Here is a 144179-nt window from a genome sequence, read left to right as displayed (position 1 = left end):
CTATTCTATACGTGCCTATCCTGTTCATAATCATTATCAGTGGCTCCGGTTGACTTAAGGTGTAGTGTGCAATTTTGGAAAGCAAGCAAGATTTGAGAAAAGCAAGACCTCCTCTAAGCTCCTCCCCCTCCCGTATGCTCTCGTGTGGGGCCTGTCAAAGGCCAGCCCCTTACAAGCTTGAACACGCATCTGATATAAAAATAACAAATCCCCCCAAAGAGCTGTCAAACAGAAAAATAGCAACCTGTGCATCACTTTTCAGGCCCTTCACATGCTGAGTGTGCACAGAGGAGGAGGGAGGAACAGAGGTGGGCGTGGGCAAGATGACATAGTATAGCCTCCAATTGGTTCTTTCCATTTGGACCGAATGGCAGGAATTGGTCAGAGTTTTTCTATGATTCCAGCAGCGACAGAGCTCTGACTGTTTTTGTTTCTTTTTCTGAATAGTAAGTAAGTAGTTTATTTAAAAAGCGCTTTTTGCAGATAAAATCACAAAGTGCTGTACAGAGTTGTGGTAAAAGTACAAGTGCAACACAATAGAATAATAAAACAAGAGTTTTATTACATGATGTATTGACTACTCTCAGAATAGGAGGACCATTCCACTCAGAACAACAAAAGGTTTTTCTGAACAGGATTGTTTGTTCCACTTTCAAAAGTGGGATTTTCTTTCAAACACACCTTTAGATTTCTGGAGGAAAACATTGTTTTGAATCTGCACACACTCAGTTAAAACATACATCCCCATGGAAAAAACTGCAACCACAATCTCATTATTGTTAGACAGCTACAGTTGTATAATGAAAACATTTAATAATAACACTTGTGAGCTTCTATGGGTAAACCAAGACAAGTCAGTCCATCACACCTCACAGCAGGGAAGCTGCATTATGTGTTATTTACAAATGAGCCGCTCTAAAAGAGCACAATTTGTATTTTTAATGTATTAGAAGAGACGACCTAAACGGATCTAAACCTAAACCAGTCTGTGTTGTAGTTTCCTTGGGCAAGAGACTAAAACCTGCATCGGCTCCTAAAGCACAGCTCTTTGAAATGCTGTGGTGATGATAAAAGTGCAATATAACTCAAGTCTGTTGGATATCATAGTCTGTGCCACCACAACTCTTTTTTTTCTCCTCTTCTATTTGTTGTTCCTCATTAAAAAGTTTTTAAATTCGTTTTTAACAAGATGAGTGTGAGAGAGAAGAGAAAGCATTTCTGTTTTTTATTTGTTGCAAATGTATATGTACGTTGTGCATTTGATGCTTACTGTGGCCTGCAGCCCAATGTTGGGAACGTTGCAGCGGACTGCCACGTCCTGGCTGTGTTTGCAGGTGTAAAGCGGCACCTCTGCGTAGTGACACTCGGTAATGGACCTCTCTCTGCCTGTGCACTGGACACTGTTCATGTGGATGGGACCAGTACCTGTAGAAGAAAGAAGAAGAAAACCTAAATCATATAAAACCTGGCGGCAGTGCGGACGCACATGTGGGCAGAAGGGAAATAAAGGCCCAGATGTGACTGCATGGGACCTCTGATGTGGTTTTGAAACTAAGCTTAAGCAGAGATCCCTCTGTCCTCTCCTCAGCAGCTACGTGCTGCACTATTTCCTGTGTGAACTAATATAGACCGCACGGCAGAATGGAGCTCAAACTTTAAATGCATGTATGTTTGCGTAGGTGTGTGAGGCCCAGCCTGAGGCCCACAAAGCCCTATAATTTAGCCCTAAATAACTAATGAGGTCATGTAGCTCTTCCCTAAATGCAGCGCCATCGCATGAATTCACGTCGACAGTAAAACACGCAGCTCATAAACCCTTCTGTAATTTTCAAAGCAGCAAAGACTCATTTAACCACACTGTAGCACCTAGTTTACTACAGCCCTAAAAGTAACGCTTGCATTTTTTCCATTTATTATATAATTAGGGATAGCGGAGTGAAGGAAATCAACACTCTATTATAGGAAATATTATGGGCTTACTTGGGCAGAAAGATAAGGACAGGAAATGGATGTGATTACAGTAATTTCTTCTGAAAATGTTTTAACTATTGTTGCCAAACTGTTTAAAAGCAATGACCAGAACAATGACTTCTGATTGTTCGGTTGCTGATTGGCCGACATCCTGCTTTCGAAGCTGTGAAAGTGTTTCACGTCAGTGTTTTCACTGGTTTGGTCACTAAAATGTCCTAGCCCATTTTACACTTATGCAGTTGTTTATGGGGAGAGTTCCGTAACAATCAGTGTCTCTGAACAAATTCCTGCAGATGTACGTATGTTTGCTCAGGGCTTGTAGTGCTGCGTTAATAACAGATATTTGGACTGAGTGATGTTTGGTCTGCAAGATTCACTCGCTAGGTTTCCGTTACACTTGGAAATACGCAAAATCTAAATAACGCAATTAAAAACTGGTAATGGAAACACTTGAATTTTGAAAAAAAAAAAAAACACACAAATATCGCAAAAAAGTTTATATTACGCTTTCATGAGGAGGATTTTCAGACGTTCCGATATTTAAATATGTCACAAAAACGCAATGGAAGCACTCGTTAAGAAAATGCACATCACAGAATGTGATGTGCATGGTCTCATGACTACTTCTTTCTGAGAAAACATGGCGGGGTAAGTGTGGACAGAGGAGAAGACCGGGACATCTTTTAGCAATATACTGTACTTAAATATTATTACTGCCACATTACACGTGAAACAGCAAAGGAATACGGAGTCTTTTAAGGAGATTCTGAGCATCCATCTTCCTGCAGCAAAGTCTTGTGGGATGAGATTTCAGGGAAGTTACAAGCATCAATGGAAACACGTTCAAAGCGACATTTAGGAATATCGCTTTTATTTTGTGAAAATCTGTGATGGAAACCCAGCTACTGTACAGTCATCTAAATCCCAGATTATTGGCTTAAAAGCATGATTAAAAAATGTCTGAAGGAGGTCATCTGCCTACTAAATAAATGTGTACATTACCAGTTACACATATACACCCTAACGTACAGGTAAGTCGTCCTGACAGCTTATCATTTAGCCACACATAGCTTAGCGCATTAGCTTAGCTCGTAGATCCATCTCATAGAAGCTGTGTTGTAGAGCCCAAAGGTGTGAGTTTTATAAAAGGGGTGGGGCTAACAGAGCTTGTTTGTGACACAAGATGGTCCCATAACGTCACATGATCTTGTTCTCAGCCAATAGCAAAAATCAGCTGTATTAACTGGGTTTCAACCCATAGAGGGCAGTCACTCTGACAACTAACATGTTGTGAGTTGAACCAGGATTAATCAACAGTACAACTTAATCCCCATATACATTTGTATTGGGGTTTAGTTACTCTTAAGATGTGTGTTTGCTTGCTTTAAGTAAAGTCAAATCTCTTTAAAGCACCAGAAACACTTCAAAGCCTCTGTGTGTGGCTGTGTTTGTGTTGTGCTTCCTTACCCTGTCCAAGCTGAGCTTTGGTCAGAGCCTCTTTGGCCGTACCAAAGCCCAGTTCTCTACACACCACACTGGCTGCTGTCACATCCCACAAGTGGTCACACACTGTGCCCCATTTGCCCTCCTTCAGCACCTCCACGCGGCCTTCTCCGAGTCGAGGGCCAGCCTTGAGGCGCACAACTGACTGAAAGGAAGAAATGGGATTTTACTTCAGTTTTGCAACATGATTTCAACTTGCTTTTGATCAAGTGTACACATCGACAGGCATTCATGTTATTCAGCTCTGCCAAGGTGGCCATATTTCAACCTGCGTTTATTTATGTATTTGTTTGTCTGTTAGCAGGATTAGGTCAAAAATACTGAAAGGGGCAATATTGTGGAAAAAAACACTTTATTACTACAGTGATATACATCCCTTTACCCTCATTCAGAGGGCAAACGTTGAAAAAGTTCTGTTTCCTCAGTCCCTTGTTATTGTACGATTTGTAATGTACTTTTGGATCTACTGCAGGAGTGTCAAACTCATTTTAGTTCAGGGGCCAAATACAAACCAGTTTGATCTCAAGCGGGCCACAGATTTTAGGTAGGGGGGAAAAAGAAGAATTTTAACATTAATGTGGCCTGGTTTGCACTTCCATGTATAAATGATACAGTATGTGAGTATATCAGTCCCTGTGGGATCTTTGCTTAAATATTGTGGAATTTGGGGAAATATTGTCTAATAATTTGAAGAAAATCTGCCAGATTTTGGAAAAATTCTCAATATCAGTCCCTGCATGATTTTCACTTAAAAAATTATTGATTTTGTAACCATTTTTTTGCGTAATTTAGTGGAATTATACACACCCCAAGTCACCCACTGAACCCCCCCCACCCGATCACCACCTCCATGATGACATTATCTGCTGTACTGTATATATATATATATATATATATATATATTTATCCTATTTATCCTTTATTCTCTATCTATCCTTTATTTATCCCTCGTCCTTTATATTTATCATTATTATTATTATTGTTGCTGGGTTGTTCTTTGTTTTTTTATTTTTGTTGTTGTTTGTTTTGTGCACCAACTACCAAGACAAATTCCTTGTACTGTCCTTAAAACTGTACATGGCCATTAAAAACATTTCTGATTCTGATTCTGATTTCTGATTTGTGAGAAATTGCAAGATCTTTTTGCAAAAATTGAGATTTCTTTCCATGCAATCAAAAATGATCGTGTTTATTTGATATAAGGGTAGGAAACTTTAAGCCCCTAAAAATATTGTGGAGATTAATTGAATTTGTGAGTTTGAGATATCTATAATTATTTGGTAATTTACACAATAATTCATGTTTTTACTATATTCTGTGGGCTGAATTGGATGCTCTAAAGAGCCGTATTTGGCCCACGGGCCTTGCGTTTGACACATCTGACCTACTGTATCGTTATTTATGCGGGTAAAAAATTCTCCCAAGCCTTTAAAGTGTGAATGACCATGGTTGATCAGGATCCCTGATCCAGATAACTGCCAATATCTGGCAAAAAAAACCCCTTAACCTTAAAAAACCCCCCAGAATTTTTACTTTCCACCACTGACCGGCACGGCTGGCGTTGCAGTCACCCTGCTGTAACGTGCAAACGGTGATCCAGGGGTGCAACGAACCACTGCATGCATCCCACCCCGACATGGAGCATCGCCTCTGGGGAGGGACAGTTGAGCTTGACACTGTGACAGAGACACCTCCACACCCTGGCACTGCACCTTCTCCACCCAGTAGCCTTTCTTAGTGATCAGCGTCCTCAGTCTGCACAGAGAGACACATGTTACTTTACATCAGTGGAGGACAGGCTTAATCTTTTGACGCAATGATTGTAAAGTTGCACATGCTAAAATAAAAAGCAACTTTTTTTTTTGCAACATTTAGCAACAAACTGCGTTTGCTTGTTACTTTTGACCAGATTTACAGCTATACTTTATTTGTGATAAATATTAAATCTAAATCTAAATCTAACTGCTAAATGTTAAATCTAAAATCTAAATGTTAAACTAAAACTAAATGTTAAATCTAAATCTGAATGTTAAATCTAAAACTTAATGTTGAATCTAAATGTTTGATTTTAAATCTAAATTCATGTTAAATGCTCACTCTATATGGTGAATTTGCATATTAGCTAAATATTAGATTTAGATTTAGCATTTAGATTTAACATTTAAGATTTAATATTGACATATTTTTATAAGAAAAAATATCACAAATATTGCTGTACATGTGGTAACATAAAGAATCACATATGTTTTAAATTTAAATGTTACATTTAATTATAAATGTTAAATCTATGTCTAAATGTTGAATCTAAATCTAAAAAAAATATCACAAATATTCCTGTAAATGTGGTAACATAAAGAATCACATGTGTTTTAAATTTAAATGTTAAATCTAAATCTAAATGTTAAATCTAAATCTAAATTTATATTAAATGCTAAATCTAAATGATGAATTTATATATTAACTAAATATTTGATTTAATTAATCATTTAGATCTAGCATTTAACATTTAGATTCAACATTTAGATTTAGATGTAACAGTTAATGTTTAAGATTTAGATTTAATATTTAGCATTTAGATTTAACATTGACATTAAAAAAAATATCACAAATTTCACAAATATTGTCGCAAGTCAGGTAATATATATATATTTATAAAAAATCACATACATTTTTTAAACGTGGTCTGTTGCTAAATGTTGCAAAGAGCTGCTGTTTATTTTAGCATGTGCAACTTTACAACCGGCGCCCCATATAATCTGAAGTTGTGTGTTTCCAAAATGAAGAAGGTAGATTATACCGTGCAGATGGATCAGCCAACTTGGAGTCCCACAGTTTCCTGCAACACAGAGAACATCACATCAAGGATTTTTAACAACTGTACATCTTTTACATTCAATAGACTAAACAACCGGTCCTGATATACACTTCTACAGTCTGCCCATCCTGCACAATTTCAGCCTTCCCCTCAATCATCCTCCTGCCTTTTCCTCTACATGAACTACTCTCACAGTGACTGTCAAGCCTTGACTAAACAAACCTTTAGGCAGAGGTGTAAAGAGTACTGATATATCCTAATTAAGTAGAAGTTATTCCATTGAAATTGTACAAGTAAGAAGTAGCTTAATTAGGTATTACTTAAAGTAAAAGTTACGAGTTACTTTTACCACAATTAGAACTTCTACAAATGCACCTGCATGAAATAAAGTGATTGTCAAATGTACAATAATATTTAAAATAAGATAACACCAATGAATTAAATTCAAAATAATAACATTCTCAGGCTTTAAGTATAGCTGTATTTATTAACTCTAAAACAAAGAAAATAACCAGCATTCAATGCTGTTTTGGCGCCGTGCATTAAGTTTAGTCTGGTTGGTCGGATATGATGTGTTGCATTTGATTGTTGTCTGGTCATTTCATTTTTTGTAGTTTCACAATGTCCATTTTAAAACAAAAAATTGCAATTTACTCAGTAACAGTTGGGTATAGAAATGTAACAAATTACTTTATTTCTTTTAAAACGTACTTAAGTTCAAGTAAATATACCAATTTAGGAATTTACTCAAAATATAATACAAGTATCCATAAAAGCTACTCATTACATACACACACTTTGGGGATCTTCGTTCAGGGTTGTGTGTGTGACACTGTTTGTCTAAGAGACTAGCATTGGTTTGGAAAAACTCTAGAAATAGGAATAGACCACTGTGCATTAATCTTTGCAAGAAGAGAAGCCTGTTTGAGGTCTGCCAAATTCAATAGGTTTTCCTGACCTGTGTCCAGAACCATGGGTATTACCTAAAAATGGAGTCAAATCCAGAGAGAAAATGAAGTGCATGCATTAAAAGAAAAAACAAAATACACACAAACACACACACACACACACACTGGAGCTGCCCACTTGCATCTGCCTGTGCGACCACAGACAGGTGAAGTTTGACTGACGGCCTCAGCAAACGTGCCTGTAACAAATGAGTCAGTCACCAACTATAACAAGAGTTTAGTGCACAATTACAGTCGTGATGCAATGACATATTTAGAGAAGTGACACCAACGGTGTGTCCTCTCCAGAATAGCCCCTTGTATTCCCCATGGTGAATTTGCATATTTCCATTGGTACATGGTATTCTTGGGTTTTAAGGGCTTATAATAATATATGTTTTTAAAATGGCCCAGAAATGCTGAACTGTAGAAACCTTTGTATGGAACATAAGCACCACAAACCTTTCATCCAACAGACCAAACTGCAAATATCAAACCACCAGTGGTGTTGGCTTCTGGAGCAAAAGGAATTTCCCCTCCTCAGATAAGAGCAAACATTATTATCTGATTTCACAATAATGATTGAAAATATATATAGAAATAGAAATACAATGACGATACAAATTTTAGACACTTATTGTTACTTACGCTCTGGTATATCTATGATTAAAAGACATGTTGCAATCATAACTGTAAACATATTGCCTTGTTTGGTGCACCAGTGACTATGACTTGACTTCTTTGAAATTGCATACTAATGTACTACACATACTAAGTCTGACGTCAAAATGAGTTTGTAGTGCGTTGACATTAGATAGTATGGAACGACTGAGTACACGAGCAATATCTTGATGTATACTATGGTGTATGGGGACAGTTTTGACGTATGCACGGTGGGCACACTAGTCATACTTAACCGCCCCATTATGCAATGCGAGCGTAACGTAAAATCGTCCTAGAATCAAACAAATTTACTCAATAACAGTTTGTTGTAGAAATGTAACAAATTACTTTACTTCTTTTAAAACATCCCATTTTCAAAACAACAGTCCCAGAGCTGCCAAGCCTCACCCTTTGAGCGTGACAGTCAAGCAATTTGACCCATTCCCACACGACACGCCATATTATTGCACTGGTAACTGACATGATCTCTGTCCCTTGTCGGTCATCGCGAGTTTCCGTGAGCGCTTGGGTGTGTGTGTCCCTTTAAATGTTGTCACCGCAAGGAAATGTGAGTCAGTATTATCTCGTCTCCTTTGATGAAGGATGCATCCGTTTTTCCTAGGCTAAAGGAGGTTATAAAGGAAGCATTGAGCCTCTTTTCCTCAGCTTTAAGTGAACTGGAACGCTCCTTATCATGGCCACCTCTTAAACACTTCCGGGTGTAAAGGAAGAGTGGATAGGAAAGGAGATAGGAGGGACTATTCAGACGCAGCCACTGAGTGTGTAGTGTATAGTACGTTAGTATGCAATTTCAAACACAGCCTTTAACAATCCCTCTTAGAGTATTTGAATACTACTCCATGCCAGTAGGTGACATTATGTAGCACAATAAAGCTGTTATTGGCTGTAAATTGTTTGTGTTTGTTGAGTTGGAGCATAAACACGCCACAAATGCTTTTAAAGTGTAGTGTGCACTCCAGGCCTGAAGGGGCAACAGCAACTCCTGGAAGTGGAACGTTAAAAAAAAACCATCTACCAGTGTTTCCTTCAGGAACCATAATGACCAAAGCATGGCTCAAAATGTTTGTCTGTCTGTTCATTTGGCCTTTTGACCATCTGAGACGGCACAAACACACACATCGTGCTTGGCATGAAGACGCAACTGGTAGGAATCCAAATGTAAATGACTTTTTAAGAAGAAACCTGAAGTTGAGTTTAAAAAATTCTTTTGTTAAATTGAAAAAAAAAAAAAAAAAACAACTTAGAAAGTTTATTTCATCACTGCCAGTGGAAATAATGTTTGCACTATTGTTCTGTTTGTTATGAAACTTACAAACAAGATCATTTCTTTTTATTTGCTTTTTTGTAAGAGAAAGGGGGAAAAAGGGGAGCGCTTTTTGGGGCCCATCCATAAAGTCCATTGTTCTATGAATCTGTGATAATCACATTTATTTATGTATTTATCTGAATAATATCCACTGTTATCCAGGAAGTTTATTATTATTTGGACCATAGTGTATAGTCATCTTGAATATAAGAAATCAAATGGGTTGAAAAAGTTACAAAAAATGGTGTAAAAGGTGGTGAAATAGGATTTTAAAAACCACAAAAATTGGTTAAAAGTTGGAAATTACAGTGGCCAAAAATGAACAGAAAATATGGTAAAAAAAAAAAAAAAGGTTCAAAGTGTCATTTTTGGAAGAATTAGTTTAAACTGGCAAATAATGGTCATGACAAGTAGTAAATGTGGTTAAATGGGCAAAAATAAGCATGAAATATGGGTCAATATATGTGACGTTAGGTGGAAAGGGTTTGCAAGTGCTGAAAATGTATTTAAAGTGGAAAAAGGTGCAGAAAAGGCATTTAATTTTGATGGAGAAGTGGCAGAAGGGTAAAAAAAATAAGCAAAAATGGGCTCAAATTGTTCATTTAGTTGAATACACCAGGAGCACTTTTGCACGTTTGCTTGTTGGACTCTTGTGCTTTGTAGAAATGAATTTGCCTTTGCCAGTTATCTTCGTGTTTCCCAGCGTGTTGCTTTTCCGTATGTGTACGTTAATTGTCACTGTGTATGTTTGCACAAAACGTTTCATAACTCTAGTGGTAGGACAGACAGTTTTGGGGGTGTGTTCGTTCACAGTTCGGGGCTGAATAGAGAGAGGAGTGCAGGGGTGGGTGAGAGTGCTTCCTATATAATTGCCAGCTCTGTCTGCTTTGTGGTCGACCAGTAGCATGTTGGTTCACACACGCCAGACATGGAAATATGCACGACAATATCAACTTTCGCTGCCGTGCCTCAGTAAAGACAAAGCTCTTTAAAAACCTCCAGTGCAGCAATCCTAACGTTCTGCCTGCTGGGAAACGGAGAAGAAGTGATGCAAGATGTGAACTAAAGCAACTTTTATGAGAATCCACACGAAGTGGAAAACTGTGTCCTTTTGTGTGTCTGCTATTTAGCTACATTTTAATAAGATGGGATCTAAATATCCCAGATATCTCTTTAACTTCTCAGGATTTTTACCCCAAAACCAGTTTTTTTGGGCCACCTTTGACGACACTATATATTTAGATTATGCTATAATCTAAAGCACAGTCTTGGAGCTGACTGAGAAGAAAAGCAGAGATAACCTGTTATTATGCTGCATGAATGCAAAGCTGCCTGGAGACTGCAGGTTGCCACAATGACACCACAACAGCCCCTTACAGTCCCATCAACCTCTAAAAGAACGAAAAGTCAACGGGGTCATAATGATGATGTACTTTCCATGAAAGGCTGGTTTTAGTATAATTGCTGTGAAGAAATTAAACGGAGCCTTTAAAAAAGGCTCGAGCCCAGGAGCAGAGAAATGAGAAGCTCCAGCAGTAAATTAAGAAGTTGAAGGAGTTTCTCAAAGCGAGTGTGACTGTGATGAAACAACGGAGCTGGAAAAAGGGTTTCACACACTCCTTCTGTGGTGGGTGGATTAAAACATCTGTAAAAAATGGCAAACAGTAGCTTCACAGGCAGAAATAAAGGCATTAGGGATGCAGTAGGTCAAGAAACCAGAACCAAGCACAAAGACTCCTGTTAGCTTAGCTTACTGACTGCTAGCTTAGCTTATTGACTGTTAGCTTATCATATTGACTGCTAGCTTAGCTTATTGACTGTTAGCCTAGCTTATTGACTGTTAGCTTAGCTTATTGACTGTCAGCTTAGCTTATTGACTGTTAGCCTAGCTTATTGACTGTTAGCCTAGCTAATTGACTGTTAGCTTATCTTATTGACTGCTAGCTTAGCTTATTGACTGTTAGCCTAGCTTATTGACTGTTAGCCTAGCTTATTGACTATTAGCTTATCTTATTGACTGTTAGCTTAGCTTATTGACTGTTAGCCTAGCTTATTGACTGTTAGCCTAGCTTATTGACTGTTAGCCTAGCTTATTGACTGTTAGCCTAGCTTATTGACTGTGGTCTTAAATGGATCAGTTTGAGTGCTAGTTTTTATCTTTAAGATGGTCAAAAAGGTAACAAAGAACCCATATCACTACTTTCTACTTGTACTTGAGTATTTTATGTATCGCTTACTTGTGCTTGTACTAGAGTACAATTTCTATCAAGTAACAGTACCTCTACTTGAATAGGATATATTAGTACACTTTACGCCTCTGTTTCACAGTGAACATGCTTCTCTTCATTCAATTTTTAATGATTTGACAAGACCATCCTAAAGCACACAATCTTCAACCCCCATTTTTTAACTTCTATAATAATAAAAAAGATCAAATATTCATTGGTCGTCTGCTGCTAAGATGATGAACAAGGCAGTTGAGGAGAAACGTCTTGTTCTTTGCTACAGAGCAGATAATGACAGGTCTTTTTCAGGGACATGGAGGGACAGTATGTACTGGGCAGACAAGTGGTCAGTACGTTCAGCCTGTAAAAAGACCTCTGTGGGCAGACACACACACACACACACACACACACACACACTGAGGGTTGTGTTTGCATGTGTACAAGGGTTTGTGTTTGCAGGTTTATTCATGCAGACTTCTAGATATTTTATGCAAGCTCTGTTTGTGATGAGGGTGGAGGGGATGATGTCCCAGCACGACTGTGTGTGTGTGTGTGTGTGTGTGTGTGTGTGTAAAACCCTTTGAGGTTTGGTGCAGACGCTTTTCGGCTAAAGATAGATAAGTGTGGTTTATTGGTGTAAAAACACACCAGGGGGTGTCCATGTCCATCCCTCCTTGTGTAAGGCTCTGCTTGTTTTTAGTCTATCCCACTCTAATAAAAACACCTGGATCTAAAGAACATTTGCAAATAAGTTTAAAGGAGAAATACAAATTATGGTGGTTTTAAAACCTCTTTTTAAATTTATTGAAAACTTAACTGACTGAAAAAGTGAAACATCTTAAGCAAACATTTTGAGTTAGTATGATAATGCTAAGTACGCTATTACTGCAGCAGTCTTAGTGTTTAAGATCCAATGTAAGACTTATTTACAACAAAAGTTAGCCCACCCTCACGCTGATTATGTTAGAGAAATACTGTAATGCATAAGTAAAGTATCAACGACAGACGTGGGAAGTAACAGAGTAAAAACACTCTATTACTGGATTGAAGTAGTTCTTGTTTTAGGTATCTATACTTCACTTAGTATTTATTTGGGTGAAGACGTTTTACTTTTATATTGTTTTTAATAGATGTGGCTTGTATAATATATATTATTTGTATATCTGGAGCTGTAACAAAAATAATTTCCTGGGATTATTAAAGTATTTCTGATTCTGATTACTGACTACAATGTTATACAAATATTGCTACTTTTTGCATAATACATTTTGAAAACTGCCTCGTTACTTTTTTCAACTTTACGGAGGAAAAAAAGACAAGAATGTTAGAATGATAACAAAACACAGACAAAAGAGCGAAAGGTAGCAGCCAACTGTTGCCAGGTTGGGCTTATTGTGTCCTAACATGGCGGTTTACGCACCATTTAGCAGCTGTATCTGGCAACACAGCATTAATCTGACACAGTTAAAGATGTCTAACACTGACATAGAAGTAAATCAGGAAGAAACAGTCAAACGGAGGTTCGTCACTATTAAACGCTAAATAAAATCTCTTACATTGAGACTTGTCACTTAAAAACATTGTATGTCAGAAGACGCAACTGTAACTGACATTCCACCCAAAAGATGTAAAGAAATGTGAAGAGTGGCTCTTGCATTTTTTATGTGACAATACACGTAATGTATTGTAACACATGTGAAAGTCAGATTTTCATTTTTACTTTTGTACCCAAGTAAATCTTTTAACTATGCATTTTTTATACTTTTACTTAAAGCTGCTATCCAGAGTTTCTGAGAAACGTCTCGATGTCCCACCCTAAAAAGCCTCACTTCCTCCCACTGCCTCTGCCAATCAACCAGAACTTTTCTGCACGCGCATCGCGTAACATAACAAGGTTGCATTGGGTCGCATTGATATAGGTGTATGGGTCAGGTAAGAGCCAAAATCATATGTACCTGTTTGCTGTTGTGACGCGCGGCCTTGTTTCCGTGCACAGTTCCACATTCATTTTGATTGACAGCCTCAAAAACAGGAAGTCAAAGCCTATTGGCTGGGCGCACTCGGCTATCATTTCCATTTGTATAGGGGTCTATAGGACGAAGGAGGGACTTATATACATTAATTTTTATGAATGACCACTGGCAGTAGACCACAGTAAATACATACATAAACAGATTTCTCAGAAACTCTGGATATCAGCTTTAAGGTACAATTTGAGCCAGTACATTAATTTTAACACCAGTACTTGTACTTTTACTTAAAGGAGCATAGGACAGGAGCTATAAATTACACTTTGAGTCCATAGTGACGCCCAGTTGGTTAGTGTAACTGCAGCCATCAGCCAAGCTGCGGGAGCGTGCGTCAACTGTTTGTTTCTCACCGGAGCTGATACTGTGGATTGAAGATGGATACCCGACCGAACACTGACGAGAGCCGACGGCATCGGACGGGTTGGGTTCGGACTGATATTTAGAACTGGTGTCCGGGTTCGGGCACAGTGCCGTTTGCGCGCAGCGTACTTCTACTTGAGTAGGATATATCCGTACTATTTACACATCTGGTTCCAGTAATGATATAACTGCTAATCTGCTTTTGTCCCTTCAGCTCCTACGCTGAATTGCACTAGATTAGACAAAGTGCGAAAGCAAGGTTCGCAGACACCGCTTGCGCGTATTTACTGCGCAGAAGATGCGGGCTAAAAGGATTCAAAACGCTCAAATTTACAAACATTTACACAGAAGGATTTCTGTGTAAATGTCTGTAAAATAAAACTACTTGGTTTGGAAATCGGCTTAAGTTCAGTGGTTACAAGCACCTAAGTCTTTTTAACATGCCCACCCAGAATTAGAGGAAACAGTTCCTCATAGATTTCCCTGGACTTTTCCCTGATTATATGAGATTGGAAACCTTGTGTGGGAGGATATGTGGAAGATGATGATCATCTTGTAGTCTGAAAGTGACATTAATGATATACTCCTGTTTTAAAAGTCTGCATTAAGGCCCACACAGCCATTGGAACAGACTGACCTGCTGGACAGCCGTTCTCAATCATCAGTGGCCCTTTGGGTTGTGACATGCATAATGTGGTTACCATCATGACTGCAGTGGTGGGTAACCTCTACAACAGGGGGCAGGGACTACAGTCCATGCATGGAACTGCCAAAACCCTGAAGGGATGTGTAGCCGACCACATTTTCCATTCTTTTTATAAACACACACACACACACACACACACACACACACACACACACACACACACACACACACACACACACACACACATACACACACTTACCCATTCATCTGCACACAGGTTTTATGTCTACCTCCTCCCTCTGTCATTTTTCTGTACCCACAGCCTCATACTGACCTGTAAGCATTCTGGTCAAACGCTTCTGCTGCAGGAAAACCCAACATGCCACAGACGACACGGCTACTGCTCAGGTCCCATCCTCGGCTGCACACATGACGCCACTTCCCAGCATGCTTAACTTCCAGCACTCCCTCATTCACCAGACCCCCCTGGTTACCGTACAGTATGGGTCGCAGTCGGGCCTCCTCTAAGTGAACCCTCTCAGTCCACTGAAATGAGAATGATTTTTATACAAAAAAAAATTAAAAAGGGGGGGGGGTACAAAATACAATTCTTAATATAATGTACATAATATAAAAAAAATGTAAGTGCCTTAAAACACAGTGACTGTACAAAACATATATTAATTCATTTGTTGTTCTTTTAAAAACACAAGTTGTTTTTTGGCACTCCAGTCATGTGACTTGGTTCTTCTTCTGTTGCGCAATTCTTCTTCACAGTGTAAGCGGCACTGTACCCAGCAGTTCATGTATGGTACTGCAGCAAAAATTAAGCCTGATTTTTATCGTGAGTTTACAACAATTATCTAAAAATGAGGATTTTTGACAACACAATTAGCCTCACAGACCAAAAAATGCATAAAGAAATCAGAGGGGAGCTGCCTTCTTATAGTAAATAGGACATTACAATTTTTATTTTATTTTTTTACAGTATTTTTACAGTAGTCCAAAACTTTGTTTTGGACTAAATGTTGGAATTCACTGGATTTGTTAATGTCTTAGGAAGATTTTGCTGTGATGATTGTGTCTTAGACTGGTTTACATGGTTAAAAACAGAATATTTCAAAGCTTAAAAATGGTGTATGATGCATTTTGAGAAGCATTTATTCCCTAAAGAGAGTGAGAACATGCATTTTGACCCATATTCGGGATGGTGGACGTTACGATGCATGGACGCAACATCAATTATGTTACTAATCCTTTTTGCATTATTGTATATATTACACACATTGTGGTTGGAGAGAATCTCAAGATGGTCTATATATTTAATTAAATTTTTTTTTTTTGCCCCCCCTGGCAAGAATCTCAAACTCCGCCTATGAAATAAACTCTACCAGGGGTCACCAACATGGTGCCCTCAAGAACTCCAGTCACCAATGATATAATCAATATATCTTTAAAGACGTAAGGTGGATTTTTTTTTTTAATAAAATGTAATGTAAATGAAACAATTGCATACATTTGGAGAAATAGTGTTTCATGTTGAAACCTCAACATTTCCTGCCTTTTTAAGTTATTGTCTTAACTGTCAAAATGTCATATTTAAGATTGTTTTTTTAACTGGTAGCCCTTCAGACTATACAGTACCTATGAAGTAGCTCACAGTTTCAGAAAGTTTGGTGACCCCTGCTCTATATTGTCTGAAATCTTTGGAAATTCACGATTAGTTCTGTCTTCAGACGTGGAAATCACTGCGTTTAAGTTTATTCTCGTTCATACGAACTATAAAGGAATCCAAAATAAGTCAATGAAAGCATTGTTATTGTTTGAATAAAGAGCTGCCAGCACAAAGAATAACACTGAATTGTTCCACTATGTGTGTCTGTAATCATGCAGAAACCAAGAAAATACGCAGTTTGGTGAATGTTTCATGATTACAAAACAATAGATTCAAATGTAAAAAGGAAACCCAAACAGACAAAGAGCTTCCTCCGATCAGAAGCTTTCCTTCTTTGGAAAAACAGCTAGTGATTACAAATTAGGTCTCAGTCCTTTTCTAGATCCAGTTCTTGAGCACTGTTTAAGTTAGTGTGTAATGTAAATGCTCAGTGGTGTTTGGTGTGTTTTTTACCTGTGTGAAATGTGCATTGGTTTCCTGCCCTATGTCTGGGTAAAAAGCATCGGGTTCGACGTGGTTCCCAGTGAGCTGCTGTTGTCTTCCACTTCTCCTCTCAGCTCGAGTCTGGGGTTGACTTTGAAGCTGCTGTCTGTTCTCTTGCCCCTCGGCCTCCCGTCTTACTGCTTGGGGACTGCTCCGCTCCAGTCCCTGCCTCTGCCTGTAGGATGCACCGTTTGCCAGACGTGACGGTAGCTGGTGTCCCTGAGGCATAGCGGGGCTGCCATGCTGGCTCCCTCTTAAACCATTTCGATTCCTTTGCAGAATTTGGATCTCATGTCCGTTTTCCTGTGGTGAGATGCTGCTGCGACGAGAAGAGGTCGGGTTGCGGTTGAGGGCGATCTCGTGACCTCTTGCATGATAAGACAAGCTATAGCTCGTGGATGTGGGAGAACCCAGGGTTGGTGGGAGTGTTCTGTGTCTTGGCTGGCTCTGCTGATTCCTTGATTGTGAAGGAGCTTGACCAGAGCTTCTTTCTGGACTGCAAATGACCCCTAGATCTTCAGCATGTGTGCAGTCATTGACTCCCCATCCATTGGAATGACAGTCTGCGATGGAAGACTCTGTGCCTTGGCAGCGTACGTTGTCTAGCCAGATTAGACCTAACATGATAAAAGAAGATTGGTCAATGAGTCAAGAGAAAGCAGTGACTCATTTCGACCATTTAAAACCAGCGGTTGGCTTGTGGCAACTACAATGAAGAATCTTGCTCTTTCACAAACTTTAGGGCAAAGGAAATAACAGAAATATTGCTCTTATTTAGACGGGTCCTAGCAACTCCTGAGAGATTCACAGTCCTTTAGGCTTGTAGTCAACCAGAAACACAAGTTTAATTCTCTCTATCTTTTTCTATAGCTCGGTCTCTGTCTATATCTGTCTTTATCTCTATCTATACCTCTTTCACAATCTATATCTCTGTTTCTATTTTCATTTCTATCTCATGTTCGAATAAATGCGGTGTCTCAATTGTACTGACAACCTTCATATCATGCTCTTTACCAAGATGAGTCGACAATACTTTTTTACAACATGGTATACAGGATGGAGTTGTGTTGAGTTGTCCACAGTAACAAACACATTTTTCCAAAATTATATGCACTTTTGCGTGCGTGCCTGTGTCTTCTATACATTTTCCTGGCAAATTAACCAATAAAGGGTTGGTGCTCATGTTTTTAAAGTCTTTGTTTGTGGTTAGTGGACTCCCAGTAGTCTGAGATTAGATGGTAACTTATTACATACTGAAAATGTAAGCACTTCTAAATTTTCTGTCCCATTTTTTCCAGTAAGCATCAACCTTCTATCCTATAGAAAAACAAGGGTTAGGTAAAGCTACTAAGATAATCAAGTTTGGTGTTTCAGAGTGGATTTTTTAAATTTTCTTTGTGTTCTATCAGTACTATGTTAACTCTGATGGTGCTAGGTTGCAGTTATTATATTATCTGAAATGTAAGACCAAGTTTTAAAATGTATTTGGAAAAATTTGTAAAGATAGCTGAAGATATATAATATGTTTCACCCCCTCATTCAAGCAGCTTCATCAAAATCATGAAAGAGGAAATTCTTCAAGAAAAACTTAAAGCGACTCCAGTTGGCTTGACTAAACATATCACGATATGGATTGGTGTCATGCATAAAGTCGTATACCCTTGCAGACTGAGAAACTAAGAATTCTAGAATGAACATACCTTGTCCCTGGCCAAACTTAGCGCTGTGCGCCCAGGTGAAGCTGCGTTTGTAGCCAAGTTGTCGACATACTACGTTTGCTAGATTAAGATCCACCTCGTCATCACACACAGTTCCCCATGCTCCGTTGTAGAAAACCTCCACACGTCCCTCGTTTTCCCCACGCCGGCCTTCTCCTGCAAGCCGCACGTGTACCTGCTGCGTCGTCAATGGTTCAGGATAGACGAGAAGCAGAATGAGGAGCGTGGACAGGGAGCGGAAGCACAACATCCTAGAGGAAAGACACAGATGAATAAGGCGTGAGTCTCTTATGTTGGAAATTTTGAGGAATCGGAGAAAGATAATTTAAAGTATAAAGATACTCTTGATGTAGGAGCCTTCAAATGATTATGCAACTTGCCACTAAAATTCCAAACTCTGTGTATAGCCATGGAGCTCACATTCCAAACTAACAAAACATGTAATTAGAAAACTTTTTTCAACCCTACTGTGAATCTCTAAAGTATGATGAAAAATGTTTTTCTTCCTCTAAAATATGAAGAGTTGTGTAAAGGACAGTCAGAGAGGCCTGAGAAAAGGCTCGAGCCACTGAGGGCCAAGGGAGAAATAACCAAAGCTAAAAGTAGCTTCTTTATCCAGCCAACGGAAACCCTAGCTTTCCACAAACCCTCAAGCTTAGTTGCACACATTTAGGCAACAGACACAAAAGCAAATAAACAGTCCTTAAAATGTTCTCGCACGTAATTAAAGTTGCAGGTCTGCATCTGTTAGAAACACTTAAGTTAATGAGCAATCATTATATCATTCTTGGTCTACACCCCAAATAGTTCATTTTCTAAAATATGAAACAAACAATCTGTACAATAAATTGACATGATAGTATTCATGTTTTGGAAATGTGCAAGCAAACCAGACTTAAAAGGTTTCCAATGATGTTGAGAAGATAACCGAATGCTGCAGAGAAGAAACTTGAATTACAGACAGGGGTAATAAAAGAAAGAAATTAAAATTAACAGCAAAAGATAATTAAGTAAAAAGGCTGAAGTTGAACTCACCTGTGTTGTTCTGAGTCTAGGCTCACTGGGAGAGAAGGGAGAGCACTGGGGGAGAGAAAGGCAGTGAGTTTGGTCCTGTTGTCTCTCTTCTCTTCCCTTTCCCTCCTTCTTTTCTTTTTGTCACTCCCAGACCTGATGCTCCATCCATCCCTCCCAGACCATTTTTCTTCTTCTGTTCACGTTTCATCTTCTCACCACACACTGACCATCAAGGAAAGTCTGGAAAAATGAAATCTACCATGGGAATCAATAAAAGCTCAAGAATAATAACTCAAAACATGATTTTTTTTTTTTTTCAAGTTCCCTTTGTTTCTTGACTCATGAACAATAGGTATAGGTATTCTATACATGGGATCATCTTATTTAGAAAAAAATAAAGTCTCTTTTTCTGCGTATTTCTTGGAACAATGACTTAAATCTATGGAAGATAAGTTTAAAAATGGTTTTAAGCTTATTTCGAGTTCAGGTGATAAAAATAAATGCTTTGGCACAAATGTGAGTTTACACACAGTCCAGACTCTGCCTGGTGCCCACAGTTGGTGGTGGTGTAAAAAAAAAAAAAAGTGCTACGTAGTTTGCAGTGAGAGCGAAGTTACATGACTGAACTCTGTATCTTTGTGTAAAACTGAGTTTCATAACATCCTCAGTCGTGGCACTTCCTCACATGAGCCAAGCGGTCTCTAAGTATAGAGATGAACAACAGCTCTGCAAAACACACAAAGTGGAACAAATAGTCACTGCAGCGCTGCAACAAGATAACAATAAACTTTATTGTTGATCAAAACGTAGTTTATTGAAGAAAGAAAGAAAGATTACTTTTCAATCAAATTCCCAAACTCTCAATCAGAAGGCAACCCCTTTAACACTAAAATGATACAAACGAATGCACCAAATACTTTGTTTAAGTTTAGTGCTACTCAGGCAAATAAAAGGAATATTTAATGCAGAGCCGTTTCTGGCTATATGCGCTATGCAGAACCTCCCGTGACCTCCAGTGGCGGTCCCCCATAGCTTAGCTCTACCTGAGCCATGATAGTGGTCTAGTCAAGTTAAGACAGGGGTGTCCAACTCATTTCAGTTCAGGGGCCAAATACGGAGCAGTTTGATCTCAAGTGAGCCAAAGGTTTCATGCGGGAAAATAAGCAATTTTAACATTATTGTGCCCTAGTCTGAACTTCTACGTTTACTTAAAATACAAAATATGGAAGAAACCAACAATATCCAGATGTCAGTTTAACAGCATCTGCACTTTAAATTCATTTGAGGAATATTAAAGGATTTTGTAAGAATTTCGAGTTTTTTCAACAGTTTAACATTAAAAATTATTGCAATCATGCGATATAAGCACCAGGAAAACTGTGAGCCCCTGCAAACTTGTTGAATTTCATTTACACAATGATTAATGTTTTCGCTATCATTTTTTTACTTTTTACTGCGGGCCGAATTAGATGCTATAAAGGGCCAGATTTGGCCCCCGGGCCATGAGTTTGACATTGAGTTAAGGTCTCTTACAGGTTTAGATGTTAAATTGAGTGAGTTTTTTGACAGATTGTCATGAATGTTTGATGTTTAGCTGGTAATCAGGAATAGATGTTAGCAGTTTGTGGACCATCTCTCTCTGTGTGTGTGTCTGTGGCTCAAATATCTCTGTGGTTCAGGGCCAGACAGAGCTGAGACTTTCAACATGGTCGCTGCTTGGTTCAATAGTGTGCAGAGTTGGATTTGTTTGGACTCCCCACCCCCACACCCCATGGGAGCAGACAATTTTAAGAAGAAATTTTAAGGTAGTCATGGTAACTCAGGAGAAGTTGAAAGCTGAGTAGAATCTTTGGGCGGTATTGCTCCTTGCCTTGGTTGCCAACCGCTGTAAAACTACACAGAAGAACAGTCTTTTAATTAAACTTGATTTTTTTAATATTTAACAAAACAGGACAACATTGATTTATGTAATGTGGGTCTAAAGCATCAAAGTCATGAAGTGATTAGATAACAAACAGGTCTTTTACCTGCTTTCTGTGAAGTGTCTTGCGATGACACGTGTTATGAATTGGCGCTATACAAATAAATTAATCAATTGATTAGTGAAGTCATTTTTCAATGGCAAAATAGAAAATTAAAAAAACAAGAATCAACATAAGAAAGTTAATTTGTAGTTCTAACTCTTCTAACATCCTACAGGCACTGCACTAGTTTAATAAATAAGGGATCTATTCATGTCGTTTTACAGACTTTGAGCCCTCAAACAACATCTTACACATGGCCCCAAAAAGGTAGAAACAGAATTTGTTTTTATTTATTTATTTTTTGGCTTGTTTATCACAGCACTGCTCAGAATTCAGAGAGGATTACCTGCATTCATTTCTCTTTCAACCAGCAATCCTATTACCAGCAGGTTCTTTTTCCATATTGGCATTGCAAGTCCATCCATCCATTTTCATACCCGCTTATTCCTGTTTAACAGGGTCGCGGGGGTCTGCTGGTGCCAATATCCGGCTCTCATAGGGCGCTGGGCGGGGGTACACCCTGGACAGGGCGCCAGTCCATCACAGGGCAACACAGACACAGACGACCATTCACTCTCATTCACTCCTATGGGCAATTTAGAGACTCCAATCAGTCATGTTTTTAGATTGTGGGAGGAAGCCGGAGTACCCGGAGGAAACCCACGCAGCACGGGTAGAACATGCAAACTCCACACAGAAAGGGCTTGAACCCAGGACCTTCTTGCTGTGGGACGGACATGCTAACCACTAAGCCCGTGCGCCCGGCATTGACTCAAATGCTTCAGAAACAAGTCCAGCTTTTAAAGACAAAAGATGATAGATTCCCTCTAACTTACTATTGTCCATACAAATACTTGCAACTCATGTTTTTGGTTCTGTTGTATAGAAAATCATTAACCACACTCCCGATTAATAATGTGTATGGGCAGTGGTAAAACAAATGTAAAATCGTTTCAGTTTCATTAAAACAAAAAGTTCATTCATCACTCTTATCAGTATATTTAGAAATTCATGTTACAGGGATAAATGTGTAAAATTTTGAAATGTAATTCTTTGATTTTATTATATACACAAAATTGAAACTAACCAAGCTTTTTTCCACTTTATATTTCAAATGTGAGTTCCAAAATGCTTTACCTCCGGGTGTAATTTTATTGTAAAAAAGGATTTCCTTTCTTATATGTTTAGCATAACTCTTTTTATCAGCTAGTTTTACACCACTTAACAATAAACAAGAGAGTTTTGGTTTGCATATTTGATATTTTAGGTGACCTCTAAAAGGTTCAATTGTGCCTAAAGGGATAGCCTTTAAAATTGAGTTAAACTCTCTATAGTATGTTACAGGAAAATGAGTTGCTTAAACCTCCAAGGACCAACAGCTCCCTCTGGTGGACACTCCCAAAAAGTCTGGTTATACATAAAGTAATGCTTTATTTGTGTCGCTGGTCATTGTTGCTGATGTTGGGTTTTTTGACTGACAAGTTGTAACTTATCCAGTGTCTCTGTGAGGAACACATATTTTCTAAGGGACAACCTTATATCATGGGGTTCTGCGCAGACAGAAAGTCACATGAATCTTTTTGTAACTCCACATAGAGGCCGAGTTTAAAAGCATCAATACTTTTACAGCTTCACTAAAAAAAACACTATATTGTATAAGGTCATAATCCAGCTCACGATGAGGAAACCTCAATAACCCTTTAAAGAACACTCAAGAAAAACAAAGTACAGTTGTCTTTACAAACAAAGAATGTAAAAGGCAAAAGCACAGTGCTCAGTATCCAGATAATTCAGAGACGGTTGGGTATCGTCTGCGTTGAGTCATGCACTTTTCTCTGTCGATAAACAGTGACTGGGTTTTGCCATTTAGGTCCTTCTCCAGCGTCACGCGTGAATCCTCCAGGTTGGACAGGGAGTCTCGGGCTTCACTCAGCTGCTGCTGCAGACATGCCAGAGAGGCATCAATTTGAGACACCTCATTCTCCAAACTGAAAGAAAAAAACCCAAGTTAGGAACCAGTTGATAGAGAGAGAATGAGAGCTTTGCTTTTTGAGCATACAGACCTGATCTGGGGTTCATCCCTACAGAGCTCCATGTTTGGTCTGAGTGAGCGAAGGTAAAGTCTGGACTGAACCACTCTCAGAGGAGCCTCTTTGTTGTGGATGGCCTGCTGTAGCATCCCAATGTTCTTCTCCTGTACTCCAATTAGCTCTAAGACCTACACATACAGTATAATCATACAGTAAATAAATACAAGTACAATAGGAGCACAGTGTTTATCATGTGAAAAAGCTCCTACAGTCAGCTCAGGATAATGGTATTCTGACTAGGACTGGGCGATATATCGAGATTCAAAATATATTGAGTTTTCTATTTTGGCGATATGGAAAATTACAATTTTGCCGATATCGATATATATATTTTTATAGCTTATTTTGTATCAAAATACCTGTTTTAGGAATCAATGCTTTCTATACTTCTCAGAACAGCATGAAAAACTCAGTTAGATGGATTGCTGAGTGCATCCTAACCCAGACTTTCCTCTAAACAAGCCCCACTACAGAACTCACTCACATGTGCTGTCCCTTAGAGGAGAAAAAGCCTAAGGTGGAACATATTGTGCAGCTGTTTGTTAATAAATATGCCTGTGTAGCATTTTGTATCAGCAAATTTAACCATGAATTGTCTTTCTGGTAAGAATTCATTTGAATTAAAATTATCAAGATTCATATTGTATATCGTCATTCTGAGAAAAAATATTGAGATATGAGTTTTGTACCATATTGCCCAGCTCTAATTCTGACTACTTTTAGGTTTGTTATTAAATCTCTTACTCAAAAAGAGGCTAATAGTTTGGTTTAGTTGTTCTTATTTATGGTTCCGTTGCATGCTTATGCATTGCTCTCTAAGTCTGTGCTTTACCACCTCTGCTTCGTTGTTTTTTTTTTTTTTTCTGCGCAAGTGGAGGCAGACATGGAAGTGGCCAAAAAAGGTCCAAATGCAGCAAGAAAAGAGTGAAAAGTTACTAAAATGGTCCAAAAGCAGTCAAGAGTGGCCAAAAAATGAGCAAATAAAGAGGAACCAGGTAGTTTGTATTGGCAAAGGGTAGCAAATAAGCAAAATGTGGAACAAAAAGAGGCAAAATGTATAGAAAAAAGAAAACGAATGGTGTTTTTTTTTTTTTTTTTTGGCAAAATTTGGCTTATTTGGATAAAAAGTAGCCTAAAAAATTTAAGAAAGGACAAAAATTGCATAAAAGTGTCAAAAAGAACTTGCAACGATTAACAAAAAATGGGGAACAAAAATGATGTTTATTGGCAAAAAGAGCTAAAACTGTCAAAAATGGGACAAAATAAGTTGCAAAATGGAAAAGGGCATCACTGACTTAATAACCGCTTCTACATGGTGTCGCTGATGATCTAGTGGGCTGGTCTGGTCTGGACACCCAATGCCAGGGTGGAATTTTTGTCCCAGCCCACCCCTGTTTGGCGCTAACGTTCTATGAATTCTTTCTTTGCTCAAGTGGACTTCTCCTTTGCTGAGCCATGAAATTACTCGAGTATTCGAACAAATGAAAATGAAGTGATAGAAAATCAGTTAATTTTCTCAATGTGACGCTAATACCTGTGACAGCTTATTCTCCAGCTGGAACTTAGCCTCACACATGTCCCCACAGCGCTGGCTGAAGGCCCGGTCCACACTGCAGCACTGGGCTCTGAGATCCTCCGTTGTGTCCTGCAGCACTTGCTCTACCAGCAATCTGACACACACACACACACACACACACACACACACACACACACACACACACACACACACACACACACACACACACACACACACACACACACACAGTGTTAAGTATCAGATTCAGAATTACTTTAATAATCCCAAAATTGCCTTTGTTACAGTAGTTCCAAGTAGAAACTATAACAAGGTGAAAAAAAACACTAATAAAATATAGATACAGGAAGTAACTTTAAAAAAAAACACCATTAAGAACAATGAGTAGTTTACCTGTGAGAGAAAAAACAGCTATGTAAAACGCACATTTTCAATATAGGATAGGCTTAACATTCAACAAGGATTCAGGGTAGGGCTGGGCAATATAGCGAGATTCAAGATATATCGAGTTCTGTAGTTCAGGCGATATTGTAAATTACAATATCGCCTGAACTACAGTACTCGATATATCTCTATTTTCAGTTAGATGGATCACTGACCCAGACCTTCCCCTAAATAAGCTACACTACAGCACTCACTCACACGTGCTGTCCCTTATAGGAGAAAAAAAAGCTAAAAAGTGGCACATATTGTGCAAATGTTGGTTAATGAATGTGCCATTTTGCATCAGCAAATTTAACCCAGAATTGTATTTCTGGTAAGACTTTAATGAGTTAAAAATAATATTGAGGTTTTATTGTATATTGCCATTTTGAGTTTGAGTTCTGGTCCATATCGCCCAGCCCTAATTCAGAGTTGAACAAACCTGAACCTGAAAAGTTCTAACCTGAGATTATTGGTAGCTAGCTCCACCTGCATGGCTTTGGCCAGATTGTCCTGGGTGAACTTGGTCCACGTTGAGGGATTGCACACTCTGTCGAATAGAAAGGCATTGTAGATACAGTTTTTTTTACGTATTTAGTTTGTTTTGACAGTAACTCACTGCTCCTGCAGAGTGGCTGAGCTGGGATGAAACCTCGTGTCTGGGCTCAGGTTGTTGTGTCTTCCACTGCGTTCATCAAAACCATGGGCCATGTATTTATCTGACCAGTCAAACTCTAACGTCTGCTTGGTCTCTCGATTTATTCTGAAACACATAAAGAGCACCTCAGACACTGTTTTGTAGACATTTGTTTCAGGAGGATAGTGAATATACACACTCACTTGATCTGATTGATAACCTGAACTGTTGTTCCCTTCAGAATCTCCTGAACTCTCCTGATCAAGTCCACTTCCTGTAACATGGCAGAGGATTACAGATAGATGGAGTGTACTTTTAAATTTCAAAAAGTTGTATATCCATGCAATAGTTATTATATATTAATTCTGAGCTGTTCAATCACATTACACCAGAGTTCTGACACTGTTTGAGAAGTCTACACCGGTCTTTCACTGGTGGAACAAATCATAACGTTTGATTTGTTAGGTCTGATCAAATAGATCAGCTGTTTACAGCTGATATTAGACAATGGATACCCGACCAAACCCTGATGGGACCCAACGGCACCGGACGGGTCGGGTTCGGACAGATATTTAGAACTGGTATTTGGGTTGGGTCTCATTTTACATTTAACATTTAGATTTAATATTTAGATTTAGCATTTAGATATAAATGTAACATATATATATATATGTGTATATATGTATATATATGTAGATATGTATATGTGTATATATATATATATATATACACATATATATATATATGTATGTATGTATGTATATGTATGTATGTATGTATGTATATATATGTATGTGTATGTATGTATATATATGTATATATATATATTTTTTTTTTACAAGAGAAAAAATATCATACATTTCACAAATATAGCCAAGCTGTAAATCTGGTCAAAAGTAACATAAAAAAACATGGTTTGTCGTTAATTGGTACAAAAAAGCTGCTGTTACTATTTTAGAATTGGCATCTTTACAAAAGGCGTCCCATATAAATAAACATTTAAATAATTGACCATTTAAAAAGAAAAGTGCTACCTTCAGCAGTTCGTCCTCCACAGCGTCCCTGACCAGGTCTGAACCCAGTCTCCTGGTCCTACAGTTCAGGTTGTCCATGGCTATGGTGTATGAAGTGTCGGTGGTATCCAGGGCCCTGTCCAGGCGCGTCCTCAGGCCCACCAGGGTGTCTGTCCCGGCCTGCAGTAGCGCTATGTGCCGCTGCAGCTCGGACTTCCAGTAGTGGATGTCCTGCAGCCTCTCCCCCAGGAGACGCGTCCCCTCGGCCTGGCGACTCAAAGCCAGCGACTCCGTGTCCTGCTTCATGGTCCGGGACTCCTGCTGGATGCTCCTGGCTTGGTTGCGGTCGGTTCCCGCCTGCTGCAGGTTGGACAGGTAGTTGGAGAACCATTCCCCGGTAGAGTACTTAGCTGTCCGATACCCCGCGGTGGCTGACCCAGAGGAGGGCTGAGGGGCCTCCCGGTGCACCGGAGGAGGGTCTGTGGCTACAGGATGGCCCTCACAGCGAGGCCGAGGCACTACAACATTTAGACTCATTTCCATTTTGAATTGCAGTAGAGTTCAGACTGTGGTGTGTAGACAGATTGTGTATAGCTACCGTTGCTATGGTGACAGGTTGTACAGTTTCAGGTGACTCTGGCTTCAGAAAAAACAGAAGAGCAAAGAGCATATGATTTTCTAGCTAATTCCCTCTAAAGCAGTGGTTCCCAAACAGGGGTACGTGTTGTGATGTGATATTCCGTATTGTATCGAGGCTTTGAAGCGTGTCTCGATTAATTCCAAGTACCTCTGATTGTAGTCCCCACAGGATCAGAGGCTCGTATGACGTAAGCAGTGACGAGGACTAGGACAAATTAACTCCTATCTTGTGACTCACTTCCTGGTCATCAATAAAACTTCATTAATTTGTTATTTGGAATTTAAAAAAATTAATATTAGTTTTAAACTAAATTGCAATTTTGTGGAGACCCAGAGAAAATAGTACTCTTGTTTATTTCTGACTTTTTTCCAAAGTACTTCCTTCTGCTTCCACAGAGGGGAGCTTCAACTCAACGTCCTTTACAACCTTATACAACTTTTCAGCAGGAAATTCATCAGGAAACCTGGTGAATATTTTCTCCTTCTAATTTTAACCTCAACATACAGCTTTTGAGCATAAGAACTAAGGTTTGAAAATTGATATTTTGCTCAGGACTTTTTCATTATTGTATTATTATTTTTTTTTTACATAAATGTACCTGCAAAAACTTATCTTACCAACCACATAGGAGCGCTTTAACATGCCTTAGTTCTTGAGAACCTTGATTTAGGGACTTTGCATTCCTGCTATTATTTGTTTTCCTAATATACCACTGAAATATCTGTTTAACTTTTTTTAATAAAACAGTTGTGATTTTGTTTTGCCTCTATCATTGACACTATACTATTATGCAAAAGGCATGTCAATGAAGAAAAAACAATAAAGCATTAAAAAGTCAAAGGAAACACCATAGGGGTATTTCATCAAACACAGCTCAGGGTTAAGTCAAGGTTTAACTTGAGAGTCCGGCCCCGTTAACCGTGTTCTAACTGGAACGGTGGTTTCATCAACAACAAAACACCTTAGTTACCGTAGTAACAGTCCGTGGCGCAAAACTTGCATACCTGTCAAGTATGGCGGGGAAACTCTCGTATTTTACCTCTTTCCCGCCATCGTCCCGTATTAGTATTATCCCGTAAAAATCCCGTATTTCAATGTAATGATAATTAAAAGATACAAAAATAAAAACATTCCTCTGTCTTACTAAACTGAACGCTGTCACTAGCCTCGCGAGGACTGCCACCTGAAATGCCTAAGTGGCAGTTCTCGCGAGATTAGTGCCGACAGTGGCAACAAATCCGGAAACAACTCAGAAGTGAGATGGACAGATGTATGTTGACGTTCCGGCGAGAAAAAAACAAACTAAGAACTCGTGTAAATACGTTGTAAAATGTGACAGAGAGTTTTTCTTCCTAAAGAGCAGCAGGATGGGACACAGTTACACGTTCTGTTAGATTAGTAACTGAGATTTTAGCATCTCCCACAGCGGAAGAAACGACGTAAGTCAGCATAAAAAATCAGCCAATCACAAGCGCCACAAATATACACTGCTTTCAAAAAGAGTTAAAAGATATCAAATCTGCAACAAAACAATCTAATAAGTCATTAGTGAATACCAGAGAACCACATGAGTGAGCATGAGAAATTCTAAGAAAATATGTAATGAAAAGAAAATGTTAATGTCTAACTCAAAGCTCTCAAGTCTCACACATTGGGCGTGAGACACATACATTTGAACAAGTTCACACGCTCTCACGCCACGCTGTGTATATCTCACGCAGATAGTTGTAATGTTCCCAGCATTTCAATGTTAATAAAGGTTGGCCTACCAGATTCTAATCACCTAATTGTGTTTAGTAAGTGGTTCACAAGTGGCTATTTTAGATTTCCTGTCCGCTTGTCTTAAAATATAAAGTATACTGGAGCTAAGTTGGGACTTGGGGTGGTGGGAAAGATTCCCTTTTTTTAAATCCAAAACTTGACTGGTATAAACCTGCTCCCGACCAGGTATAAGCAGCAGGCTTGGCTTAAGCTGCAGACGCACTCTCATGAAACCACGTCATCATTTTGAAAGAAGTCATTTAGTGATGCGTTAAAACACTTAACAAAGATCTATGAAAGGAAAATGTAGTCCAAAATACTTTCTTAAATACCACTTTAATACGGTGTTTAAAAATGAAATTAAATAGAATATCATGGTAAATGTTTCAATATGATTTTAAATCAATGCAAATGTCGATAGAATCAGTGTCTTATTACGTATTTAATGTGTACCGTACTTTTTAATTAGATAATCACAGTCTCAATTGGTTTAAACCATCAGTAATAATATGAATATATGTTGACGCCATTATGGTTACGGATGGTTTGGGTAAACCAGGTTTAAACCATAGGCCTGGCTCTTTTAAGAACACTTTGATGAAATACTCCCAAGTTCTGTTGATTTTACAGTGCAGAGGCAATGTTTTTTGAGGGCCTATAAAATACACTGAATAAAATTATATATTTATATACATTATTATTATTATTATTATTATTATTATTATTATTATTATTAGTTGTAGTAGTAGTAGTACTACTATTAGTGATAAATTATTCATTACCACACACAATCTCAAACAAAAGTATTCTATATTTTAATATACTACACTTTCTCAAATATAATTTAGTTAAAATAAAAGCTGTCACATCTTGTCACTTTGTGCACTAATCCTGTCAACAAAAACAAAAAAAAACTGTGACTAAAAACTAATTCTAGGAGAAAAAAAAATGTCTCTGTGGTCGCCAGAAATGTGTTATAAAAATGGGGTCAGAACCCGAATAAGATTGGGTACCACTGGCCTATAGATTCTTCAAAAAATATATCCTGTGAACGTCCGTTAGAAGCCAGACGTATTTACAACCTGGGGTACAGTGCCATGGTGTAAAAGTGCTGACCCCACCCTGACCAGGGCATTAGAACATGCCAGTGGTGGTATATAATGCTAGTGTGTGGGTTGGAGTTTGCATGTGGATTTCCCCTGGGCTCAGCTGTTCCTTCACCTCCAGCTGACTGCTCAGCTGTCCCTCTCACATAGTGCAGCACACACTCTTTCCATTTCCCACGCACTCTCTCACACCAACAGATTAACATTAAGACTGTGGTGAGGAGGAATGGCTGTGGACCAAATAAGCCATCATGCCAAGACGAGCTGGGCTGCTGTCGGTGGGGGGAATAGAGTTGCTATCTTGGGTTAGAGTTTTGCACTCTGGCCTGTTTGCATGTAGGAATCATGCAGGGCTTCTCACACTACACCCTAAGACACGTATGGTCATACATACATACAGTATGTGGTGGCGGCATAGGGGATTAAAAATAAGTGACATCCCCCCCACCAAATAAATAAAGTAAAAAAAAAAAAAATGTCTATACACAGTGTTTACACAAAATATAACCTATTTTAAAAATTTAAATAACACACTATAAATCAATATAACCGGCCCTGGTCACTCATGTGTAAAGTCAGCTCTTCAGTAAATTTGCTTTTTATATATTTGTTGTGAAATGATCATTTTCTATCCCACCATGTCAACACAAAGTTCTCAGGCACTTTAATTTGAATCTAGAATTTGGACAAAACTCCAATTCAATGAACATTTACACTTTTTCTTACACTCTAAATCAGTGTTTCTCAAATTGGGGTAAGTGCACCCCTAGAGGTACGCAATGGCACTACAGGGGGTACTTGAAAGAGAAAGACAGTGGAAAATAAACAAAGTGTAAGTCTTGGTCCCACCCCAGGCGTGAGATGACTGGAAATGATAAAAACTATAGAAATAAATCTATTCAGGAGCCACTAAATCATTGTTTTTCAACCTTGGATTCGGGGCCCCTTCTGGGGTCGCCTGAAATGTTTTGAAAAATTAGAATAGATTTTTGAAATTATTATTATTATTTTCAATTACAACAACACATACTATTAAACAACTGTATTTCTATACTTCCACTTTGTCAAATATAAAATGCAGTAAAAAAAAATTAATAAATCTGAGCTCAAACATGATGAAAAACTATTTGTAGAAAAAAAAAAAATGTTTTATGGGTCGCCAGAAAATCTTGATATCAAAATGGAGTCATATTTACAAAATGAGATTATTTAAAATGTGTGTTATCACTTGTCCATTCCATCATTGTGCTCTATAGTTGTTTTAAAAAAGTTTTCTAAGCAAAATGTTGTAGTAGGACAAAGGGGGTACTGGGATTCAGAAATAAGACAAAAGGGGGTACTTGAGCCAAAAAACCACTGATCTAAACTATCTCAACAACATTTGCCACATTTTACATTGGCTGAAGTGTTTTGGGGTGGGTGGAAAGCATCAGTGCTCAGTGTAACAAGTACCTTTAATCCTGTGTTTGGCGATGTGATTGAAGACTTTTGTAAATATAATCATATACTGTAATTGTCTTTATCTCATTGTATACATGAAGCTCTCTTCACTGATGCAGCATCATTTGCCTTCCAGATCCCTCTGTCGTCACTGGTCGTGCAACAGCCAAATCACTTTCCATCCACAGGAGGCAAAAAGTCGTTTTAAGGTTTATCCCAGTCAAATCATTGCTCTGATAGTCAAACTTGGGAAAGAATGGGGCTGCCTGCACCTGAACGCATCACAGTTGCCATCGTATGAGAAGGTCTTCGTCCTTTGCTTTGATTTGATGCTCTCTTTGTAGCAAAATCAAGACAATGCTAGTGTTGAAGAGCAGCCCACCGAGGCTCTTTCTCCTCATCATCATCATTAGCACCAGTTCCATGTTTGGACTGGGGTCAGTGGTGAGGAAGACTTACCAACACGTAGTTCTTCATTACACCTGGAAGGAAGCATGGCACAACTGCAAAAGGTAGGTCTGCTTTGATTGTTTAGCACTGGGTGTGTGTAGAACCTTCCATTTTTCTCCGATTTTCCCATATTCCCAGTTCTGTTTAATTAACTATTTCTAATATGATGTTAATTACTGACAAAGTACACTTCCTAAATTCATTGAAAATAAGTGACACGCCATGTCAAATCCAGGAACAAGTCGTCATGTGAGAAATGGAGAAAATGCACGAAAACCTTTTTTTCTGAGGAAACTGATTTTAGTTTTTTGCAAAATATACTTGTTTCAGTCATAAAGAAAGTACTCCTTGCATCAAATAATAATTCAGTCAGGATCACTTTAGTGAAATAGTTTATGAGCATGATGCAGTTTAATTTGGTGGTAAGGCTCTGTTTTGAGACCTTTCTGCCATTCCACGCAGGTGCGCGGAAAACCCAAAGCGAAGGGCTCTTCCATGAGCTACATGGAAATGCATAAGCAGAGAGAGCGATCAGCATGATCACTGGAACAAAAGCACGGACGTTAGATACTAACAGGAGATACTGTTTCAATTAGACAGAAGAGGAGGAGCTGGGGTGGCTGTGGGTTGCGAAGCGTTTGCGTACGAAGCGTGCAGAAGTAGGCGTGTTGCAGTGGTTTAAAGACAGCTCCGTGGCTAACGCTAAACAATGGCAAGCATAAAACATGATAAGCTGGATGATTAACTGAATTAGGGGATGGATGCTGTCAGTTGTTAACAGCTGATGGGGCTGTGCTCGCTTGCCTGCCTGAACTAAAGCAATGCTTGATTAGTGAAAGTTTTTGTACACAAGTCCCCTGGACTTTTTCGTAGACAGCCATCCATATGGTGTTTCCCCTGCTTATATTCAACAATGTTTATTCTTCTCTTCCACTAACACCTCACATATTTAATTTTGTGCTTGTGGCCACTCTGCGCTCCATCATCCTCCATGTTAACACATAGCCTTCATTTAAATAGGGCACTTCCACCACCTTTGCTTGCCCTGCTACACCCCAAATGGAAATGAATAAACATTCCAACTATCAACAAATGTAGTACTTATCTGAGAATGTAGTAAATCAGGCCCAAAGAATAATTATTTTTAGCAAGACCCTTTCAGAGTAAATAAATTCGACAAAGGAGAGAGTTCAGGAGAGCCTGCTGACACACACAAAGCTGCGGTTTGTAGAATCCTTTCACCGCTCCGTTTTAAAACCTAAACTGAAACGTAATCTCCTTTAGCGGCGTCTTTGTGAACGCTCTTAGTAACTGTTTTCTCAATACGTAGAGGCAAATGTATGGACTTTATCTTGTGTTAGTGGAGAGTTTCCTGGTGTTTTAGAGACTCTGACATGAATACACATTTTATTGTGTAGTTACTGCCCCGAACAGCAGCTGCTGCCGTCAGCTCGTATACCCGCCACAGAGCACACTCAGTCGACTGTGATCCCAGCTGCCTGCCGCTCTGAGCGGACTGACAACCACCACTCTGCATCCAGACTGTAAAATGAATTGCGTCTGTTATTTCCACCTTGAATAAGCTTCTCTTACATTTACACACGATTTATCCCCTCTGTTATCACTCTCCACCTAACACCAGTGTGTGGGGCGGACCGTGCACAGTCACGAAGATCCGCAAGGACGTAAAGTGGTCCGCTCCTCCCAAGTATGTTTATGCTTTTAGACTGTTTCTCCTCCACCTCGGTCTGCCTTTTTCCACTTGATTGGTCGTGTAACTGTTGTGCTTAACGCCGCAATGGAGACTTCTGCTGGAATGTCCACCATTGCACTTGATACGTGAATGCGCCTCACTTTAGTCGAGTAGCCAATAGTAACGTCCAAAACAGCTCATGGAGCACACATGTTTGTAGAAAGATCTCTGATTGGCTGAAGTCCAGCGTCACGCTCCTGTATTTCTAAATGTCTTTAACAGGGCCAGGAGAATGAGCAGATATTCACTGTCCACTCAGAACACTTTAGTATAGAATATGCTCAAAGATGATTATGGATTTTTGACCAAATGATGCCAAAAAAACTGCATACTGCAGCTTTAAACAGCATGTAACTAATACATTGGGGATAATAGTGATTGGGTGAATGAGCTGATATGTAAAGCGCTTTGAGACTGCTTCAGTGTGGGGATAAAGCGCTATATAAATCAAGTCCATTTACCATTTACAGGACAACCACTGCTGTAAGACACACATGTTTCTGTCTCAACAGTTCCAACTCTGACCTGGCCATCGTCCAAACGGAAGAAGACAAGGGAATGATAAACTTTGCAGAATACTACTCATGGATCGGCTTGACTAAAGGCATTGATTCTTATATCTGGCATTGGGATTCAAGTGCAAAACTCGAGTATTTCCCGTGGGCCAAAAGCGAACCGGAGACCACTGACTCATGTGCCTACATCCATTACTCCAGCAATAAGTAAATTCAGTGTTTTTATCACTTTGACATGTTCAGTTGGTGTACCAAGGAGCCGAGACGGTCTACTCAGAATCCCCAGCGGCCCATTTGTGCTCTGTTTCAAATATGTTAAATAATACAGAATGATATCAATGTAGCACTGGGTTATCCTTTCCTTCTTTTCTCTTTTCAAAGGTTTTATGGCTCTTCCTGTGAGGATTACTTATTTTTCTTCTGTGAAGATGGTACAAATTTTAAATTTTTTAATGAGACAAAGACTCAGACAGAGGCACAAGAATACTGCAAACAGCACGACATGGAACTGGCAAAGTTCGTCCAGAGGACGTCTGTCGGTCATTATGAGTTCTCGTTGTGGATTGGCACAGTAAATGGTAAATACACACTCATACATGGATGCTAATGCTGAACATGATGGAGATCGAATATCTTCATTAACATTGAAATTTTTAGATGTCACTTTTTTCTGAAAGTAAAATGTGTAGGACATTCACTCTTCTCATCATGCCGCTGATACTATTTGTCACTTTATTCACCTCACACCCGCTTCAACCATGAGATGACCCACTGGATTTAATCATAAAACTGAGAAAATAACCAGGATTTCTTAAAAGCAGTCAGCACAAAGGTACTAGCCAGAACTGAGCCCCCGTCCAGGGTAGGTATTTGGGAAATGTGGTCTCCATGTGGACCGTTTGCTTCCCTCTGGTCTTCTCTGCTCAAGATTTTTATTTTGCAAGATGGACCCAAATAAGTAAAGGACCACTTGCTTGGTGTCTTTCTGATAAATGCCTATCAGGATATATGCAGCAATTCTAAAGTTAATTCAATACCTTTTTAGGACATTATTTTAAGACCTTCCAAAAAAGCTTAAGACCCCAATCTCCACTTCAAGCTGCCATTTGCGGCAACACATTTAACCAGTTGTAGTTTTCAATTAAATCTATGAAGTACAAGCACACAGCAGATCTCAGATAAGGATTAAAACTCAAAATAATTAATACACCACAGAGGGCCAAATACTGTAGAAAATGTGAAGGGCCAGTCTACTATTTATGAGATATAGATGTAGGTAGTGATAGTAAGTTGCCATCAGTGTTGTGCTAGTTACTGAAAAAAAGTAACTAGTTATTGTTACTAGTTACTTCATTTACAAAGTAACTCAGTTACTATTTTGATTACTTACACCAAAAAGTAATGCGTTACTGGAAAAAGTAACTTTTGAGTTACTTAGAATTAAATAATGTATTATTTATTTTGGGTCATTTGTGTTCATACAGCTTCATATTCTTGCTGTAATAATATAATAATCCACTGTTGATCAACTGCTATAAAACAACCATAAATGATGTGCATATAAAGCACAAAACAGCTGCTCCAAAATTAAAACAGTAATTTTTCAGCCTTAGCACAGAAATGTAAAGTAAGCTGTGCATATTCCAGGTGCACATTCTGCTGTTGGAAATGCTTATGAAAATAAAACCTTATCTAAATTATAATGATGAATTTATGCATGGAGGAAGATTGCAGGGGGACTTTAACAACCGTTTTCTTTTTTAACCCTATCCTTCCTGCAGGCTTTGAGCCAGAACAAAGTGATGAATGTGTTACCATAACATCACAATCCAAAACCATGGCCGCCCATAACTGCAGCGACCGTTTTCCCTCAGTTTGCATGACGGACAATGTGATTCTTGTCAAGGAGAAAAAGAGTTGGGAGGAAGCCATGACGTACTGCAGAGAGCTGGTCCTGTCGGCTGAGAACCAAAGCAGGTATGAACTGGTCAGTGTCGAAGACGGAAAGGATGACAAATTCCTGAGGGCCAGGGCTTCACAGGCCGACACCGAGCAGGTATGATCTCCTCTGCTGGAAACTTTGTTGGACTGAAGTGTGGGGCAGTGCCTGTGAATCATATACAAATCCTATTTTTCTTTTACAGAAACAAGCACTGATAATTCTTAGTGGAAGTGGATACAGGGAACATACAAACCCAATATTTATACAGCAAAAATTATTGAAATTTCATAATTTGGTAGAATACATTATTTTTAAAACCATGTACAAAGCTCGTTTAATAATCTTACCCACATATCTGCCAAAAAGGAAAAATCATTAAGAGTGAAAGTAATTATAACTGGCAAGGAATAGAGATATTTGAATAATCCATATTGAAATGTAAATGTAATTTATTTTTTATGGAGGGGGCAGATGTTATAAGTTTTATTTATTTCTGCTCCTTTTATTCCTCTTTCTTCATTTTTCAACATGGTTGGGAAATAAATTTTTTTTTAATGTCTTGAAAAAATAAATAAACAAAAACAATACAAGATGTTCTCATCAAGATGCTTTGTTTGCTGTAGGTGTGGGTGGGCCTGAGGTTCCTGGGGGGTACCTGGTTTTGGATAAACGGAGTATCTATGGGGTATCCCAACCTCCCCCAGTGTCCTCTGCCTAGGAAGAACTGTGGAGTCATATCCAAGACGGCAGCTCGCTTGGAGACGACCAATTGTGGAGAGAAGAAGAACTTCCTCTGTTACAAGCTGGAGGACAAGAATTAATCATATCAAACTCAGTCTGATTAGCATAGATTGTAATTTATGTTTGAAGGACAACCTTTATTTCTACAAATATATTATATATTTTCCTCATAGATGGTAGACTTTCTTGTTGACAACATATTTAAGTACATTTTAGCAAGCACTATCTGTATACTGTATATGTGTATATATGATAATATATCTGCGACTTTAGGGAGGTAAAATGGACACTATCAGATCTAATATTTTATCTAATTGTAACATCTTGGGTAGTTTTGTCCTGGTTGATGCTGAGATGCTTGATAAAGGTTATTCCACAGTAAAAACCCACCACCTGTTTTAGACCCAATCTCGACTTCACATTTTAAAGCATGTTATGGATCTTTTAGAGATGAACTTTAAAATAGACAGAAGTAGATATGTTCTCCTCAAAGATTCATAAAATAACGTGGTATTTTAGGACCTGTTTTGTTCAATTTGTATATGCTTCCTCTTCATTGTGTCATCAGAAATAGAGAAATAGATCAAACTTCCACAGGTATGCTGTGCATCTGTATCTCCTGAGGACACCAGTCCATTGGATGCTCTTTTTAACTGTATTTTAGATGTCAAATCCTGGATGATAGAAAACTTCTTCAACTCAGCTCACTTAGAAGAAAACTGAAGTTTTAGTTTTCGGACCTGAGGCCCAGAGAGAAAATGTTTTACCTAAACAACAAGTAGTGTCTTTAATTCATTCTGCACAAGTAAAAAACCTGGGCGTTATTCTAAAATAGATTATTTAATTATTCTAAATAGGGTAGATAGATAGATAGATAGGAAGTAGTAAACACAGGAAGCAGGTTGCAGATCCAGATCCAGTTGAAGGGCTGACTGGAAGGACTAAACAAATCTTTATAAATCAACAGAAAAGAACAGGGCCACAGCAAAATTATGATGTGAGTGTGGAGGCCACACTATGTCGCTTCACTTAAGTTATTATTATTAACACATCAGCCGTATCAACATACTGCCATTCTATCCGTACGCAGCGCCCCTGTTTGGGCAGTTTAGGTCATGTGATAGGTCAGTCATTGGCCAGTTTAGGTCACATGACTAGGACTAAACCATACCCTAACCCTTAAAATTGTTGTGATATTGGGTTATAACCTAACCCTAATCCTACGACGCTACGTACTTGTACTTCGGTAATCGTACCAATAGCACTGGGGGTTGTCAGTACGGCAACCGTACAAATAGACACTTTCTTTATTTCAAATGTTTATTGACAGTTATTGATTAATTTGAGTGCATGAATTTTGACTTGCATTCTGTAATATTTATTTAAGTTGAAACTCACCATGTATTGTTTGGTTTGCAGCTCTCTCCAGAATATAAGGAAAGTGGCATCATCCAAGATGGCTGCTAAAGGAGGGCGGACTCGGAGCAGAAGCTACCATCTTGGGGGTGCCACTGGGGGGACGGAGTTGCCTGTTTTATTTGTTTCAGTAATTTAATCAGAATTTAGAAATGTTAGTTTACAGTTATATTTGAATGTTTGATTATGCTTATAGTTTTATTTAGATAAATTGCTCACATTAATTTAATTGCAGGTTTCACCAGTTGATATGTTTGTAATTTGCCCCCCGAATTATCTTTGTTGGCTAGCCACCTGGTATATAAACCCCACCATGTGTGTCTTTTGTTAGGTCAGTTCGGAGAAGTTAAGTAAGTTCCTGTGGTTTTTGTGCTGACCTCAGTTCATCAGTTTTGTTTGGACTTATTTTACTGGTGCATTTTTTTGTTAACTGAAGATTCTTGTCAATCAATCCAATCACATTTTTGAAAACTACACTTGTGTTCACGCCTTTGCTGTTTGGTCCCTGACAGTGAGGTAGAGGAGAGGCAGGATAATACTGACATAAATGTGGGTGCAAAGGCAGAAGCACTGGCAGAATGTAGGGCACAGGATGAGCAGACTTAGTCTTTATTATTATTATTATTATTACCAGTGATGACAATAATTCAACAATCAGGATGTGAGACCAACCAAGATTTAAAAGGGGTAGAAAATCAGACACGATGAGATGCTAGTGTGCGAGATGGCAGGGGAGACCAAACCTGGAAGCAGAGGAGAGAAACACAAGGCGCACACTCACTCACTATGCAAAGTGATCCTAAGCCCTGACAGATGGCCTTGTTAAAGAGGTTTATATTTGCATTGAATATAGGCAGTATACATTCTTATAGTGATTGATGTGAGTGTAACAAGTGTCATCACTGTCTCTTTCTCGTGTGTGTGTGTGTGTGTGTGTGCAGGCAGGCATGCAGAGGCGACATTCCTTCCATTCTTGCTTTTCCTGAGGAAAGAGCTAAAGCATCACACACAAACGTTAAGCACACACACACTGTGAAAACCAACCCTCAGACTGATCAGTTTTTGGACACATTTATTCAGCCAACAGACTATATCTGACATGTCCAATGGAAGTTTGCATTGAAACTTCTTATGTTTAATGAGGTACAAAAATGCAGTAAAACCTGGGAGAATAAATGTAATACAAATACGAATTTTGAGCCAATGAAAATGACCTAAATGGAATGAGTCTTCATCAGAGGAGTTCTGCTGATCGCCTTTGATGTTCCTTTGAAGTTTCACTTGACAAGATTCATTTTGTCTTGACTGGCAGTTGACAGTCGAAACATGTCCGGTGATAAACATTTCCTAAAAAACCTTGCCTGAATAAAGGAAACCTCAACTTAACATACTGTTCAAAAATAAGACAAAATGAATCATGCTGGAACTATTCAATGGAAGTCAAGTGAAACCTCAATGGAACCATCAAAGGCGATCAGAAGAACTCCTCTGACGAAGACTGGCAGTTGACAGTCGAAACATGTCAGGAGATAAAAAATTCCTAAAAAATCTTGTCTGAATAAATGAAACCTCAAATGAGTCCTTTACTGGTTTTTGAAAAAACTTTTTGACCTCATTTTCAAACATAATCCACGTACAAGACTCACAGAGCTGTATCAGAAACACTTCTGTCAGAAGACTTAAATATACACAAAGCTTTTTACAAAGCAAACATTCCTTTCAAGAATGGGCATCATCCTGATAGCAAAATAAAGGCCTAACATATATTTTTCACAGTCACTCACATGTACAAACATTTTTACACTAGTATAACAAATAAGATTCAGTATATGTAGTGTATTCCAGTCAGAAAAGCAGAGAAGAACTTAATGATCTGTTTGCAATCCAAATAACAGATTGTTGCTCTTCACATTGTTACGATGCCATTTTCCCTCAAAGTGGGAGTCAATCATTCAGTTTGTGTCAATTTGGCAAGGGTTTGTTCTCGTCCTCCGTGCTTTGATGTAGAGCTGCAGGAAGTCCTTGTATCGAGGCGCACAACTCAGCCACGCTTCCCCAAAATGAATAGAGCCTGTCAAAAGGTACTCGTCGCCCCCCATGTATACGCCACACTGCGTGGGCACGTTGACATGCCCACTCCAGCTCCGTCCTCTGCCACCACTCCAGGCAAACACGCCTCCCTTCTGGCGAAAGAGTCGGCTCAGGGTCGCAACTGCTCGTGTACTTTTCTCACTGCCTGACGCCACTCGATGAAAGGTGCCTCTGCCAGCTGAAGAGACACGGGACAGAGCAGAAAATCAGCAAAGAGGAACAGCAGCTGGAACATTTCATAAAAAGCCTGCTAATTAAACTCCAAATAATCTTAAACTGATTCATCCTTGGTACACCCTTTTCATTCAAAATCTTGTAGTATAGAGTGGGCGTGTCTTAACTGAGCCCCTCTCATAATCAAGGCATTTTTTTTTAATTTCCCTTCTAGTGGCAGGTCAGCAGAAAGCAGGGGTTTAGTTACCCTTTAAGGGGTCTATTCTCCCATCTGGACTTAAGTGCTTTTTTGCGCACCTGCAGTTACGCGCGTCTCTCCTACGCGTATTCTCATGGGGGGTGAAAGAAACTACCAGTAATAACTTTTACCTTGAGTACTATTTAATTGAGCTACTTTTTACTTCTAGTTGAGTATTCTTTACACTTCTAATCATAATTAGTGATACACTTGTGTAAACATGCACAGTGGAAAGCAATCAGTGCCTTAAAAAATATTAACGTGCACTAGATTTGATGGGTTTCCGTGGCAACCGGAGTGCAAGAGGTACATTGGTAACAGGATGATGATTCTAATAGATACTGGTGGTTGAGCCATAATGTAGATCCAAAAAAAAAAGTCTGCTGAAGACTCCATTAGTGCATCCACAAAGTACGACTGCTATGTAAACTTACTAGCAAATGCTAGTTGGATTAAACAGGAATGATAAATATTTTTCGTATTTTATTCTAAAAAAATGTTGCCGTTAATCTTCACGTGAGAGCAAACATTTCCTTTAATCCCTTCCAGCTATCCGGATGTATCATGTTAACTAGAATGTGATGTCTGTATATAGATGAGCTGAGAAACTCCATACCACAGCTGCCAGCAGTGAGCGAACATAATAATGTGCAAACTATATATTAAAATATGCAAAACAGAATGAGCACTTTAAATTGGGTGTGTGTTCTTCATGTTCTCCTCATTGGTGGTAGATTTCCACTCAACACAAAGTGTTTGACACCATGTATTCTAGTAATTTGTGCTAGAGCAGGGGTGTCAAACTCATTTCAGTTCAGGGGTCATTTACAGAGCAGTTTGATCTCAAGTGGGCCACATATTTTATGTAGGAAAACAAGTAATTTCAACATTATTGTGTCCTCGTTTTTTGTCCTAGATTTTGTTACTAATTTATAGTTAATTAAAGGAAATATTATGTAATAATTTGAGGAAAAGTCAAGGATTTTGTATGAATTTCGAATTTTTTCAACTGTATAACATTAAAAATGACTGTTATCATGCGATAAACGCACTGGTGAAACTGTGAGCACCTGCAAATATTGTTCAGTTTCATTTAACACAACAATTCATGATTTCTCTGCAATTTTTTCTCCTGCGGGCCGAATTGGATGCTCCAAAGGGCCGGATTTGGCCTCTGGGCCATAAGTTTGACACATGTACTAGAGCAGTGTTTCTCAAATGAGGGTACGTGTACCCCTAGGAGTACGCAATGGTACTAGTCTTGGACCCACACCAGACAGAAACAAATCTATTCAGGAGCCACTAAATCATTGTTTTTCAACCTTGGGGCCGGGACCCTATGTGGGGTCGCCTGAAATTTCGGAAACGTTTTTGTAATTCTTTTTTTTTTTAATGAAAACAACACACAATCTTAAACAACTGCATTTCTATATTTTCCCTTTGTGAAATATAAATCTAGGTAAACTAAAATGCAGTTTAAAAAAAAAAAAAGAAGCTCAAACATGATCAAAAACTAATTCTCACCACAAATTCTTGAAATCAAAATGGGGTCACAATCACCAAACCAATGCACTAAAAACTGTTTCTTTCCACTTATTTACAAAATGAGATTCTTTACTTCACTCAGTCATTCCATCATTGTGTTCTATAGTTGTTTTACAATAACTAGAGTGTCTGAGTTCACATATTTACCAAAGTCACTGGTGCAGACTGCCATGAGGATCTCCTCATCCGAGCAGGGTTTACAGGTAACTACACAAAGAAAAAAAAAAAACACAAATCCATAAAAAATATGTTAAACATTAATGACCAATCGTAACCGTAATTCTGCTTCTTTACGAGGGCGGTCGCATTTTTCTTTGCTTCCTCTCTCCCACCCATATCTGTCCTTGCTGCTGCATTGTTTTGTCTGGTCTTATGGATCTAATAGGAGCCTCTCTTCTTCTAAATCTGGAATAATGGTATTAATCAGTTGGTATCTCAATGCAATCTACAAAAAACAATTCGACAAAAAGAACGGGCAATGGTGAGCCCACCCGTCCGAGCGGTACATTTGCAGCTGGATATACACTCGGCCCTTGGAACAAGTGGCAAGTTGTGTGTCTGTCGAATCTTTCCGTGGAAGACATCTACATGATTGGAATTATGGTATTAGGCATGCTGCTGATTGGAGCTGGCAGCTTTTTGACCTATCGTAAAATCTGTATTATGTACTGAAGGATGGAGCAGGGCTCTCACTACTCAGACTCATGTGATAAATGATCTCAAAAGCAAACAGGAGGCTGCTTTGGAATGTTTACACAGAATTAAATCGATCTTGGAGAAGTTGAACGCTCGGCTCGCTAGTTGAAAGGCCACCTTATTGGATTCCCCGCTGAGAGACCGGGACTAAAGGCTATTGAAATTGAGCTAACCTGAATCAAAAACAAAGCGCTTATCATCTTTAGCTCCCAAAGCCAGCTGCTCATCTACACCAGGCTGTTGTGCTGATGCTCCCTCATGTTATATGTGATTGTCTTTTCAGGTTTCTTTGGACGGGATGAACCTGAAATGAAATTTCATTGCTCTGTTGCTCTGTAACATGTGCAATGACAAATAAAACTGATCTGATAGTATGATGAGGGTTTTTCTGCCACCTGAGGGCCGTCTGTTTTCAGTTTATCTTGGTCGGTTTTTCAAAGGGAGTAGAGAGTGTATGTGAGTGAGAGCAGCAGGTGAGGATAGAGAGATAATCGGAGAATTAGCCCTTGACCCTGTCAGCTATAAAAACAGCTGTAAAACAGCCAGACACAGGAAATGTCACTGAAACGGCCGTTTTTTACTCCACCCACCGTTGCTCCATTTCACATCTCTACTCAAATGGCCAGGCTACCAAAAACTCCCTGCTCTGAGAAGAGAGAAAGGAGTAAAGTATGTGGGTGGGGGTCTGTTCCTGATTGACGGATAAGACATGATTGGTTGACCTTTGTGTTTAACCTCCATTTGATTGGCTGGCTTGTTTTCGTACGTCTGGCTGACAGAAGGGCGTGTAGGAGGGAGGAAGTCAAAGAAAAAGGTGTCAGAAAGGGGCCATAAGGGAGGCAGGATGAAACGGTAAAACCAACACCTTTCAGGTCAGGTCTCGTCTGTCAAAGTCAATTAATGTCAATAAATTGTGTCGCTGACTTGGAGAAAACCTCACTGATACAGACTTTTTGTGAGAATTTATCAACTGACAAAGAACGTTTATCCCTTTTTTTTTCAACTATTTAAAATATTTGGAAATAAGAATTTCTCAGGAACTTTATGATGAAAAAAACAAACAAATGATCAAATAAAGTCTAAGAAAGGTTCGTGATTAACATTTTAACATTTAAAACACCTTACATAGCAGTGACATCTTGTCCCTGTTCACTCCAAGGCTCAAACAGCAATAATGAAAATGTTATTTTTTTCAAAATAAAAGCAAAGCAGTTGGTTTGGTATGGTGCGTGTATCACAAATATATATTTTCCAAACCTGGAGCCCCAAGTGACAGTCATTCCAGTTATAGCAAACAGCAGGGATTCAATCTATATTTTTACGCTTTTAGGATGGAGGGTTCCTCTTCACTAGGCTGTCGTAAATATTTTAAACACAAATAATTTAAGCACTGGAAATGTACAATTAATTCATTAAGCGTTTTCCGAGATTGATATTGGCTACCTTTCCAATATCAGCAAAAAAACCAAAAAACCGAAAATCAGTCTGCATCTAAAATGTTGGATATAAGCACTTTGATTAAGGTTATTTTTCAGGATCCTCTAATTTAATGTTTTATTTATTCTACTCAATTGTGGAATATATTTTTTGTATAAGGCTAAAATGTTGGAAACGCATCGGTTAATAATAAATGGGTCAGTTTTTCCTCATACCTACTTTTGTTCACTATTGTTCTCTGAGTAATATCACTTGATCAAGCATTGTCAAACATTCCACACTACAAAATAAGTCATAAAATTACGTATGATTCCTGGTGGATCGGTATTCGCCAATTCTCAAGGCAATATCGGTATGATATCAGAACAGAAGTATTAAAAAAAGTTGTAACTTGCTGCCCAGCCAATATTAGCTCAAGACCAAAGCCAGTGTGAAGTTATTTTCTAGTGCTGTATGTCTCACTACAATAGAACATTTAAAGAAGGAAATTAAAACAGGAAGTTACCCAAATCGTGATGCAGGTACGGATACATAAGAGCTCCTGGACTCTGACTGGATACCAGCTCATATTGGAAAGCTGTGATCCTACGGCTGATGTCGTTCTGAGGGACGGCCTCTACGTAGAGCGCCCTCTCTGCCAGGCTGAAGCAGAGGATAGCATCCTGAGCGTGGTTCTCATCTGCCAGCAGCAGCCTTAGACCGCCTGCATGCTCCAAGTACACGTGGGAGCCCTGAGCAGAAAGAAATCAAAAGAGAAAGAAATGACCACAGCACTGGATTTGGTATTGGTAATCTGATGTTTGTCATTGTGTTGGAAATGTTTAGATTGTGTTTAATGTATTGGTGCATTGTGGGAGGTAGAGGCATAACAAGTCTGTTTACATAGTGGGAAGTGTAGTTTTTCTGTTGGCTCTCGGCGCAAAGCAGCCGTGCGTAATATTTCCTTAGTGATAAAGTGCAGCATCCAGGTTACGATATGAGAGGATTAAATTTAACTTTTCTCGGCAGGGCAGAGCTGTCGTTAACAGCAGAAACAAGAAATGGCTGTGTAGTTAGGTGTTGGATGTGCACAAATATGGCTAGCAACTGTGATGAAAGCTGCGTGAAAAGATATCTGTTCATTGATGGGATGATGCGCCACTACTTTCGAAAAGCAGCACCTGACGGTTTGTCTGCAACTTTGGCTTCGTACCCATTAGCTTAGCCCATTAGCTTAGCCCGCAGATCCTTCTCATAGCAGCTCGGCTTGAGGCGGTCCTCGCGTACCACCGAATTTCGTCTGAGCGGAAACGTTTTCAGTGTGTATCCCGTACCGATATTATCTAGCCACTGTCTGGATAACTCTGTCCTAGTGTCATTATTTGGCTTAGAGATGCAGAAGAAATGTTTCTGTGGGGTTTTTCCTCTTGTTGTTAAAGCAACCATTAGCTTTCCATTGTTCAGAAACTGTAGACCAATGGAACACTGTTACCTAGCAAGAGTTAACAGGAACCAACGAAAGTGCGTCACAACGTGACCAAAAAGGCAAAAAGGCAACTCCCCATAGTTTACAAGGCATAAAATCATTCTAAAAAGACCTTTAAATGTGTGTGTGTGGTTTTTTTAAAGGTGCACATATTTTGTTTATTTTTAATACATGAAACATTTATTTTTTTTTGGAATATACTGTACACTTCCACTACAGGAACCTTTTAATGTTAATCCCTTTCTTTCTTTTTCACTTTATCCTTCTTTTGTCACTTTCTCTTTTCATATCATCATCAAGCCATGACTGCATGTTTCTACAAACTGCAAAATGTAGCTTCACCCAAACCTTACCTCCATCAGTCCTCGCACTAAAAGGAAAGAAAGCAAAGAGAGCTGTAGAGACAGGATGGGCCAGGTTTTGATTAAGTTTCACCTGTGACTGTTGTAGTGTTTTTTCCTTATTAAGAAGAGAAAAAAGAAAACCTTTGATCATTTACTCATAAAGTGAGTCTTGAAAACCTTGTGGTGTTTTAAGAGGGTTTATATCTACAATATCGACCACATAAACACATCACATGAATCCTCCAATAATCTGAGCACTAACTTGGGAAAACAACTTAATATCAAACCTGAACCAACGTTTTCCGGTTGTTGACAAATGAAATGGTCATGTGACTTAAACTTAGGAAACATTTTGTGCATTGCATTGTGAGATTGGCTATAGGCCCATAGAAAGATGGCGCCGAAGCAGAAAAGTTACATTATCACTTCAGCAAGGATATATAGGCTCAATCTGTTCTGACACAGAGAAAGTAGAATCTATGAATTTTCATCTATTCACCACAACTTCTATGAAAAGCCAAACGTTATAGTTACATTTACAATTTGAGGTTAGACTTTGATGTTTGAAGTTACAGTTCTGATATTTAAGAAGTGTTTTCACGTCATTCTTTGAGTCGTTTCTTGTGTTTCTTTGTCGGACAAGGAAGAAAGTGATTCGCTTGATGCCATTTTTGTTCTGGTTAGTTTATGGTAAGCCCCTTGATATGACGTCACTCTGAAAGACATTACATTTCATCCATATTTGGGTGTTTTCATGAAAAACCCTAAAATCAACAATCAACACCAGAAATGTCACTTTGGCAGTGTTTTTGTTGGTATCTGTAGTGGTTGAAAACAACTCTTAGATGAAATCCAGGCAGGCGATAGTTTTAAAAATGTAGCTGGCAGCTTTACGTACACTTTTCAGTTTCAGCATAATTTTCAACCACGGGATGGACCTCATTTATGTCTGCTTCCATAAACTATAGTCTGGTAAATCAAAATGTAGATAAACTGTGTTGGGTAGAGTAAACCTGTGCCTGTGAGAGAAAGCCTTTAGCTTGTCTAGACAGTGTTCCCAAAAAAGGTAATTTGTTCATTTATTCATACACACTCTACCTGGGAGTAAGTCAGAGGCTTAATGCACACGTGGAGACCCGAGGCACGCCGTGATGAAGGCTGTATATTGGGGCGCATGTTGACAATGATGGCTCCTGTAGGGTAGAGCCACTCCAGGGAACCTTTAGAGCAGCGCAGGTAGACCTGCTCCACATCCCTGCGGTGGAACTCGTGGCTCAAACCACTGCAGATGACACAGAAACACATAATCGGAAGCTCAGCGCAATCTTTGTAAAATAATAACTACAGTAGCAAGATGAAAAATGAGCTCAACAAAAAAGTCTGAGGTTCACTTCTAATCATAACCACGTTTTAATGTTTTGGAGTGTAACCTGCAGGGATTCAGCAACAGACTCCAGCACCACATGAAACTGAACAGGATGAGTAGGTATAGAATAGGGCTGGGCAGTTTGACCAAAAATGTGTATCACGGTATTTTTCAAAATTCTAACGGCTTCACGGTATATGACTGTATTTTTTTTTTTTCATACATAATCAGGTGTTCACAGCATTTTCTACAGGTTGAGAGAGGAATTACTGCAGTAGATTGACTTAGTATGGTCTGTTTTACTGTCATGATGAGTGAATATTGTAGAATAATTCCACACTAGTAATAATACAAGTATGCAACAGCAGCCCAATGGCTCTTTGACGCGCGAACTTAGCTTTAGCATTAGCTTGATTTCTAGCTTTAAATGCTGCATACTCAGTGGTGTGGTGGTTTCTTATGGTGAATAAGGTAGAGTTTTGTTTGCAGCTCCACCAGGACTTATTTTCGTGTTATAGGAATTATAAATTGCGATCCTTTGCTCTTTTTTTTGTGTATTACTGCCAAACTGCCGACATGCTAAGCTAACCATGACTCTGTATTAGTGAGTGTTGTTCTCCTGTAGCAGAGGCATGTGCACGCAGGCACTTGCAGCTTCAGAGCTTTAAATTGTGTCTTTCTTATCATTTACACGTATGATTTACACCACAACAAACACCAGAGCGCTACTGTTAAGCTACTAAGTGCAATGATGAAAAGGGCCCGGTGTCATGTACTGAGTTTGAATCATATTGAGATTGTATATGCGAATATATGCGCATGCGCGCACACGCGCACTACTGGAAAATTTATTTTTGAAAAAAAAAAAAATTCTTTTTTGTTTTCAAAGTGAACGGACACGTGTTTTATTTGTTTATTGGATTGAGTTAGGGTTGTAATCTCAGTACGGAGGTAAACTCAAACCGTGACACTGGTCTGAAACGAGGCGCGGCGTAGCATTGCGAAAGTTGTGTAATCAAATACACCGGTACGCCGGTATATTAAAATTTCATATCATAACAAAAATATATACCGGGTTTTGGCATGAACCGGTATACCGCCCAGCCCTAGTATAGTAGATGATCTTCCTATGGCACGTGTCAAACTACGGGAGTCATTTTGTGCATTTCTGTTCTCCTTTTGTCTGTTTTTGTAGTAGTTTTGTGTCTTTTTGTGTTTTTTTTTCAAAATCTGGCCCATTAGAGCAATTTGGCCCACAGGAGAAAACATGAATTATTGTGTGAATTACCAACGAATCCAGTTGTAGATATCTTAAATTTAAACCAATAGGGGCTTTTTCCTTTGTTTATATCACATCAATGCAGTCATATTTAATTGCAAATTGTGGAAAGAACTCTCAATTTTGTCACAAATCTTGCAATTTCTCACAAACATATCCACAAATTTACTCTAAATTACATAAAAATTGGGAACAAAGTCAAGAATTGTTTTAATGAATTGAACTGATATTGAAAATGTTGTTAAAATATTTCTTTTTTTTCCCCCGACCTAAAATCTGCGGCCCACTTGAGATCAAACTGGTCCGTATTTGGCCCTTGAACTAAAATGAGTTTGACACCCCTGTAATAAGGGGTTCACACACTTTTAAATGACGTCTTTTTATAAGACGAGGAGAGACTCTCACATCAAATCAAATCAAGTCTCGATAAAAATATTAGTAATAAAAGGTAGTTCAGAGTAAACATTATGAATAACGTTCTTAATTAACAATCCATCTTTTGAAAAACTTGAAATGTTTTTGAATAGGTAATTCTTTTGTATAAGTGCAGCACATTTCAAGACTAAAATCTAGATTACAACCTACAGATCCCAATACGTAAGCAATTAACTCTTCATTTTAACTGAAACCTTTCGAAATTGTGCATTTTCTCTGTTTTTTTTTTTTTTTTTTTTTTTAAAAAAATAAAAAATACAGAAAATATTTCTGTGTTAATTTTCATTATTGACCTTAATTTCTTGCATTAAAATCAACCCCTAGGCCACTATTTAGCGTACAGAGTAACAGCAATATTACTGATAGCTATTGTTCAGTCCAAATCAATGTTTTCACTACGTTACTATGAGATTACAACCACAGCTATTTGATGTTTTGGGTTATATTAACTAAAGAGTCCTGTCAGAGACGAGCTGCTGACAATCAAAAGAAAAATGTTGGAGAAGCAGAGTTACACAAATATTTAAAGGGCATTTTAAACCTGATTGAGTCAATAGAAGTTACAGGTGAATAAGTTTTACAGCTCTGAGTACAAAGTGCACTTTTTATGACTTGGGGACTTTAAGGAGTGACCAAAGGGACCATGGGGCTGTATTTGCTTATGATGACGCATTTATGAGATCATAGATGCTTTATTAAGGAAGTATTTTTAGGGTGTGATCAGTGAAGCTTTGCCCGAAAATCAAACACTGTTTATTCTGTCACAGAATAATGAGAGTCAGATCAACAGTTGCACAACTTATTAATGTGAAGGAGTGGTCAAATTCAGAAATGTACAATGATCCATAAATGACATTATAGCATGGAGATGCCTTTGAACTGGGTGTAAAGAACACTGATATATTCTACTGAAGTAGAATTACTGTTACTTGATTGAAATTGTACTCAAGTACAAGTAAGTCATACATCAAACACTCAAGTACAAGTAAAAAGTAGCTCAATTAAATAGTACAATAGTATTAAAGTAAAAGTTACGAGTTACTTTAACCTCAAGTTTTTTTTAGTTTTTTTTTTGTAGTAAATCTTTTCACACTTCCCTTGCATACAGTACAAGTATAACTAAATAGACCAAAAAACGGAAGTAAAAAAACATAATCACACACATAAAAAACTAAAAATAATAATTTACTCAGTAACGGTTGGGTGTAGAAATGCATTACTATACTTCTTTTAAAACGTACTTAAGTACAAATAAAATGACTGATTTAGGAATATACTCCAAAAAGTAGAAGTATAAAAGCAACTTGATTACCGTGACGTGAGTAGTTGTAATCCATTACTTTTATCACTGACTTTCAAACACGTAGAAATTCATTTGTAATGTTTTATTGGATGAAATCAAACAAAAATACAATTTTGTATTTTTTGTTATATTACGCAATTATTTGAGTGACAAATCTTCCCAAAATGTTTTTTCATGAAAACATTGTTGCCCACAGATGTTTGTTTGTTCCAGATGTTTATTCTCACCTCCCTCTCCAGCTGCACTGGTCGCTGGTGTACTGCGCTACGGACGCACGGTGGAGGAGCAGGGCGGTGATCCAGAGCACTGCCCACGGCCGGAGCAGCATGCTGGCCCCGGGCAGTCACAGCTGAACACACCGCACACACCACAGCAGTCCAGCTGTGCTTCGCTTCCCTTTCCCCGCTCCGAAAAGAGCAGAAAAAGCTATTTTCCAGCAGCTCCGTCAGACCTCAGAGGCTACATGGCGGGTGTATGTGATAAAAAAAAACCCGTAGTAAGAGCACATACGTCAATGAAAACCACCCAGGGCTCTGCGCTTTTTAAACTAAAGCACTTTCTCTGCGTGCGCTGCGCTCCATCCAGGGCGCGTGCCAGTGCTGACCTCGCAGGAGTGACACGCGAGCGGACGGTGTTTGCCACGCCCCCAGAGCCCCTCGGACGCACGGAGAGAACCAACCTACCAGTCCTGTACTGAACACATGAAGACTATGAAGATAGTACCACAGGGACTGTATTTACAACTAGTATTACTATACACATATACAGTATGTATTAGGGTGGGACGATACACTGAGTTCATCATACTATACAATAAACACAGTGCACAGTGGCCTGGTGGTGCATGGTTAGCAGTCTGCCTCACACCAAGAAGGCCCTGCTTTCAAGCCCTGGGGTGAACACTTTGGTCCTTTCTATGTGGAATTTGCATGTTCTCCCAGTGCTTGCGTGGATTTCCTCTGGGTACTCCAGCTTTCTCCCACAATCCCTAACATGACTGTTAGGTTGATTGGAGTCTGATTTTTTTTTTGCTCGGAGGAGTAAATGTGAGTGGATGTGTGCATAGGCGGAGTTTCAGAAATAAGGCATAAAAACAAATTTACCAATCTAACTGTTTTTTTTATTATTATTATCATTTCTGTAACATACATTTCTAAAGCTGTATTATGGACCTACCAAAATAAATCCAAAATGCACCTTGAAATGTTCAGCCCTCACTGTAACTTAAACAATGAGAGTAAAGTTGCTCAAATTAAGCAGTGTTATTATTTATTATGTTCTACACGATCTATCATACAGCACTCGATACATATGCTTTAATATGGGAGACACACTTTAACATGGAGGGATAGACATGCTGGTGGTTGTAAATCACTAAGTTAAACAACAGGTAGGAGAGAATAAAAGGATCCAGGATTAAAAGCATTTAAAAGTCCAACAATGTAGATTATTGCATTAAAAGTCTCCAGATGGAGATTTTGTCGCAGGGTGGGCGGGCTAGTAGATGATCACCGTTCAATCCACCGCTTTATATCTAGACACTGAACGCAGGGTTTGCTCGGTCTCTGTTCCAGCCCGCTTGTTTTCTCAGTGCATCACTACAAACAACAGACAGTCTATGGAGCACCCGCGGTGTCCGCCATCTTGTAAACAAAGCACTCAGCTGCTACGGGGAAGCAGGAAGGTCAAATGTCATCGGCTGCTGGTCCTTTAAAACTTTTTTACATGGTTTTATTTTGTGAACCTTAGAATTTGATGTCGTTGTTTTTATTGTTTTCTAATCACTGTGTGTTTTGGCACTTTAAATATTTGTATATTGTATAAGTTATTGTAAAAATTAAGAACACCCCCCCGCCCCCGCAAACTCAGCGTATGGTTGTGTCTGTCAGTGTGCCCTGACCATGGTGTACCCCCGCCTAACGCCCATTGAGAGCTAGAGATAGGCAGCAGCAGACCACCGCAACCCTGAAAAACAAAGAATGAATGAACGGATGAACATCCAGACTGTAATTAATGAATTGCGTCTGTTCTTTCTACCTTAAATAAGCTTCTCTTAAGTTTACATTTTGTGGTCCTAACAGCAGACCAATAGTGTGCTTGTGACTTTATTCTGTTGCTTCTCCACCTCGGTCTGCCTTTTTCCTCTTGCTTTGCTGTGTAACTGTTGTGTCTAACGCCGCAATGGAGACTTCTGCTGGAACGGCCGCCATTGCACTTGGTATGAACACGCCTGACTTCAGTCGAGCAGCCAATAGTAACGCTCAAAATAGCTCATGGATCACACGTGTTTGTAGTAGAAAGATCTCTGATTGGCTGAAGTCCAGCATCGCGTTCCTGGATTTATAAACATCATTTCCAGAGCCAGGAGAAGGAGAATAGATTCACTGTCCACTCAGAACACTTTTGTATACAACATGCTAAAAGATGATTATGGATTTTTGACCAAATGATGCCAAAAAAAAAACTTACATACCGCAGCTTTAACAGTGGGGATAAACACTAAAATTTCAAGGGTTATCACTTGAGTTTTTTGGATAAATAATCAAATTGAGGAGCCTTGTAGCCTCTTTTTGTTTGATTTACATTTAAACCTTGTGATTTTTGAGATTATATCAGCGGAAAGTGTTATAAATGTGCCTTTAGTCGTCTATTTTCGGAAATTTGTAGTTTTTTCACAATTGCAGATGTCACTAGCCTTCGCAGCCGTCAGATTATTACGTCACCTAGTTGAAGTGCGTCTGATTGTCAAAACAAATGTGATGGCCTTTTCCTATTTCCTCTCCTAACACCTTTCCTTAACCCCGTGATGTCATCCACGGGGGTTATTGGAAAGTGGATAGGAAAGGAGATAGGAGGGACTATTCGGATGCAGCCAGAGTGTTGGTTCTGAGAGATTAGCTGCCTCATGTTCTGCACCCAGGTGTGGCCCGTTACCAATCAAGCCTCGCTCACTATTTAGCTGAGTGTTTGGACACAGAATGATGGCTGGATCAGTGTCAACGTTACCCTCCTGGTGTACTGTGGCGTTATGTCGCCTGCTCCCAGTTTTCCTTGCGCTTCCTCCTATTTTTTGGATTTTGATTTTCTGTTGGATTTAAAAATAAACATGGAGTGGTTTTGCGAACACTACGCCTGCCTGCTACCACTAGCCTGTACTTGGGCAAGGCACTAAACACTAAGTCGCTCCCATTGCCTTGCATGGCAGCTCAGTCCTATTGTTGGGTGAATGAGCTGATATTATAAAGCGCTTTGAGACAACTTCAGTATAAAAATAAAGCGCTATTGAATCCATTTACCATTGAAGTCGATTTACGTGGGTTCTCCACCACCACCACACCTGCCCTGCGTGACAATCGGCCTGTTATTGGTATCGGCTGATATCGGATTTAAAAGTAAGTATTGGATATTTGACAATCTGCCAATATATCAGCTTTCTTCCTTGATTAACCCAAAAACATCTTATGTAGAGGCCTTATTGCCCTCGGAGAGGCGTGACTAAGCGCCGCCATCTTACGTGTGCTGAGCCGACTGCAGGAGTGTTTTACATCAACAAAGGTAAGTGGCGATCTAAAAGTAGAATTATGCACTGAATTTACTGGTTTTTGAATAGTTTTTCTTAAATATAGACAATGCTTGGATCTTGTTTTTTCAAATACAGATTTAGTAGTCAAGTAGTAACTGTTTTAAGTAGCATAGACTGCAGGTATCTTATTTGTTTGGTTTAAAAACAATTATCATGATTTAATATGACACGTTTTGTTACAGAGCGTAAGTTGAAGTATTTTTCTTATTTTGCACAAGGAATATTTACTGGTGTTGCATCATTTTCAGCTTTGTCTTATGTCTGCAATGCATTTGTCAGTGGGTCAACATGATAAAGTGTCTGCATTGCACAATAATTCTGTATATTAATTCCATGACAAAAACTAGATGATTTAAAAAATTAGGTGTGAGGGGAAAAAAATATCAGCATTGGTTGTTGGCCAAATGAGTTGTAAAATATCGGATTTCAGCCAAAAATCCAATAAAATGAACTATTCAGTATGAAATGTTAGCTTGTGATTAAAATACCATATAAAGCTGACTCTGATTAAAAAGACTAGCAGCATGGAAGAGGATTCGAATGAGTCTGCCGTTGTTCTGTGCTCTCAGGGTTTTGTATGTTGTTGATAGTGGTAGTCAAAACAATGACAGAGCTTCTGAGAAGAGACCTTGGCAAATGCCATCAGTGTACAATGGTATCTGGCCTGCTTAGGGCAGTCTGACCAGGAGAGATTCTGTAATCATATCAGTTCTGTCTCCATTCTACCACTGAGCCGATCGTGGGTCATTGGGAGAGTAGGTTATCCAATAACAATTGGGGGTTTAAATCCCACTCTATCCAAGGCATTGTGTCCTTGGGCAAGGCACTTTAGCCACATTGCCTCGTGTGAATGGGTATGATTTGTGCATGAATGTTGGTGGTGGTCAGAGGTGCCATAGGTGCAAAATGTCAGTATGCAATGTTTTTGTCGGTAAGCCCCAGGGTAGCTGTGGCTACAATGTAGGTTACCACCAATGGTATGACCGACGTGAGTGACTGGCGTGAAAGAATAATGGTTTCTGTGTACACACTTGCTATGATGTAATGTTTCAGTGCCAGCTCTGGCATTTTTATTTTTTTCACATCGAGTCTTCTTAGAAAAAGAATGGCATTGACATAACAAGAAGTCACAGGTGGGCTCCACACGTCTGTTTGGATATCGCTCACTTTTCCCGTGAGAAAACAGTCGGGAAAGGCAAGCATGCTACTGAGTTGTCACATTCCAGTCAGAGCAATGTTACACATTTCGAGAAATACTGTTACCAACTCCTCCACACCTAAGCAGGAACACACACACACACACACACACACACACACACACACACACACACACACACACACACACACACACACACATCCACCTTGATGCAGGTCGTTAATGCCAAACAATAAGAAAAATATCTGGTGAACATTTGAGATGCAAACGTTCACAACATACAAATATTAGGTGTTAAACATCTTTCTGATCCACATGGTGCTCACCTACTGGTGAGACTTGTATCTGGAGATAGAATTCTTTGTATTACACACAGATTCTAGTTGGTCAACATACAATTCCAGGCAGTTTCAATTAAAGTGAATCTTCTACTTCTTAAATACAAAACTGACACTGTTAATCAGAGGTGTAAAGAATACTGATATATCCTACTCATGTAGAAGAAAGTTATACATGAAATACTCACATACAAGTAAAAAGCTCAAATAAATAGTACAATAGTATTAAAAGTAAAAGTTACTTTCATTCATTGTGCCGACGTCGGCGAGATGCGTGTGCTATCAGGGTTGCATACAGTAAACATCTCATGTATAAACTTAAAAGAAGAATTTAAATCTTGCACAATTGGAACTTAATTAATTTTCCACAGATGCATCTGTATGAAATAAAAGGTTTGTCAAAATGTACAATTCTATTTTAATAAAATAACACAAATGAATTCAATTCAAAATAAAAAAAAATTCTCAAGCTCTAAGTATAGCTACATTTATGAACTCTAAGACTGAGAAAATAACTAGCATTTAATGCTGTTTTGGCGCGATGAATTATTTTTAATGGTTACTCAGATATGATGTGATGCATTTGATGTCTGATCATTTAATGCTGTTTGTAGTTTCACAATGTTTGTTGTTCATTTTAAAATAAATAATAATTTACTCTGTAACGGTTGGGTGGAGAAATGTAACAAATTACTTTACGTCTTTCAAAACGTACATAAGGCCCATTTAATAAAACAAAACCTACCACGTACAAGTCGAAGGGCCTCCATAAAAAAAAAAAAAGTACTTGCATAACCCCAAATACCGACAGATTGCAACTAAAGAAAACTGTAACATCAACAGAAACAAGAAAAGAACAAACACACAGCACTCAGTCTGATCAAACACTCTTTAAGTAGTGATGAGAGGTAATCAGGAAATGAGGCACATCTGTGAGAAACATGTGAATAATTTATGGGTTAAATAGATCTACTCAAGTCATTGGTAATGTTGACAGCAAGTTAAAATAGTCTAAATTTTAATCTTCTGTGGAACATTTAATATAGTTTTAGTCATTTTTTTGGTCGTCAGAACTTTCTTTAGTTCTATCATCTAAATTCCAAATGATTTGGACAATCAAACAATCCAATGGATGACAAAACTAACCCTGTTGACAGTTCTTTAGCAGAGGAGAATATGTACAAAGGTGGGCATACGTACCTTTGTTTGTGAGCCACATTAGGGACTGGTTAATGTTCTACTCTGTTGAACACAGAAATTAGTCTCCAAATCTTACCTCACGGATCCTCAAGCAAAGCAAACACATCTTCATCAACACATTGTCACATTGTTTCCTAATAAACCAAGTCAAATTGGAAAGTTGAATGAAATAAATGCAGTTTTTAAAGAGCACAATGACCTTCAAAAACACATATTCAATGATCAACTTAGAAGGTTGTGCAATTCTCAAACACTCTGACCTCTTACAACGAAACACAATAATCCACTGGCTAAATGTGTAACTTTAAGCCTTTGTGATCTAAGCAGAGTCTTGACTTTAGATAACGAGTAGCATATTTCTACAAAGTGTAGAAACGTCTGTGTTTGTTCTATTTTTTATTTTCACATCCTGCACATTGACTAAGTTTTTCTTACATGGGCACGTCATGCATGTTCACATGTCTAATGAAATATTTCTTGGAACTACAGTATACCCATGTAGTCATCAAATGTGATTTATGGAGTAAAATCAACAGTGTGTGTGGATGTGAGAGGAAGAGAGATGTGTTCACGATCAGCGTTAATTGTATTAAACCTGGGTGTTTATGGTATTTAGGTCTTTTTAAATTTGCTTTGTTACGTAAAACTTTAAATGCTGTTGGAGCATCTAAAAGGGTTTGATTCAATAAAGTTTTTTTTTTTCTCCATACATTTTGTCCAACAGTTGAGGATATGTAATGATGATTTAAAAAGTTGTTTTCTGTTGGGAAACAAAATACATTTTGATAATGTAGTAACCAAGCAGTCATTATTTTTAAAAAATAAATGAAAAATCACTTCTTACTCTTGGCTGAAGGACAAAATGTCCCAACACATTCTGGAAATGTGTCTTTATTCAGTCATGAAGTGTATTTTTGATACACTTCCCTACAAACACCAAAGACTTTGTCATCTCATGCTGTTACTGAGTTCCTGCAGTAATCTGAATCGGTCCCCACCGCAGACGACGACTGCTGCCGAAGTGTTGCTTGACCTCATGTGATCCTTCACCATGCAAAGTATTTACAGAGCAGCAAAGCCTCTGACCTTTAACCTTCTCCTCTGAGTCATCTGGCTTTCCTCAAGAGGCCTGACAGGAGGAGCGCTCCATCCATCCGCGTGTTGCTTCCTCATCCAGCAACTCACACATTTCTTAATCTCTCATTTCATCCTCTTGTGACATTTGTTTCCTCTGTCACTTGAACAAAATCTTAATTTACCAACAGGGACCAGCTGAGTAACTCCAGCAGACCAACCAGTAAAGCTGCTGGTGTTGCTCGGGGGTAAAAGTAACTAGTAATTTTAACTTTAAGTTATATTTGAGCTACTTTTTACTTGTACTTGAGTATTTTTTGTATGACTTACTTGTACTTGAGTACAATTTCAGTCAAGTAACAGTACTTCTGCTTGAGTAGTATATATCAGTACTCTTTACACCTCTGGTCATACTTAGATACATGCACTAGACGTGTTTTTATCTATTATGTTTTATGTATTTTCCAAATAAACAAAAGATATGCTCATTCAAAAAGTCATTTTGATGTTGACACATTGAATCTCGGGCAGTGTTTCTTTGATTTTCGTCTTTATTTGGGTTTTTATAATGCTTTTTTGCGCATTTTCTTTAATATTGTTTGCATGTGTTACTGCGGCCAACTCTAGGTTGTGTGTAGGAGCGACTTTTGAGCTGTGTGCAACTGTTAATGCAACGTCTGATGCTGCGCCACAGCCTGAGGTCAGCTGTTTTGTTTACACTCAGAATGAGCCATGACAAAAGACAGAGGATATTATAGTGATTCAGAGGAGGAAAATTCCATCAGAGCAGTGTGTGGAGGAGGTAACATGGCCCTTTGCTGATGAGCAGTTGTTTAGTGCAGACTTCTAATGCACACTTCAGTTTAGTAGATCCAATGAAGAAACGGGCTGTGAGACACAGTATCCTGAAAAATCCTTGTTATGATCCTGAATTTCCCCCTTTGGGATCAATAAAGGATCATTTATCTTGTCTTATGTTTAAGGAATTAAAATTGGTCTCAGAAATACTGAAACGTGTGCGCTTGAACACCATTGAAATAAACAGGAGAATGATATGACTATGTGAGAACAGCTCCATTTTACCAGGCACTCACGGCACACAGCCGCCTGCTTCTGCCCATGTGTAACCATTCAGTAAAATAAACATTAAAAATAATAAAATATGGTTTGAAATAAAAATAATACCACTTGATTTTCATTTACGAACATGCTGTAAGTTTTTGAATAATTTCACAAAATAGCACTTTAGGGTGATTTATATATAGTAGTTATTAAAGATGCACCGGTCGATCGGCTGGCCGATTTCTCTTTTTTTTTTCTGCCGATTTTTTTTCTACGTCCGCAAAGGTGTTAAAGTCGGTCATAAAGTGTTGCCTTCTGCTGTGAGTTGACTGACAGGCCCAGCCTACTGGCTCATGTGTGCATGTGTATGCGTACAGTCTATGGTGTGCCCGCACGCATGCCTCGGCTACACAGGATAACAACAGCAGGTGCAGCCGTGAACTTAGCATGTCGGCAGTTTTACACAAAAAAAGAAAGCAAAGGATCGCAATTTGTAATTCCTGTAATGAGTAAATAAGCCTTGGTGGAGCTGCAAACAAAACGTTACCTCATTGACCATTTAATAAACCACCACACTGCTCAGTATACTGCATTTGAAGCTAGAAATCAAGCTAATGAGCCAGGGGTCCGCTGTCAATACTTATCAGTGAAAAGAGCAAAGCTACTACGAGGAAAAGGACGAGTTCATGGCTTTGGATAAAAACCTTCCACTAATGAACAAGTGACTGTAACAAATGTGAGAACAACAAACCTGTGTCATGTTCATTCTGTCATTACCCGGTGACTTATGAAAATGTTACACATTCTGCACTTTATTATTTCTGTAGAATGTTTGACTTTTATCTTTTGTCCTGTCAGCTGTTGTAAGTTATTTTTAGAATAATATTTTTACATTTAAATATCCACAAAGCTGCTGCATTTAGACATTTTTTATTTTTACTTCAAAATTCAAAACTCAGGACACTTTATTGGCGGTTTAAGATGTTTTGTTAGTTTGTCCTGTAGATTATTATTATTATATCATCTACCTCAAACCCTGTGATTTTCTTTATTTATAAAACTAAATACTGCTGTGCATTTTATTTTAGTCAAAGAGCTTCAAACAGGTCTGCAGTGTAACCTGATGGACACGTTTATTTAGTTTTTAAAATGTGAAAAATGAAAGACTAAAGGAAGTGACATAATTTAGTATTTTGGACAGCAATGCTTTAAACTTTTAATTTATATTTGAGATAACTACCTCATGTGCAGTTAAAACAACACGTCTGTATTGTTTCACAGGTATTGTTGAATGTTTTACAATAAAATAAGATTGGAATATTCAAGGTGTATGATGTCAGTTATAAAAAAAAAATATCGGGATCAGCCAGAAAATTGTAATCAGTGCACCGCTCGTAGTTATACCTGTTAATTTACATGGTCAGAAGCATAGCTGCTGTGTGCAGTTAGTCCCTGGTAAAATGGCAGCCATTTTCAGACCATCCTAAGTAATGCTCTATACCAGGGGGGCCAAACTCATTTTAGTTCAGGGGCCAAATACAGACCAGTTTGACCTTAGGGCCATAGATTTTAGGTAGGAAAAGTAGCAGATTCAACATTAATGTGCCCTGGTTAGCACTTCATGTATACATGATATATACTGTAAATAATAAAGTATGTGAGTATATCACTCCCTGCAGGAACTTTACAAAATGTTCCCTGGGAAGATTTTTGGAATAATTTGAGGAAAATTTGTAAGGTTTTGGAAAAATTGAGAGTTGAGGGCGGAATGTATTGTGCCCATTTGTAAATAGCCGTGTGTGTATGTGAAAGTTTTTATAATCTTCGTATTGTGGGTGGGTAAGTTTTATTGTTTTGACTGTATTTCACTGTAGTGTAGAAAGGCCCAACCAGGGACAGGAGTTGTGAACTAGCATTAGCTATAAAATAAATGCTCTAAAGGGCTAGATTTGATCCCCAACACAGAGTTGCTAACCAATCTCGAAACGTGTAATTTTTTTCTGGTATCACTTTGAAAAACTTTTAAAAAGCTTTTTTTAGGCCTCTGTGTATACTTTAGCACATATTTTAAGTTTATTTGGGGAAAATGGAGGCTGCATTTTGCGTGGAGATAATAAGGCTTTGATCTGTGTTGATTAGCTCTGAGTACATATTTAGCTGATAGTATAAAGATGGCTGGAAAGCATTGAAGCTAAAGACATAGAAATATGACCAGTCGGGTTACAGAAACACACACAAACACACTGAAGAGATGTTGAATGTGAGATTCCAGGTGGATGAAGAAACCTTTGGTGTTTGACTCCTGGGACGTCCTCTCTCTCTCCTGTCACCTGCCGTGTGTGTCTCACATGCAGGTTTATTTGACCAACAAGGGCAGGTATAGGGTCAGGGTCATTTGTTGTAAGTGTGTGTGAGTGGGTGTGTTATCTGGTTTGATGGCTGCTCAGAGATGGAGTGTAAACATTGAGTAAAGCTCTGTTTACCTTCTATTTGAGTCTCGTTCATAGATTCTCCATTAGTGCTCACTTTGATCATCCACCAAGTGCTCCATCTTGGTCTTGGAATGAGTAGAGGAGACGGTGTGTATTTAGAAGGAAGGCGGTCTTATTCAAACAACTCAGTGCATTTTGTCACACTCCGAAATATATGGAATACATTTATAACCTTTATAGCCTTAGGACTGCATGCACTTTGGAGAAATGGAATATGAGATATGAAAAGACAAAATGTCATACATACAAATTTAAATACGCTAAAATTCATTTAGCGCGTTTCCCGCTGATGAATATGGAAAGTAGGCGGATCTCATAAGGGGAGCAAAAAAATGGGAGGAGGAAATGCAAATAAATTAATGCAGTGGACGCAATGCAATTCATCAAACCTGGAACTGTTTGTGGTGATTGTTTTAGCACCGGAAAATAGTACGACTGACAAGCAGGTGCAAACACAAAATGTTGACACAAAACACAGCGAAGATGCAACAAAAATATTCCAGTTAAACTTTCTAGTATAAGAAAAGAATTTAAATAAAACAATAGTCAATATTAACAGCCACTGAATAAGAAATAGCACCACTCCAGGGTGCTACTGTGTCTTTCTCTCCATGTTTTGACCCTAAAACTCTCGTGTCGTGTTGCTGCCAGGCCATAACCAGCCGAGCTGCTGAGTAATTTGTGCAACGGTGATACAATGTTCACAAATGAGCGTTTGTGACAAGCGCAGCTTCGGATCTCAGACCTGCTGGATGATGCTCAGTAGATCATCTTCAAATGGTGCTGATAGACTTATGCTCTGAGTCTGTTGCTGCATTAACTCAGATCAATAGCATCAATAGGATGGTTCTATTTCATAATATTTCGTGAGATATCTCACTATGGGATGTGACCTCTGTCTACATTCCTCAGAAGCACTCTATTTCACTATGCCAATCCCGAGGCCGGTGAAGAGCAACAGTCCGCTGGGAGGACCCTCCCACCTTCTATAAAAGGAAGACACGAACAGGTGCGCACCATTCAAAAATCTCCTCTCTCAGTTATGTTGGGTGTTAGTTCCGATTAGTTTAACTATCCGCAGACGGGATTTTCTTTCTTTCCAATCGACAGACGATGGCAGGACTACCGCCTGCTTAAGGCCACACCAGGTCGAGAAGGTAGGTATAACAGCGCTTACCTTGCTCTACTCGGTGAGTGCTGTCCTTCACTGCCGCAATGCATGTGAAGCCTCCGGAGCTTCAGCTCCAGCTGACTGCTCCTTCCGACGCTGCTGCTTCGGCGCGCACGTTGGTCTCCAGCAGCCTCTCACTCTGGTGACAGCCCCGCTGCTAGCTCTGTGCCGCAAGGCCGGAGCTCACGGACCTCAGCACACCTAGCCCTCGACATCTCTGGGCTCCTGTACACATTGGTCTACCTCCTGGGCCCTAACTGCGGTGTGTGGTCTGGCTCCAGCTCCATACCACGGTATCCAAGCTTCCAAACTCCAGCGACCCAGCTGCCATCCAAAACACAACGCTGTCCCTGACATCTTGGACGTTCCTGCTCACGTTGTCCCGCATCCTCGCTAGCATCAGTGCTAGCCGCCACGTGGTAGCGCAAGCTAATCCACCTGCTCCACTTGCCTGCGTCAAGCGGTAATGGAGGCCAAGGCACTGTGGTTTGCCTTTGTCCTTGTGGTGAAAGAATCTCCAACAAGGACAGGCACGAGGCCTGCTTGAGCTGCCTGGGCGTCGAACATGCCCGAATGGCGGTACTGTGTGGTGTTCAACACCCGGTGTCTCCACAGGAGACTGGCACGTCTTTTGGGCAGGCCCAAACAGGGCCCCTTTCCCTCCACACATGGCACTTTTGCCACGGTGGACCAAGAACAGGTGACTCCTGCTGCTGCAGCTCAGAGCTCCAGCTGGGGCTCTCAGTTAAACCGGACGGATATCTCCACACTTGACGAGGACGTCCTTGTTATAGAATGTGGATAGTATGAGGACACCCCGGCTTGGGACGGGCTGTCGGCCGCCTTCGCTGCCTTTCAGGAGGACATAGAGGGCTCCACGCACATCTCCCATCCTCCGAGCCTGAACACGGTGTATGTTTGTAAATGTGCTACTACACGGATGGGCATTCCTTGGCTCGCAGGTGTGACTGAAACCACCAGGTCCCACTATGAGAGGAAGAAGCTCCCCGTTTATAAGGGCGCTCTTCCTCCCTGTCTTTCCTGAGCTGCTCATAGAAGTAGCGCGTCCCTGGGGTAGCCGCCCTTTCACCGGGAGGACCCCAGTGACGGGTGCCTCCATCCCGGATTGCAAGGCCATGGAGAGCCGCGGACTGCTCAGGATGCCGCCGGTAGGACTTACGCAGCAGCTGCCGTTTTGGTCAGGGCCATGAATGTCCTCTCCCTCCTCAGTGCCTACCAGGCAGAACTTTGTGAGGATTTTGCTCTGTCCCAGGGATAATGGTGGAGATATCCACGGTCGCCAATGTGTCTCCGTACTTGGCCTGTACCCTGGCCTGCTCACTGCAGTCTATGGCTAAAGTGTTGGGCAACATGGTGATCCAGGAGCGTGCTCGCTGGCTCGACCTCGCTAAGCTGACGGACGCTGAAAAATGTGATATCCTGGATGTTCCCAAGTGCTGTCTTCTATCCCAGAGGATAGACAGGTGGGGAACGCTCACAGCTCTTTGTCCGATTCTGGATTGACAGGCCCTTAACAGAGGCCTCAGGAAATACACTATCAGGATGCTCACACATTCCTCCCTTTTGCGTCTGGTGCGACACAGCAACTGGTTCACATCTGTCAACCTCAAAAATGCGTATTTCCACGTTCCAATGTATCCCCCTCACAGAAAGTACCTACGGTTTGTTTTCTAGGGGATATGCTGCGTACTCCCGTTCGGCCTCTCTTTGAGCCCGAGGGTGTTTATGCGCTGCATGGATGCATGAATGCCCCACTGAGAAGGCTGGGCATTGGCTTGGCCACGTATCTGTACGATTGGCTGCTCCTGGCCCAGTCGGAGACGGAGGTCAGGACGCATACGCATATTCTACTACATCCTGTCCAATCTGGGATTCGTGGTGAATACAGAGAAGAGTGTGTTGTCCCCTACCCCTGTCGGCGGAGTAGGTCTGTTTGGTTCAGGTTGTCTTCGGTTACTCGGGTTGATGGCTTCGGCTATCCTCGTGATCTGGCAATTGAGCAACATGATGGAATTCCAGCTGTGGGTGGCCTCACATGAGCTCAATCCTGTGCATCATGGCGCAGTTGTGGTTACGCCATAGTGAAGTGCAGCGCTGCGGCACTGGCGGAGGGGGTACCTCTAAGCATTGTCACTACTAAGTCATGTTGGGGTTTAGTTATTCTTCAAATTTCTTTCAGCAAGTATTGCTCTTTTAAGGAAAGAGTAGCTAGATTATCAAATGTAAAAAATACAATTGATTATTATTGCCGATGCAATTAAACATATACATAGGAATTGTTATAATAGACAATCGCTCATCAATGTACTGTGTAGTTTGGTAAATTCTAAGGTTTGTGTCCTGTAATATCAAAAACATACTTTGATTATTGTAGAAATAGTTTTGGTGATGTGATTAACCTGTATTTAACAGTGTACCATTGTTGAGGTTAACAAAAAAAAAATTGTGAAATAAAATGTGGTGAGAGGCAGAATGTGGCCTGAAACAAGCTCTATTAAAGTGGTATAACATTGGCTCCAGTCCTGTCTAACATGTTACACTCACACTATTGTGCAAAAATTACATTGTGGTCAGACTTCTGTTAAAAATGAATGGGTGTTAAAACCAAACACTGACTTAATGAGGGGTTTATCCTTCTGTATTTGTTGTATTTCTGTCTTTCCTGTGTTCCCTGGAGCTGTTGTGGGCTCATTTACAGTAATAAAACCACACGGACCCCCGAAGCAGCAACAAGGGGCTTTCTGTGGGTAAAGGAATGTTTGAATTTGGGGCAGAAAAAAAATAAAAACAATTTTTAGGTGTTTATATGTGAGAACTTTTCCTGCTACAGTAATAGCTCTTTATATTTCAACAGAAACCAACATGATTTGATACGTTGAAATTATACAGTGATATCGCAAACTTCCACACAACAACAATTCAAGTTCACACAGGATTACTGGCAACACAGAAATGGTTTATTTATAGCAATTTTCCCTGTGGCCATCGTTGTCAATTGTATTTGTGTCTTGCATAGTAAAAAATGGGGCTGCTCAGTCATGCTGAGGTTAAAAAACCAGCAAGTGAACCAATTAAAGTCTTTATCCATCATTTACTGAGGCTGACATCCCATCATCTTTCTTCCCAAAGCCAGTGTCGCTATGCATGTGTGTGCAACTGCTCCAGTTATTGCAAATACTTAAGCAACATTTTAGACCTTTGCCTGATGCACTTTTCCCCAAAAAGGGGACCAATAATATAAAAAAAATTATCAATTTAGCCCAGCAGATATGTAGCAATATTAGGCTCAGATGTTCACTTCTGGAAAAAAGCATGAACTTTTGTACATGTGGGTTTGTGAGTATGCTGAATCAATTTTTAATGGGGTCGATGCTGGCAAACCATCTTCCTGAAAAGAATTGAAACACTTTTTGCGTTCATTTAAAAATAATCATATCTACATAGGGCTGCCCGATTGTGACCAAAATTACAATTACGATTATGATCAGAATTATTTATTAGGGATCGACCAATATGGGTTTTTTTAGGGCCGATGCAGATACCAATTTTTTTTCCCCGTCAGCTTTAGCCGATGCGGACTGCCGATTTTCTTGAGCCGATACCACTTTTGCTCTCTCAATTTGCATCATAAAAATTACACAATAATGATTAAAAATGGTACTAGTCTCAATTTTTTAAAAAGGAACATTCATTGAAATTAACAAAGGTGAGGTAGAACGACACCAAGTAAAACATATTTAACAAATAAAAAAAACAGGTGATGTAATAGAACAAGTAAAAAAAATATTGAGACATCTCATGAAATATTATGAAAGAAAAACTGTTCGTCCTTGTCCTGAAAATAGCTTTGACAAAAATTGGCCAGACTGAAGATATATTTTATTACCAGGATTATTGAGTATAAAGATATAACCATAGTAGTAAACACAAATAAAAACCAAAAAAAGCCGCTCTGTATATAAAGCGCATCGGCGAATGCAGCAGCGCGCATCGGCCGATGTCGATACACGTAAAACACGCAAAATCGGTCAATCACTATTATTTATCATATTTGGTAAAAAACTGTTATGACAATACGGATGGCGGCCATCGTGGACCACTTCATTTTGAGTGGGAACCGATGGTTTTCCAGCGTGGATCCCATTAAAAATGGATTCAGCATAAACCCATGTACACATTTTCATGCTTTCTTCCAGAAGTGAATATCTTTTTGACATATCTGTTTGGCTAATTAGAAAAACTAAAAAAATTTAAAAAGAAGAAGAGGTTAAACTGTCAAATGAAAGCACAAAACGTGATCACGATGGATGTAAAGCTTTTTTTTTTTTTAAAGCTCCTCCTCTCACGCTTCTGTGAGTGTATCAGCTCAAAAGATCCACTCCTCCTACATTTCTCTGTATTTACTCCGAGCGTTCAGTTGAAATGATAATAATCCACTCCTTCCTTCAGCTGCAAAGAACACAGATTTTCCTCCAGACTTCCTGCAGTCATGTCCTACAAAAAACAACAGAAAACAGAATTGTGACAAAGTATTAACACAGCCATGCCATAGATGCTTCTGTTTAAAAAGACAAAGCCACAGTCAATGTCGAAATTTATAGTAAAAACTGCAGTTGCTCTTTTGTAACTTAGTGTTTTTAACCATGATGTTGTTGTTGAACGGCATGTAACAGGATGTAAATCCTTCACCAGTTATTGAACTAGTAATTTTCTGGTCAACCTGAGTTTAAACTGTGATACAAATCAGTTATTATCCTGTAATGTGGGTGTACAAGGTTAATAAATCCTTTGCAGTCATTTAAGTGTAACTTCATTTGACGTCTCTATTCTTCTCCATTCAAACTCCAAAGCAGTGGTGATAGTAATACTCACATTACTGTAATTAAGTTGTTTTTAAGGGTACTTGTACTTTTGAGTATAATTCTAAATCAGTCATTTTACTTATATTTAAGTACGCTTTAAAAGAAGTAAAGTACTTCCTTACATTTCTGCATCCAAAAGTTAGAGTAAAATTATTATTTTTTATTTTAAAATGATCAACGGACATTGCTTTTCCCATTCTTCATCTAAATATGGGGCGCCTCCACTGGCGACCCACAGTTCTCTCGTTCTTGTCTCCCATGTTATTTGTGACTGTTCCTCCATGTTCTCTTTAGACGGGATGATACTGAAAAAAAAATCTGAATATTTTCTTATTGTTTATGGTTGTTTGAAACAAAAAGTAATAGAAAAGAATAAACCAAAATATTTTCTTTCTTATTGCTTATGTTCTTACTTACACTTTACACCTCTGCTCCAAAGTCAATAAATGTCATAGTGCTATTTAGCGCAGCTATTCTGCTGCTCAATGCTCCTCCAGTCTTAACCAAACTTGGCTTTAATATCTATTTTCCTATCGTTATATCTCTATAGTTACTTGCACAGCAATAGAGTAATAATACTCCTTTTCATTTCTTGAAGCCTTTTTCTCTCAAACATGGAGCTAAAAGTCACCTTTCCTCTCTGTGTCCGACTTAACCCTGCACACACTTTGTGCCTCCCCCTTTCAGAATAAGATTAGTAAGAAAATTAGTAATAAAGTTTCAATCAAAAATGTTTAATGTTTTACCTTGGTTCGTGTGTCTACAGAGGTGGACTGGGACAAATATTAAACCTGGTGCTTTTCTGTCCAGACCAGCTCACCATGCATGTAGAAGAAGTTATTAGTCAGCGATGCTCAACATGTGGCTCTGTATATCTTCATTTAATCATTGTTCTCCCAGAACACCTTAAGAGGGGACATTTTGAACCCCTTTTTACCTATTTCCTTTGGCCATTTTGCAGCTTCCTTTGTCCAATTTTTGGCCGTTTTCAGACTTTAGCTACAGTTTGCCAATAAATATCCTTTTTTGTTTTTGTTTAAAAGTTCTTTTTTACACTTTTATCCAATTTTTTTTTCAAATTTTTTGATCTCTTTATTTAAATAAGCAAACTTTTGCCCAATAAATACCACTTGTTTCCATTTTCCCTACATTTAGCCTCTTTTTGTTCCACATTTTTGCCCTTTTCACTATTGTTTGCCACATTTTGCCCATTTAAGCTACCTTTTGCCATTACATACCACCTGGTTCCTCTTTTTTGGCCACTCTGGATTGCTTTTGGCCCATTTAAGTTACTTTTCACTCTTTTTTTTGCCACTTCTGGACCATTTTTGGCCACCTATTATCATGTCAGCCTCCACTCGCTCGTGTGTGTGTGTGTGTGTGTGTGTGTGCCTTATGGAGCCAGATTGAGTCCAGGTCTAACTCTTGATTACATCTCCCAATTCCCATAATAGAGCAATTATGGGACCTCTTAGGTGGAGTCACTCCAGATGTCCAGATTCAAATCTTAATCTCGACGGGTGATGAATACGTGGTCAGTGAATAGACAGAGGAGCAGCTGTGTGGGGGTCTGAGCATTGTAATAAAACTATGATTTAGAAATAAAAAAGGTGCACAATCATTTTGCCTGTCATTCTAGATCTTCCTTTTTCTCCTAAACAATCAAACTGAAGATTAATTCCTTTGTTTTTAATACCTTAAAAGACTACGACTATTTAATTTCACACATTCTCTTTAGACCACGTATTTCTTCCTTTATTCTTTGTCTCAAACTTCATGACAGAATCAACATCAAAACACTGAAAAAAACACAACATACAATACATACTGTATGTTCTAATCACTATACAATGAAAAACAAATAACACAAATTGTACATAATATCCGTCAGTTTGAGAAGAGGCAGGATGAAGCTTATCTAGTCCTGACCCTTAATATCAAGGACCAACATAAAATCTCCAACTTATGTCCATTCCAGCCAAATGCATTATAACACACAATATTGTAGCACATATACTGATGTCCTTACGTGGTGGACATATGAATCAGTTAGAGTTAGTTTGTATTGTTTTATTTTATTTTTTTAATATCAGAGTTTTTACAGGACTTTAAATTATAATGTAAGTTTGTTCCATCATTTTATACCACAAACAGAAGGTTTATGAAGTTGCATGGACTTTTGGATGAATAAAGTGAATTCCTCTCTTTAAATTGTAACCATTGTCTCATGCTTTGAACAGCTTTTGTAGATTATTTGGTCGTTCATAGAGCGCAGCTTTGTGAACTACGACAAACACCGTTTTAAAGGAAACTAAATCAAAAAATTAAGAGTTGTGATTTAAAAAATAAATAAAAATAAGGGATTAGTGTGGTCTCTATAACTTGCATGATTAATGATAATTCCTCAATGAAAGTTAGTACAATGCACATGCTGGTCCGTGATCAAAACTTATCACGTGTAAACATATGGAGGTAGGTTTGTGTCTATTGTTCAATCAAAAAAAAGTTTACTTTAATCGAAAATAAATATTTACAATCAAAGAAAGTGTCCAAATGCAAAAAAGACATCAATCTACCTCTGTATAAACAAGCATACAACAAACAAAACCAGACCTTCAAGCATAAAACATCAGATGTTTGTATAAGCATGTGAAGAAAGGTCAGGCTGCTGCTTATTTCCTTAGAGGTGTGCGTGCGTGTGCGTGCGTGCGTGGTCCTGTATAAGGGCACACGCCCACCATCATTAAGTTGTTATCTTAGATCACAGACCTGAGGGGTACAAACACGTTTCTGCTCACCAGTTTAACACAGATGATGAAAGGGGCGGAGGCGTCTTTGTAGTGCACGATCGAGACTTTAGGCTTCGGTCGCTCCTGGAAACAATGTCGGAAGTTGAAGATTACAATGGTCTGACCTCCAGACAGGAGTTTGATTGTGAGTATAAAAACATTAACAGGACGGGGAAGACCAACAGCAAAAAGAAAAAGTTACTTTTCTTTAAAGTAGAGTCCAGTTTTCACTACAAAATGCATAAAAGTTGTAATGTTTCTGTAACGGTAAACAGAAAGGTCAAAGATAAATCAATAGCATGACGGGGTACTTTAGAGATAGAGTATAAAATTAACAAATGAAACCATTGCAAACCTGAAGTTTTGACTATTTTTAGTTCAAAACGATAATCATAATGATTAAATTATCTTAATTAGAACATGAACTAAAAATACAAGGGTCAGTCCTGTCCATGACCAGAAATGATAAAAACTATACTTACAAATACATCTATTTAAATTCAGCTTAATTCCACTTATTTACAAAATGAGGTCATTTAAAATGTGTGTTAACACATTTTAAATGATATATAGAAAAAATGTGTAATCGGACAAAGGCGGTAGTTGGAATCAGAAATAAGAGAAAGGGGGTGCTTGGGCCAAAAAAGTTTGAGTGGTCCATGGGTGTTAAACTCGAGGCCCGGGGGCCAAAAAGGGCCCCTCAAAGACACCAAACCAGTCTCTGTCACGTTTTACCACAGAGTTATAATGACAGGGAAATGATTAAGAATGAAGAAAAATCCCATAGAGATAAATTTAAGATGTCTGTGACCCAAAATGTTGCCACTTAGGTATAGATTCTCCTTCCTTTTTTAATTATTCATTTGTTTCAAACATGTCATATACAGTGGGGCAAAAAAGTATTTAGTCAGCCACCAATTGTGCAAGTACTCCCACCTAAAAAGATGAGAGGCCTGTAATTTTCATCATACGTAGACCTCAAATATGCAGGACAAAATGAGAAAAAAAAATCCAGAAAATCACATTGTAGGATTTTTTATGAATGCATTGGTAAATCACTCTGTAAAGAAAGTATTTGGTCACCTACAAACAAGCAAGATTTCTGGCTCTCACAGACTCACACACACAGACACATGTAAAACACTTATATCCACCATAACTTGTCTGAAAAATAGTAGAAGGTAAAACTTATTTAATCCTACGCCTTCACAGCATCCACTTAATAAAACTCTTTGGTAACACTTTATTTGAAGTTTTATACATTACGCTGTCATTATTTGTCATTAGCATGAATAAGGTGTCATGACGGCTGTCATTAAGTGTCATTTGCTAAATTATGACACCTTTGGAGCTATGTTGGCATTTTTTGGGTTAGGAGGAGGGATCTAGTGGGGTTAGGGGTTGGGCTTAGGGCAGTTATTTTCTATTACGTCCCCCCTAGGAAGAAGAAAATCTTATTCCCCCCATTCTCTGCCACAACTATGAATAGTTGTGGCAGAGAATGGGGGGAATAAGAGCTCTGATAGTATAATTTTTCTGTAAAATTATTATAAGTACACCTCTGCATAACTTTATATCTTTATTAACATTAAATAAAACAAAAAAGAAAGAAATATAGATCAACTTACAACAAAGAATAACTTTACTAATATTGTTTTTTTTAGTGTGTAACAGAAAAGCTTTAACGAGCATCAATTTGCCAAAAATAAAATATGAAATGCTTATTTAAACTATAAACATTTTCAGAATCAGTTTTATTCGACAAATACAGTTTAAAAACAACACAAGGAATTCATCTTGGTGGATGATACCAAACCAAACAAACCAGAGTTTAGGGTAATCAACGACACCTTCATGACACCTTATTCATGCTAATGACACGTGTCGCGTCATAATAATGACACCGTAAAGTCACCTTTATGTCTAAAACTTCAAGTTAAGCGTTACCGAATCTTCTTTCTATGTAAAAAGTGCTGAGATTTTTTCTGCTCTGGCCCCTTTGCAGTAAAAACTGGTATAATTGTGGCGAGCATGGACCCTCCTGGTCTAGTCTTGTGTACTGTGCAGGTTCTCACCTTTGCATCTTCATATGTGTAGAAACCTTTCTGGATCTTGTTCTCATCGACATCACAGAAAGCTTTGACCTGATAAACAGAGCACGTGTGTCCGTGAGTCAGTTTTCAAAGCTGTGCTGCGTAAAAGGGTGACATACTTTGTTCCGATTGGTCCGACTGAGGCTTCTGTACAGTTTGCGACCCTGTTTGCCAGCGTTCCATATGGTGAAGTTTTCCCAGCAGCTGAGAACTCTCTCCTGCAGAAAGTCCACTCGTAGCTTCCAAATAGTCTCCCTGGGGGCCGAGAAGTTTGAAAAGGGAACCAGTCATTTACTGATGTAGCATGAAGCGACAGTGTTTTAACAACTTTGGAGGCCCGGGGAAACTATAGTTCTGTCTTTAAGAGTTACTGCCTCGTCTTTTTCTTGCGTTTTGTTGATATATTCATTCTTGCCTTTTACAATTTAGTGCATCAATCCAGTAATCAGTATTTGTCTTTGGTCAGTGTACATTTACTGCTTTGGTATTTGGTTATTTTGCAGCTAGAAAAGGATATTAAAAACGGTAACATGATTTTCATTTTAAAATTCATAAATGAAGATTGAAATTCAAAACATTTATCTTTGTAAATCAAGAAAGAATAAATAAAACTGGTTAAAACAACAAAAATGTTAGACAGAAAACAAAAAAAAATATGCAGTTTTTATATATGGTGTGACTGGAAGTTGCCATTTTCAGAGTAAGAGCGCATATGTAGATGGACTGGGTTTCTGTCGAGTGCCAACCTATGATTTCCTGTGGTTTGTTTTGTGACTTAATTGTGTATGTTTTTCTTTTTTTTTTTTTTGTCATTTTTTTCTTGGTTTAGTGTTTATTATTTTAAATTGTATTATTTCTCAAGCCAAATGTATTAGTATAGCACATTTCATACACAACACAAATCAATGTGCTTTACATGATCAAAAAGTGCAACAGAAGGCATTCAACAGCTTAAAATTAAAAAACATTTAAAACCATCAGTAAAATAAATAAAATCATTAACAAACACATTTCATCATCAACATGACCAAAAATCTCCCTCTCAATCATACGCAGTAGAGAAAAAAAGTATTTTTGATTCTGATTTAGCCCAAGGTAAATGTTTTTTTAAACCCTACTCTATTACTTTTGACACGGCAAAACAAGGCTTGTCATATGTAGAAATCTCTGCATGTATATATCTGATATATATATATATATATATATATATATCACAACAAAGTGGGGGTGGAGGAGGTTTTTCTGCATTTATATTGTTCTCTTTGAAACACACTCCTTTATTGTTTTGAAAAACAACGTACTGACCATGTCCATCAACTTCTGTTACACTCTCCTACAAAACACTGTTCTCAAACATGCTCTTACTTTGAAAAATTGGCAACTTCCCGTCGTACAATATGAAAAAACTAGCGATTTTCTTTTTCTTTTGATCTTCTTTCTGTCTTATAACATTTTGTTTTTGATTTATTATTTTTTTTAGAACCCTAACCATGACAATTTACTGTTTTCTTCAGTTTTGTATGTTGTCTTGAACCTTAAACAAAAATGCCTTGAATTTCAATCTTAATTTTTTGAATTTTAAAATGACATTCAAATAACTAATTTTTTGTTTTTCAGTATCCTTTTCTGAATGAAAAAAACAATGACCAAAACATACACAGACTGATATCCTGATATTTTACATTTCTGTCGATAAGTCGCTTTCATTCTTCCACCTTCTTCCCTTCCTAATCTCCACCCAATGCTGACAATCTCTCCTCAAATTAAAGCGCACGCACGCACACACACACTGCAAGTATTCATATATAATGCCCAGGATTCAGCACTTGGTTCTGATTTCTTGATGTGAGTCAAACACGCTCTGATTCGTCACTGCTATGGAACCGTTTCCACCTTCCTCTGCACAAGCTCTGATTAATAGACAAGACGGCAACATGTTGGGGATTTACCGCACACATTCCTTCCACTTCCTTTTCTAAACATAGCTTTTGTTTCTGCCTTTGGCATCATATATTGAAAAAAAAAAAAAGAAAAATTGAGTGGAAAATTAATAAATAAAGTGTCAGTCTTGGTCCCACCCCAGGCGTGATATGAGCGGAAATTATAAAAACTATAGAAATAAATCTATTCAGGGGCCACTAAATCAGTGTTTTTCAACCAGTAAGCTTTCACTGTAGCTGTTCCCACTCAACGTTCTTGAAGCCAAAATATGGCGCTTAGGGGCGCTTCCATCTTGCAAATTTGACGTCATTTGAAGCCAGAGTCTGCACAGTAGCGTCCGGCGGGAGGAGCCCTGGTAACACACCCCGCCCATTTAGTTACACTTCATTTCCTCGGGAGTTTGTTTTGTCTGTTTTCAACCTTGAGGTTGGGACCCAATCTGGGATCACATGAAATTGCTTCTTTTAATTATTATTCTTTCCTTTAAATTAAAACACAAATCTTAAACAACTGTATTTCTATACTTTCACTTTGTGAAATATAAATCTAGCTCAACTAAAATGTAGTAAAAAAATATATATATATTGATCAAAATGCGGTCCCAACTGGCTGATGCATTTATCTATTTTTGTTATTTTGTTTTCTGTATTAGATGTAGTAAATGTATGTACATTTGGATTTATACCTTTGTATGGCATTAGCGTCAGCTAAGCGTGTCAGTGACATCCATGCACTCAGTGCACTCATCGTTCGACTCTTCGGCTTATTCAAGTCAAGGTCTGCAACCGCCTATGGGCTTGCATGCACATTTGACTCGGGGTTTAGCCACTTCCTGGGCGTTGTTCAGGGAAGTGTCCGTTCAGGATATTTGTGCAGCGGTGAATTGGTTCTCACCCCTCACTTTTGTCCGGTTTTACCGTCTGGATGTCTCCGCTCCGTGTGTTGCACGGGCGGTTCTCCTGTCCTGATCGGTACAGTGCTGCACTGTGGGCTGGTGTAGCGTGCCATAAGCTTGTCTGCAATACGGGAGCTACGATATCTTATAGTGAGACATTGAAAACAAATGTTATGAAAGAGAACTATAGGGTCTTTACAGAACTCCAGTTCTCTGAGTAATATGAGTGAGATGAGATTTGCTTATTGAATGCCAATATATTCTCTGTCCACTCTACTTATAGTAGGTAGGACTACCTGTCGCGGATGAATACATTTCACCAACCAATCAGGTTGGTTTTATCAGATTTTCCGTAATATGACACAAAGGCGTATATCCCATAGTGAGATATCTCAGTCATATTACTCAGAGAACCGGGGTTATCAAAATAACCTATAGTTATCACTCGATCATTCCATCATTATGCTCTAAAGTTGTTTTTAAATAGTTTTCTAAGCAAAATGTTGTAATCAGACAAAGGAGGGACTTAAAAAGTTTGAGAACCACTGATCTATGGTAACTTCAGTAAGTGAGCCAGGAGGAATGATGGAGATGATGGTGTCATTTGATGAAAGACAGGAAGTAGTTCTGCAGTGGATGAGTAAGAGTGATGGTAAGAAGAGGGTGGAAGGTGGAGAAACTGTAAATAGACCTTCTAAAATAGATGATGGATGGAGACAAAGATGAATAATGGGAGATGGCATGCAGAAACAAGACAGATGTGCAAGAGATGGAGGAAGGAAGGAGGAAAGAAGAGGAAGGAAAGAGGAAAGGCAGGGGATAACAGGAAAGAGGAGATGAAAGAGAGGCGTGTGAACACACGTCAACACTCAGCGGAGAGCTGAAGCGTCAGTGTGCTGCTGACACACCATGTCTAATGCTCTCCAAAACAAAATCCCAAATTCCTCTCGAAAGCTTTGGACAGATACTGAACATTCCATTGGAAACTCTTGATGAATATGCTGGGAAAGTGTCCTGAATTCCAAAAACATGCTCATAAAACCTCCCAATCTTGAAAACATGTGTAAGTATGTGTATCTGGAGTTCTGAGAAGGGACACTAACAGACAGCTGCAAATACTGACTCAGTGACGGAGTGAGTGGTGGCCTCCTCATGGTAGCGATACACCAACAGGCATCGGTCAACCCTGGCTAAACCTCCACCCTGACGGAGACTCTGGTAGAAAAACAGCAGATCCTCCGGGACGCCCTGGAAACAAACAGCCATCCATCCAAGGATAAGAGAATGAGATGTCATACCTTGTTTATCTTTCTCCTTCACAAATAATCTGCTTAACCCTCCTATAATCCTCGGGCTCAATTTGATTCCATTCAATGTTTATCATTCAAAAAAACATTTTTTATTTCATGACTTTTCCTAATTCGATGGGTACAATCAAATAAGCATATCATTAATGTGCTGAACACATATCGGACACATTGGTGTTCATCTAGGGTCAATTTGACTCTCAGCTGTTTTAGCTGTGGAGTTAATGCAAACTAACCTGGAATACAACCTCGTCTATTATTCAATGTTTAATACAGGTGATTAGTCTGGAAGTGCTCACAGGCATTTGAGTTCTGGGGGGCTGAGCGGGGCGGGACAAATAGCGACAAGGTAAGTCATTTTAAAAGGAGCCGGCAGAGGGAAATGGTGTGAAGTACGATACAGACTAATGGTTTTAAAGCCTCTTCTTGTTGTGGTTTTAACAATATATCCAGGTCTTTTAAAACAGAGCAGAGCGCAGCTCCGAACGTCTTCTCCGTGGCGGGCGCCATGTTTGTTTTGACGCAGCAGATATGACGTGCGTTCTGTACCGCTCTGATTGGCTCAGTTTCTTTTGAACCAAGGAAGTGAGCAGAAATGGTGGCATTACCATACCCACTTTTTTACAAAAAGTAAGGAAGTGGGTGTGGCTTATTTCCAGGCTACATGCAAACTAATAGGAGCAGAAAACGTATACAGTACAAGCTTGCATCATTCCTCATTGTGTATTGCAATCTGCACATACTTTCTCTCTTAAGAATGTCCTCTAGGAAAAGGTTTACTGTCAGAGGTTTTTGAACAGCTCTTTCACAGTGACAGTGAAGTAGAGGAGGATGCGTCTGAGACAGAGGTTTGTGTTGAGAACGACCCTGATTTTGAGGCATTCTCATGTAAAGAAAATAAATATGTTCATGAGAAGGAGGGGGGGTCATCAACATCAATCAATATGGTTCATTCTGTGAGTCATAAATGTGTACCCCAAATTAGAAAACATTTGGATGAAAGATTTTCAAAATCCAGCAACTCTAAAACTATAAGTTTGACCTGATGGTGGTGTTGCAGGAAAGGTCATCACCCCAACCAATAGGGTTCATACTCTTGCGGCCATTAATGTTTTCAGTAAATTTCAGAAGATTTGGCTGAAAACTATTCAAGATAAATGAATTCTAGTTTAAAAGTTTGGCCTGATGGTGACACGAGTGAACAGGTCAAGGTCTCATTATCAAGGGGTTATTTATGTATTCAACAAATGAACAAAGTGTTTGACACAAAAACTGACTCAACAATTTTCTGAGAATAATTTTCTGGAGGTAAATTTCCCTGGGTTCAGATTGACCTCAAGGGTAAAATGTGTTAGTAATATTTGAGGATAATAGGAGGGTTAACCACTGTGGCCTAACCATGTTTTGACCTCACCTTGCCTCCCTCGTCAAACGATCCCACTTCCTGGAACCATTTCTTTGAGCAGAACCATGTGGGCATGATGACCGTGGGCCCGTGAGAGGTGAACACCTGAAACGAGAAAAAAACTCAACAGCAGGAACGCAAAACACATCGTGAAAATGACAAAAACAACAATGCAGTCTCTCTGAATGGTAAGTTTAGGTGGGGCACAATGCTATGAGACATGAGGTAACTGGATAAATACTGTCCTACATGTTGTAGTTTAGTTGGGGTCAAAATCGTCGTTCGGTGTGTCAAACATTTTTTTTGTTCTCAAGTGGAAAAACTGATCAACAATCTACGGTTGGCAGTAAATGAACATAGTAAACATACCTTCAACAAAACTCCTAAACCAGTGGTTCTCAAACTTTTTTGGCTCAAGTACAGATTACTCTTACTTCTGAATCCAAGTCCCCCTTTGTTTGACAACAACATTTTGCATAGAAAACTATTTAAAAACAACTATAGAGCATAATGATGGAATGAATGAGTGATAAAACACTTTTTAAAGAATCTCATTTTGTAAATATGTCGAAAACAGTATTCAGTGCAGTGGTTCCCAACCTTTTTTTTTGATATCAAGAATTTCAGATATGTTTTTCTAAATCAGTTTTTGATCATGTTTGAGCTCAGATATTTATATTTGTTTTACTACATTTTAGTTGAACTAGATTTATATTTGACATAGTGAAAGTATAATTGAACAGTAACTGCCATGCGTCATTGATGTTATTATTTCCTTGTACTCGCTCAATTCATACATAAAAAATATTAGAAAAGGCACTGGCCCCTTGCCCATTTATTGCAATCTTTGGTGTGAGTTTAAATCCACAATGGACCAAGGCCCAGGCTAGACTGGTTTCATTCTGTACACTTATGGCTCGTAGGAGGATCTTGCTGGGCTGGAAGGATCCACAGCCACCGGCACATGGACTTTGGGTCAGAGATGTCATGTATTACACACAGCTCGAAAAAAATCAGATACACAACAAAAGGCTCAGTTGAAAAATTTCACGTAATTTGGGACCCTTTTCTTGCCTATTTTCAAAAGATGGACACAAGTGAGATTGTTTAATAGCGATGTGTAAGGAAAAACTATTCTAGAACTGTTAACTACATTATATTTCTACGTATATTTTGACTTAATTTATTTTACTAATAGTGATAATATTGTCAATATTATCTTTGTATTTATGTATCCTGTTTAACCTGTCTGGCTTGTTACGTGTTGACTGTGGGGTTCGGGGAGGGAAGAAAAGAAAGAAAAAACATTGGTGATTTCCTATGTAACATAGTAAAACTGAATCTTAAATAAATAAACCTTGTATAAAAAAAAAAAAAAAAAATATTAGAAAAAAAAGATTAAAAAAAAGAAAATGCTCTTTAAAAGGAAAATGCAAGTGCTCTGTGCAGAGAGCAAGACAAAATATAAAGAAAACCCGTCATGTTGCTGCACTCGACCTTTGACGCATAGGTTTGTTTGGTTTCCTCCTTTTTCTGACTGCAAACTCTTTAGTTCAATATTTCATCCTCCTTCAATAACAAACAGCCCCTAACTCATGGGCTCCACCCAACCCCCTCCTCCCTCACCAGTTCTGTGCGCGCGTGTGTGTCAGCTTGTTAGTTTGTGTGTGTAATGCACATCTTCATCGTGACTCAAAGGGTCATTCCAAGGTAATCTGCACTACTGCTTGACCAAGATGGATCACAGATTGTTGCGTCATTTTACAGATGTGAACTGCGGTCAGGGGCATGAAAAGGAGGAATAGAAGAGAGGGATTTCTGGATAAAGAGTAGACAGCGAAGGAAAGAGCGAGTCATAGTGAATGAGAGTAGTCAGCGGGGGAGGAGAAGGGTTTTGGATAACCATACCTAACGTCCCACAGATGGACACTCCACGGGCACGCAGCAGCAGCACAATAAAAACCTCTGTTTTAAATCAACAAGGTTCAGAAAGACAAAGAGCGGAGCAGATTTTAAAGCTACAGAATGACCTCACCCTTGTGCTCCATGAAACTTAATATCAGATAAATATGTTGGAATGTCTGCTTAGGACTTACGCAGACTCCCTGGGAACGTGTTGGACGGAGTGAGTCCAGATCAGGATGAATCATTGGTAACTGTTGTCACTAGCAACCCAGACAAACATGAACAATCATTTCAGATACTTTCATACCCCTCAATCGCTATAGTTACAATTACGTTTTCAATTATCCATTTTCAATTATGATTAGAGACCAGCATATTTACCAATCACAATTAAATTAAAATAATATTTTATTCTCAAAATCAATTACATTCTCAATTACTAAAGTTCAATTACAATTAATCACAATTATCACGCTTAAAATAAATAATCTAATAAAAGTTAACTTGTGTTAGCTTTCTGTTAGCATCTCTTATGATAATGGGTCAGTTGACTCATGTCTTAAATCAGCTGTAAAATACACTAATATCTTTCCTATATATTGATTAAATTGTTAGGCTTCCTAATCAATTAAAATATAGGTTTTTAATATTTTTGGTGTGGGCGTCTGAGCCTTTTTTGTCAGTATAGCCCTCGATGGGGTTAAATGGTAAAATGTAAGAAAGCTTGACATGAAACCTATTTTAATAATTTTAAGATTTAGAATTGATGTATTGTATTATATATCACAATAAAAACAATACATAATGTCATAGAAATAGATATACAGTGCAGGAAGAGGCAGAAAGCTCTAAAAGCTTAAATAATAATTATTTTTCAAATACAAGTGTATTATATACTTTCACTTTCTCAAATGTAAATATAGATTAAATAAAATGTATTTATTAAGGTTTCATTTATTCAGACATTTTTTTTTTCAGGAAATGTACTTTGATCTGACTTTGATGTTTCTTCAGAGGCATCTACTGATTGCTTTGATGTGTCCTTGATGTCCGGGTAATAATTCCAGCAAGTTCTTTTTGTCTTCAAGTGTCCTTAACTTCTGAAGACAAAAATAACTTGGAGGACATATCAAAACTATCAGCAGATGCCTCTGAAGAAGACTGGCAGTTGACAGTCAATATGTCAGGGGATCAAAAAAAAAAATTCTTAATAACTAAAACCTTAACATATTATTCAAAAAGAACTTGCTGGAATTATTAGGCAAATAAAATGCAGTATAAAATGTGCACTAATCCTTACTGCTCTGTATTTGTAATGCAACAATCATGATCATTAAACTCATTTTTGACAAAGAAAGTCTCTGGGGTCACCAGAAATGTGATATAAAAACGGGGTCATGATAAGAAAAGGGTTGGGAACCACTGAAGTGCGTGAATTTAAGACACCCATTTTGACCCATCTGTATTTAATTATAATAAAGAATGAGAACTTAACATATGACCAAACTGAGCTTCTTTCACAGAAAGAAAGCAGGGAGGAGCTCAAAGCAGAAGCTCTGCTGCCCTCAATTAAAGGCCTTCAGTTAGCATGTGTGCTTCATTACTGTGCAACAAACATTTAGTTTGACTTTAACAAAGATTATTTGCTCAAAAAAGATGGAAAAGGTTGAAATTGTAGCTCAAAAGTTTGTTTTGATCTCAACCGTAAACACTCGGTTTACTGACACTGTTGGAAAAGTTTTGTGCATTGCATTGTGGGGAGTGGAGTCCCATAGCAATGTTTTTACGGTCATTCTTAACTTTAATTGTTGTTTCTAGACCAGACATAGACATTTTTGTTCTAGTTTGTTCCCGGCGTTCCCCATGATATCACCTCACATTGCGAGAAATTAAATTTCGAACATATTTGGATCTTTCAGGGTAACCCCCCCCCCCCCAAAAAAAAAATAAAAATCTGCAATTATTTTGCTGCAACTTTCAGTCTGTGAAAACACCAGAAATATGTTGGAAGTCACTTTGGCTGAATTTTTGGAGGCAAACACAAGAAATCATGGTTAGAATGACGTAAAAACACTTTTGAATGTGATGGAAAATGCTTTACCAACACAAAGTAGAAATGGAAAAATACATACTGTATTTATGAAGGCATGCAGAATATTCTCTCTCTATCTGACCTAGAAGCTGCTGCACACAGTAGAGTGTGTCTTTACCTGTGTGGTGAGTTGTTCCTGTGTGAGGTTGTTTATCCATCGTGTGTAACGCTCTGTAGATCCTTCCGGTAGTCTTTGCACTTTACAGCCAATCAGCTATGAGCATAATATAAACAAACACCTGTCAGTGGTTTTAAGAGCCAAGTAGTAAATTTGAGCAACAATTCTTTCAATGACATAATAAGCAGTAACACAAAGGTAGACAATCTTGCTTCTGTGTGCAGGGGAAATAAGGTAATCATAATTATATTATTCATTACATCAAAAGAAAGGGTGCCAAAGAGTCCAGAATTAATTTATTTACCTTTATTTATCTAGCACTAATTACAACAATACATGTAAGTCAGTTATGTTTAAGTGTTCTCAATCGCTTCGACGTTATTGATTAAAATATAACCTTTCTCTTTTCATAATTGGAACCAACAACGGGCTGTTAAATAAGTCTGATGGGTTAAATAATGGGAATAAATTGCCTCTAATCAGGTCAGGTAATATCTGCTCTGTCTAACCCAGAGGTGTCAGTCATTTTAGTTCAGGAGCCAAATACAGATCAGTTTATCTTAAGGGGGCCACAGATTTTAGGCAGGAAAACAAGTATTTTATCATTATTGTGCTCTAGTTTGCACTTCCACAATTAAATAAACTATAAAATATGTCACTAATGATATAAAAGCAATGAGTGAAATATATCTTCACTTTCAATTTATTTTTAGATTTTTAAGGAATCATTTTAATGTAATTTGGGGAGATTTTAAAGAAAATTGCACGATCTTGGAAGAATTGAGAGTTCTTTTAACAATTTGAGATTAAAAATGATTCCCATCATAAGATATAAGCGTGAGGGAAATGTAAGCCCTGCTAATATTGTGGAGTTTCATTTAATTTGTGTATCATTTTAAAGATATCTACAACTGAATTATTTGGTAATTGTCACATTTATTAATAGTTTCTCTAAATATTTTGCTTGCTACCACGAGCCTATAATTGGATGCTCTAAAGGGCCAGATTTGGCCCCTCGGGCCTAGAGTTTGACACGTGGTGTAACCCTTATACAAGCAGTGGTGCCAGAACTTTTCAGAATGATTTGAGTCAAATTCTTTAAAATGCAAAGATACAAATGCAAAGATACTAGTCCAGTGTGTTATCACACACACGCACACACACACAGTGTTTATTCAGCGCAGTAGATCTGGTGTCTCCATGCTCGCTCTCTCATTTCCCTCACACACATGACCTTTGACCTCTGACACATTTGGCCAAAGAAAGCATCAGCACCGGAAACTCGCACTGTTCTGTGTGCCGACCTCATGGAAACGGTCACACGTATGTAAGGTCACTCACACTAATGACTAAAAATGTCTTTCTATAAGTATAATATATAGTTAAAAGGAGTGAAAAAAAGGAAAGTGGCATTAAAAGCTTTGCACAAACAAAGATAGGAACTGAGTAGCAGGCAGGGTTGGGGTCAATTATAAATGTAATCATGTAATTTATAAATAACAATTATGGCATAACTATTTTTAAACTTTTTGACTGAAATTTTAGCTTTTTCAACTTTCAAACTCTTCATCCCCAGCCATTCTTCAACCAATTTTGACTATTCAACCTTTAACATGTTCATAGAACCTTCAACCCATTTCAACCTTAATGCTAATGTTACGCTATTGCTAGGTTATTGCCATTGCTATGCTAATGCTTTGTTATTGTTATTGCGAGGCCAATGCTAATGCTAGATTAATGCTAATGCTAGGTTAATGCTATTTCTAGGTTATTTCTATTGCTAGGTTAATGCTAATGCTAGGTTAATGCTATTTCTGGTTCATTGCTATTGTTAGGCTAATGCTAAGTTAATGCTATTTCTGGGTCATTGCTATTGCTAGGCCAATGCTATTGCTAGATTAATGCTATTTCTAGGTTAATGCTATTGCTAGGCCAATGCTATTGCTAGGCCAATGCTAATACTAGATTCATGCCAATGCTAGGTTAATGCTATTTCTAGGTTATTGCTAAACCAATGCTATTGCTAGGTTAATGCTATTTCTATGTTATTGCTATTGCTAGACCAATGCTATTGCTAGGTTAATGCTATGTCTAGCTTATTGCTATTGCTAGGCCAATGTTAATGCTAGGTCAATGCTATTGCTAGGTTATTGCTATTGCTAGGTTAATGTCAATGTTAGGCTAATGCTAAGGCTATGTTATTGCTATTGCTCAGCCAACGCCAATGCTAGGTTAATGTCAATGTTAGGCTAATGCCAATGTTAGACTAATGCTATTGCTAGGTTTTTGCTATTGCTAGACAAATTAGTGGTGGTAACGCTCGGTTAATGCTAACGCTAATGCAAGCTAATGTTAGTGCTAATGCAAGCTAATGTGAATGTTAATGCTCACTAATTAATGCCAATGTTAATGCTAAGCTAATGCAGTGTGATGCGGGCCAGCACCTGCATCCTCCCTTGCATTTTCTTCAGGAAATGCAATAGAAAAATCCTGATGCTGTTGTAACCATAATTGAATTGTAATTGAGTTCAGAAAATTGACTTTGTAATAGTAATTGGCATGGAAATTCTATAAAATCTGTAAATTATAATTTAATTTAACGCAAAACTAGGGAACCGTGTTACAGTTCCATGACTTACAAGTACATATTTAACAATTGTTCAAATGATTCATATCAAAATTTCCTACAACGTGTGAGTGAATCTTCACTCCCATACAGGTGGTAAAGGTTAGAAGAGTTAGGGGTTAGTGGGTTAGATTTGGGATATAACAGAATTTTATTTAAATAGAGACGATACAATTTTAGAGTAACAACTGTGAATGTAACGGATGTTTTGTACAAAGAGTTTGTAACTATTGCTAAGTTCCAAATCTTGTGCCTAGTTGGGCTTGACACAGAAAAGGTTCAAATACTCACACCAAAAATATTAAAACGCTTTAGTTAAAACTAGTCTTTTTTATAAGAGATGCTAATAGAAAGCTAACACAAGAGGATTGTCACATTTTTGGAATTGAATTTAAGTGATTGAGAACGTAATGGTAATTTACTTTCAGGGGATGAAAATAATCCCAATTTAATTTTAACTGAGAAAAATGCCGGTCACTGTAATCGTAACTGAATTGTGGCGGTAACTGATCATCGATGATTGAAAAGGAGATTGTAACTGAAAAATATAATGGACCCCAACCCTGGTAGCAGAACTAGTGAAGAGGGAACTTACTGAGGTTTGGTGGCAGAGCACAGCCTCGTACTGTAGACGAACTCTTTGCGGCAACATAACATCATCCTGAATGTAAAGAAAAATGTATATTTGTAATATTCTGTTAACTGACACACAGTTGTCCATGTAATAATACACTAAAACACACACTTACTGCATCCTGAAAGCAGAAATACTTTCCATGACTCTGTGATATCGCCCTATTTTTGGCATAGCCCACTGAAAGAACAACAACACTGTGTGTGAAAGAACAACACTCCTACCGCCAATACGGAGACTGAAAACATGTCATTAGATAGTTGCCAGAAACCAGAGCTGTAAGAGTACTGATGCATCCTACTCAAGTAGAAGTACTGTTGCTGTTACTAATAAGTCATACATAAAATACTCAAGTACAAGTAAAAAGTAAAAAAATTGGTTCATGTTTGTGAGCTGTTATGTTTTAAGTTGTTACAACACCTTTTTTTTTGGGGCTAATTTTGTCCAAATTAGCCCAAATAAAAGGGTTAAAATAGTTTAACTACTTACCCCAAATGAGAAGTCCTATTTCTGATGACTATTTCTGGGCCACACTTGGACCAAATGTGCTAAATCTGGACCAAGTTGTACAGTCCAATAACAACCCAATTTCAACAACTATATTGTGAGAAAATGTTGACCTAGTTAGACGGCCCAATAGCGATTCAATTTCTACGACTATAGTTGGGCAAAAATGGGACCAAGTTGGACAGTGAAAAAACAACCCAATTTCAACGACTAAATAAGGGCTAAAATTGGACTACGTTGGACGGTCCAATCATAACTGAACTTCGACAACTTTTCTGGGGCTAAATTTGGACCCATTTTGACGGTCCCAAAAAAATCCCAAATAATGTCAACGATTATTTAAGACGGACCTACCAGATTTAGCCCAAAAAAGAACATCTAAATGACGTTGGGTGTTTGGTGGGTAACAATCATTCCTTGTGTCAATGTGTTCTTAAACTCTTGAACCACAATGTGTCACTGATTGTTTGTGTCATTTACTTGGACTGGAGACAACTAACCTCCCCTTGGTTGTGCAGATTTGTGACCAGAAATCAGCATTGAGATGCCTCGAGCTCCGAGCTTCTCCCTCCAAGCCTCCAATACTTTTATAGATTCATCCTAAAAAATATAATAGGGTCATTTCAACACATTTTCAGGACATTCGACACACTTTGATTTTGACGTTTTAACCAGTTGTTACGTGATTATTCAATAGGAACACTGTACATTTTTAGTTTGATCAGATGAATAGTTTATATATATATATGGATAATTTAGTGAGGGGGGTATGTGTCAATGTCTGTGCATCCTTATTTTTCTTCCATTTTCAGCTTCCAATATCTCAAAACTTAAATTTGGTATAGTAATACAGCTCTACCAACTCTCTCAGAATATACAAAAATATATGCTATACATCCTATATGGTGGACATGCCAGCCCCTCAAAATCGGAAAAAGGTTTGTCTGGGTTTTTGGGCTCGAACATGTTTGGATCTTCAGTAAACATTGATCTTTGAGCTTTGAGCTATGTACATAGACTGTTCACGTCACTAATAATTAATTACATATATGCATTGGCTCTTGGGTGACAGCCTCTTGAAATATGAAAATTTTCATTGGTCCATAACTGCATGTGGGAATGTAAGAAAAAATCTGAACCCGGTCTTAATTTATTGTATGAAGATGACTCTAAAACAATTTGTTTTTATGCGACTTTTTCATTTTTATTTTGGACCCCAACTTTTGGTTATTTCACCACTGGCAGGTATTGAAAATCCTTTACAGGAGAGCGTTGTAGCTTGCCTCTGTGTCTTATAACAATTTCTTTATTTATTATTAGTTTTTCACACACAGAAAGTCAGAATTTTTTAAAACCAAAGTGTGTGTGCGCCATTTGTGACATGACATGGAATGACCCAATACCGAAGAGCCTGAGCATGAAAATGACAGGTCAGATAGTGAAACAAACCAAAATATTACGTACAACTGGAACAATACAAACGTACAGTGCTGGCATCATCAAACACAGAGAGCTCCATGGACCCAGTGAAGTCCTGTGATAGTATAGCCTGCAGGCATTCATCCAGCCAACACGATGCATTGTACACTGGCATGATGATACTCTGAACACAGTAGGCAAATGAAAATGACACTTTGCACACACAATGTAGAGCTCACTGTTACATCTACCACATTTCATCTATTTTATTAACAAACTGTTCACTTGCTGCCAAAATGACCCAATAATAAGAGTCATGACAGAGAGAAAAAGTGTTTCAGTGTCATAAAAGTAGATTAGTGGTTGTCGTAGGTGTAGAGGAAATAAAAAAGAGAGTATCGGATTACATCGGTCTGCATCTAAAAATGAAGATGTAACATTTGTTTTTATCAGATTTATTTGTTATTTTTCAGGCTTGTCTAATTTAGAATAGAACTTTATTTTTCATTGCAGCAAGTACAATGAAATAACAAAAGCCCTTCAGTCAGTGCAAACAACAAACATTTTAAATAGAATCAATGAGAAAAAGATAATAGCGCAAAAAAAAAAAAGACAAACAAAAAAAACAAAAAAACAAATTGGGATGAGGGCAAAATCTGCCATAAAAAAATAAATAAATAAACGAAAAACAAATTGCAGTTGTCATTGCTGATTATTGCTGGTAATTTGTATTTGTTATTCAATTGTAGAATATTGTTGTCTCTGGTTTAAATGTATGTAATCCATTGGTTATTAATAAATGGGTCAGTTTCTCTAATACCAAGAGTTGCTGACTATTGTTCTCTGTGATATCACTTCATCAAAGCCTTTATCTAACATTCTATATTACAAAATAAGTCATACAACTATGTAGGCCTAGGATTTGTGCTGATATCATATAACATTATTAGCAAAAATGAAAGGCAAATATTGCTATTGTATGGGAAAGAAAAAAATCCAAGTTACCTTTGATTTTTTTCCTCCTTCCTTTTAATCTAGTACATTAATGGTTTGAGAACAGAATCAAAATGAATGTAGGGGTTTGTAATGAGCTATAAGGGATTTGTGTTCTGCTATAGACTGTAACACACACATTTGTAGATGAATGCCCAGTGTCTCTTGTTAACATCACCCACCACTTCCACGATGCTCTCATCCGCCTCCAGCTGCTGCTTCGGAGGGTTCAGATCCATTGGTGACCTGTAGTCCTGGTGCAGGTGTTTAGAAAAAGCACTAGCCCCGCTTCATGTTAGCATGTATAACTGACATGTTGGTAGATCGGTCATAATATGAAGTCTCATTCAATGACGTGAAGGTAGCGATGGGGACTGAACACTTACAAACCGAACCATTATTAGCTATTGTCAAAGAAACGGTTACCTTAGCTCGTCAAATCGCATCAGCTGAAGTTAGTTTCGTTAATTACGATAACAGTTTTGGGCCAATTTTGGCCTGAATGTTTGGTACTAAAACCCGCCGTTTCATTACTTCCGTAAATAAGAACCTCTGTCCGCTGATTGGCTCTTTGTAAAACACGGACAGGCTTTTGATTGGTTGACGTCCCCTGCATTCACTTTGACAGCAGCACGAGGCAAAGTATTTACTGAGTTCTACTGCCCTCGAGCGGGAAATAAGTGATATGGGATTTTTTTCCACCCACGTAAATCATCAACTTGCGATCATCTGAATATACCAGAAAATACAGTAAAATATGTATTTATGTGGAATCTGTTTATAACAGATATAACTGCTTATTAATAGGGCTGGTCGATATAGCCTAACAAAGAAAACAAAGTAAAAATGACAGCAATGTCTTCAAACAAGCTTTGATTTTATTTTCCCAAACCTAACAAAATTAACCCATTAATACCTCCTGGAATTACTATGCCAGCTTTTATTTTGTTTATTATTAATAATAATAATAATAATAATAATAATAATAATAATAATAATAATAATAATTAGTAGTAGTTTGAATGGAGACTAAATTGTTCATTTATGTTATTTATGAATGTTTATTATTAGATTTTTCTTTTTTTGCCTTCATAATTGTCTCAAGTTTTGAGAGATCATTAAAACCAAATTTTATTTACTGAATATTTGCTGAATGACAATCTTGACAGTAAGATTTTTTAATATCTTCCACTTCTCAAACATTGTTTGTGTTTCTATAACTGTCATCAATAAAAGACTCATTGAAAAGTTAGTTTGCAAATCCCATATTTTTTTTATTGGTTTAATGCTTCATCATTGCACAGCATAATCATTCAAATAAATACATCAGTATCAAGCCTTTATGTGTTTATAGGCAGATATTTCACATTCAGGTCCTGCTTCAGTGCATTGACTCATTTTCTTCTTTGATTCGTCCAAAAAAAAATAAATAGCTTCCTTTGAATCTAGAAGTAAATGAAGACCAGGTTTCTCATGTCATATTTTTTTAACCATTTAATTACTACCACATTTAAATAAAAATATGTGTGGTCTCTCACATCGTATTCCTTTCTCCTGAGAACAGACGAACATGGACATTAAAAATAAAGGAGCAATCAATATGCTTCTCATGAGGGCCTTGTCCACATGTGTGCGGATACTTTGCAAAGCTGAGATTCCTTTGATATGATTTGATATTTTTGAATATCAAGGTGAAGAATCCTAGGCTCAATGTTTGTGTGGAATTCATGACTAGGTTACTGACAGAAAAACAGCACAAACTGGAGTTTGTAATCTAGTGGATCACATTCCAGACAGCAGCAGCCAGGGTTGGGCTCAATTATAATTGTAATCACATAATGAATTAGTTATAACGTAGTTATAATTGTAACTGTCATTGAAAATAATCTGTTGATCGACTTTTTAATTGTAATTGTCGTGGGGAAAAAAAAAGAAAATTACAATTTACTTAAATGCAAAACTGGGGGAAAATGTTACCATTCTATCGCTTACACATACGCAGTTAACATTTATTAAAAATATGTTTTGTATCAACGTTTCGGGTATACTGATGGAAAAAAAAGGCTCAGACGCTCACGCCAAAAATATTAATACCAATATTTTCATTGATTAGGAAGTCTAACAAGGTAACCAAGAGATGAGGAACTAATTGGAATATATATATATATATATATTGATTTAAGACATGGGTCAAAACTGACCCGTTAAAATCAGAGATGCTAACACAAGTGGAAAATTATATTTTATGGGCTCAGTAATTGTGATTAATTAAATGTGAACTTTAGTTATTGAGAACGTAATTGTAATTGACTCTCAGGGGAAAAATAATAATTTTAATTATAATTGGAAAAAATGGCAGTCAACGTAATCATAAATGAACATGGATAATTGAAGACATAATTATAATTCAAAAATGTAATTGACCACAACCCTGGCAGCAACACCTGGAAAATCTATCTTATTAGAAAAACTACTCTCCTAATTACTTACGTAGACAGGTTTTTTTTTCCCCCTTCAATGAATGATGGTAGAGAATAAAAACAGTTGAGAAAAATATCTGTATGTGTGGACGAGGCCACAAGGCGAGGCCTAGTTGCTACTTGCCTCAAACTAAGCTAACCAAGAAGCAGTTGCGACTGTGTTGGAAATACATAACAAGGCAATACAACACACATTTTTGTTCTGTGGCTTGTTTTCAAGTGTAATTCCTCCATGTAGAGACAGTGCGAACTAAAAAAAAAGGTATTCAGCAGAGGAGTCATTGGGAATATTTTGGTGTCCTCGCTGTAGGGGATGCATTCATGCTTTTGTCGGTGAAGCAGCAGCGTCGGGTGTCCTGGTGTATCTTTGTGGGCTCGTCCCAATCCTCGAAAAAACAAATGGTTCCATCTCTGAGGTCAAAGGGTGCATGAATGTTGTAGGGGAGGGGTGGTGGGTGGGTGGGTGGTGGGCTGACCCTGTAAATTTGGTTTTGTGTCTGTGCCTGAGTGCATGTTTGTTTGTTTGTCATCCCTTTGCATCAGGGTTTTTTTTTTCACCTTAAGAGTTTGAACTACAAAAGCAGCTGATGTGAGTTCTTATTATACCGTCTTATATTCTCCAGATAAGGTTTCTGTTTCACAAAGTAGGTTGTTTTAAAATTCTTTAGGGTTTTTGGATTCAAAGTTCCCTTGGTTTGCTTTCAAATCTCCTAAACCCGGAATTATTAGACGGACACAGACATTTTCATTTCCTAAATACTGGTGTAAAGAAACACAGGGTTGAAGGTACTTACTGTATCTGCACATTTTTCAGATTTGATGCACAATGGACACTTTTTAATGAAGGAAGAGACTTACCAGTGACATTAAAGATGAGGAAAGCCTACACAGTCATTTCATCTTTCATGCTTTTGAGCATCTACACCAGACGGTCAACTGTGATTGTCTAATCCAAGGCCACACCATCAACATTCATGTCAGCATTTAGAATAATGACTAGTTTGTGCATTATTACAGGAAAGAAAAAAAGGCTTTAGACAGTTTTTGTGGTCATTTTGTGTGTTTTTGTTGTTTGGTGTGTTAGTGTTGTACTTTTGTATAGTTTTGGTGTCATTTTATGTTATTCTGTTGTCGTTTAGTGTATTTTTCTCCCATTTTGTGAGTTTTTGTTGTTGTCTTGTGCTCCTGTCATTCTTTGTATTTTTCTGTTGTTTTGTGTGTTATTAGTCTTTTTGTTGTCATTTTGTGTTTTTGGATTCATTTACGTGGATATTTGTTTCATGTGTTTTGTTCTCGTTTTGTATATTTCTTTGGGTTTTTCTCTCATTTTGATTATTTTCATTGTTATGTATGTTTTGATAGTTATTTTGTAGTTTCGTGTATTTGTCTCCTTTTTTGTGCATTTTTGTTGTCGTTTTTCGTATTTCTATCGTCGATTTGTGTGTTTTTTGTTGTATTTTCCTGTCATTTTGTTGTTTTTTGTTGTTTTGTGTGTTTTTGGAGTCATTTACATGTACATTTATTGTTTCATGTGTTTTTGTTCTCATTTAGTAAATTTATTATGGTTTTTCTCCCATTTTGACTATTTTCATTTCATGTATGTTTTTAGAGTTATCTTGTAGTTGTTTTGTGTATCTTTCTCACATAGTATTTTCCTGTCATTTTGTTGGTTTTTGTTTTGTGTTATTAGTCTTTTTGTGTATTTTTGTTGACATTTGGGATTTTTGGAGGTATTTTTGTGTGTATTTAGAAATTCCTCTGTCATTTTGTGTCATCAAATGCCTCTGTTGGTGCTTTCTTTGTTCTAATAAAAAACCTTCAGGATTTCATTTAATCATAACCTTCCTGAACGCAGTAGTGGTGTAGCGTAGAATCATGTGTTTGGTGATCGTCCTGTATCAAAGCCAGGGGGTGAATTCACTGTTCCACTCTCACACATACAAGTGAAAACGTGGGATTATTTAGCCTGCTTTGTGAAACAGGATCCCAGATAGGAACCATTGAGCTCATTTAAGCTTCTCTGATCATGAGTAAAGATGTTGTCCTTCAGCTAAATGCAGTTTGAATGCTGCAGGGCTCTTAGAGGAACGGATTGTGATTGTGCGTCTGTGTTTGCAACAGTGTGCGTGGCCGTGTAGAAATGGGGAGCAGAGGCTGTGGGAGGTTGGAGGGAAGGTCCAGCAGTCCAGCGGGGGGCTGTGTGAGGGAGGACGGGAGGAGGGACGGCTGGTGGAGCAGAGGGAGCGGCAGCGACGGGCTGTAGGACAGCATGTGTGGAGGCAGCGGGGAGGTGGAGGCCGGCCGCATTTGGTTAAGGGTGAGGCGAGGCTGGTCACAGTGGAAGGGGTTGTTGGGAGAGGGCGCACTCAGACCTGTGAAGAAAGATGTTTGGGCTTAAACAAAAACTTTAACATTTGTGATATTTAAGAAAAAATGCTTTAACCCTCCTATTATCCTCACATATTACTAAGACTCTCTACCCATGGGGTCAGTCTGACTCCAGGGATATTTGCTTCCAGAAAATTATTTTCAGAAATTGATGATGAAGTTTTTTTTTTTAACAACTTAATGATTAAATCTTGACCTGTTCTCTAACGCTACCATCAGGCCAAACTTTAAATTATAATTTATTTATTTGTTTATTTAATTTATTATGAACATGTAAAAATTAAATAAAAAAAAAAGAAAAGCAATTGTAAAAAAAAGCAGTATGGACAAACAATGAATGGGATCGTACAAACAAGCTCTCAAATACTATATATAAATGTAATACACACATCAGAAAAGGAGTTGGAAGAAGTTTTTAACAAATGTATGTTTTTATATGAAATAAATAAATATACATTTTACAATATGGTTATACCATATTCCTATATACATACATCCAATTTTTTATAAACATTAAATTCTTTCTGGAGTTTATCCTGGGCAGGCGTTATATACTGTATTTGGGGTTATTCACTATAAAGTCCTCTGTCTCAGACACATCCTCCTCTATGTCACTTTCAAATGTGAAAGAGCTGTTCAAAAACTTCATTGACGGTAAACCTTTTCCTAGAGGACATTTTCAGGAGATAGTGAGTGTGTAGATTGCAATACACACAGGATGTAAGGTCACACATGCATCACACAGTTTAACACAGCTAAAACATCTTGGGGTCCAATTGACCCCAGGAGAACACCAATGCGTGTAATAATATACATTCAACACATTGAAAAAATATCAACATGATCATTTTATGCTTAATCAATTGTACCCACCAATTAGGAACATTTTTAAAACATGAAGCAAAAAACCCCAAAATGAACTATTACTTTTTGAATGATTACCATTGAATGGGGTCCCCAAGGATAATAGGGGGGTTCAAAAGTTGTTTATTACCTGAGAGGAAGGGGTTGTTGTGCATCTTGCTGGGGGGGTTAGGGGGTATCAGGGTATCCAAATTGACGAGGGAAGCCCCCGTGGGTCCCAGGAACGCCTCTGGAGTCTGACACACTCGCGTGATTGGGGCGCTGAGGGGAGGGGCCAGTCGAGACACATCAAACATCTCAGGGCTGGAGGATTCTCGTCCATTCACTTGGGGTTTCTCTGCTGGCTCAGTGCCAAATGAATCCAGTGTGGAGTCCAGAGCACAAAAAGGGTCAGTCTCTGGGTGTACCCCAAAGCTTTCTGCCTCTGTGCCTGAAAAGATCACAATTTAGAAGTTTACAGAAGAAAAAATTACAGCAGCGTGATGATGAATTATTAAACACAGGACGTGATGTTGAACAGTCTTGTGATATAAAACCACTGTATAGAAATAAAATCCGTATTCTATTAATGTAATAAATAGGATTACCCTTTTATATATATATTATATGGGCCATATTAGCTTTCCAACTAGAAGACTGAGCTAAAGACTAAACTCATCAGGCGTGTTTCTACCAGAGGTGACAAGCAATGAAGTACAAATACTTTGTTACTGTACTTAAATTGTTTATTTTGTATCTGTACTTAACTTGAGTTTTTATTTTTTAACTTTTACTCCTTACTTTTTCAAACAAATATCTCGACTTTCGACTTCTTACGTTCTAAAAATGAGCTAGTTACCTTTAAGACCTTCGAAGATGACCCCACAAAATAAAAGGATGCAAACCAACAATTGCGCAGCTGGAGGAGAAGCTTGAAACTTTTTATTCACAAATTGTATCTATAATGAGTGCTAAATTCTCCAGGTATTGATAAAGGGTCACATATTTAACAGATTAAATTTCCATTAACCAGTTTTCTACAAGATCTGAAAAATGTTAAACTCCAACCTGCTCTGGGCTTTATTTAGCACTTGCACTTTTTTTTTTTTGACACATACATTTGATTTATTATGAGTGCTAAATTCTCCAGGTGTTCATAAAGGTAACAGATTTAATTGTTTCCATGTACCAGTATTCTACAAGTTCTTAAAAAAATAAGTAATTTACTGGTTTAAAAACCCTGTCTTATTATTATTTAGTAGCATGTACTTTCTTACTTTTACTTAAATAAGGGAGAAATTTCAATACTTTTACCAGAGTTATTTTGTATTCACGTATCTATTTACTTGAGTACTGAAGACAAGTACTTTTGCCACCTCTGGTTTCTACAGTCTTTAAATTGACTGTAGGTGTTGCAGTGATTGTGTGCTCTGTGTTTGCCCTGTGATGAACTGTGGATCTGTCCAGGGTGTGTTTTTTCTTGTGGCTGATTAAGATACATTTGGCTGAATGAGGGACAGACACAAACAATAGGAAAGTTGGGAAAGAAGAAACTAACACAAATCAATCATTAAAAATATTTTTCAAAAAACTTTAGATATAATACAAAAAATATTCTTCATGCTGATGTAATTTTTCATTTTTTTTGTTTTGTTAGACTTTTTTTGAATTGTCATCCTCCTCTAATACCTGTAGGACTTGCTGGTTCTGGGGAGGAAACTCTGGGACCTTCCTGTGTCGGCCTTTCCTCTTCCTGTGCAGAGAACGGATCAGTCCCATTGCAGTCTGAGTGAGAAAATAACAGAGTGAAAACTGGGTCCTTTATTGTACAGAAAAGGAGAACTTGTAATCCCCAGTGTTCCTGAACGCAGCACCTCCATTTGCTGGCCTGTCCCACTCGTTGTTTACGGGGCTGGACGAGGTGGCTGCGGCTTCCCAAGGGTCTGTGCGTGAGCTGGCACACGAAGCCCAGGGATTGGCTGAGTGAGAGGAGGAACACGGAGCGGCCGACCAGGTACTGACAACCACAGGCGTGCTGGACTGGACGGCTGGGAGGGCAATGGGTTATGAGTTTGCAGCAAAACTCTGATAACGGCTGTGTTCGAAACGGCATACTAACGTACTACTCATGCTAAGTTTGACGTCAAAATGAGTATGTAGTGCGTTGACATTAGATAGCATGAAAAGATTGAGTACGTGAGAAATATACTATATCGGGACTATTTTGAAGTATGCGTGGAGGGCACACTAGTCATACACAACCGTCCCATGATGCATTGCGAGCAGAACATAAAATAGTTCTGGGATCAGCTTAAAGCTAAAAATCAAACATGGCCTTTTCCAAACAAAAGCATCGCTTCTTGTCTTCCATTCATTTTTTTCTTTCATGCTTTTGTTTTCAAGTTAACTGAAAGTTTTGTCAGTAGCACAATGGCAGGTCTCAGAAAATCTCCGAAATGTCAGCACGACGTGTTTCCGCAAATTTCAAGGATCAAATGACCACACGCTGATATTCTACTTCATCACTTTCTCACTTAACATAATTTTAGAAATTTGAAAGGTGGCGAATCAACGGAGATATTTAGCCTCCGTGTGCTTCCGGTTTTTCTCGTTGTAGGTTCAAAATATATCCTGGGAAACTTTGAAGTATACTTTAGTGGGAACGGTCACCGTCGGTCATCATCCTAATAGCATTTAGTAGACAGTATGTACTCATTGAGTTTATAGTACAGAGTGTGCCATTTCAAACAGCCAAAATGTAAGTTTTTCTTGAGAAACAAACCAACAGAGTCCCAGGGATCCGAGGTACTGTTACAGGTGGGCTGAGCGGACGTCCATGGGTCACTGGCTGGAGGCCGAGGTCCAGATGACACTCCAAATATGTCCACAAGGTCCAACATTGTAGACTAAAGAAGGAGAGGATGTTTAAGGCCTTTTATGGAGGCTTTTTGTAACTTTTGATAAGTCAGGATTTGGGTTGACCGGAGCAGTAACAGTTGTTGTTGTTTTAATGTTTGTGTCCAACAAAACACACATGGTTAGGTACAGTAGGTAAGTAATAATCCAGAAATAAATGACATTTTAAGGGCTTTTTAATGCTCATTTGTAACAACACACAGCCACAACCATCTAGCAGCATGGTGGCCAATCAACACAGAACTACAGTTGGCCAACCTTTGTGTCACGTTGACGCATGGGTCCTGGCGCAGAAGCATATTCCAGGTTTCAGTCAGATATAGAAACAATATTTATTTTACTATTCTGGTTGGCCCATAACGGCATGTGGGAATGTAAAAAAAAAATCTAATCTCTTTTTTAATTTATAGTATAAGGATGAATCTTTCTTGGGGTATAAAACAATTAGTCTTTATGGGATTCTTCAGTTTTATATTAGACCCCAACTTTGGGTGATTTCATCACTCGTGGATATTATAAAATCCTTTGCATAAGGTCATTGTACTTGCCGCTGTGTCTTATAATAATTTATTGATTATTAGTTTTTCACTAGTAAAAAAAAAAAAATACATTAATAAGAGTAGATGTATATAGATATTTGGTATAGAAATACAGCTCCACCTACTCTCTGTCAGTTTCCTGTGTGGTGTAGTTCCTGAGATATTTGAAGAAAATAAGGTTACACAAAAACTGGACGCATACACACCTCACTAAATTTGGCCATAACTTAGAAATTATTCATCTGATCAAACTAAAAATGTCGTGTGCCAATTGAATTACCGTATTTTTCAGACTATGAGGCGCACTTAAAATCCTTTAATTTTTCTCAAAAATCGACAGTGCGCCTTATAATCAGGTGCTCCTTATGTATGAAATTAGCTACTGTGCTTCAACATACTGAACTGAAAAAGTGTGTGTATTGTTCTGTATTTTATGTGTTAAACCTGACAATGTTGAGAGTTATTGTTAATGAGTTGAATAAAGTTTGACTTATCTGACTATTTATTTCGCTTAATGCGTCTTAATAAATAATAATAATAATAATAATAATAACAAACCGGTGCACCTTATAGTCCGAAAAATACGTATTAAGGAACAATTGGTAAAAACTTATGAACTTTTTTAGACCAAAGTGCATGGGCCATTTGTGAAATGAAATGAACAAGTACTTCCCAGTTATAGGGAAGATAGTCAGACTGACAGGTTGTTACATAACAGAGCAGATGCTAAGAAGAGGCGAAAGAACGTGCTGAGCCTCAAGGTTAGACTCATTATCATTCCAGCCTGTAATCTCTCTCTTCTCTCCATCTCTGTTACAGCTCCCTCATTGTGCTGATTTAGGAAGTTTACATTTCATTCTTCATCCCTTTCACATGTTCACAGTTTCCAACACCACACCAACACACACACACACACACACACACACACACACACGCTCTTAGCTCACCTCATGTGCCCCAAACGGCTGTTTCTCCGGCTTTCATCAAGGCTTCTGTAGCCGGGACTCATCGCCTTGGCAACAGCGCTGCTCCTGCAGGATCAGATGAATGGACTTTGTATCACATCACATCCCAGAGGACATACTGTATATAAAACCTAAGTTAACTCACGAAACTTAACTCACGTAAACTCAATTAAACTAACCTAGACTCGACTAAACTCAAACCAGCTCAACTAAACTTATTAAACTCAACCCAGCTCAACTAAACTTAACTTAATTAAACTCAAACCCAGCTGAACTAAACCTAAATCTAAACTCAACCAACTCAACTAAACTAAATCTAGTTAACTCAACCCAGCTCAAATAAACTAAACTTAATTAAACTCAACACAGCTCAACTCAACTAACCTAGTTAAACTCAACACAGCTCAACTAATCTAAACTTAATTAAACTCAACCCTCAACTTACTTGTATTTGAGTACAATTTCAATCATGTAACAGTACTTCTATTTGAGTAGAACATATCAGTACTCTTTACACCTCTGCAAACAAATATATTTAAACAAAGCAGTCGATCTATTTTCCAAACTAAGGTGAATAAATGATTGACGGATCAATGCCTGAAGTCATTTTTGATAATGAGGCGTGTTTGTGTGAGCGCGTGCAGGAGTGTTTCTGACCTTCTCACTCTCCTCGCGGCTCATGGCTAAAGCCAGCTGCAGCTGCAGCTCTTCCTCCCCACTGGTCTGAGGTCGTGCCTGCTCCAGGTCTGATGCACAGCGGGGAGACGAGGACGAAGCTGCAGAGGAAACAGATTAGAGGAACGTGACTGTGGTAGGCTAGTGGCAGAGGACAACATCTGAGAACACCATATGTCTTGGATAGTTACAAACTACAGCATCTCAAACACACATTGTGATGAAATCCAGTGTTACTCACAGTTAAAGGAGGACGGGGAGCCCCTGGAGCGGCTGAACTCCTCCCCATACAGGACTGCCATGCTGGGCTGGCTAGTTCTTCTGCCTGGGTGGTAAGATGGAGGTATCCCTCCGTACATACCTCCTCCACCTCCACCACTGCCCCCACCTGCCATTCGCTCCTTGGTCTTCATGGCCTGACTCCTCTCCTGGCGTAGTCGCTCTTCGTCTCGAAGCAGACACACCAGTTGTCGAGATTTCTCCCTCACATTTGCGCCCTGATCCCTGCCGTTCCGGTCAATATACTGGAAGTCACGCAGCGTCTGAGCAAGACACAGTTTACATGTCAAATGGAGTTGGATCAATTCATCAGCATAGGATTAGGTGATTTCTTTCACAAAGAGCTGGATGAATGAAATTATGCAGACTTTATTCTAAGTTACAAATTTAATATTGTATTTATTAGTTTTTCTGTTTTTGTTCCACATGTGAATCCAATCAGTCAATCTAAACTCATTTTTAAGTCTTCAACTGTCAAGTTGGGCACACCTAGAAGAAACTCATAAGAACACATCAAAGCGATCAGCAGACGCCTCTGAAAAAGACTGACAGTCGAAACATGTCAGGAGATCAAAGTAAATTTGAATTTTCTGAAAAAAGTTGTCTGAATAAATGGAACCATAGCATATTATTTCAAAAAAGACAAAATGAATTTGCTGGAATTAAAGTTTATTTTAGCCCAATGAAACTAACAGTCTCCAGCTGAAATCCTCATCCTTCATTTGGAATCAGGTGATCATTCTCATCATTTAGTTTAGTTAGCAACTAATTTGTTGCACTTGTGTGAATATGGACCAAATATTAAGACTCCAGACCTTGTTGATTAAAAGACATCCATATAACTGCTAATCTGAAGGCAAAAAGGGAGTTAAACCCAATACTAGCTCAGGGTTCAGGAGAATGTAATTCCAGCAAGTTCATTTTGTCTTATTTTTTGAAATATGTTGTGGTTTCTATTATTCAGACAACTTTTTTTCAGGAAATCTACTTTAAAATAAACTTTGATCTTTTCCTGAAAAAAGTTGTCTGAATAAATGAAACCGTGACATATTATTTCAGGAGAATGTATTCTTACCCAGACATGCATGTAAATCATTCAAAGATGGTTAAAACTGTTAAGCTTTAATGGTGTTTCAGAGTGTGCCTTAGTTAATAAAGACATTCATAACAACGATAAAGAACTCAAACTACATTCCCAGCAGGTACCTGAATAGTAAAGGCGTTCTCACGGCATTGCTGGGCCACTCTCTCTGATCCTGTTTTTAGTAGGTAATCCAGCAGAGTCAGAGCCTGCAGAAAACAAAACAAGGGTTACTCATTTATTTTGTTAAATCTACTTTTACTTATGGAAATACACAACAGATGAAAACTGAGTGAAACTTGCAGAGTGATGTTCTCGTCTTAAGGTCACCTTGTACACATGTCTCCAGTTCTTGCCGCTGTCATTGAGGCGTTTCCACAGCATCCCCATGACTTCGGCAAACGCGACCACATTGAAGGTCAAGTCTGCAATCTCTGACATTAGAGATGAGGAGGGGCCCCACGGGTCATTGGAGGTCGCTTCTCGAACCTATGCAGGACCAGTAGAGGAACCACAAACCTCATTTTGGTTGCTTTTGATGTGTTTGATATGATTTTCTCCACAAGGTTATAGCAAAGAAATGACATAACTTGAAACTATAGTATAGAAAGTGGATAAAAGAAGTCAGTGACACTTTACTTAATACTAAGTCTGACATTACGCTGTCATTATTATGACATCTGTTATTTGCATGAATAAGGTGTCATGAAGGCTGTCATTAAGTGTTAAATTATGGCACCTTTTGCTAAATTATGACACCTTTGGAGCTATGTTGGCATTTTTTGGGTTAGGTGGAGGGATCTAATGGGGTTAGGGTAACAAACTACACTTAACAGCCTTCATGACACCTTATTCATGCTAATGACAGAGAGTCCCTATCCTGCATGTTATAGATGCTGTCTGTAGAGCTACCTGATGACACCATCATTATACTCAAGTGTGTTGGAGCAGGGAAACATCTCCAACATGTCAGACAGGGAACCAGAGCACCCCATAAATGGATTGTTTTCAACCTCTTTAACTCTTACAGTCAAGGGTGGGATCAAGTTTTTATTTATTTTTTTCTCACGATGACTTTTGAAACCTGCGTAGATTATTTACATTACCTTGATCTCCGCTTCTGAATAGTTGTGAACGATATTCTTCACTTGTCGTCGCAGGGCTGACGTTGTCATGGTGATGATAGGAGAGTGGGGATGGGAAGGTGGGAAGGAAAAGTAAGAGCAACGGTTGACAGTTGAATGGGAAGGGGGAATGAGAGGAGACGTGACTATGTCAATGAAGGCTCCTCTTCTCTGTCAGAGGTTAAAGGGCGTCCCTGAGAGAAAGACATACAGACCATATGGTGTTACAGACCACCCTGAATGATGCAACTGACCAAAACAAAATCTTTAGTATTTACTAGAGATTGTCCTTTACTGTTTGATGATAATCATTCAGTTTCTGGAATTGACCTGCTGGGCGACTGAGCCTTTCTCTGTGAAGTTAGCATAACTTCATTTATCTTGTCATGCTAATCTGGTGATGCTTCAGGTTTAGGTGTGTTTGCTTGATCCGAAACATTGTTTATGGTGCGCCCTGCGCTTCACCCCTTGTCAACAGGTTCGTTTTTCATCGTATTTGACAGGCCATTACACGGATACAGAGAAGCACACTAATCATTCACTTATAGCGACAATTTAGAGACACTAGCAGAGCACACAGAGTCGATAACCAGAGGTGTAAAGTACTGTACTGATATATTCGATTGAAGTAGAAGTACTGCTACTTGATTGAAATAGTACTCAAGTACAAGTAAAAGGCAGCTCAATGAAATAGTTAAAGTTACGAGTTACTTTCGTGTTGTTTTACCTGGTGCACGCTCGTCATGCGTTAAGATTGACTATAGAGAAGATAAACTGATCAATGGTCTGGGACACTCTGATGGACTATCCTTCTATCCTAGTGGTTCTCAACCGGTCTCACCCTGGGACCCACATTTTTCATTAAATCGCAACCCACTTTTTTCTAGAATTCAACCAACCAAATTTAGTTTTTCAAAAATAGCTGTTGAAAACACACAATCTTTTAAAAAAAACATACATCTATATATTTTCCTGTGCAACATGCATTTCACAGAAGAAAAGTTTCAAAGTCCAACATGAGCGACATTGAGTATTTCTTTATTTTTGACCAGCCGTCCGCGACCCACTTTTGGGTCCCGACGCACCAGTTGAGAATGGCTGTTCTATCCTATTCTGTTTGCCCTTCTGTCCACTAACCCAACCAGTCAAAGCTGATGGCTGCCACCTCTGAACCTGGTTCCACTGGAGATTTCTATCTATAAAAAACAGGGAGTTTTTTTTCTTCCCACTGTCGCTAAATGCTTGTTCATGTGGATATTGTTGGGTTCTTTCTTTCTTACTATAGACTTTATATTTTGTTCAGCGCTTTGAGATGACTTTGTTGTATTTTGCGATATATAAATAAAGTTGAATTGAATAAATGAATGAAAGCAAAATCATAGCTGCTCTTAAACATCACAGGGTTCTCGTAGGGGGCCCCGTACGGTGTGATTCAACCAGCGTAGGGGGGCTTTTCTGTTGTTTTTCTTTTTTAATAGGTAGCATCATAATAATTGTTACACAATTAGACATAAAAGGGACTTCCAGGCGTGCATCTGTTGTTTTAACTCTTTTTAATCTGCATAATCGTCAGGCAACATGTGTGCATCCTCCACTTTGTAACCCACAATCACTGTCCAATATAAACAGTGTGCTTCATAATCTAAACAAAAACTATAAACTTTAGCCTTAAAGTAAGGCTGTAACAAAGATTAAAAAAACTTTAGCTTTACTTTACAAAATTTGGCCCCTTAAAATGCAGGAAATAGTGTATAGTAAAATAGTACTGCGCCGCATGAAGCGATCCCCTACGCTGGGAAAAGTTCCTGGTGAGAATCCTGCATCAGCAGCAGAAAACCCTGAGATGCACACAGTAGGGTCACTGCCAACAAAAACATGTCAGAGGACAAGTCAATGAGTCTGTACATAGAGTGTGCAGGAGGTACAAAGGGCATGAAGAAGAAAGTAGTGCTCAGCAAGTTCAGGCAGTATCACCTTTCTGCGCTATCATTTTCATCTGGGACGAGTGAGCACAGATGTTCCATCAGACAAAGGTTATATCATCAAATGCTGCTGTGCTTTTCATGTGTGCCTCGCTCTTTACCAGCTCTTAATACTAAATTTCCTATTCATGGGAATTCATCTTTTTAGCTCCAGGTTTCAATTAAAACCGTATTTTTGGGACTATAAGGCGCACTTAAAATCCTTTAATTTTCTCAAAAATCGACAGTGCGCCTCATAATCAGGTGCTCCTTGTGTCTGAAATTAATGTCAAAATGTTTTTGTACAACTTTGGTAAACTATGAAGCTGCACAGCTTGATGGATTTTTGGCGCTTTAGGGCTACCGTAGTCAGGCGCCTCATGGAGTGATATGTACCAGTACTGTCCTTCAACATACTGAACTGAAAAAGTGAGTGTATTGTTCTGTATTTTATGTGTTAAACCTTAACAATGTTGAGAGTTATTGTTAATGAGTTGAATAAAGTTTGACTAATCTGACTATTTTGTTTCGCTTAATGCACCTTAATAATAATAATAATAATAATAATAATAATAATAATAATAACAAACCGGTGTGCCTTATAGTCCGGTGCGCCTTATGTATGAAAATAGACCCAGTCAGACCATTCATTGACAGTGCGCCTTATAATCCGGTGCGCCTTATAGTCCGAAAAATACGATATATGGAGGTAGTCTTGGAAATCCCTCAAATTGATTTCTATGGCTTGCTTCTATTCTTTATTAGCGCCAATAGTCTTGGTCATTACAAATGAAGTCGCACAAGATGCATAATATTCTGGCATGCTGCCGACTTGTATTTATTTCTCAAGTGATGGAACAAGTACTAAGAGCATAGAATAAAATTGCAGGCACAGGAGAAAGAAGTATTACATTTCAGTGACTCACATGTGCAGTGGCCCACACAATGTATCACTCACCATTCACCAAATGAACGTCAAGTAAAGTCTCAAAAATGAAATAATCCAATCCATGTGTGATACTGGATCACTCCGAGGTGTGTGAATAATGTTTGAGCATAAACATTGTTCAAAGATTTGACTTTTCTTATCTCTCAATGTGAGGAGTGTACATTACATGTTATTCTCTGCCTAAGAATTCTATAGAACATGTAGCAGTGCAATTTGTGCCACATGCAAGCCCTGAGATACAGCATGATTTAAGGCAGTGGTACTCAACCTTTTTAGCCCACGACCCCCAAAATAAAGGTGCCAGACAGAGACCGGGGACTCCCACAGTACCTGAAGGTGGTTGAACACAGACATGAACATTTAAGAACATTCATGTGGAGACAGGGCCATCTATAAGAGGGAATAAAGGCGAGAGCTTTTTGTGGCCCATTCATAAAGTCAGCAAAATGATGGTCCATTGTTCTATGAATCTGTAATAAACACCTTTATTTATTTATCTGAATAATATCCAATGTTATCTAGGAAGTCCATTAGTCATTTTAAAGATGTAAATCCTTGTTTTAATCAGAAATAAAATGGGTTCAAATGAAAAGTGACCAGAAATGGTGGAAAAGGTGGTGAAATGGAATTTTAATATTGTCAATATTGGAACAATTAGTTTAAACTGTGGTTAAATTGGCAAAAAAAAAAAAAAAAAGTGAAATTGAAATGAAATATGGTTAAAAAATAAAGTTTAAAAGTGACAATAATGGGTCAACATACCATATGCGACAATAGGTGGGAAAAGTGGTGGAAAGGGTTTATAAGTGCTGAAAATGTCTTGAAAGAGGAAATAATGCATTGAAATGTAATGGAGTAGTGGCAGTAATGGGAGTAATGTAGTGAAAATGCATTAATAGGGGGCAAAATATGGTAAGAAAAAAACCGATGAAAATAGGTTAAAATATGGCAAATTTGTTGTAGTTGCAGAAAAAGGGTAAAAATAAGCAAAAATTGGCTCAAATTGTTCAGAAAATATTCTGTTTCTTGAAGGCATCTAGTGACCCCCTCCTAGTGTCTCGCGACCCCAAACGGCTGAGGTGTAAAGAGTACTGATATATATCCTACTCCTGTTACTTTAATGAAATTTAAGTAAATCATCCATTAAATACTCAAGTAGAAGTAAAAAGTAGCTCAATTAAATATTAATCAAAGTAAAAGTTACTAGTTACTTTCACCCACACATTCATTTTTGGTAATGAATCACAGTTTGCGTGCATACAGTAAACATCTCATGTATACATATTTACAGGAAGGAAGAGACAACATCTTACACAATTGGAACCTAATTTATTTTTCACAAAAGCATTCGTATAAAATACAATGTTTGTCAAAATAAAATAACACCAATGAATTCAATTCAAAATAAATAAATTCCCAGGCTCTAAGTATAGCTACATTTATCAACTCTAAAACTGAAAAAATAACCTCTATTCAGTGCTGTTTTGGCGCCGTGCATTACGTTTAATCTGATTGGTCAGATACGATGTGATGCATTTCATTGTTGTCTGGTCATTTCATTTTTTTGTAGTGTCACAATGTACGTTAATCATTTTAAAACAAAAATAATAATAATTTACTCAGTAACATTTAGGTGTAGAAATGTAACTATTTATTTTACTTTTAAAATGTACTTAAGTGCAAGTAAAATTACTGATTTAAAAATATACTCAAAAAAGTACAAGTACCCATAAAAACAACTCAATTATAGTAACGTGAGTAATTGTAATCCATTACTTTCACCTTTAATAATAAAAATAATAATGCATTGGATTTATATAGTGCCTTATTTTGATGACGGTCACTCAAAGCACTTTACATGGCATTATTCTAATGGTGGTAAGCTACTATTGTAGCCACAGCTGCTCTGGGGCAGACTGATCAAATGGGGTGTCCTGACCCTAAGGTTGAGAACCCCTTGTTTAAGGTAGTGATGGAGAGGTGAATGAGTGATGATGATGAGAGGTGACACTGTGTTGATGCTCCCTTCTCCATCACTACCAGTTACAGTTTCAGTTACCTCCCAGTGTGGCCGATGCATGTGTGGCACTGAGACCAACAACTGCAGCTGTTGGCACAGAGACAGTGTGTGTGTGAGAGATGTCAGAACAAACAGCTGCTCACCATTCCTGCACATCCTCCATCATGTCCGCGCATGCAGCATCCTCTCCTCCTCTCATCCTCTCCTCTCCTCCTCTTATCCTCCTCTTAACCCTCAACAAGAATTAATCCTGGAAACGTGACAGTGGATCCCAACGATCCTAGAATATCATCCAGGCCTGATGAGAGTCGCCTGTGAGAGCGTCAGTGGCAAAATCCGCATAGAGCAAGAAGTGATAGAGCCTGAGTGTACTCGCTCTCTCTCTCTCTCTCTCTCTCTCTCTCTCTCTCTCTCTCTCTCTCTCTCTCTCTCTCTCTCTCTCTCTCTCTCTCTCAGTCGAACCAGTCACGCGCAAGCAGGTCTCAAGGCTGCACAGAAAGGGGCGGGGCATGCTATCCTCCTCTTCATTGGATGATAGCAGAGTTAGAACTGAGTGACACATCAGCCATCATTATTGATCCACGCAACTTTTATTGATGTCATCAAACACTGTTAGTGACCATTTCACGTCATATCATTTACTCACACAGCTACATAGCTAAATGTAGCTAAATGTAACTAAATGTAACTATCCATCTATCATTTTCATACCCGCTTATTCCCGTTTAACAGGGTCGCGGGGGTCTGCCGGTGCCAATCTCCGGCTCTCATAGGGCGCTGGGCGGGGGTACACCCTGGACAGGGCGCCAGTCCCTCACAGGGCAACACAGACACAGACAACCATTCACTCTCTCATTCACTCCTATGGGCAATTTAGAGACTCCAATCAACCTTACAGTCATGTTTTTGGATTGTGGGAGGAAGCCGGTGGACCCGGAGGAAACCCACGCAGCACGTGGAGAACATGCAAACTCCACACAGAAAGGACCCCAGTCCCTTCTTGCTGTGGGGCGGACGTGCTAACCACTAAGCCACCGTGCGCCCTTAAATGTAACTAGATGTAACTAAATGTTGCTAAATTTAGCTAAATGTAGCTAAATGTAGGTAATTGTAACTAAATGTAGCTAAATGTAACTAAATGTAGCTAAATGTAGGTAATTGTAACTAAATGTAGCTAAATGTAACTAAATGTAGCTAAATCTAATTGTAACTAAATGTAGCTAAATGTAACTAAATGTAGCTAAATGTAGGTAATTGTAACTAAATGTAGCTAAATGTAACTAAATGTAGCTAAATCTAATTGTAACTAAATGTAGCTAAATGTAACTAAATGTAGCTAAATGTAGGTAATTGTAACTAAATGTAGCTAAATGTAACTAAATGTAGCTAAATCTAATTGTAACTAAATGTAGCTAATTGTAACTAAATGTAGCTAATTGTAACAAAATGTAGCTAATTGTAATTAAATATAGCTAAATATAACTAAATGTAGCTAATTGTAGCTAAATGTAGCTAAATGTAGCTAATTGTAACTAAATGTAGCTAATTGTAACTAAATGTAGCTAAATGTAGCTAAATGTAGCTAAATTTAGCTAAATGTAGCTAACTGCAGTGTGACTTTTCAGTGTCAACCTCCTCCATGAGGTCACAGAGATTGTCTACAAAGTCCTCCATCAGGGCATAAATCTGTAGGATAAATGAATAACAGAGGTTGGGTTAAATTACATTTTTCAATTACAATTAAATCTTCAATTATCCATGTTCAATTACAACTTGATGATGATTATGGTGACCTGCATTTTTCCCCAATTACAATTAAAATTACAATTATTATTTTCCCCCTGAAAGTCAATTACAATTATGTTCTCAATTCCTGAAGTTCAAATATAATTAATCACAATTACTGAGCCTTTCATTGATAACCCTTGTTAAACGTAACCCTCCTCTTGTGTTAGCCTTTCGTTTGACTCATGTCTCAAATCAGCTGTAAAATACAGTGAGAAAAAAAAAAAAAAAAAAAAAAAAAAAAAATATATATATATATATATAGTTAATTGTTTTTTCATGTTGTTACCTTGTTTGGCAATTCCTGATCCATGAAAATAACATGATTAATATTTTTGGTGTGGGCGTCTGAGCCTGTTTTCTGTCTGTAACCCTTGATTGAATTATTTTTAAATGGTAAAATGATCCTGAAGACAACTGACAGAAAAAGTTAATATGAAACATATTTCAATAATTGTTAACAACGTATGTGTAAGCCATGGACGTGTAACATGGTTCCCCGGTTTTGCGTTTAATGGATTTATAATTGACAGTTTTTATAGAATTTTCATTTCTAATTACAAATACAAAGTCAGTTATCTGAACTCAATTACAATTAATTATGTTTACAAAGGCAATCAAATATTGCCATTACAATTGCAATTATAATTATGCCATAATTGTAATGTATTATAAATTACACAATTACAATTATAATTGACCCCAACTCTGATACAAATCCCTCTTCATTCACTAGTTTTCATGTCATAAGTTATTAATAAAATTAAAAAAAATGTACTTTATATTTGATTTTGCTTCCTTGTCAGAGGTTTAGGGCTGGGAAGAGGAGGTTAGGGCACAATGAAAATAATGATTATTATCAGGTTATTTTTAGAAGCATTACATGAAATTAAATTAATATGAGCTTATTATTAACCTATAAAGCTATTATTAACCAATAAACCTTTTTTTTTAACCCCCATTTATTTTATTACCTCTGCTCTAATTATTTCTCAAACTGTTTGATTATATTATTTTAGAATGTATTATCATAAATATGATTTAATGATCACTATTTAAACGTTTTTGCTGTGGTGTGCCCTGATGGTGTCAAAATGCATCTTTTTTTATTAATCAAATAGATTTTAGAAATCCAACAGTTGCCCTGATTTAGGCGGCTGGTTTTCATCCAGAGGTAATGGGGGTCCAGAAGCCAAACGAAAACCACTGCCTTATTATATTGTGTACTAAAGCAACCCCCCATTAAACCGTGTTAAGTCCAGACCCTCACCCCCAAAAAGCCAAGATTTTGGTACTTGTTGTGATTACAATGAACTCCATCATTTGAAAAATATAACATTGTAATATATATATATATATATATATATATATATATATATGTTAAATGTGGTTTGTCATATTCAGTACATTATGTTACACATAGCGTGGCTAAAACAGTGACTTGCCTTTTGCTGCAGGAGTCGTGTGTAGAGGCGTTTCACCTCTGGATCTACTTCTTGCACATCGGCCGGTTTTTTACTGCTCTCTTTCCTGTGCGTTCCTTTTGTGATTTTTCCCTCGTCATCTTCTCCTTTTCTGCTTCTTTTGCTCACCTGAAACAATGTGGGATGAGTTTATCAGTGACATATCGATTGTGTATTTATGCTGACACCGCTGGTTGTAAAAACATAGCTTAAATGGAAATGTTCATTCTTTCTTTCATTCACTGGGTTGCATCATGCTGTGTTACAAAAACACAAGTATTGGGTTGGAATACTGGGGTTGTCCTGTAAGCCCTGGAGTTCTGATTCCCCATTAGCACTGGTTACCCATTCCTAACCCACTCAGGCCTCCTTTAAAAGCACTCATGTCCACACGTAAGAGCTGCATCTTTCACACAATATTCAGTAACATCAGGTCCAGAAACAGGACATTGGTGGTCTGAAACCAGTCTGAGAGTTAACAGTGGTGCACTGTAGTCATTAGTTCAATAAGCCTTTTCACACACTGTACACAACCTGGGGGGTCGGTCTGTTGACATTGACAACCTAACAGCATCTGTCATTTTATTCCAGAGATCTTTAGTGTTTCAATTGTTTATATCATTCATATTACATGTATGATATACATGTATATCATACATGGGGGGGGGGGGCTTTCCGCTGACACCACTTTTGACCCAAACCGAGGACTTTTGAAAACAGATGGGAGCAGCAATATCGACTGCGTCCACCGGGCTCAATTTGTACTCTACCCAGGAATGATGCACATATCCAAGCATTTTTGAAAACCGATGGGAGAAGCTGTATCAAATTGAGAGACCTCCCTTGCTTCCCATTGATGGGACTTAGTCTCTGACAGAGAATTATACATATTCGCACTCGGAGGGACCGGGTATTTCCACTGATACCACGTTCGGCCCGATGGGAGAAGCAGTATCTAAGCGAGAGATTTCTCTTACTTCGACACTCTTTCTCTCATTGATTGGACAAGCAAGGTTTCTGAGAGTGTGAAAAGAGGTTATAAGCCATGTATTCACCATCATGGGTCTATCAATTGGGTTAATGCAGACACGGCATTTGTGTTCTGATTCAGTGCAAAGCTTCAACACTCTGAGCGACGAGGCCTGACTTCCAGTGGTGTTTCCGATGTTTTTAGAGTTTACACCTCTTGGCATTTGATGTAACGTACAAGATCTGGATGAGAACGAGATTTCAGAGACTGTAAAAAGGCCTATTCGGGGACGAGTTTTTTCAAAACACCAGAAAATCTGCTCTTTGTGTTTCACAGGACAAATTGCCCACGGTGAGAAGTGATTCTAGTATCCATTAATGTAAAATATCATTAAACTAACACTCAACCTTTTGCTGTGATGTACACTCACACATTGAATGAGACAGTACACACGTGTGTGTGTTCTCAATGTGTTAATAGTGATTGATCTGTGGCTCTCAACCGCCATTTGTTTTAGTGGGCGGGGCTTAAAGGTGGCTGATCCCCCAGTTTAGGCTTTTCTTTCTTCTTATTTTCCCTGTAAAGGCAAACAAAACATGTTTGTTTCTCGTTTACTGTTTAATTTTTATTCAGGCCCATGTATTTGTCTATTATAAGTAATTCAATTTAAAATAGAAAATAGCAATTGACGTAGGAGGATAAACAAGTGTCCAACATGGGGCTGAGATGAAAGGCAGAAGCATTAAAAATAAAAAATAAAAATGGACTGTCCGATGCAATGCAAGATGTATGGCCATCGTAATGTAAAGCCATTTTTTGTACATCTGTCACAAATGGCTTGAGATGGTCCAGGTGCTAATAATTCACACTTTAAGCCCACAGTCGGAGAGCAGGTGCACATTTTCACACTGTGTGCTGTTTCCATAGCAGCCTGTGAGTAATAAGCTGTACCTTTCCAATGACTCAACCATCGAAAACAGAAGAGAGAAAACCACTCAGCAATCCTACAGTGCAATGTGGGTCTAAAATTCTTCAAATGGCAGATAATAGATACATGAGCTATTACATAATGGATAGAGCATATTCAAGGCCAGGTTTACAGTAACAACAACAACAAGGACCTGCAGCAAAATACTAGCTCTATACTTTTGAAACAAAATTCCAATTTGTGAGCAAACATGTTTTGCTGGTGGGAACATTGATATTGACAACTGACATCTCTATTTGAAATGAGAGTGAAGCAGTATGTTGCCAGACAGTCAGTAGTAACACAATCATGGGAGGTTTGTTAAATGTGGGAAGTATGAGTGACGAGCTGACAGCTTTAGTTAATGAGAATGAATCATACTTACTGTAGATGTCATATCACGATGCTTTATTCATACTCACAGTTAACAGCCTTGTCTCTGCTCTTACTTGAAGGCAAGACATCAGGGTTGGGGTCAATTTTAATTGTAATTGCGTAATTGATAAGTAATTACAATCATGGCATAATTGTAATTGTAACTGAAAAAAATCTGTTACTGTTGAAATTGTAATTGAATCATAATTTAGTTCAGAAAATTGACATTTGGCATGGAAATTCTATAAAAACTGTCAATTACAATTTAATTAAACACGTGTGGAACCATGTTACAGATCTATGGCTTACACATTAACAATTATTAAAAAACAAATATTAAAAAAAGATCAGTTCTCTTCAGGATAATTTAACATTTTATTTTTAAATATATAAATCTTGGGGTATAGTGACAGAAAAAAGGCTCAGACGCCCACACCAAAAATATTAATACCAATATTTTCATTGATTAGGAAGCCTAACAAGGTAACTAAGGTAAACAAGGTACTTTGTGCCTGGCAGTTTAGCTTTTTCTGTCTAAGTGTGTCACATGTAAAATGTCAAGTCATAAATAAAGTTAAAAAAAAAAAAGATAAAGGAAGACGTAATTGACCCCAACCCTGCAAGACATTTCCTAGTACACAACCATGATGCCAATACATTAAATAATATTACCAAAGTTTCTCAAGATTTGTATAATGTCTATCTACCTTGCTGGATATTTGGACTTCCGGGGTCTTGGGCTCTCCTTCACTGTTGTGTTTTAGTCTGGATATTTCTGCATTATGTGTCTCATCATCATTCATTCCAGGTTTCTCACCTGCCTCTTTGTTTATGTCATTAGCTGAATCTGTCGTGGAATGACCAAATCAAAGAATAGCACACATTATAACAGCTTGCTCAATCCACAGATGAGTCAAAGTGAGTGAGTGAATGTCACCAGAGTCAGAGATGTTGGATTCATCGTCGGTTTCAGTCCATGTTTCAATCTGTGGCAGCTCTAACAGGCTTCTCAGCTGAATGGCCTCATCAGCAATCGTGTCCAGTAGGTTGCTCAGCATCTGCTGCCTGCAGGGGGCATGGCACATCACAGCACAATGTAACCTTTGCAAGGATTATGCATAATGTGAAAAGTGTTGTATGTGTGTGTGTTGCAGAGGAGGATGTTATGAAAGCAATACTGCATGACTCATGTGCAGGGATGGAATGAGAATTAAAAACAGCTCTGTGGTGTTTCTCAAATTCACCTCAATGAAATGTAAAACTATCAGTCTCAAAGGGTTGATGAAACATGAAGTAAGCCTGGGTTGACTTCCATGTGTGTGTTTATGGCTCACCCTATAGCTCTGGCTGTTAGACGGTGTTGCACAGTGGACGGTTCATGGAGTTGTAGAAACAGACAGTTGAGCTGAGACAGACCTTCTTCTCTCATGAGAAGGTGCTGGTTGGATTTTTCCTCGGGCAGAGTCAGGACAGCCTTTAAAGGGGGATTGAAGATAAACACAATATGATGTGGTTTTCATTCATTCACGCCAGATACCATTGTACGCTGATAGCACACACCAAGGCCTCTGCCTGAGGAGGCTCTGCTATGTTTTGACTACCGCTATGTAGTTATAGGAATCTCTCCTGGTCAGTTCTGGTCAGACTGCCCTAAACACGCCAGATACCATCGTACATTGATAGCACACACCAAGGCCTCTGCCTGAAGAGGCTCTGCTATGTTTTGACTACTGCTAACTACTTTCCCTCTTTTCAAAAATGTGTCCTTTTTCAACTCCTCAATTACATCCTTACAAAGAGTGAAATACAGGGCTGAATATTGGGTTATAGTTAATCAATAAAGAGCTCAGAAACAGTGTAATTCATTTAACGATGGGATGCATTTTAGTTTATATATATTGAGGTAGGACAATACACTGAATCATAATACAATACAATATTTTTGGTGAGGGAAAAAACACTACACATACTTGCATACAAACTCTAGGTATGACATTTTTGACACAATATGAAATGTAAAAAATTTAAAATAAACCACAACAATCTGGCGTGTAGTACCCCCCCTGCAATATCTTGTTGCGTCCCACCTTTAATATGTATGTAATAATGTGCAATGTTGTAGCCAGAGCTAGTTTCAATCATCCTGGGGGAAAGGGTTAAGGAGGGTGAAAGTGAAGTCTCTACCTGTCGGAGTGAATCAATAGAAAGGTCCCAGGTTTGCCCAGGACTCACTTGCTCCCAAAGTCTCTTTAGGCCTTGCACTGGCTGATGAACAAACTGAATCTAAAAGCACATTTACAAAAATGTAGAGTTTAAACACAATAGGGTGCATTGTAGAAGTGTAACTACAATTCTAATTAGTAATCCAAAACAAAATGAATGCTCATTCCCTCCCTTTAAGTGCTGTTGTAGTCGCTGCTATGAAATACATGGAGACACATTGAAGGGTAAACAAAGAGTGAATTAAAAATTAAAACAGAAAGCATTAGTTGTAAAATATTTCTGATTACCCTGGTTACGTATAACATTACTGTTGTGATTGTATTCATTTAAATGCAATGTTCTAAATGAACTGGTAGGTTGCAGAGGGGGAAGCCGTAATGGATGAATCATACTGTTGACTAAAGTGAGAGTTGGATCACAACACATCATGTGGTCTGACTGAGATTCAGCTAAAATAAACACATCAAAAACAGATAATACACAATAGGGCTGGTTGAATCTCAAGAAGAGAGTAGTGATGAATTGGTTTTTGTGGCTATTGAATCTGTAAATATTAAAATCATCTCAGCTGGTGCTTACTTTGGGATTTCTCTGCAAAAACCGTTGCTCTTCTGTGAGGTAGAGCTCCTCAGGAGAGCTGGGTCTCTCTGGACTGTGGACGCCCAGCAGAACCTTATCTATTATCGCTCGACATGTTTTCCTCACGACTATCTTTTCCAGCTTGTTCTGCTCATTCAAACACATGGAAAGAACAGTTACACAAAGGGCATAGAAAGTAAAGGAAAATCAAAACCCTGTATTTGTCTCACCTTTAAGTATAACCTCTGGTCTGCTGTTGTGTCCTTGAGCAGAGCTATACCTTTAAGTGTGACCTGCAACGAGGCTCCTTGCAGGAGAATGGGGTGAGTATTCAGCTGCCAAACTTCAGTCTTGATCCCTGGTTTCTTACACTTGAATATAAACTCCACTGAACGAGTGTCACCAGGATTTATAACACCTACACATAAATCAAACAAACAAGTGTTTAGTGTCAGTTTACGGATTATGAATGAATAAAAACAGAAATGGGTGGGATTGGGTTTTGGATGTGTTTACCTCCAGAGGAATTGAAGTAGAAGTGTGGTCCCACTGTTATGGAACTTGTGCTTGAAAATGTACGTTTCACTGGAATCTTCTGCCAACTGAAGAAGATGACAGTGCTACCCTCATTGTGTAGCTCCATCTTTTCTGAGGCTATATCTCCTGTCTGGACCTTAAAAATTATCCGCCCACCAATTCCCACGACTCCCTAATCAAATGATGGGAAAAGATAAGAGAATATGACAAGTTAAATGCTTCAGAATTATAAGGTGTGGGTGTCAGAGAGCAGGGTAACGGCCGTCATTAACATACAAACTTTACGTGTTTGATTGACTTGAAGCTGTTACTAAAAATTTGCTAAAACCCTATTATATGGTGTATCCCCCCTAGTTTTAGCCCTAGAATCATTAACATTCTGGCCAAAATATAAGGTGTTTTTTTTGTGTGTGGGAATTTTACAACTGAGAAATGTTGGTGGCTACAGACTATTTGTATATTCATAGTCAATACATCACCCTGGTATCATGCAATGTACAAGATGTCATGTGGTGTGAGTTATCATTATTGGTTTGCATTGTAAGTTTGAGTGATTTCAGTTACTATAATTACTTATTCCATCATGTATATGGTTAGCTAAAAATGCAAATATATGGGTACATTGGTAATGTCCTTCCCTCTTAGAACTTCCTTCCTGATATGTAATTACAAAACTCTCTCCTGGTCAGTTCTGGTCAGACTACCATAAGCAGGCCAGATACCATTGTATATTGATAGCACTGAACAAGACCTCTGCCTGAGGAGGCTCAGCTATGTTTTGACTACCGCTATCAGCAACATACATATCCTAGAGAGCACTGTGCAGCAGCAGACTCACTGAGGCACACACGCTGAAAGCTGGTTAACCTTTGAATCCCAAACCGGTCTGTTTGCCCCAAAACCCTTTGACATAATAAACCCTGAGTTTGTATCTGACCAGCAACTCTAAAGCTTGACTTTGTACGATTCATCAAAACTGCCACAACACTTCCCAACCAATGAACTGATTCAAAGGCTACGATGGTGCTACATTGCACGTAGTCCAAACGGCTGCTCTGTACCTGGTTAGCAGCAGAGTTTCCTGTCCAGGAAGCGAGTTGACCACAGAACCTCAAGACAGGCATTTGCAAAGCGTTCTGATGAACATCATTGGGTTTTACCAATCCATCACTGTGGAGACAATGACACAAAGCTGTGAGGCAGAAACATGTGTACTTGAAGTAGTAGTGGTGTGCTATTATATTCAAATATCTAAATAGTTGGATGCTTATGCATTTTTTAATTGTTGAAAAACTAGTTAGTTTTCTCTTACACATTTTCATTTGTCTTCTCTTGGCATTCAGTCTCTTTTTCTTTTTCCATTGAAGGGCTGTGACACACTGTGACAGAAGAGGAAGGCTTAGCAGAGCCAATCACCTCCAGCTCGCTTAGATCCTGCAAAGTAGCACAAAGATGGGATTTTGGAAGACAGGGTTGGAAAAGTATGTAAAATCATGTAAGTAAAAAAAATAAATAAAAAAGTCAAATTTTACATGTTGAAAATTGTTTGAGTTTAATATTTATTAAACTAAAGGCTTATAATGTGTAAAATGACTATTCTTCCTGCCTGAATTTTGAAAAATGTCTAGAATGAAACATTTCTTGTTATCTCTATTAGTATGCTTTCACAAACCTGCAGACAAGACAAACTGTTTGTGTCCTATTTTCTAAAGCCAAATTGTGCTTTTGTGCGAGAGAGACAAAGAGACTCTGTAAAAAAACAGCACCTGTTAATGCCTTAATAGGAACGGGCCATGCAGGGCTGGAAGGCGGTACATTTCTATTTAAGCGCTTATTGCCTCCTGTCCCTGCTGATGAAGTCATTGTGATGCAGCCTTTGTTATTTTTCTTGAGATCAGTTAGTCCACACATACAGCAGTGTTTCCATCCATTTTCTGACCCGCTTGCTCCTTTTTTCAGGGTCGCAGGGGTCTGCTGGTGCCTATCTCCAGCTCTTAATGGGTGTTAGGCAGGGGTACACCCTGGGGAGGGTGCCAATCCATCAAAGGGCCAACAGTGTTCCTATTGGTTTTTATTGATATGCATAAGTGACCTGTGTGTACATTTACATGCATATGATCCTGTAAGGTTGTTGCACACTTTTTAAAATCAGATTTGATGCATTTTTAATGTTGTTGTAGTTTCACTTGTTATTTTCTCTCTTTTGCTCAATCTCTCCCTAAATATATTAATGCTCCATTCATAAAAACTTGGTTCAAAAGCTTGATTAACGTAGAATAACATGCTTGATCTCACAGCGGTTCAGTATAAGTTGCATTCAAAATAAGGGGCATTAACTTCAGCTTCAAAAAAGGAAGTTGTGTTTAAACATCCTGCAGACAATACATTAAGATGGTGCTAGGTAGGTGTTTTACATTTTTGGACTTACTGGTCGTTTGGTGTCCATTTCTTGTAAAAGTTCTTCAGCTCGCTCAAACTGTTGCTGTAAATACGAACTCTGATGCTGAGCCCGAGACTCTGGTTGAAGCGTCTCAGTGCAAAAAGGCCCTGAAAGGTAAAAGTAACCGCAGACGAGAAAATTAGTGCATGTCCTAAAATGTTGACATCTCATAATAAAGCATTCTAAATATAAAACAGGAATATGCCACAAAACCCTTTGTCTATTTTTAGACAACATCTAGGTCATGTCATTTCATGTCTTCTTGTATCCTTTATATTTTGTTTCTTTAAGTCATGTTAGTTTGACTTCTCATAGCTCCAGTTTCTGCCCGCACCTGTTTCTTGTCGTATGCTGTTTGGTTGCCCTACATATGTAACAGGTTCCCTCCTTCCCTGCTCAGTCTGAGTCAAAGTGGACGTGATGCCACTCAATTCGTCTCCGAGATGCTGCGGGAGGCTCCAGAACTCACAGCCCACATGGGAATTCTACAAAAAGAACACATTACAGTAAGGGGAACAACTTATAATATAAATATATAAAATGAAGGAACCTAAAAGAAGAAATATACATACATATCCAGGCTGGATGAATGGCAACGTTTGATTTAGAAGATCCCTCTTCTCCTGGGTTTCTCTGCAGTGGTTGTCTCGATACATAAGTAAGTTCTTTACAGGCCTGTTGAGTTTGTCTTTACATCAAAAGTGAGAGATGAGCCATATATTTACAGTATGCTGTTTATTGATTAGTTTATTTATCATCTTAGGGGCTCCCCTTGTAAATACACGTATCGATCTTTCTATTTATTTTCTATGTATCTTGCACCACAAGAGCATTCTATTCTATTCTATTCTATTCTATTCTATTATTGCAACGCATTCCCATGTTCCATGTGCTTCTTAGTTGAAAACCTCTGGGGTACGGTGTATATTGTAGGACATCCTCAGGCAGGGTTGGGGTCATTTATAATTGTAATCTTGTAATTGATAATTAATTACAATTATGGCGTTATAATTGTAATTTTAGAAATTATAATTATAGAAAATATATTCTTAGATGATAAATGATCATTTATTATTTTAATTTAATACACGGGTCAAAACTGACCCGTTATTGTAAGAGATGCTAACACAAGAGAAAGGTTAAGTTTTATGGGGTAATTTATTTCAGACTCAGTACTTGTTATAATTGTGATTTAACTTTAGTAATTGAGAACGTAATTGGAATCGACGTTCAGGGGATAAAAAATCAAGTCCACTCATGTCCCAGCAAAACCTACGTCAGATGAAACAGCGTCACTTGTCAAAGCAAATACCTTCAAATGAAACGGTGTCAGGCTTCAGAATAAAAGTCCTCAGACTCAACGGCCTCAGGTCTTAAAACAAGACATGGCGTTTTATTTTGAAGGAACAGGAAGTACATGTGAAGAAGTGAGTTGAAAAGTCGTTCTTTCCTTTTATTTTTTTAAAGTTGAGATGTATTAACGTACAGTTTATTTAATAAATACATAGTTATATGAAATGTTGATATATTTTAACCTTTAGAAATAAATGGAAAATAACAGCTTTCGACATACTCTTGTATCCGAAGCAGCACATATTGATGATGTCATGGGTATTTCTGGTTTCTCCAAAATACGCCATGTCGTTTTTACGACCAGAGGTGGTTTTATTTAAGTCTGTTCAGTCTGCCCTTTTTTTTTAAGCCTGAGGCCATTTTGACTTACTTTAGTTTGACAAGTAAGGCCGTTTGGTTTGACATATTAATCCGTTTGGTCTGACAAATATATCAGAGGTTCTCCTGTTCCTCACTCTGAGACCTGAGGATGTCCTAAAATGTACACCGTACTGCATATAATGTGCATATTTATGATTTATGGGAAATTAAAACCTTTAGCCATTCGCCAAACCAAACAACTCACCGACGCATTTGTCGCCTTTATATTTCACGTGTTATATTATAGGCAATTCTACTGTGAGCTCTAATATTTAATGCCTGTATCTGTGCCCCGAGAGACGAATGTGAAGAAACTATGATTGTGCCTCACCTGATAAAATATTCTGTTGCTTCCTCCGCTGCCTCATTTGCGTGCCCCAGTGCTGTAAAGCATTGGTTTCTTTGTTTCCCAGTGCTGACAGCATTTCCTTTTCCACTGCTTCAGACAAAGGTTGTCCTCTGACCTCTGACCCAGGATCTCTCACCGGCCTCTGAATATGTTGAACCAACTATTTGATGAACAAATACACCCAACGAGTCAAGCTATTTCTTTTGCTGGACGGTTTATCAACGTAGAGGAATAAAAAACCTATTAGAAACTCACATCGGTCAATCCATTAACCTCGAGATGACTTCTAAAATCCTCTACGCTGCCAAGAATGGTGTGAGGCAAAAGCATTCCTTCAGAATCAAATTGAAGATGCTGCAGTCCTGAAAAAAGAGACAGATTATATATATTTATATATATATATATTTTAAATGTATATACAGACAAGCAAGAGAATCCAATGATAGAAAATGATAGATTCCACCATCTCATGCACATGTTCATCTCAATAATCTCCCTTTCTTGTCCATATATGCAAACATCTGAATGTAATACTGCATCTATATAGTATAGGGCTGAGACTTTATGGTGTCATTTGCGATGAATTGAATACAGAATACATTGCACGAGTTCCCGGTATATTCATAATATGCTGATACACAGACTTCAACATAAGAAGCAAGAGAACCTGAGGAGAAGTCCTTGCTGTGTTTTGTGGGTTTTAATTTTAGTTAAAGAAAAAAAAAAAAAAAAAAAAATACACTGGATAGAAAACAAAAGCCCAGTTCTGTGGAAATTGTTCAAAAAAGAGTTTGTCTATCACTGAAGCTCCTCTGCCTCCAGCCTTTTCCACCTCAATGCTAAACATGTAGCAGCTAGCTAGGACAATGGTCCTTCAGATGCTACACTAGTCCTAGCAGACAATGTCTCCAGTCCACACTGGACAAGATGACAGGGTTCAGAGCCAAAATGAATAAGTCCATAACTGACAAATGAACAAAGTGAGTGGATAAATGATGGTTGACCACTCTCAGTGGTATAGGATGGGGGCGGGGCTAGAAGCGGTGCTACAGTACAGATAGCATCGTCTGACCCATTTCATCAACCGGTATGCAGAAAGACAATTTCCTACTAAATTCATCAGCTTCATCAGTTGCTCTGTTTATTTCATGCCACAGATATTCAAACTGTTTGGCACTGTTCAGTTTCCACTTCTCTGGAATGTTCTGTACTAAGAACTGTTTTATATTTTAATACATTTGTTTTTGAAAGTTTACAAAAAATCCGGAAATGCATCAAACATTGTGATAATCATTGAACAATCGAATTGTAGTACAGTGAATTGTAATTGAATCGAATCGTGAGGTTCCTAAAACGGCACACCCCTAATATAAGGGACTACTTGAATCACCATATGTGTCATTTTATGGACCAAAGAGTTGAATTTAACATTTGTACAGTGATTGAGAGTAGAAATTAAAATATCAAGATATACAGGTATATTATACTGTACATTGTGCTTTAGCCTAAAAATATCAAGATCTTGATTTTAAGCCATATCAAGCAGGCCTAATTGATCATTACTATTTGCATTATATAAAATATTTGGTCCTGGAAGGGTAGGAACTAAAGTCTTCCTTAATTACGAGTTCATTCACACGTCATTTGCTTTCAACAAGTCTCACTCCATGATTTTGTCAAATCGAATCTAAAGTCATCAAATTTCAATCACGTTTTATGCCAACACCAGGGTTGGGGTCAATGATTTTTTTCAATTACAATTCCGTCTTCAATTATCCATGTTCAATTACATGACCAACATTTTTTTTCCAATTACTATGATTATTTTTCCCTGAAAGCTGATTACAATTACGTTCTCAATCACCATCAATTACTATTAATCACAATTACTGAGCGTGAAATAAATAACCACATAAAACTCAACCTTCTCTTGTGTTATTCTGTTAGCATCCCTTATGATAACGGGTCAGACCCATGTCTTAAATTAACTGTAAAATATACAACCCCACAACCCTGAAAATACACACAAAAAAATGTTTTTAATCTCTTTGTTAACTTGTTAGGCTTCCTTATCCATGAAAATATAGATAAAAATATTTTTAGTGTGGGCGTCTGAGCCTTTTTTCTGTCACAATAACCCTTAATTTCTTTTTTTTTTTTTTTTTTTAAATGAGAAAAAAGATACTCAAGGGAACTGAAAGGTAGTTGGAAAACTTGACATAAAACATATTTTAATAAGTAATTACGTATTGTAAGACATAGAACTGTAACATGGTTCCCCAGTTTTGCGTTTAATGAAAGTGTATTTCACAGTTTTTATAGAACATCAATGCCAATTACAATTACAAACTCAATTACATATCAATTATGATTACAACAGCAATAATTTTTTTTCAATTAAAATTAGTTATAATTACATCATAATTGCAAATAATTATCAATTACACGATTACAATTAACCCCAACCCATGGCCAACACCATAATGTTCAAAACACCCAACAAAGAATCTTGTATAGTTTATTTTTAGCTTATTTTAAAGCTAGTTGTTTGCAAAAGCAATGCTAAATTGCTATTAAATTTCCGGCTAAAAGTCCTCTTTATTATCTGGATATTGTGCTGTTATTAGTTCTAACCTGAGAGTCTCTCTGCAGACGTGTCTCTCTCCATTTTTAAACGACAGGAACAACAGCTCAGGTATTCCAGAAAGCGGGTTCTGTTCAAACTCAGTACTTCCGGCTCAAAAGAGGGAAAACTCTGAGTTTCCGGTTCTTGAAAGCGAGGTACGTGAACGTTCTAGTTCCAATGTTACCCCGACTATGTCACCATGGTAACATTCTCCGTGAACGAAGTTGCTTCTGTTGCTTTGGCAACCGACGCGTCACCCTGGCAACAAGAGGCTGCTGTAACTGCGCATGCGTGCCCACGAGCGATTCATTCTCCTGTTCCCCTTTCGTTTTGCCTTGTCCCCATACATGTGTAGCATTGTCTGTCTGTTTCTAATGCTACTCTAGCTGTTTTTATTTAAAAACAAACAAGCAAACAATACACGTTGGTTTGGTTTATCATGCATTTCTGGGAGCAACAAAGGAAGATAAATGGGTTATATTATGGAAGAAGATGTTTGTCTTTAATTATCAAAATGTTTACTTTAATCAACAACAACAATAATAATAATAATAATAATAATAATAATAATAATAATAATAATAATAACATGTTCAAATGCAATTGTTTGGGTCTTATATATATATATATATATATATATATATATATATATATATATATATATATATATATATATAGAGAGAGAGAGATTTCATTGAATTATGTCCTTGATTTAAAATATTTCTTTTTGATTGAAATAAACTTTTTTGATTTAAGTGATTTTTTTGTGGGGGATTGAAAAATAAAGACACAAATCTACCTACATTATGTAAATATGGCCTAAATGATAAGCAGTCATTCTCCAGATATGTTGCTTTACCCATTTGATGATGGGTATACAGAGCGATTTATTCATACTATTGATATTGTTTGATTTACCACATTCCTTTTTTCATAACACCTTGTTCTCCACTGCACGCTGCTGTCAATCATCATGACGCAAACCAACCACGGGACTGGGCAAGCCTCAGCCTATATAAAGACCATTTCCACCAGGGTTCTTACCAGTAAACGCAGGATGTTTTAGACCTGTGAGCTTTAGATCCAAAGCCTATACCTGGACAGCAGAATTACCAGTCAAACCCATCTGAAACGATGGAAATGAGCAGTTTAATCCACGGCTGCTTCAAACACATCAGCCCAGCTCCACGTTGGCTAAAGCGGTTAAAGTGCAACGAAACCCGAGGTGATGTGGATCAGAGGCTCCGGTTCCTCTAAAGTCCGACTGGCTTACAGAAACGCCTCGCAGCACCTGAAATCGTCAGGAATCAAAGCGGGTTTGGGTTTACTTAAAATTGCCTCATCCCAGTGGCAACTGGAAAAGAAGAAGCGCACTGAAATATCCACTCCAAACACCTGTTATCCTTACAAGACATCAGCACTGGACCAACTCGCAGCTCTGGCTCTCCATGGTCAAAGCCGACAGAGCTGGATTGGCCCAAAGCGCAGCTCAGAACCTTTCCACTCCAAGCCGCAGCACTGCAAGCGCATCGTGGTTCTCGGTGCGCCACGGGTCGGCAAGACCTCCATCCTCAGAAGATACCTTCGGGATGGGTTCGTAGAGGAGTACAACCCCACCTCGGAGGATTTCTTGAGAAAACTCTTCCGTATCCGAGGGGAGTCATACCAGATTGACATCCTGGATGCGTCCCGGGAAAGAGATTTCCCAGCGAAACGGAGGCTGTCCATTCTCACTGGTGCGTAATGCTATATTTTACATGATATTTCCCATGTAAGCTATATTTTATAGATAACTACTGAGCTCCATCAGATTAAAACATCTAAATGTCTTATTTTTTCATTGTTTTAATTCCCATAGGCGATATTTTCCTGCTTGTATTCAGTGTTGATGACCGGAGCTCCTTTGCAGAGGTGTGCGCCCTGCGGGCAGAGATATTAGTCGCCAAATCCAAGCTCATCAAGTCCTCTGTTCCGGACTATTGCGCAAACCTGCGGGTTCCTCTGCTGGTCTGCGCCAACAAGGTGGACCTGCTGGAGCGCAAAGTATCCAAAGAAGAGGTCCTCCAAGCCCTCGGTAATGATGACTGTGCTTATTTTGAAACGTCCGCAAAGGACAGCACCAACCTCGAAAAAGTCTTCGAGGCTCTGGCGACGCGCGGCGGGTTGCCGACCGAAACTGGGCCTTCTCAGCACCGCAAAGTGTCGCTGCGCTCGTACCAGGCCATTAGGACGGGCCGTGCAGCGGGCAGCGGGAGCCGGATACCCGGGTGGGAAGATCCCTGCGGAACTCTGCATCCACTGGCCCGTCGGCCAAGTTTTAGTTCGGATCTCCGACATGTCATTGGGCCTCATAATGCAGGGAAGCCTGGGAAAGGACTGGGAAAATGTCCAATTCAGTGATAAAAATGTGCAACAGTGTGAAACATTTGGTTACAGCAGGGGTGTCAAACTCATTTTAGTTCAGGGGCAAATAAACGGAGCAGTTTGACCCCGAGTGCCAGGGGCCACATGACTTCATGCGGAAAAATGAGTAATTTCAACATTATCGTGCCCTATTTGCACTTCTACTATATAATAAAATACAAAATATGTAAGAAACTGACAATATCCAAGCAGTAAATGATAGATATCAGTCCAAACAGGATATTAACTTTACATTTCCTGGATTTTGTAATTAATTTCTATGATTTTGTAAGAATTTTGAATTTTTCCAACTGTTTAACATTAAAAAATGACTACCGGAAAAACTGTCAGCCCCTGCAAATATTGTTGTGTTTCATTTACACAATGATTTATCATGTTTTCTCTGTCATTTTTATTTCTCCTGTGGGCCTAATTTGGATACTTGGAAGTGCCACATTTGACCCCGGGGTCATGAGTTTGACACACGTGGATTACATTAGTATCGTCCGTGAATTATTTATTTATTTTTTTACATTAAAAATAAACACATTTAGTACCTTTATTGTTTCATCATTACGTACCTCCGACTGTATGTTTGTGTGTCTGTGTCTCTATCTGAGTCGTGTGTTGCTAAGAAGGTGGGAGGATGCTGAGTCAGGAGTTTGACCACTTCATCAGTTCACATTTGTTTCATAACTCATTCTCAGACTAAGTTCATATTACTTGTTTTTATCCTGTGCAAGTGTAAAACACTGAAGTCATGACTTCTAGCAAGTCTCACATTCCAAACACCCAGAAATTACAGTAAGAACAGACTCCATTACAGTTGATTTGAAGGTAGATGGAACTAAGAAATATGAAAATAAATAAATAATTGGAGATGAAAAATGTCTAACGCAGAATTAGTGCAATAATGGAAGACAAAATGAAATAAATAAAGAAAGAAAATTCCAGTTACAGTAAATTCAATTTAATAAAGTGATATAGTTCACTCATAAAATACTGTTTTAACACTATACTTACTCTTGATAAATGAAAAGATTGGGTGTTTTCATACAGATATTCCAAATCGATCTTACACCATTTTTGCAGTCAAAGATTGAACTCTTGATGTTACGTGTGGACTGTTACCAGTCTGGATTAGTGTACCCATATGCTGACATTGACAACATTGTGAAACCCTATAAGTTACATGTTAGGTTTTCCTCTACGTTAATTTATGTATGTTCTTTTAATTGAACAGCTCAAAGGACAGATCACAAAAGTGGTACTATTTCATCGTGGTTTATTCACGTTTCAGCCACAAGTAAAGTTTTGTCAGGCCTGTTGTTCCTGCAAACAACTTACACGCTGCAGGTGAGTGTCAGAAGCAAGAGCTGCGTTTCCATTACCCTTGGAATCTAAATAGCGCAGTAAAAACTGGTCATGGAAACAACTGAATTTGGAAAAAAAAACAAAAAAAAAACAACGAACATTAAAATATTGCAAAACATGTTTTACGCTTTCATGAGGAGGAATTTCAAACGTTTCAATATTGAAATGTATCACAAAAGCACAACAGAACCAATTTTTCTGCAAACACACGTCACAGAACTGGACGTATATGGTCACATGACGTGACCACTTATCTCAGAGAAAACATGGTGTAAAGTGTTAGCTTCCTGTTAGCATCTCTTATAATAACAGGTCCTCAATCAGCTGTAAAATACACTAAAAACAAATATCTATCATCTAATTTCTATCGTATCTATTGGTTACCTTGTTATGCTTCCTAATCAATGAAAATATAGGTTTTAATATTTTCAATGTGGGCATCTGAGCCTTTTTTGTCAGTAAACCGCTTGATTTCTATTTTATTAAAATAGTAAAATGTGGGAAAGCTTGATATGTTAACTACATATGTGTAGAACTGTACATGAAGTGTAACATGGTTCCCCAGTTTTGCATTGAATTATAATTGACAATTGTTATGGAATTTTCATGGCAATTACAATTACAAAGTCAGTTATCTGAACTCAATTACAATGTGTTATGATTACAACAGAAACAGATTTTTAAAATTACAATTATATTTACATCATAACTGTAACTAATGATTAATTATGCAATTACAAATATATTTGACCCCAACCCTGGTCACGTGTCATGGTTTATAAATTGCTTTTGAAATTGAATTACTGGTAATTAAAGTGCTCCATTAAACGTTTACATATATTCATAGTCAAACAATGTTAACACATCCTATAGTTTAATAAGAATCGCTACAGAATCAATATATGTTTATAAAATAGATGAAAAACCTTTCCAGTTCCTTACTGTGTTTTGAAGAGTGGACAGAACACTTTGTGCTCTGCTTGTACTACAGAAACCATGGCAACCATTCACACTGTCATGTGTTCCAAAACCTCTTCTCTTCACGTGCAGCACAACTTTTCTTTGTGCCAGTAATGACTGCACACACACACACACACACACACACACACACACACACACACACACACACACACACACACACACACACACACACACTCTCCTGAAACGTGATGCTGTTTTGACCCTTTGCCCTTTAGTAGATGAAGGTCTGTTGTGGCAGCTTTTACTTAAAGAGGATATTTCAGTTGAATGTACTGTTGAGCATTATTTATTGCTGCAGACTCGAGACAAAATTGCTTTCAAAAGTGTTTTCACACCGCGCGGAGAATTTGTTTTGTCGAGAATCGACAGCAGAAGGTATGAAAGATAAGACGATTGTTGTTTATGTCTTTTATTGTGTCTTTTATTATTGTAAGTTTTTTTTTTTATTTGTTGAAACTCATTAGCTTTTGTGAATCATTACTTTCTGTTATACATACACGCAAATTCTCATTCAGTGTTCATGAATGAACGATACATAACATGACATTATTGTTTATTGTTGTATACTGTAAGACAAGGGTGACCGTGGCTCAGTGGTAGAGTGGGTCGTTCAAAATCTGAAGGGTTGAGGGATCGATTCCCGCTCTCTCTGTCGTTGCTTCCTTGGGCAAGGCACTTAACCCACATTGTCTGGGACATGGACAGCAGGCAATGTAGGCAACATTAACCATCACAATGTGGTCACTGGTCAGAGGGCTGACCTCGCCTCTGTTAGTCTGCCCCAGGGCAGCTGTGGCTACAATAGTAGCTTACCACCACCATATGTGGAGGGAAAGAATAATGCACATTAATGTAAAGTGCTTTGAGTGTCTTTCAAAAGGCGCTATATAAAAACCTAATGTATTATTATTATTATTATTATTATTATACCAAAAATGGTTCCTTTCCAACCATATGATTACAGCAAGGTAACTGAAACTGTTTATTCATCAATTATTCCATCTGAAATGGTGATTCCATTGAAAAAAAAATTAGATTTTAGGTCTTCACTCGAAATTATGGAAATCCAGCAATACAGTGGTCCCCAACCAATGGGCCACGGACCGACACCAGTCTGTCAACCATTCGGTGTCGGGCCACAAAGAAAGAACGTCATGCACATTTTTGAAATTTTAATCGATGTTCTGCAAATTTTATTTTTGAAAAAAAGCCACTTCTGCTTTCATTCTCACCCACATACGTGCATGTGCACATATGGTTATTATAGGAATAATGAACCTAACGCACATGACTTTGGACAATTTGAGAAAACTCAAAGAGCACATTGAAAAACCAAACACCCTGGAGGAGAACCTGTAAACTCCTTTCAGAAAAGCTTTTACTTAACAGTGAATGACCTCAGAGCAAGGCTTCCCAAAACCTATGTTTCAAACACAAACCGAAAACTATAAGACCCCTAAAGCTGTTGTACCATTACATTATGTTCCATGACCTCAGACATGAAATGGAAATATGAGCATGTTTTATTTCCCTACCGTTGGACATGTTGTGTCTGTCTATGTGTCTGTGTGTGTGTGTGTGTGCGTGTGATAGTTTGTGTGTCAACAGTCCAATCAGTCTCCATTTCACAGCAAATGGAGCAAGATCATGTCAGGGAGATAAAGGCGGGCCTAGTGACTTATCACACAAAGCAATGACAAAGAAAAATGATCAAAAAAACAAACAAACAACAGCTGCTACACAAGCACCAACAGTACCTGTTCCTGTTTACAAAGAATGACGCACAAGTTAAAACAAAAACTGTCATATTGTAGTATTTTCAGTCACCATAGTATGCACAACACTTAGGGTCGACACATTCAATTGTGACATCATGGCAAGGGGGGGCGAGGGGAGTGGGGGTCATAAAGCACGACATATATATTTGCGAGTCAAATATTATGACGGTTGGTGGTACCGAATCATTGGCACATACAAATATTTAAATTGGGCCCATTACCCCGTACGTGTCACGGGGGCAACATTTTTCAATAACTCCTCCTCCTTTAGTTCTTGTTAGACTGAAATGCAGTTTGGTATGAATACTCTATGAATGAATATGATGAGATGCTTGGAGCCCCCTTTTTTTAAAAAAAAGAAATGGGGCCCGGTGGCCCACCCCCCATTTCTGGTAATTTCAAAATTTATGGGAACATAGTCATGTGATATATCATTTCAAAGGTAATTCAACGTAGATTACGATTATGCTTCACACAATTCGACAGTTGGTGGTACCAAATCATTGACACATACCAATATATGAATGGGGCCCATTACTCCGTATGTGCCATGGGGCTGCCAGGGGTGCATAGGGGCACAATTTTTCAAATGACTACTACTACGTAAAAGCTCGTTGAATCGGGCTGTAAGTTGACACAGATATTCTATGAGCGGATGTCAAGAGCCTCCTTTTATTACTCTGTGGAACCGAGTCATTTGACTGAATTCTCAGGAACGTGGTACGTGCTTTTCGGACTGAAGACGTTCCGCGGGCCCAGCCGTAGTTCATCTGAAGTGAAGTCAGTCTGGTAGGCCCTGATCAAACTTGGGGTCAATTACATTTATAAATTACAACTGCGTCTTCAATTATCCATGTTCAATTACAACTCAATCATGATTACGGTGACGGCCATTTCCTTCAATTACAATTAAAATTACAATAATTATTTTCTCCTGAAAGTCAATTTTAATTATGTTCTCAATTACTAAAGTTCAATTACAATTATTCACAATTACTGAGCCTTAAATAAATAACCACATAAAACATAACCTTCCTCTTGTGTTAGCTTTCTGTTAGCATCTCTATATGATAACCCATGTCCTAAATCAGCTGTAAAATACACTAAAATTTTTTTATCTATCAACGACAAATGTTTTTAAGTGCTGCAGATTTGGTGTATGGGTCGTGGTATGTTATAAATAATGTGTTTTATATATATATATATATATATATATATATATATGACAGACATCTTTGTTACATTTAAATGTGTTACAGTTTTACGATTAGTTAAAAGTTGTTTTTTTATAGCTAGTAAAATAGGAAGATAATTTTCAGTGAAATGTAATGAAAATGAAACTATTGCATGAATTAGGATTTCGTACCTTTTTTACTTTACTGCTAGCTTTCTTTATTATCTAAGTTTCTAACGAAAGTGAAACCGTGGAAATGTAATATTCAAGACGTGCTTTTCTAACTGGTAGCCCTTCAGACTATACAGTACCTACGAATCACAGTTTCAGAAAGGTTGGTGAATCCTGACCTAATAATCCTGGGCAAAGGAGGGACAACCATCAATAATTAAAACGTGCACTGACAGGCCTTGACGGTGACTAATACAAACTTGTTCAGGCAAACTCAAAGAACTAATGACATCACCATTAGTAGGCTCGCTTTAATAGTTTTTGTCTGTTATGTTTTTCAGGGAAACAAAAGTGAAGGAAAAATGTGAATGGAGAGGCGTGGCTTGTATTGTTGCATTCTTTTCTGATATAGACTGCACATTCAGACTAATGCAGCCAAGGACGCATAGGAAGCCAAACCTTTATAGCACAGGTGATCATTGTCTGTGTAATATTTATTAATTTATTGTGTGTGTGTGTGTGTGTGTGTGTGTGTGTGGTCTTTATCACAGTAATCATATTATTTCTTCATTATTGATAGATTTGGCACCTACAGACATGTTTGGAGCTAACGTTTGGACTGCTTGTTGCATCAGCGCACTCTTCACATTGGGCGTTTCCTTTGTTCAGTGTGAGGAACAGAATGCAGGTAGGTCCATTTATTGTAATTTTCGGCATTGCAAGTCATTTAAAAAATTTTGTGTTATTTCTGTTTTATTTGACTATTTTACTACTTTCAGCAGCTTGATAGCCTGATACCATATCCTATACATTGTCCTATACAATTTTTTTTCCCACATTTATTTTTATAAGTATATACAACAGCAGAATGTGCACTTGAATACGCACAACTTACTTTACATATGTTAAGGTGCAACTCTTAAGTTGTGCTAAGTTTGAACAATTGCTCAGTTTTAATTTTGGCGCAGCTGTTTTGTGCTTTATATGCACATAATTTATGGGTTTATAGCAAAGCAGAGGTGGTCAAAATGTATTCCGAATGTTAATTAAGATCAGCAAAAACCTTGAGACTCATCATAAATGCATTGAAAATCAATTAATCACGTGTGTTTATTTGTAGGAATGTTTTAAAAATGACATCATGTGTTCATGATGATATCATCTACCTCACATTTGGTGATTTTATATTTTCCACAGCATCTACTCGTTTGAACGACTTGAGAATAATTCTGGTGGGAAAGACGGGTGCAGGAAAGAGTGCGTGCGGAAACACTATTCTGGGACGTAGAGATGCCTTCAAAGAGGATATATCACCAGAGTCTGTGACCAAAGGCTGCCGCAGGGACAGGGTAAGGGATGGTAACAGGGATATTGTTGTCATCGACACCCCAGGATTGTTTGACACGACTAAAACAAAAAAAGAACTAAAAGGAGATATTGAAAATGTGTTTACCAGTCCGTTCCTGGACCTCACGCTTTCCTCTTGGTGATCAGTCTGAAGTCCAGATTCACTGAGGAGGAGCAGAACGCTGTAAAGTGGATTGAAGATAATTTTGGCTCTGATGCCTCCACATACACCATGGTCTTGTTCACACATGAAGATCTGTTGGAAGATAAATCTGTGGCTGAGTACGTGTCAGAGAGCAAACATCTACAAAGATTGATAAACCAGTGTGGAGGACGATACCATTCACTTATCAACAAACAAAAACAAAGCTTAAGCCAGGTCAGAGAGCTACTGTATAAAATCAAAGAAATGGTGAAATTCAATGGAGGGGGTCATTACACCAATGAGATGTACCAGAGAGCCCAACGTATGCTGGAAGAAGAGCGGCAAAAGAAAGAGGAAGAGGAGAAAAGGAAAGAAAAGGAAAAATACAAGAAATTCAGAGAAGAGGAGATTAAGGGGGAAAACTGTCAGAAACAACTTTTACTTTCCTTGGGACTTTTAGGTGTTGCAACATTGATAAGTCCCTATGTGGCAGTAGGAATTGCTGCAGCATATGGCGTATCAGGATGTTTTGATGTGTTTGGAAACATGGTTTGTGCTTGATGCACATTTTTGTTTAGAAAATATAACTTTAAAAGGGCGGTATTTTGAAAAATTCACTCTATAATGGTTTTGCTTCAGTAATATACATTCCTTTAGCCTCATTCGGAGGGCCAAAGTTGAAAAAGTTTCGTCTCCTCCCTCTCTTGTTATTCCAAGGTCAGCTCCAAACGGGCAAGTTGGATTTTACTCCCCGATATTACATCATAAGGTGGAAACTCCTCCTCCTGACAATCCTGGCTCCTCCTACCCTACATTTTGAGTACTGATATAATAAAAATAATAATACTAGTAATAATAATATGAGATAATAGTGCAGTAGTGCAGGTGAACATTTAAATTGAATAGTATGTACATGATTATTCTCAGTGACAGATTGATCCAGGGTTGTTACGTGTTTATTTACATGTTTAGTTCATCATATCAACAAAAGGTTTACAGACTCACTAAAATGTCTGTGAGCATATATAGTGTTTAATTTAACCCCACATTGAAACATTTGATTAATATCAAACCGTTACTAGGGATGTAACGATTAATCGTAAGGCAGTTAAAAATCGATTCATAGGTATCACGGTTGATGTCGATTTTCTGAAAATTTAATCGCAGTACTTTTTTTAACCAGCAGAGTGTAGGCGGCGGGCGGAGTCTGCTAATACTTTCTTGCTGGCCGCCTTCTTCTCTTAAATATGTTAATAAATGATTCATTACCCCTTTAACACCGAAAGAATATCTGTAATATTACTTGAATATCTGTAAAAGTCATGTTTTTCTATTAGCTCTGTCTGCTAGCATAGCTTCTCTTCTTCACTGCAAGATATCTGCATGCCAGCCGACCACTGTGTTACCAGCGCCCTCTGCTTGTCCAAACAAATATGATGTAATTTTTTTTTTAAAAGTCCAATTGTTAAGGCACAAAATACATTTTCAGTGCACTTTTAAAAAGAAAAAGAACTATTATGCAGTTTTGCATTGTTTATTATAGAACCAGAATTTAAATTAATAGGCTCATTTTCATTTGTATTATTCCTTTGTTTATTTCATTCAAGGTTATTTTTAGTTAAATTGCATTGTTTGAATAGTTTATCAAGGAATTATTTTGACAATGAAAAATAAAAGGAAAATAGTACCGTATTTTCTAGTTTTTTTCCCAAAATTTTTTTTTGTCTATCTTGAATCGTATCGGGAGTTGAGTGAATCGTTACATCCCTAATATATATATATATATATATATATATATATATATATATATATATATATATATTATTTAGCGTGATTTGACCACTGCTTCCAAAATTCCAACTTCCAGATTTCCATCTACTTATCTGGAAATTTAGAACAAACCTTTTTAAACAACTTTTTCATGAGGAATATGTATATATATATATTGTGCGCTGTAATTGTGACTCTGATTTATGGTACATGAGATGGTTGATTTAATTCTGTGGGTATGTTAATTGTTACTGGTGTAATTGTACAGTGTTTTGGTGCCACTTCCTATCCTTTGTAAATAATTCCAGCCCCTTTTTTTTCACTGGGAATTGTTATTTTGTAATGTATTAAATAAATGGTTATTCTGCATCTCCTGAATGTTTCCTACAAAACATATTTTTCTGTTACTGTTATGTAATTTGATCATTTACCAAATAAAATCAAGTTTTTTCACTATTCTTTTTTGTTTTTGTGCTCACTTTTGGATCAGGATTGATTTGCCATGTAAAAATGTAACTTTTTTTTTTTAAGTTCTATATACTTATATTAAGAGCCATTTCTGTCTTCATTTGTTGCCAGGGTTAAATAAATCTGCCCTGAGGCCTTGGTAGAAAAAACAGCTGTCCCAGATGTGAGTGAATATACTCTGCAGTCTAGGATTAATGTAGCTCCTTTTAAGGAAACTTTAGATATTAATAATCCAGAATAAGTTAAAACATTTGTTTTATGACTTCATGGTTTGCATTGTTTTTGTTTAGACCAGTGGTTCCCAACCTTTTTTGGATTGTGACCCTGATTTGATATATTTTTTTGATTATGTTTGTTATCCTGTATTACAAATACAGAGTTAAATAGTGTTGAATATGACATCTTATTATTATTATTATTATTAATAATAATAATAATAATAATAATAATAATAATAATAATAATCATAATAATAATAATCATAATAATAATATAATCATAATAATAATAATAATAATAATTATTATTATTATTATTATTAATAATATTTAACCTATTTCTAAAATCTATGTAGTAGAAAGCACAGATTGCACAGCACATTTGTTTTAAAAAGTAAGGAGTAAAAATAGAAAGTCACCAAAAAAATAAATACTCAAGTAGGAAAAACTGCTTAAGTACAGTACAGCAGTATTTATACTTTGTTACTTGTCGCCTCTGCCAGTGGAAGCTTTGAAATGAAAGCTCAGCCACTGCCTGGTTATATTTGGGAGGAGACTTCAACAATGGAAGGATATGATGATCTCTGGGGGTGTTCCTCACCCCTGCATTTTAAACAAACTGATGTCATCACATATTAATAGTAAGCTTAGGTCATGTGATCAGTTGTACGTATAGTATTTTAGTGTTATTTTAAATCTTTTAAAACATAAGGGGATGTCCGTGAATATCAAACTACTGAGTGGATGTAAGAACTGCATGGGACGCTGATGTTCACAGTTCAGCTGTGAGATAAAGACAATGCAAGGAAGTAGGAAACACCCTGTCTCTGGCATCCAGAAGCTTCCCAGTGAAGCCCAGTGAATGTTGGACCACGAGGCTTTTCAAATTCATCACTCGAGTCCGAAAAGACACTTTGTAATCTGGGCTCTGGAGAAGGTAAATCTGAGGAAATGGCTGAAGGTGAGATAATTCATCTGTTTATAAGTTTAAAAACTACATCCAAATAAATCACTGGTCTTTGGATTTCTTAGAAATGTAACATTTACTATGATCAAATAATGAAAAACTGGTTTATATTTTGTAGCTCTCAACTAAGAAGGTTTTTTTCTTCTCACAGCGATACCTCTAAGAGAAAAGAAACAGAGAACTTTACCTCGGTCTGATGGGTGTGGTCTGAACTTTGAAGGTGAGTTTCTTTATTGTCTATCTTAGTTCTTTTGAATATGAAATTTGGGGGGGGTTTTGTCTATTTTTTGTTAAGGCTTTAAACAATTTTCAGGTTATTTGGTTATACATAACTATATAATTTATCTTTTGCAGCTTATATGACATTATACGGTGTGGTTTGAGGTTTCTGTTTCTATTCATCAGCCTGTTTATTATATTTTAGATCTATATGTTGATATGTAATGTAATGTAAAACAGAAATTGCTCTTTATTCTTTGTTTAGCTCTCTATACTGTTTTTACATTGCTGGTTTTCAGGGATTTAGCAACATGTTTCACTGATTTCTTTACTGAAGCAAGTATCATACTTAATTTAATAATGCCTTCTTCACAAATAATATGATATTCACGCAAAACAGTTGTCTAGTAGCTTTTTATGCAAGAAAAAAAAACAACTTCGCTTTTTCTGATCTTCTGAAATTCCTATTAATTTGGGTTTTTTGACCAATCAAATACTCAGATTGTGCAATAATAAGTTTACTTTGCTTTTAGTGTTTGACTTGTGTGGTTAGTGAATGCAGTAAGTGTCGAAAACCACAAATTGGATTCTGATTGATTCACTGTGAGCTTTTGGAATTAGATTTTGATCTCATTTGATCTGGAATAAGTCAAAAGGTTTTTGTGATGAACTGTAAGGGATGTGTTTGTGACCTCTGCAGTCACTGTGTGGACAGGACAAATGACTGTCGGCCGACAAAAACTATCCATTTTCCACTTCCTTCCAGCTTCTAATATCACAGTTGTTGTGCTGAGCTTTTGTAAGTTGTAGCCTAAGCAGACGACAGGATATTTAGCATTTAGCATTAAAAAGCATTTATATTTTTTTTTGTACTCATGCCTATTATTATGTTTCTTCTTTTACTCATGCCTGATAATGTTTTTTCTATGTATATCTCTTATTTTATGTCTCTGATGTTTTATCTTTGTGTCTTTGAGCACCTGTAAACGCTTTCTAAATAAAAATGTATTATTATTATCATCAACAAATAGAGTCATAGTTTTGACAGTACATTTTGATTGAGTTTTAGTTATAGTCTTTTGACTAAAATGCAACTTATACAAACAAAAACATGTACGCACGAACCAAAAATGCCGATGTAGTCAACAAAAACTATGACAAAAATTGTTAATCAACAAAATTAATAATGGTTTGCACATGCAGGCAAGAAATAAACCTAAAGTGCAGCCTTCCACGTCAGTGTATGTTTTGGTCATTTTCCGTTCAGAAATGGAAATCAAAAAAACAAAAAGCAAGTGGTTATTTGATTTTAGTTTTGAAATTGAAAAACTATACATTGGAATTCAAGGCATATTTCTTCATCATGGTCAAGAAGGGATAAACAAATTTTCAGTTTTTGTTTCTAAAACCAAAAAACAGTGAAATAAAAACCCTTTCCATTCCCACTTTGGTGCGACGTATTTGCAGCGATTTCTGCAGATGATGAGCTTTGTTTTGCCATTTCAAAATACGGTTTCCAAAGACATTTTAAAAAGCAGGGAAAATATAGAGATAATTCATATATTTTGGCCCCAGAAAAACAGTGTCCTCATATATGTGCTCTTATTTTGAAAAGAACAAATTCTGGTCTCACCATAATGAAACAAAAATTGAAAATCATGCAATTCTTAAATGTTTGTTTATCCCTCCTTGACCATGATTAAGAAATATGCCTTGAATTTAAAATTTAATTTTTCAATTTAAAAACAAAAATCACTTGTTTTTTTGTTTTTGATTTTCCTTTTCTGAATGGAAAATTCAATGACCAAAACATACACTGACCCTTCCAAACCCTTGTTTGATGCACATCTGATGTTTTTCCCACAGCTCTAGATTTATCTGGAGGCTTGAGGATTGTCCTGGTCGGTAAACTGGTTCAGGGAAGAGTGCCAGTGGGAATACTATCCTGGGAAGAGCTGCCTTTAAAGAAGACCCGAGCCCAATTTCTGTGACCCAACACTGTGAGACTCAGAGTGGAGATGTGGATGGGACTGCAGTGCAGGTGATCGACACCCCAGGTCTGTTTGATACGGGCATCACAGAAGAAGAGTTGAAAAGCCGGATAGAGGAATGTGTTAAGATGTCAGTACCTGGCCCTCACGCCTTCCTGCTGGTGATCAGACTTGGTGTTCGGTTCACTGAGGAGGAACGGAACGCCGTGAAGTGGATCCAGGATAACTTTGGGGATGATGCCTCCATGTACACTATCATGCTGTTCACGTGTAAAGATCAAGCCAAGGCTGACATGCTCTGAAGGAGTGCAAGGAACTGAGGAGACTCTCCATCACGTTCGGACGGAGGTACCACGCGTTCAACAACAACGACGCCGGAGAACGTGAGCAGGTCAACGAGCTGATCACCATGATCAAAGAAATGCTACACGACAATGGCGGGAAACACTACACAAACGAGATGTATGAGAAAGCCCAACGGAAGCTGAGGGAAGAGGAGGAGCGCAAGAAGCAAGAGGAGGAAGAGAAGAAAGAGGAGGAGAGGAAAATATGGGATGCAGAGAGGGAGAAGCAGGAGAAAGAGAAAGAGAAAAAGAAGAAGGTGCGGAGGAAGAATATACAAGTGGCCTCGGCTGGTGCGGTTGTGCTGGTGCTGGCCGGGGTGATCATAGCTGTGGGGGCCAACACCACCGTGGCCCTGGCTCTCGGAGCTCCGGCTCTTGTCTTGGGAGTGCTGTGTGGCTTGGCAGCCATTTGCATCTGGAAGGGTATTAAATGCCACGGAAAACCAAGTATACCAGTATAGCTATTGTACACTGGTGACAAGGACATGTTCAACTTATGGACCAAAACTCATATCTTCATATTTTTTTTCTCAAAATGGCAATATACGATATACATTTCAATATTTTTAATTCAAATAAAGTCACACTAGAAAAAGCAATTCTGGGTTAAATTTGCTGATGAAAAATGCCACACAGGCACATTTATTTACAAACAGCTGCACATCATGTTCCACTTTAGTCTTTTTCTCCTATAAAGGACAGCATGTGTGAGTGAGTTCTGTAGTGTGGCTTGTTTAGGGGAAGGTCTGGGTTAGAATCCACTCAGAAATCCATCTAACTGTGATTTTCATGCTCAAGTAGTGAAAGCAGCGACTTCTAAAACGAGTATAAGCTATAAAAAAGTATATATATATCTCGATATAGGCGATATTGTAATTTTCTATATTGCCAAAATAGAAAAATCAATATATCTTAAATCTCGATATATTGCCCAGGTCTAGTTCAACTTGTATACCAGATCAGACAAGGTACTGGTATCACAGCAGGGGTCACAGGAATGTGATCCTTTAATCCCAGGGCCACATTATCAACATTCATGTCAGCATTTAGAAAAATTACCAATCTGAACATTAATACAAGAAAAAACAAAGGGATTTGTGTGTTTTTGGCATCACTGTACATTTTTGTTGTTATTTTGTGCATTTTTTGAATCATTTTCTACGCCTGAATTCCATCCATCCGTCTTCGGACCCACTTGGACCTTGTTAGTGTCCCGGGGTATATCTGGAGTCATTTTTTGTATTTGTCTTTTCACTTTGTGTGGTTTTGTTGTCATTGTGTATGTATGTTTTGTATTCATTTTGTATCTTTATCTGTGTATTGTGTATTTTTCTCTCATTTTGTGTGTTATTGGAGTCATTTTGTGTAGTTGTTGTCTTTTGGAGGCCGCATAAAATTTGGGTGAGGGCCATCATGTTGCTCATGTCTGCCATTGATCAATTCTAAATACAGTATTGGTTTCATACATGTCATTATTCTGTTTAGTTGAATGAATTAATGAATGAATGTCCATCTTTCCTCAACCCTGCATTTGCTCTTTACGGCTTTGACCACATGTACCTCAGTTTGTACTAGATTACATAAAAATGTCCCATTTTGTGTTTTCTGCATATATATCTTTAAATGCAATGAATAGAACCAAACATGACTAAACGTATCCTGTATTCTGTGTTTACAGTTTTGGGCCAGAATTGTATCACTATTGGTAAACTCAATGACACACAGTTCACTCAATAAAGTATTCCTGCAGAGTATTTGATAAGTGAACAAGGTCAGATTGGGTTGATGGTTTAACGCTCCTTCAAGAATGTAATATCATTATATCTCTGTCATCTAGCCTGGGTCTATGGGACCTATTTGTTGGAAAGTTGCAGGTTCTCCCCATGCTTGTGTGAGGGTTGAACCAAATGTGGTGGATCACTTAGTCGAAGAGGCTTGAGTTCAACTGGGTTTTTCAACATTGGGTCGTGATCCCATGTGGGGTCACCTGAAATGTCTAGTAATAAAAAAAAAAGACTGATTAAAATCTATCATTAAAAATAATGCATTGATTACAATCCTTTTTCATATTAAAATACCACACACAATCTCCAACAGCTGTATTGTGATTCTCATTTGGTGGGTCGCGGACAGCTGTGTCAAAATTAGAAAAATGCTAATGTCTCTCATGTTGGACTTCTTTTTTATTTTGAAAGAAACTTGTCTTTTGACAGGGATGCTGTGTAGTTCATGTTGCACAGGAAAATATATGGATTTATATTTTTTAAAAGATTATATAAGTGTGTTTTCAACAGCTATTTAAAAAAAAAAAAATTGGTTTGAGTTGAATTCTAAAAAAAAAAAAAAAAAAAAGTGGGTCGTGATTTAATGATGCAAAATGTGGGTCCCACGGTGAGACCAGTTGAGAACCCCTGTTCTATACTATTACTTTCTCAAATATAAAAATAGTTCAAATAAAATGATATATAAATATATTTGAGATTGCACATCTTGTCACCTTGGACAAATCCTGGTTACTCTGTATTTGTAACAAACATAGTGCAACAAATGAGATCAAAAACTCATTTCAAAGAAAAAATATCTTAGGGATCACCAGAAATTTGTGATGTAAAAATGTCGTCATGACGAACAAAAAAAGAAAGTTTGGGAACCACTGAGTTGAACATAAACTGTGATATTCTAGTTGTTCAATTTGTTGTACAATAACAAAATAAAATGCCTTCAGTTATTTCTGATTTATTTGGTACGGAAGAGGATTAGGGCCAATTTTGATGGAGAAAATATTTTAATAAAGTCGAAATTTTGAAATGTAATGTTGAGATTAATGTAGAAATTTCAACTTTAATCTGAAAATTTTGACTTTTTCAAAATTATTTTTCTTAATCAAAATTGGTGCTAATTCTCTTCTGTAGTTTGGGCTTTAGGACACAAAATGGGGGGGAAAAAATGTGTGAAAATCTTCAATCAAAAACACAACTTTTTTTTTGCCGGCGTCCATACTTTTGTAGGAATTTCATTCCTTCTGTGACACCAAATAAAATGTTCGCACACACACACACACAAAAAAAAAAAAAAAAAAAAACGTCCTCACTTCCTTACTCTTCTGCTGTTTCCGTTCAACTCAGAATTAGTAACATTACATTACTGGCTCTATTCCTCAGAGGAAATGAGCAACAATAGTGAACGGGTTGATCACACTGACGTAAACAGAGCAACCCCTGATGCCAATTCATTGCACAAATTCTTCAATCGTATAGAAACACTACTGTAAAAATGCAGTGTTACAAAAAAAAAAAAAAAAAACTCAAGGCAGTCAATTTTACTTTTTTTTTTTTTAAAGATTTCAACGGAAAAAAAACAGCAAAACAAAAACCCCATGCTTCGAATGAAATACACCAAACAATAAAATGCACAATGAAAAGAAATGGAAAAGAAAGTAAAATAACTGGTGATCCAAACATATATTTTACAAACCAAAAGAAGAGCATTTTCTTCAGTGAAAGGTGAAATATTTCATTTACATTTAAAAACTAAATCATCAACTCAAAAAAAAAAAAATATGATACATTGTTTATTCTTAGAAGAAAAAGAAACTTCTAAACTTGAATAACTTAACTCTTACTTAAATGTCAACATTTTCCTGAACTTAAAAGGTTGGATGACTGGCTACTTGTACTTTTTGATAACAGTTCAATCAAAGTGCCAAATGAATTACATTTACTTTTAAATAATCCATATTTGAAACAACAGAAATAACAGGACTTTATCATTCTTAGCATGTATTTATTTAATTCTATTAAATTGTACTTAAGTTATGTTTTAAGGTTATCCTTACTTATAAACAAATATAGTTCTAATTATCAGTACTCAAAAAATAGTTGAATTAACTCAAAAAGAAGAACATGTTACACCAACTTGACATAATTAAAGGGGACATATCATAGTTTTAATCCTTCCTTTTTACATATAAATCATACAGTTGTGGTCTATATAAAACGGAACTGCAATGCTTGGGTCTGAATTCCTCATTATTATAGCTCCACCCCTTTTCTGCCCCCTTTTCTGATGTGCTTCTGAGAGCAACTCGTTTTGGTGCTGTCTCTTTAAATGCAAATGAGACACTCCATACCCGCCCCCTCTTCAGGTGACATCGGTTCAACTCCACCCTGCTCGGCCATTTTTTGTAGTTTGGATAGAAGAGATACGGCTATGTAAATAACTTTTTATTCAGAGGTTATTTACAAAATATCAACAACAAAAGACTTGTCCATCCAGCCTTACATGTTGGAGCCAGAGTCTGACCCGGCGGAGCGAGATGAAAATGAAGATGATGAACCTGCAGAACCCTAACAAGTGAGCTATCACAAGCACCGAGCTAACGCTAGCGCCAAGCTAACGTCACGAAATGCATTTTAATACAGTCTTTTCAAAGACAAAAACGGCAAATGAAATGACTAATGAAAACTTTAGACTTAAATTAAATCACGTAGGCCATATCATCAAGGATCTAAAACGAGCACACAGCGCTAACAAATGAAGTCTGAAGACGGTGCAACTGCTAATGCTAACAAAACAATGACAGGGACGTCTTATCATCACACTTTTTAGCGTTATTTACAGCTTACCGAAGTGCTCTGTTCGTCGTCTCCAAAGATAGAAGAATTGAACCCTCAATCAGACAAAGTCTTTTCAGCAAATCCTTCTTTATACTGGCGGAGGTTGCTGAAGCAGTCATCCTTGAAGTGCTTCACGCACACAAAAATGACCTTACCCACAGATGTGGGTACATTTCCGTGAAAATAAAACTCAACCAGGCACTTCGAAAAGGTTCTGATGCTGGGAGACGGTGTAATGAAGTGTGTAGGTTACTACATCCAACAACCGAACATTTTGACTTATCCTCTTGTAACTTCAGCATCCTTGAGCTTGGACTACAAAATAAAAGTGAGAAATAAAAATGGCGGATTGCTCGAAGTGTTTGGCCTGGAGTTGATGTACTAATTTGGCAGTTCCGCTGCAAATACTGTGATGTAATAGTTCAAAAAACGTAATAAAGAATAGAAAATTGAAACAGATTGAAAAATATGAGCAAAACAGAATATGAAGATATCTACGGAGCACCTGAAGAGACTAATTTGATTTTTTCTGTACTTCTAAGCACTCTAAATATACAATAAAATGCATTATAAGGGCTAAAAAGTGGATTTAGCATGATATGTCCCCTTTAAGTTAGGAGAATTTTTTCTATAATTTTTTAATATAAACAACTTCATCTATTGAATTACTTTGAACATTCGGGTTTACAGTGTGTTTTTGCTTTGCAAGGCAGTCTCAATAAGGAAAGACATTTAAAGTCTATACTTGAACAGTGAATTCCTGCTGACTCATTCATTTATAGCTGGTTCGTCTGGTTCTGTGAGTTTTAGGAAGTCTTCAGCAGCCAGGACTTTTGGAGCTTCAGTCGTGTATATATTAACTTTTTTTTTGGTACGGTTCCTTATTTGCAGAGGTGGCAAAAGTACCAGTCTTCAGTACTTAAATAAAAGTATAGATACTTGAATAGAAATTACTCTGGTTAAAGTAAAAGTATTGAAGTTTCTTCCTTACTTGTGTAAAAGTAAAAAAAATACGTGCTACTAACTGTCCCTTCAATAATCTTCTATC

The 144179-nt window shown here is 38.0% G+C and overlaps 10 protein-coding genes across 12 annotated transcripts in view; 4 read left to right on the top strand and 6 right to left on the bottom strand.

The window, feature by feature from the left end:
• LOC114467843 (lysyl oxidase homolog 4-like) overlaps window positions 1-19525 on the bottom strand; it is a 31199-nt gene extending 11674 nt beyond the window's left edge. The window contains exons 1-8 of the mRNA XM_028454318.1: window positions 19399-19525; window positions 18346-18614; window positions 16616-17262; window positions 14822-15033; window positions 6272-6310; window positions 5022-5229; window positions 3439-3619; window positions 1271-1425 (exon numbers count right to left, since the gene is read on the bottom strand). Of these exons, the coding sequence (XP_028310119.1) occupies window positions 1271-1425; window positions 3439-3619; window positions 5022-5229; window positions 6272-6310; window positions 14822-15033; window positions 16616-17262; window positions 18346-18613 (1710 nt within the window). The 5' untranslated portion in view covers window position 18614; window positions 19399-19525. The remainder of the gene's footprint in view (window positions 1-1270; window positions 1426-3438; window positions 3620-5021; window positions 5230-6271; window positions 6311-14821; window positions 15034-16615; window positions 17263-18345; window positions 18615-19398) is intronic.
• Window positions 19526-22066: 2541 nt separating this feature from the next.
• tekt4 (tektin 4) lies at window positions 22067-27918 on the bottom strand. Of its 2 annotated transcripts, XM_028454969.1 has the most exons (8): window positions 27886-27918; window positions 27120-27738; window positions 26289-26359; window positions 26068-26211; window positions 25912-25998; window positions 25026-25161; window positions 23465-23619; window positions 23176-23389 (listed from the first exon to the last, which is right to left on the bottom strand). In XM_028454969.1, exons 2-8 carry the CDS (start codon window positions 27639-27641, stop codon window positions 23176-23178), a joined length of 1329 nt encoding a protein of 442 aa, XP_028310770.1. In that variant the 5' UTR covers window positions 27642-27738; window positions 27886-27918. The 2 variants fall into 2 exon arrangements, with proteins under 2 accessions (XP_028310763.1, XP_028310770.1); XM_028454962.1 differs by lacking the exon at window positions 27886-27918 and having other exon boundaries at window positions 22067-23389; window positions 27120-27876.
• Window positions 27919-32290: 4372 nt separating this feature from the next.
• LOC114468212 (C-type mannose receptor 2-like) lies at window positions 32291-40474 on the top strand. Its single transcript, XM_028454982.1, has 5 exons — window positions 32291-32557; window positions 34761-34970; window positions 35145-35341; window positions 36545-36819; window positions 37329-40474. The coding sequence occupies exons 1-5, from the start codon at window positions 32403-32405 to the stop codon at window positions 37524-37526; spliced, it is 1035 nt and encodes a 344-aa protein (XP_028310783.1). The 5' UTR covers window positions 32291-32402; the 3' UTR covers window positions 37527-40474.
• Window positions 39918-51829, bottom strand: metrnlb (meteorin like, glial cell differentiation regulator b). The gene is made up of 5 exons (XM_028454988.1): window positions 51463-51829; window positions 47951-48134; window positions 45549-45774; window positions 43058-43117; window positions 39918-41131 (listed from the first exon to the last, which is right to left on the bottom strand). Exons 1-5 carry the CDS (start codon window positions 51561-51563, stop codon window positions 40815-40817), a joined length of 888 nt encoding a protein of 295 aa, XP_028310789.1. The 5' UTR covers window positions 51564-51829; the 3' UTR covers window positions 39918-40814.
• A 15334-nt stretch (window positions 51830-67163) lies between these two features.
• b3gntl1 (UDP-GlcNAc:betaGal beta-1,3-N-acetylglucosaminyltransferase-like 1) lies at window positions 67164-89462 on the bottom strand. 2 transcript variants are annotated; one of them, XM_028450779.1, is made up of 12 exons: window positions 89101-89462; window positions 87993-88109; window positions 87007-87106; window positions 86115-86179; window positions 85961-86026; window positions 82740-82835; window positions 78634-78729; window positions 77036-77160; window positions 73196-73331; window positions 73059-73127; window positions 70993-71067; window positions 67164-67826 (listed from the first exon to the last, which is right to left on the bottom strand). In XM_028450779.1, exons 1-12 carry the CDS (start codon window positions 89155-89157, stop codon window positions 67746-67748), a joined length of 1083 nt encoding a protein of 360 aa, XP_028306580.1. In that variant the 5' UTR covers window positions 89158-89462; the 3' UTR covers window positions 67164-67745. The 2 variants fall into 2 exon arrangements, with proteins under 2 accessions (XP_028306580.1, XP_028306587.1); XM_028450786.1 differs by lacking the exons at window positions 86115-86179; window positions 87993-88109; window positions 89101-89462.
• A 3597-nt stretch (window positions 89463-93059) lies between these two features.
• On the bottom strand, window positions 93060-102754 carry epn3b (epsin 3b). The gene is given in 11 exon segments (XM_028444708.1): window positions 93060-93770; window positions 94781-95080; window positions 96319-96414; window positions 96504-96677; window positions 97412-97535; window positions 99032-99115; window positions 99707-99825; window positions 99966-100266; window positions 101210-101293; window positions 101415-101573; window positions 102191-102754. Coding segments are annotated over 11 exon segments (1803 nt in total). The 5' UTR covers window positions 102260-102754; the 3' UTR covers window positions 93060-93477.
• Window positions 102755-108740: 5986 nt separating this feature from the next.
• mycbpap (mycbp associated protein) lies at window positions 108741-123357 on the bottom strand. The gene is made up of 17 exons (XM_028454934.1): window positions 123174-123357; window positions 120795-120901; window positions 120522-120681; window positions 119050-119165; window positions 118812-118962; window positions 118466-118584; window positions 117350-117471; window positions 117099-117207; window positions 116017-116209; window positions 115731-115918; window positions 115501-115647; window positions 114883-114981; window positions 114033-114172; window positions 113636-113763; window positions 113406-113545; window positions 110369-110515; window positions 108741-108824 (listed from the first exon to the last, which is right to left on the bottom strand). The coding sequence occupies exons 1-17, from the start codon at window positions 123205-123207 to the stop codon at window positions 108741-108743; spliced, it is 2184 nt and encodes a 727-aa protein (XP_028310735.1). The 5' UTR covers window positions 123208-123357.
• Window positions 123358-124188: 831 nt separating this feature from the next.
• On the top strand, window positions 124189-126130 carry rasd2b (RASD family member 2b). Its single transcript, XM_028454408.1, has 2 exons — window positions 124189-124901; window positions 125024-126130. The coding sequence occupies exons 1-2, from the start codon at window positions 124394-124396 to the stop codon at window positions 125563-125565; spliced, it is 1050 nt and encodes a 349-aa protein (XP_028310209.1). The 5' UTR covers window positions 124189-124393; the 3' UTR covers window positions 125566-126130.
• A 5268-nt stretch (window positions 126131-131398) lies between these two features.
• On the top strand, window positions 131399-133303 carry LOC114467906 (GTPase IMAP family member 7-like). Its single transcript, XM_028454431.1, is given in 4 exon segments — window positions 131399-131518; window positions 131627-131734; window positions 132244-132486; window positions 132489-133303. Coding segments are annotated over 4 exon segments (1005 nt in total). The 5' UTR covers window positions 131399-131475; the 3' UTR covers window positions 133100-133303.
• Window positions 133304-135820: 2517 nt separating this feature from the next.
• Window positions 135821-139071, top strand: LOC114467898 (GTPase IMAP family member 4-like). Its single transcript, XM_028454418.1, is given in 5 exon segments — window positions 135821-135955; window positions 136113-136181; window positions 138047-138085; window positions 138088-138462; window positions 138465-139071. Coding segments are annotated over 5 exon segments (1005 nt in total). The 5' UTR covers window positions 135821-135945; the 3' UTR covers window positions 138977-139071.
• Window positions 139072-144179: the final 5108 nt, after the last annotated feature.

The sequence above is a fragment of the Gouania willdenowi genome, chromosome 1 (assembly GCF_900634775.1).
Source record: "Gouania willdenowi chromosome 1, fGouWil2.1, whole genome shotgun sequence".
Lineage (NCBI taxonomy): Eukaryota > Metazoa > Chordata > Actinopteri > Blenniiformes > Gobiesocidae > Gouania > Gouania willdenowi.
Note: the sequence above shows the minus strand (reverse complement) of the source record. Positions and strands in the feature narration are given on the sequence as shown.

Excerpts from the sequence above, each read along its gene's own strand:
- rasd2b (XM_028454408.1), top strand. The coding sequence starts at position 124,394 with ATGTGGATCAGAGGCTCCGGTTCCTCTAAAGTCCGACTGGCTTACAGA. Across the intron at positions 124,902-125,023 it reads GAGGCTGTCCATTCTCACTG|GCGATATTTTCCTGCTTGTA; the intron begins GTGCGTAATGCT and ends TAATTCCCATAG.
- LOC114468212 (XM_028454982.1), top strand. The coding sequence starts at position 32,403 with ATGCTAGTGTTGAAGAGCAGCCCACCGAGGCTCTTTCTCCTCATCATC. Across the intron at positions 35,342-36,544 it reads GTGGATTGGCACAGTAAATG|GCTTTGAGCCAGAACAAAGT; the intron begins GTAAATACACAC and ends TCCTTCCTGCAG. Across the intron at positions 36,820-37,328 it reads CACAGGCCGACACCGAGCAG|GTGTGGGTGGGCCTGAGGTT; the intron begins GTATGATCTCCT and ends TGTTTGCTGTAG.
- metrnlb (XM_028454988.1), bottom strand. The coding sequence starts at position 51,563 with ATGCTGCTCCGGCCGTGGGCAGTGCTCTGGATCACCGCCCTGCTCCTC. Across the intron at positions 48,135-51,462 it reads CAGTGCAGCTGGAGAGGGAG|TGGTTTGAGCCACGAGTTCC; the intron begins GTGAGAATAAAC and ends TGTCATCTGCAG. Across the intron at positions 43,118-45,548 it reads GTACCTGCATCACGATTTGG|TTACCTGTAAACCCTGCTCG; the intron begins GTAACTTCCTGT and ends TTCTTTGTGTAG.
- mycbpap (XM_028454934.1), bottom strand. The coding sequence starts at position 123,207 with ATGGAGAGAGACACGTCTGCAGAGAGACTCTCAG. Across the intron at positions 115,919-116,016 it reads CTACTTCAATTCCTCTGGAG|GTGTTATAAATCCTGGTGAC; the intron begins GTAAACACATCC and ends ATTTATGTGTAG. Across the intron at positions 110,516-113,405 it reads AAGTCCAAATATCCAGCAAG|GTGAGCAAAAGAAGCAGAAA; the intron begins GTAGATAGACAT and ends ACATTGTTTCAG.
- tekt4 (XM_028454969.1), bottom strand. The coding sequence starts at position 27,641 with ATGGAAATGAGTCTAAATGTTGTAGTGCCTCGGCCTCGCTGTGAGGGC. Across the intron at positions 25,162-25,911 it reads CTAGCTACCAATAATCTCAG|ATTGCTGGTAGAGCAAGTGC; the intron begins GTTAGAACTTTT and ends TGTGTGTGTCAG. Across the intron at positions 23,620-25,025 it reads TGGAGAATAAGCTGTCACAG|GTCTTAGAGCTAATTGGAGT; the intron begins GTATTAGCGTCA and ends CTGTATGTGTAG.
- b3gntl1 (XM_028450779.1), bottom strand. The coding sequence starts at position 89,157 with ATGGATCTGAACCCTCCGAAGCAGCAGCTGGAGGCGGATGAGAGCATC. Across the intron at positions 82,836-85,960 it reads TGCTCTGCCACCAAACCTCA|CTGATTGGCTGTAAAGTGCA; the intron begins GTAAGTTCCCTC and ends TTATGCTCATAG. Across the intron at positions 71,068-73,058 it reads ACACATATGAAGATGCAAAG|GAGCGACCGAAGCCTAAAGT; the intron begins GTGAGAACCTGC and ends CATTGTTTCCAG.